At 48.5% G+C, this 142,097-nt stretch overlaps 5 protein-coding genes across 9 annotated transcripts in view; 2 read left to right on the forward strand and 3 right to left on the reverse strand.

The window, feature by feature from the left end:
• The window catches only part of UBE2Z (ubiquitin conjugating enzyme E2 Z), a 14,589-nt gene extending 7,993 nt beyond the window's left edge, over positions 1–6,596 (reverse strand). The window contains exons 1-3 of the mRNA XM_081108739.1: positions 6,259–6,596; positions 4,283–4,355; positions 2,222–2,409 (exon numbers count right to left, since the gene is read on the reverse strand). Of these exons, the coding sequence (XP_080964865.1) occupies positions 2,222–2,409; positions 4,283–4,355; positions 6,259–6,581 (584 nt within the window). The 5' untranslated portion in view covers positions 6,582–6,596. The remainder of the gene's footprint in view (positions 1–2,221; positions 2,410–4,282; positions 4,356–6,258) is intronic.
• Positions 6,597–14,981: 8,385 nt separating this feature from the next.
• On the reverse strand, positions 14,982–17,796 carry ATP5MC1 (ATP synthase membrane subunit c locus 1). 2 transcript variants are annotated; one of them, XM_081109296.1, is made up of 5 exons: positions 17,733–17,796; positions 17,108–17,155; positions 16,150–16,227; positions 15,544–15,722; positions 14,982–15,188 (listed from the first exon to the last, which is right to left on the reverse strand). In XM_081109296.1, the coding sequence occupies exons 2-5, from the start codon at positions 17,144–17,146 to the stop codon at positions 15,074–15,076; spliced, it is 411 nt and encodes a 136-aa protein (XP_080965422.1). In that variant the 5' UTR covers positions 17,147–17,155; positions 17,733–17,796; the 3' UTR covers positions 14,982–15,073. The 2 variants fall into 2 exon arrangements, with proteins under 2 accessions (XP_080965422.1, XP_080965421.1); XM_081109295.1 differs by having other exon boundaries at positions 17,663–17,776.
• Positions 17,797–37,917: 20,121 nt separating this feature from the next.
• CALCOCO2 (calcium binding and coiled-coil domain 2) lies at positions 37,918–64,530 on the reverse strand. Of its 4 annotated transcripts, none has more exons than XM_081109723.1 (15): positions 64,341–64,530; positions 58,083–58,271; positions 53,481–53,583; positions 53,194–53,327; positions 52,280–52,405; positions 49,134–49,222; positions 48,675–48,744; positions 48,391–48,513; positions 48,000–48,086; positions 47,287–47,409; positions 46,916–47,002; positions 44,150–44,245; positions 41,746–41,881; positions 40,234–40,262; positions 37,918–39,753 (listed from the first exon to the last, which is right to left on the reverse strand). In XM_081109723.1, exons 2-15 carry the CDS (start codon positions 58,260–58,262, stop codon positions 39,577–39,579), a joined length of 1,560 nt encoding a protein of 519 aa, XP_080965849.1. In that variant the 5' UTR covers positions 58,263–58,271; positions 64,341–64,530; the 3' UTR covers positions 37,918–39,576. The 4 variants fall into 4 exon arrangements, with proteins under 4 accessions (XP_080965849.1, XP_080965850.1, XP_080965851.1 ...); XM_081109724.1 differs by having other exon boundaries at positions 64,489–64,523; XM_081109725.1 differs by having other exon boundaries at positions 64,402–64,472.
• A 19,134-nt stretch (positions 64,531–83,664) lies between these two features.
• Positions 83,665–105,999, forward strand: TTLL6 (tubulin tyrosine ligase like 6). The gene is made up of 15 exons (XM_081110498.1): positions 83,665–83,867; positions 84,263–84,300; positions 85,950–86,068; positions 86,183–86,313; positions 88,188–88,344; positions 89,307–89,450; positions 90,228–90,313; positions 93,217–93,442; positions 95,143–95,318; positions 97,265–97,453; positions 98,250–98,427; positions 99,623–99,895; positions 102,851–103,205; positions 103,980–104,248; positions 105,268–105,999. Exons 1-14 carry the CDS (start codon positions 83,689–83,691, stop codon positions 104,246–104,248), a joined length of 2,520 nt encoding a protein of 839 aa, XP_080966624.1. The 5' UTR covers positions 83,665–83,688; the 3' UTR covers positions 105,268–105,999.
• Positions 106,000–129,437: 23,438 nt separating this feature from the next.
• HOXB13 (homeobox B13) lies at positions 129,438–131,211 on the forward strand (the record flags this gene model as incomplete). Its single annotated transcript, XM_081110731.1, has 2 exons — positions 129,438–130,038; positions 130,958–131,211. The coding sequence occupies 2 exons, from the start codon at positions 129,438–129,440 to the stop codon at positions 131,209–131,211; spliced, it is 855 nt and encodes a 284-aa protein (XP_080966857.1).
• Positions 131,212–142,097: the final 10,886 nt, after the last annotated feature.

Consider the following 142,097-nt stretch of genomic DNA (forward strand, 5'->3'; position numbering starts at 1 on the left):
GGCCTAGCAGCAAAACCTTTCTCTTTCACTATTAATACTCTGGGATTTCCCAACCTCTGTCTCACCCTCATTCACAAGAAATCAGTCAACTGCCTAATCCTCTTATCAAGTGGGACAAAAGAAAAGAGGGTAAAGCAAGCAAGATAACTGTGAAGGGATTTTCTTTGGGTTAGGAAAGAAACAGTAGCTAGGGAAGGTTCTGTTAATCAGAATGAAAGAAATAAGGTGAGAAAAAGCTCCAAAGGGAGTCAAAATGTTAACTTCTGTGGATCTCAAAGAGCTTACTTATTTGCTTATGGGTGTGATGGATCAGGAGAGAGAAGTTGAGCACAGAGGGACAGAGGGGACAAAGCCATCTGGTTAGAGGCCACATGGTGGGATTGATGATGGGGATCCAGTTTTCTATCAAGCCCCCAAGGAGTGTCAAATTCTTGGAGGATTACAGAACTCTGCCAAAGGACATGAAGATAGAATAAGGGGCACTTCTAGATTGTGGAGGGTCTGAAAATATATGAAAAACAACTTGAATAGGAGAAAAACCACTCCTCTCTTTCATAAATCTGACCAAATATTCAGAGGAAGAGGGTGGGCTGGACATTAAAAATACTTAATTTTTAGTAACTGATGAGAGGGCACCTGAGCCACAACTGCTTCTTCAAGTTAGCCGGTCAATTCTCTTTCCCCTTGGACTTGAGGAAAGCCCAAGTAAGCGATGTGAAACAGTAACTACATCAGAGCGTGCTCTTCAGTACCTCTCAGTCTGTTCTTCTCAGCTTTGCTCCCCCCAAAACTGTACACTTTGTGCTAAGGTGTCACATATTCAGGGATTCAAGTCAACATGGTACTTTCATTAAATTTCCTTTGTCAGTAAGTCAGCCCAGCATTTTTTTCTAGGTGGGGAGGAAAGAAATGAGGCTAATAAAAGTGAATATAATCACCCAAGAACTCACGGGAAATTTCTACTTCAATTCTTTGTGGCAAACATTCAATTTCAGGGTAGCTTCTTCTTTTCCACCCAACATACTTCTGCCACTTTTACCCACCACCATCTTGCTTCCCCTGTTTCTACTGTGAGCCAGTGTTTGCTCAAAATAGTTTTATATTGGCCTAATGAAGGAGAATTTAATACAAAACACTTTCATGAACAAACTTCATACAGAGGCAATAACTAGATTTCTTTACCACTGTGAGTTACTCAGACCACTATCCTACCTGCAGACAATTATATATCATAGTGAGATGAAGGACTTTCTTTAAGGACAACCTCCTTTACAGGACTTCCTTACTGTCACAATTATAGAATATACCCCTAGGTCTGAGAGATTAGAAAATATATATGTCTCCAGTTTGTGTCAGCTACCTTGTCCACACACAACCCTGGAAATTATTGGACAGAAAGAAAGAAAACAGTATCACCAGCACGGGTAACTTTCTCAACTGCAACCTGCACTTGCTCTCTGCCCCAGGGAAATTCACACCACACTAAAAGGACCAAATTCAGAATATACTAGAAGACATTTCCATTCTGAATTTTCAACCCCTTAACGCAATTAAAAGGAATGGATGAGAACTACATGAAGCAAAATCTCAGTTGCACCCAGAAATGAAATGTACTTAAAACTTCTGTGTTTTGTATGTGATGTGATTTCCAACCTCAGGCATTTTTCATTCAGTTGTTAAAATATCATAATTATCACCACCATCATCACCGCCTCCAAAGTCACTCAATGAGAGACTCAGAAATAAGACACCCACAGTTTTGAATGGCACAGATCTGCAGCCTTTCTCAACCTGTTTGGGAGAGAATTAAGCCCTGATGCCCTACGGGAGTGGTTCTCAAACAGGAGTGTGCACCAGAATCACCTGGAGGACTTACAAGACACAGACTGTTGGGCCCCAGTCCTAGAGTTTCTGATATAGTAAGTCTGGGGGGTGGGGGTTGGGGGGGCCCAGAATCTGTAAGGCTACAAGTTCCCAGATGCTGGTGCTGCTCAGGGAGAACCACTTCACTGAGGCATCCACTGTATGTAATGAATTAGCTTCTCTCTTTTGCATCTGGAACGATACTAGTTATGGACCATCCTGGGGAGAATCGAGGAAACAGTCACTCCAATTATTTTCTGTGTTCTGTAGTTCAGACGAGAAACTCCGGTTGATAAAGGCTGGCCTAGAGTAATTATTTGCTAACAACCAACTTGGCCACTTAGAAGTCTCCTCTTACCCTAGAATACTCAAGCAGACTTTCCCATTGCGGTAGAAGTTGGGGTTAAACCTCACTGTGTTATTGCCCGTTGTCATCAGTTTGACCCGAGGAGGGTGGATGGGATAGTCGGGCGGACACCGAAACACGAACAGGAAGAAACCCCCTTCATAAGGAGTGTCAAATGGGCCTGTGATCAATGCATGAATCTGCAAAATAAAACCCCATCTCAAAATTGTGAGGTGATGTCCCGTCCCAACCCCTCCTGGCTTCCACTTGCTACCTGTGCTGGAAGCAGGACCTTCATCTGGTATCCACAGTCCATATCCTCTCCATGCAGAATGAACAGCCTGTACTCACTCATATTAATAAACATGTTTGGCCCAGTGGAGTGGCATCTTACTCAGGGATTACATTCTAAAGGTAGAGCCTAAGGTGACAAGTCAATCTTGTCAAAATCATCCTTGAGTATCCTTAAAACTCCCTTAAAGCCTATTTTTTTTGCTCGAACTTCTCTGAACAGTGTTATGTATAGCAAATGGATAGAACACCAATGTGCAAAATATAATATGCATCTGTAAAGTATTATCCTAACCTGTTTAATTTTAAGAAATATGTATTTTTTCCTGAATAGAGGTATGTTTGGGTTTGTCCAAGTTTAACATGTGTATGATGCAACTCCACCCTCCATTTATGTGGCACAAAGGGGAAGTAAGATGAATGGAAAAGAGGAAAGGGACTGGAAGCCACAGCACCGGTGCCAGTAACAGTACAGAGCTGGGGGTTGTGATGGAGGCCCAGGGTGTCTACTTCCTCTACAGAGGATCAGACCTACTGTAGAGGATGTGTCTCAGGGAGCGTCCAGCTGTGTCAAAGATACTAAGAAAAATCAGGAAAACTTCATGGTCTACTCAGAGCCATCAGACCATCCTCAAAACTTTCCCCAGCACTGTAGGTTAATTTTCTTAAAAATTAAAAAAGAAAAAATGCAGTAGCACTTAAAACAGAACACTAGATTCTCTTCCTCCAGCCATGATGATTGAACAAGATTTCCCTCATCTGAACTCAGTTATATTTCTTTTTCTACAAGGTTCTTAGGCATGTAAGTCTACTCAGAATTCAAACAGCAAGAAGGACCTACAATCCAATGCTTCAGAGTGTAGCCCCTGCCTTGCTCTGGGGCACCCTAGGTTTTCTTTCAGCCTCAGTCACTGGAATAGCAAGCTCAACTGGGGAGTCGAGGGACTCGCATATTAATACTGATACTTGACCGAGGACAAGATGTCCCAGGAAAAACATTTCTAACCACAAAAAAATTTTTTGATTGAAAGAGAAACCTATTCATAACAGATACCAACAATACAAAATCTGAATCTACTGTTAAGAAATTTGAAACTATGAGTTTTCATTAAACACGAGATTTAGGAAATCTGATTTCTTCCCAACATCAGCTTAAGTGCAAATTCACTTCTGAGGGTAGAACACTCGATGACAGAGAAGCCTGTGTATCTATGCCAGAGAAATTTGACATTACATACTAAGCTTTCTCTGTGTTTTGTGTGTGAAGGACAAGAGAAGAAAGGTATTTGGGTGGAAGGGATACTCAAAAGCAACCAGTAGGGACAGGAGCCTAAACAATGCCTTTTAACTACAAACACTGTTCACTTGAGCTTGCCCTATCCCCAACCCTCTCTGCACCTGATTTACGGCAGCACCCCTAAAGGTCGCGAGTGGTGGGATGGGAGAAGAGCTGGGTAGTACAATGGTAGGGTGACCACATAATTTATTATCCAAACTGAAGCACTTCTGAGAATGAAAGAGTGCCCTACTAATAGCTAAGCTGGAACAATAGGTGTAAACTGGGATTTTCCAAGTCAAGCAGGACCTATTGGCACCCTAATAAGATACCTGTTCCAGGCTTTGTTCCACCTCACTGTGTAATCTTGGGCAAGCCATTTACTCTCTTGGGGGCTTGATTCCTTCTGTATGCAATCAGAGATGTGAGCTGGATAACCTTTTAGACTCTTCCAACTTTATGGGCCCACTTTCCCAATATATCCCGACTCCCAGCAAGTTACATACCTTAGTCATGTCAACAGTATCAGGTACAACGAACATTCCCGGAGGAGGCTCCTTATAAATGGACATGATATCCCTGTATAACACCAAGAGGAGGTGGGGGAGGGAGTGAGGGAGAGGAGAAAAAAGGGGAATCCCTTGAACAGGACAGTTGTTATCACCTCAATGAGGCCAGGGTTCGAGAAAGTGGTGCTTGGTACCACAAATGTTTGCACTGTCTTGTTGGCTGAGAAATCTCAGCTGAGTACTTGTCAGGCAGACAGAGAGCAAATTATTATCAAAGGGGCATTGTTTCCTCAGGGGAAGGATAAGGAGAGGGGGAAAAAAATCAGAGATCCCCATGGCATCAGATGTCACCCTGGAAAAGCCACATCCCATTCACTCTCACTTCCTCCCACATGGCAGTTCATTCACTCCCACCCCCGAGATTTCTCAGGTACTACAGCTGAATCCTAAATGAAAACTTTTTTTAGTTAACTGGGAAGGCACCATCAACCCCACTAAGAAATGAATTCCAGAAACCATTGTGGACCTTTGTTGGCAAGTGAACTAGCAGGGAGCAATGATCTTCTTGCCCAGGAGACTAATGGGGCTGAAATCGCTTCAGGCTGGGGAGGGGACCCTCCGAAATTGCTGAGAATCTCACATCTGGAAGATGACAAGTAGTGACTACTATAGAATTGAGAGGATTTCTAGGTCCTACCTCACAAACTAGAATGCATCCGTTGCAAGCAAGGGTCTCATGGGGAACATTTTGGAAAAGGGCTAGGGACTTACCAGGGGACATAGGGACATAAAAAAGTGCAAGTAGAGCAGGGAAAAAATAAGTATTGGCAGAATTCAAGGTATGTCAGGACTGGAAAACTGTGTCCTGTGTCACACACTGTGCCAGGTACTTTATTATACACAATGTACTCTTTAATTTCCACTAAAATCTTGAAAGGTAGGTAGCGATACACGTGAAGGGACTTGGAAAGCGGGGGATGAGAACACCTCGATGGTCTGTAAGGGGAGCATGGGGAGAGAAAGAGTCTGGTCATCAGGACCCAAGGTTCAGGACTAACAGCAGCTGAAAAGCAGTGCCCTTCTCCTATGCAATAGGTACTATGCTAAGCATGTTTGCAAAATATTACCAACTAAATGATATGATCAAGATCAGTCACCCAAGAAGCAAGCACAGAAGGGACTTGGGACCTTGTGCCTATATTTGAATTGGGTACATCTACTTCAGAAAAGTAAACCATAATCCATAGGAAATCCACAATAATCATCCATAGATAATCCACAGGAAAAAATACTACAGGGGAGAAATATCTTGACCGGGATATTACATGCCAGAGTGAGATGGGGGGGATGGGGGGGGGGGGCGGGGAAGAAGCCCGAGTTCCTGGAACAGGTGTGAGAGTGGAGGGGTCCAGGGAAGGCTGTGGGCATGTGTGGGAAGCGATCTAGCCTTGGGAAGGGACGCTAGGGAGGGGGTTTGAGGAAACGGAATAAAAACAAAGGCTGGTCTCGGGTCTGAGGCCAAGAAAGCAAGCGATGCGTGTGTGTGTGTGTGTGTGTGTGTGTGTGTGTGTTACAAACGGGGCTCGGGAAGAGCCGACCGAGGGACCCCGAGGGGTGGGAGCTCCACGGAGTCCTAGCAAGGCTGGGGTGCGGAAGGGGGAGAGGGGCGGGGCGGTGGGCGGGAGGGGGTGGCACTGGAGCGCGGAGGGGTCGGGTTTCGGGCCGGAGGTCCGGGGGAGGGCCCGGCAGGGGGGACGGAGGGCTCGCCCGGGGCTGCCGAGGGGCGGGGTCGGACCTGGGCACTCGAGGAGGGGCTTGGTGCGTGCGGGGCGGGGAAGAGGGGGCTCGGCCCCGGCGCCCCGGACCGGCCGCCGAGGGAGGCGCGCCGGCGGCAGGGAGCTGTGGCGGGAGGGGTGGGGGCAGGGAAGGTCGAGCCTGGAGCTCGGGGCTGGGGGAGGAAGACCCCGGCTCACCGCTTGATCCGGAGGAGACACTGCGGCGCGGTTCGCTCGCTGTCCCAGTCGGAGCTGAGCGTGGGGTCCCAGTGGCTCAGCAGCGCGGCCCCGTGGGCAGCGGCCGAGGACGGGAGCCCGGGCAGCGGAGCCAGGCCGCTCCCCGGTCCCCCGGCCCCGCCCGCCGCCGCCGCTGCCGCCCACACATCCGGCAGGAAAGGCGGCCCGAACCCGCCGCCGCTGCCGCTAACGCCGACAACACCAGCGACGCCGCTCGCCCCGGGGCCTGCCGCCCCGGCGCCCGCCGTCGCCGTCGCCGCCTCTTCAGTCGGACTCTCCGCCATCGCTGCTTCGCTTCCGGGACTGCCCGGCAGCACGTCCGCCGACCAGAGCGGCCGCTGCTCCCACCCGCGCCCGCACCACCGAGAGCCGGGCCAGAGTGTCCCCACCCTCGGCAGCCACAGCCCCGCGGCGCTGGCTCCGCCCACCCGCCTCTACCAGCGAGAGGCGCCCTGCCAGAGCGTCCACCGCGGTCCTCCAGGGCGCGGGGGCGGGGCTGGCGGGAGGTCCGGGCTTCTGGGCGGTGTGGGAGCCGCGCCGTGAGCAACGAGGTTCCGAGGCGTGTCCCCGGGCGCCCGGGCGCAGCTGACAGCCCAGCGCTAACACTTCTCTCAAATGTTGGAAGGGGAGGGAAGGAGGGAGGGCCGTAGCCCTCTTAAGGACAGCGACCCTCAGACGGGTCCGTGGGGTAGGATCGGGGGTGCAGCCTCCTGCAGGGGGACGCTGGATGGACTGGGGCAACTCGCTTGGGTCCCTTGCTGTCCGAGAGGCTCTGTGACTTATCGCTCCTCTCTGCACCCTCGCTGCTGCCATTGCCCCTGCCTGCAACCGGACCAAGAGGAAGAAATCAGAACCTGCGAGTAAAAAACGATCTCGTCTTAGTGTTTATTCAACGTATGTTTATGAAGAGACTATGAAATGCCAGGCACTGTTGCTAGGCGTTGCCATAGGGATCGTGAAACAGACCCGGAGAAGCTTGGTGAAGGGGAAATGCAGGCCTCCTGACTCCAAGCTCGCTGTGTTTTCTTCACACAAATCCTTGAATATACAGGAATCAAGCAAGGGGCAGTGAGTTTAAACCCTGGAAGGATTCCTCAGGACTTTCCTGAGATATGTAAGGTGAAAAATGATACTATGCACTAAGAAAAACAGCTTGCTTTCTATAAAAAGCTTTCCCTTTTCTCCCTAGCAAGAATACAAGCTCATAATCTTATCCCCAAAGCCTTGGGGCCAGATGTGTTTCGGAATTTAGAGTAATACTTAGCAGCAGGGCCTGGGCAGGACCGAGTTACCAAACATTGATACTTCTACTGTAAAGTGTATGAATAATCATACTAATTTGGGTGCCCTCATGCATATTCATACTTAATTAAGACCACGGAATAGCCTCACTTTGGATTATATTTTGCCTCCAAATTTTTATTTTTAAAATATATTTTAAATATATTTCAGAGAGGAAGGGAGATAGAAACATAAATGATGAGAATCATTGATCCTCAGCTGCCTCCTGCACGCCCCCTACTGGGGATGGAGACCGCAACCCTTGACTGGACTGAACAAGAGATCATTTAGTCCGCAGGCCAACGCTCTATCCAGGGCCAAATTTGTTCATTTTTAAAAATGCAATTTTGGTCCTTGCTGGGTAGCTCATCTGGCTAGAATGTCGTTTGGATGTGCCAAGGTTGCAGGTTCAATCCCTGATAAGGGCACATACAAGAATCAACTAATGGCTCTAGCTGGTGTGGCTCAGTTGGTTGCTGGTTTAATTCCTGGTTAGGGCACATGCCTGGGTTGCGGGCTCCATCCCCTGAAGGCAGTGTGCATGAGGCAGCCTATCGGTGTTTCTCTCTCTCCCTCCCCCGCTCTAAAAAAAATCAATAAAAATATTTTTAAAAAAGAATCAACCAGTGAATGAATACATAAATGGAACAACAAATTGATGATTCTCTCTCTCTCAAATCAATAGTTAAAATTACAAAAAAAAAAAAAAAGCCCAGTTTTTACAGCTTTGTGATTTCCAGTAAGGAACTGTGATCTTGAATGAAAATGACCAACATTTATTGACAGCTGAAAATTTGTGGGTTTTTTTTTTTTTAGCTGATAGTTATTGAGACTTAATATGTGCCAAGCTCCTTGTATACTTTGTCTGATTCCTTTGAAAGATCCTATGAAGTAAGTACTATTATTAGTCTGTTTTGACAGTTGGAAAAACAGGCTTACAAAGGTCCAGTCACTTACAGGGGTCACACTGAGCAAGCTGCAGAATTAGGGCGGGGCGCCAAATCTGCCTGACTCGAGAAAAAGTTCTAACCACTATGTCATACTGTCACAGCTAGGAACTCTGCCTGCATTTTATTTACTGCATTTTACCTTACACCAATTGTCCTTTGGTAACTGTTGCTCCCAACTCCCTATCCCCCAACACGCACACACATACACACACCACACTCTTGGGGCTCCAGACCATGTATTTGTGAATCCAGCACAGGACCTGGCACAGCTTAGGTACTTAACATGAAGCAAAATTAATCAATACAATAGTTTATACAAATTTCATGGCTCGTTGACATAGTGTTTTACCATTCTATTATAAAGGTACTAGGATATCTCGGAAAGAGTACACAAGAAACGCAACAGTGGCCGAACCAGTTTGGCTCAGTGGATAGAGCGCCGGCCTGCGGACTCAAGGGTCCCAGGTTCGATTCCGGTCAAGGGCATGTACCCTGGTTGCGGGCACATCCCCAGTGGGGGGCGTGCAGGAGGCAGCTGATCGATCTCTCTCATCGATGTTTCTAACTCTCTATCCCTCTCCCTTCTTCTCTGTAAAAAAAATCAATAAAATATATTTAAAAACAAAACAAAAATGCAACAGTGGTTGCCTCTGGGTAATTTTGTTGCTGACGAGGTGTGCCAAAGGAATGGAGATACCTATCTATCCCTTTATACCTTTTAAATGTTACACTGTGCATCTATTGACTATTCAAACTCTATTTTATTTATTTTTAGTGGATTTCTGAATTTTTGCTTGGGTATTGATTAAGATGGTCCAAAAGTCAATTCACTGGGTAACCTCACACAATGAAAAACACTACTCCATGAACTCCTTCATGGCTACGCACTGCAGAGGCCCAGCTATGGGCTCCGGGGTGAGAGGATTCCTCCGTTTGTCCCCTCCTTACTGCTGGACCATTGTTTTTAAGCGCAAGGTCTGTTAGCGATGAGGCAATGGACAGAGAACACTTACCTTAGATCTGGAAGGAAGGTTCAAGCTTTTGATTGGTACCATTTGGCAAATATCCAATTTGAGCCAAATTCTGCGTCCACAGAATGGCGATATTTCCTACCTCTCAGGGCCTGAGGATTAACTGTGACATTTCCAGAAATATTGTGTCAAGTGGCAAGCACTGTCCAGATAACTGGCACCTCTCCTGCCCATGCGCCTTCTTTCCCCCTTTGCTCCTATGGTCTCTCCCTGCAACAGCCTTTCCCTCTACCAGGGGGAACTGTAGTTATTAAACTTGTCGAGCCTCTTTTCCTCATCAGTAATATTGGGAAAATAATAGTAGCTATAAAAAAGTAATAATGTGATAATGAATGTGTACAATACCTGGCCAGAGTAAATGTTCAATAATTAACTCTCATTACTTTTACAGCACTCACCTTCAAAGCTGGCTGGAATATTACTTTCTTGGCTAAGCCTAACACCTCCAGGCATATTATTATTAGTCATTTTTAATTACCCCATCCTCTGGAGTAATTCATGCCTTTTTTATGGCACACACTGCTTTTTATTTTAGTGGTTTGGTTACTCATCTGTCCAGCTGCTGCGGGTGATGTCCTTTAGGGCACATGCCTGGAGCACCGATCTTGTATGGCTAGGACCGGACATCAGTGAGGACTGCAGAAATGGTGAACAGATGGGAAGTGAGGGCATGGTAGTTAGTTCCCCTTCCCCTGGCCATGGATCTTTAGGTTTTCACCTCTTCCTGTTCAGATATTCTTATTTTCTTTCCAAAGGGCTGACCTGAGCTTGGCACAAAAAAATCTGCAAACCAAGGCCTTAAGGGCCGCAGGAGATGGCAGCTGCTTAAAGGGAACTCCAGGAGCCTCTAAGCTGGGGAAGAGGAAGGACCAGGGAGAGGCTCAAAGAATTTTTTAAATTGGCATTGGTTACTTTATCCGGTGCTCACTGATTTTTTTAAGGCAGCACCTGACTGCTTTTCACTGTCAGGTTGGCCAGAGGGCAAGCGTATGCCTTCTGGAGCCACTCTCATGCCCTCTGGGGGTGCATGACACAACCCAGTGGTCTTCCTACAGTAACTTGGATCCAAGCCTCTTGCTTCCCTCCCCAGGAGTAGACTGCTCTGCATCGAACTTTTTATTTATTTTATTTTATAGAATTATTTTGTTAATCCTCACCCAAAGGTATTTTTCCATGGAATCTTAGGGAGAGTGGAAGACAGAGGGAAACATCGATGTGAGAGAAACACATCGATTGGTTGCCTCCTCACGAGCTCCCACCAGGGCCTGGACTGGGGAGGAGCCTGCAACGGAGGTACATGCCCTTGACCAGAATCGACTGTGGGACCCTTTGGTCCGCAGGCAACGCTCTATCCACTGAGCCAAACCGGCTAGGGCTTTATTGAGCTTTTTATGCAACAAAGTTGGTAGTGCCTTGCTCATGGCAACTTGGCAAGTGTCCTTCCCCAAGGACAGGTCACTAGTCCTCTAGTCCAGGTCACTGCCGTGCCTCAACCCTCTCTAAAATGATACATTGTTAAGATCCTTCTTCTCCTCTTCCCCCAAATTCTGTCTCCCACTGCTCTCTGGAGAAGTCCTTCCCCTCCAGGGCCCAGCCTTTTGTCCTGGGCTCAGTGCCAGGGAAAGATGAAGAATTCCCATCCAGGTCATAAATTCTGTACTAAAAGGAAAAATTAGAACTTGGACTGGGTGTTTTGAGACTTCTGACTATAAGGAGTAATAGCTATATTTAAAACTGTAATAATACTTAGATTATATTATCACATTACATATCTCAGTACATCTTGATATATATCTCATTAATACCGTACACATATATATTACATGCATCATTTGCATATATTTACCTGTATTATCTCACTTAGTTGTCACAACTGCCATGAACTGTTCTCATTCCCATTTTACAGATGAGGAAATCAAGGCTCAAGGAAGATAATTAACTTCCCAGTTAGGAAGTGGCAGGGCTGGGATTGGCACACTCCTTTGACTTCGAAGTCCATACTCTTTGCTAGCATGCCGAACTCCTAATGTAGAGATGACTGTTTTTTGGTCATTACCCCTGAGAATATAGTGAAAACAATGGATTCTCTTCCAAGAACAACGAACATCCCTATCCACTCACAAATAATTCCCACTGAGCAAAATGATTCCACCCATGGACCACAGACCCTAGATCAGCCGTGGGCAAACTATGGCCCACTGGCCGGATCCGGCCCCTTTGAAATGAATAAAACTAAAAAAAAAAAAAAAAAAAGACCGTACCCTTTTATGTAATGATGTTTACTTTGAATTTATATTAGTTCACACAAACACTCCATCCATGCTTTTGTTCCGGCCCTCCGGTCCAATTTAAGAACCCAGTGTGGCCCTCGAGTCAAAAAGTTGGCCAATCCCTGCCCTAGATAAAAACCTCAGTGGTGCCAAAACCGGTTTGGCTCAGTGGATAGAGCGTCGGCCTGCGGACTGAGAGGTCCCGGGTTCGACTCCGGTCAAGGGCATGTACCTGGGTTGCGGGCATATCCCCGGTGGGGGATGTGCAGGAGGCGGCTGATCGATGTTTCTCTCTCATCGATGTTTCTGACTCTCTGTCTCTCTCCCTTTCTCTCTGTGGAAAATCAATAAAATATATTTAAAAAAAACAAAACAAAACAAAAAAAACACCTCAGTGGTAACTGACTGACCAACCTGGTTGAGGAAGGGAGCATTCTCCCCCCACCCTGTAGGGCTCCATGGGCTACTAACCACATTTCCAATCTTGCTGACTTGGATTTCTATGCAATTCCAAGGCTGTTTGGAGCCCACGAGGAGGGAAATTACTACCCTCCTGGTAAAAATGTTTCCTGGAGCTTCGCAGGAAGAAAAAGGCAACCACCTCCCTGGGGGCTGCTCCTTGATTACAACCAGAGGGTAGTGACCTGGCAAGGATGCCAGCCTGACATCCCAAAGGGTTACTGTATCCTGTTTTCGTAACAGTATTAACAGTTAATCCACGGCTCCCTTGGGGATACCTCGGCTGCCAGTTTAACCTCAGCCCCATTCCTCCTCTTCGGCCCTGGGATTCCTGGGCTCTGCTTTGGTTCTCTCGCTGGCTTGCTGTGAACCTTGAGTTACTTAAGGTGAAGAGGCTGGGGATAGGCAGCAGATTATGGTAGACCAGTAGTTCTCAACTGGAAGTGATTTGTCAAGAGACATCTGTCAATTATCTATTTGGCGATTGGTTGTCATGACTGGGGAAGAGGAGGTTGTTGCTGTCATCCAGTGGATAAGAGGCCAAGGATGCTGCTAGCAGTCAGACAATGCACAGGACAACCCCACAGCAATGAATTACCTGGCCCCAAATGGGCCAAGTTGAGAAGTCTTGTGCTTAAGATCATGACTGTGGAATGAATGTTAGATGGACTTGGATTAGAATCCTTGGTCTGCTGTATGATCTGGAGCATGTCTCTAAACTTGTACAAACCTTAGAGGAGTCAGCAGTGGTAAGAACATAGGTCCTGGAGTTTGAATCCCAGCGTTACCAACTGCTCTGTGCCTCAGCTTTCTGGGCCTCCCTTTTTCCTTACCTGTAAGATGACTTCAGAGGGAAGCTGGAAGTTATTCATGGAAAGTGCTTAGCAATGAGCCAACATACAAGTGCTCAACTGTCAGCTGATAGTATTGCAACTATCACTCGTCTTCGCTTTTCCTCTTCGACAGCACGTAGCTTCTGTACCCACATATTCCATAACGCACGGCATTTTCACTATTTTTTTTTTAAAGCAGCACAATAATATTGGTGTTTAATGTTTATTTCACTACGCCAATATTTACATGCTGCTAGGCATTTTTTTAAAAAATATTTTTATTGATTTCAAAGAGGAAGGGGAAGGGAGAAAGAGAAACAACAATGAGAGAATCATTGATTGGCTGCCTCCTGCACATCCCCCACTGGGGATTGAGCCCACAACCCGGGCATGTGCCCTTGCCTGGAATCGAACCTTCAGTCCACAGGCCAACACTCTGTCCACTGAGCTAAGCCAGGCAGGGCTGCTAGGCATCTTTACTATTCTATCCACTCTGCTGACACCCATACTCCTTCAGAGCAAGGACCTTCGATTTCTTTGCCTTCCCCTAGACTCCTAGGAGGATGCTTACCACCTAAGTACTCGCATGACTATCTTCAAATTGCATATAAATTACAAATCAATTTTATTGATTCACATGTTTGCAGTTAACACTAATTGGGAATAGTCTTGGTTTCACTATTTCACAGATATTTTGCAATAGAGGTAAAGGTTTTCACAAAATGGGTCCCACTTATAAGTTATTGCTCCTTTTGAAACCACCCAATTTGAGATAACCATGTCTACCAGCACCTGTGTTCAGGCTGCCCCTGGTTTGCTCCTGCTAGAGCTTAGAGAAGCAGCAGGTGTGAGTCTATCAGCTTAGCTTTCTCTTACCTAGATTATCAGTCCCACTTTGGCCCATGGAGAGCCTGCTGAGCACAGACTTTGAGAAGGTGCTTCGAGAAGCTCTCAAGCAATTTGTTAGTTTGCTCCTCCTCCCCTCCCCCCAAAACACCGTTTATCCCTAGCAAAGCTACGACTGTACATTCTCCAGTCAGAACAGAGACTGTGTGCCTCATCTGCTCTGTTCAAGGACACCTAGGCACTCAAAAAGGTGAACTGATAATGACATTTACACGTGGGGCCGAATGTAGGTGGGTGGAGGCCTAGCTCCATCTCTCACTTCTTCGGGACTAAGTTTCCCTCAATCGTGTGGCCAAGAGTAGAACAGATGGGACAGCATAGGTGAAGGTTTAGGCTGGCCTGAGGGGAATCCCTAATTCTGCCGCTCACCAGCTCTGTGATGGTAGACAAGTTATTTTGCTTCCCTAAGCCTCAGTTCCCCCATTTGTAAAACTAATCACTGTACTGATCATTCATAGGGTTGTTGAGATAAAAACATAAAACACTCGGGACAGAGCTTGGCGCAAATGAACCCCTCAAAAATGTTACATATTGCCCTAACCAGTTTGGCTCAGTGGATAGAGCGTCGGCCTGCGGACTGAAAGGTCCCCGGTTCAATTCTGGTCAAGGGCATGTACCTTGGTTGCAGGCACATCCCCAGTAGGGAGATGTGCAGGAGGCAGCTGATCGATGTTTCTCTCCCATCGATGTTTCTAACTCTCTATCCCTCTCCCTTCCTCTCTGTAAAAAAATCAATAAAATATATTTTAAAAAATGTTACATATTATTATACTAAATTTGAAGGGAAAAAGCACCAATTATTACTTAGACAAGCTCATGCTCTCCCTGGGAGACAATGATATTTCTCAGCCCTGAGGAGTTCCTAATCACCAGCAGCTGACCCAATCCCACTTCCCTTGTCCCATCTTTCCACCAAAACCCTCCCCAAGGGCAAAGGACAGAGGCACAGGCATATGGGTTTAGAGAAATCTGGTGTTTAATGGGCACATTCCAGCACCGGGCCTGGAATCGAAGCAGCAGGGACGGGTAGGTGACCCCACGGAGCCTCACATGGCGAAGAGGATGAGGAAGGCGACCATCAAACAGAAGAGCCCCATGGCCTCAGACAGGGCAAAGCCCAGAATGGCATAGGAGAAGAGCTGCTGCTTGAGAGACGGGTTCCTGCCAGGGACAAAGACCGATGGAAAGGAAGGGGTGAGGGCATGGGTGGTGGTGGAGGACTCAGGGAGGTTAGGTGAACGGGGATTGCTGACACTGGGAGAGGACCTCGCCTGCATATATCCTCGGGATTTGGCCCGAATAGCGGAGCATTGCCATGGTAAGTTTAAGGGAGCCAGGATGGAAGCATGTTTAAATTCTGACTCAGAGAGTTCAGGGAGGTTTCTCCTCTCCTCCTGGAGAAAACAGGAGGTGCACAGAATAAGCCAGAAGCTATAGGGATGTCCTCTTGCCCAGGCTTCCCCCAAACAGGGTGGAATTTATGATGAGGGATAGTGTAGACCACCTCCAAACTCACCTGGCATAGCCAATGATCAAACTGCCGAACACTGTTCCAATTCCAGCCCCTGAACCAGCCACACCCACTGTGGCAGCCCCAGCACCAATAAACTTGGCCGCTGTGTCAATGTCCCGGGAGACAACACTGGTTTGGAACTCCCGTCTGGCCACCTGGAGTGGGGAGCTGCTGTAGGAAGGCTAGAAGGACCGAGAGAGAGAAAGAGAGAGAGAGAGAGAGAGAGAGAGAGAGAGAGAGAGAGAGAGAGGCGATAAAGGAGATAGTGAGGCACAAGGACAGGTGGCTGACTCCACCCCCTTCACCCCACCCACCTGAGCTCTGAAACTGCTGGCAAACTGCCTGGCAAGTACAAAACGCTCAGCCTGCAGAGCATGCTGGGAGTTACTCTCAGGGTCCGTTCTCAGAGAGGGCCAGGGAAGTGTCATGGGTTAGGGAAGCCTCCCTTTTGCAAGTTTCTCACCTACAATGCTCCCCTTGGGGGTACTTAGCACTATCTAAAGCACCTCAGATTCTCTAACTCTCCTCCCACTTTGGCCTAAAGGCAACTCAACTAACTTGAAGGACCTCTGTCTGGAGAAATTCCTAAGAGGGCCCATGCTCCTTTACCTGTTCAGATGGGATCTCTGGCCTACTCAGGAAGGAGGCAGACACAGGCCTGAGTAGACCCCTGGTGCAGCAGCGGATCTGTAAAATCAGAAAGACATGCCCCCCCCAAATCAGGCAAGGAAAACCCCCCACAAACCCAAGGGCTGAGCTTCTATCAAGGAGGACTACAAATATTAGAAACAGAAAAAGTCCAATGTATTTCAAGGTCAATTAGAGTATTCCTGTTTCTACCGCGAGGCCTGCACCAGACAAGTATCCTGAGACGCTGGTGTTGTCAGCAGTGGCAACCTTCCCATTTAAAACTGGGTACCAAAGTTCACTTCCATGGGCACGGCCCTCATCAGGATCTCAGAATGAACAAAACCCCACGCTGGTATCAAACCCGGCACAGGAAGGGTCTGTACCGAGACCAGCAAAGGAAGCGGAAGGGGAAATCTTATTTTGCTAGAATGGTACTCACTGTTACATACCCTGAAAGGAGTGGACCAGTGAGCCTGCAGAGGCCCCCGAAACAGCCACCTAAGCTGAGCCCTTTAGAACCTGGTTTCCTTGACATATTTTTTTTTAGTGCAGTGGTTCTCAAACTTGGCTGAACATTGGAATCACCTGGGGAGTTCTAAAAAACACAGATGCTCGGGTTCCATCCTCCTTCCAGGAGTCAGTACAGCCTGGGGATCAATACTTTTTAAGGCTCCCCGGTTGATTTTTAATGAGCAGCCAGGGTAGAAAATCACTGTATCCGTGGGCCAGGCTGGGGGTAAAGGTCACACCCAGCCTCTCTGACCACGTTCCCAAGCCAAGACGGTTTGGTTTAGAGATCCAAATAAACAGGGGTTAACTGCACCCCATCCCACAGCCTCCCCAAAGAGCCACCATCATCTCAATCTCAGTCCATTCATTACACACATCGATGGCTCCCACACCTGGCGCGACAGAGCGCCCGGGGGCCGCAGCTTACCAGAGCCGGAGGGATGAGCAGTGCCCCGGTGGTCTGCATGTTTCCCGTCTGCAGAGGGAAACAGAAAAGTCCATGCACAGCCTGGTTATTTCCGGAGAGTGGCGACCTTCGGTCGTCCCCTGCACTCCCGCCCGTCGTCCCCGGACCCACGCTCTTCCTAGCACCGTGCCCAGCACTAGAGGTCAGAGGGACAGCGCGAGCTCCCGGGTCCCCCGCTTTCCGCGTGGCGGGTCTGCAAAGGAAGGTCACGCAGATCGGGAGGAGCGGAAGGAAGCCCGAGCCCCGGGAGGGAAATGTTGCGAAAGAGGCCGGTCTCCCGGGAAGACTGGAGGCCGGCCCGGGGCAGGCGCCGTGCAGGGTCCCCCTGGTTCATTTTACACAGCTCGCGGCTCCGCCCGCCTATGTCGGGCAGTTAATCGCTCGTTACCGTTGGTAATTGACATGAACTGTTAAGGCTACAGATGCCCACCGTCTCCCCCGGCCCTGGGGGCAAATGCCCCTCCGCACAGCCCAGCCCACACCCCTGCCAATCGCTGGCTCCAGGCCCCAAGTCACCTGCACTCCCACAGCCCTGCTGCCCTTGCTCAGACCACGGCGCTCGCCCGGCTCAAGGTGACTGACTCACCTCCCCGCTTTAGCTCTAGGTTTCAGCGCTCAGCTCCCCCACCCACGTGTCTCGGGGTCCCCCCACTCTCATTGGCTGCAATCCCCCGGCGCCCCCATTGGTTAACGTCCTCAATTCCTCTTTTCTAATTGGTTTTCCGCGGCTCCTTCCTCTCTCTTCACAGGAGCTTCGTGGCATTTCCCGCCTCCCTGCGGGCAAAGGCGGGGTTTTCTCCCGAGATCTGGCTTCCGATTGGCTGATCTCTGAAATGCTCGACCATAGAGTCGGCGGGACTCAGAGGTTCCATAACCTCCCGCACAAAATGGCGACTAAGATGGAAGCGGCGGTAAGAGGCGTGAGAGAGATGACCGGACGCCTGACGCAGACAGACACCTGACCTTGGACCCGAGACTTCATTCGAGCGCTCGGGCCTTGAGGCGCGCTGCATGTTGGGACTTGTAGTCGGGTCGTAGGCCCAAGGACAGCTGAGATCCCGCGAGACGCTCTTTCCGGGGCTGGGGGAGCCAACGCCTTTGCAGCAAGTCCCGGGTTGGTGATTCGTGGAAACCTTGCTTCCGCCGTGGGGAATAAAGGCTGCCCGCTGGCCTCGAAAGTTCGCGGGTGGGCTTCTGCTGGTGTTCAGCAGTCATGCACTAGCAACCAGATGTTTTGGGTGTTTTTTTTTTAAGTATTATTTTGTATTGTAAAAACATTCTAAGGATAAACAGTACCCTGATAGAAAAACAAGCAGAGGATAGGAATAAGCAATTCACTAAGGAATTATAAATTGAAGGGAAAAAACATTCAACTTCACTAATCAAAGAAATAGAAGTTTAAACGCAACATTTCGCAATTATCAAAAGGGCAAAGTTCCTTTTATTAATGTGAGCCAGGCAATCTCCTATACTGCTGCCGGAGTATGAAATAGAAGACCTTCCTTGAAAGCAATTTGTCAACATTCATTGGAAGGCTTTGAATGGTCCAGTCTCCTTAATCCAGAAATTCTTGAGGAATTGAGAACCTTTTTAAACTCTTACGATCCTTTTTGACACAAGAATATAACTTCTGGGAATTTATCCTGAAGAAATAATCAGAAGTGCAGAAATTCTATTTAAAATATGTGCACTGCAGAGTTTATCGAAATTGGAAACAAGTTAATGGTTCAGTAAATTATGCTATCTTTGACTTGATGATATAAGCAGATATTTAAAATCATGTTTCTGAAGAGTATTTTTTAATATATTTTTAAAAATTGATTTCAGAGAGGGAGAGAGAGATAGAAACATCAACGATGAGAGAGAATCACTGATCGGCTGCCTCCTGCACGCCCCCCTACTGGAGATCAATCCCACAACCTGGGCATGTGCCTCTGACTGGAATCGAACCTGGGACCCTTCAGTCCGCAGGCCGACCCTCTATCCACTGAGCCAAACCAGCTAGGGCCTGAAGAGTACTTTATATTGAGAAAATTTTTGTGATGTAAGACGTGAAAAATGCAAAACTGTATGTATAGCATTGTGAAAAACTATGGAAAAAAGATTGGAAGAAAATAAGGCTATATTAATAGTTAATCCTGGAAGGTGTAATAAGCTTGATTTATGAATATGCATTAAATGTATGATAGAAAAATATCAAAAATTATACTAATCTGGAGAGTCTGAACTCTTAGAAAAACATTTTACAATTAAGGAGACTTAAGATAACCTGCCAGCATAATAGAGTGGAAACAGTGTGGAGTTTTGAAGTCCCACAGACTTAATTCCTATCATGGCTTTTCCAGGCATAAGTGGATATGTACCTCTGACTAGATTACCAAATTTCTCTTATTTGCAGTATTACAAACTACCATTTATTGAGGCCTCACCATATGGCAAGCATTATGTTAAGTGCTTTCACCTCTTATAAAATTTAATTCTCAAATGCAAACAAAAGAAGAAATAAACAAATGGGGTTACATCAAACTAAAAACTTTTTGCACAGCAAAGGAAACCATCAAAAAAACTAAGAGACAACCTACTAAATGAGAAAATATATTTGCCAATGATACATCTGATATGGGGTTAATATACAAAATTTGTAAAGAACTCATGCTACTCAACACCAAAAAAATACAAACAATCCAACATTAAAAAATAGACAGAGGATATGAGTAGACACTTCTCCAAAAGGGGCATACAGAAGGCCAACAGACACATGAAACGATGCTCAACGTCAATAATTGTGAGAGAAATGCAAATTAAAACCACAATGAGATATCACCTTACACCTGTCAGAATGGCTATCATTAATAAATTCACAAAATGGCAGGGATGTGGAGAAAAGGGAACTCTAGTGCATTGTTGGTGGGAATGCAGATTGGTGCAGCCACTATGGAAAACAGCATGGAGTTTCCTCAAAAGATTACAAATGGAACTGCCTTATGACCCAGTGATTCTACTTCTGGGGATTTATCCAAAGAAATCCAAAACACTAACTCAAAAGAATATATACACCCTATGTTCATTGCAGTGTTATTTATGGCCAGCTAATGTTCCATTGTACATACTAGTATGTACCACTAACTCAAGTGCCCATAAATAGACAAGTGGATAAAAAAAACCTGTGGTACATATAGACAATGGAACATTAGGTGGCCATAAAAAAGGATAAAATTTTTCCATTTGGGACATCATGGAAGGACCTGGAGGTATTATGTTCAGTGAAATAAGTCAGGCAGAAAAATACAAATACCACATGATTTCACTTATACAGTATGTGGATTCTAAAGAACAACATAAATGAACAAACAAAATTGAAACAGGTTCTGCCCGACTGGTGTGGCTCAGTGGTTGAACATGGACCTATGAACCAGCAGGTCATGGTTTGATTCCCAGACAGGGCACATGCCCAGTTGCAGGCTCGATCCTCAGTGTAGGTCATGAAGGCAGCCGATCAATGATTCTCTCCCATCATTGATGTTTCTATCTTTCCCTCCTTCTCCCTTCCTCTCTGAAATCAATAAAAATATATTAAAAAACCATACATTAAAATACACACATATATAAAAGATCAAGTTATTACTATAATTGTACTGTTAGTAACACTGAAACTCTCAGCATGGCAAGAATATGATGTTTTTATGTTATTATTTTTGCTTATCTACAGTTTTTAATTTTCTACAATGCTTGTGTATTTCTTCTGAAATAACAACAGATTATTTATTATTTTTAATTTTTATTGAATGTATTGTGGTGGCATTGGTTAATAAAATTATAAATGTTTCAAGTATATGATTCTGTAATATATCTTCATTATGTGTTCACCATCCAAGGTTAAGTTCCCCTTTATCACCATTTCACCATTTATCTCCCGTTTCCCTGCTTCTACCTGCTCTACCCCGCCTTTCCCTCTGGTAATCACCATACTGTTGTTGTCTATGTTTATGGGTTTTTTGGTTTTGTTTATTCTCTTCACCTTTTCACTCAGCCCCCCAAGCCCTCTCCCTTCTGACAGCTGTCAGTCTGTTCTCTGTAACTATGAGTCTGTTTCTATAAAACAGGTTATTTAAAATCATAATGTAAAATAGTGAATAAAAAACTAAGAATGAGAAAAACAAGAGAATGGGAGGAGAGGACAAAATATCATTCTTTTGAGGAATTTTGCTGTAAAGGGGAACAAAGAAACGAAGCTGTAGCTGGAGGAGGAAGTGGGGTCAAGTGAATTTTTCTTTTTTTTTTAAATATATTTTATTGATTTTTTACAGAGAGGAAGGGAGAGAGATAGAGAGTCAGAAACATCGATGAGAGAGAAACATCGATCAGCCGCCTCCTGCACATCCCCCACCGGGGATGTGCCCGCAACCCAGGTACATGCCCTCGACCGGAATCGAACCTGGGACCTTTCAGTCCGCAGGCCGACGCTCTATCCACTGAGCCAAACCGGTTTCGGCGAATTTTTCTTTATGATAAAAAAAATAGCAGCATGGTTTTATCAGATTGGAATAAACCAACAGAAATGGAAAAAAACTGATGAGAAAGGAGGGGGAAAAAAAGGAGGATTTCTGAAGCAATGCCCTTAAGTAGGCCAGAGTAACGGGCCTTATAACTGTATTAAATCAGGCACAATATCCTTTAAAGCAAAAACACTATACAGAAAAGAGGCTCATATATACATTAATAAAGGGTTCAATTCATGAAGAGACTATAATTCTAAACTGTATACATCTAATAACATGCATATAAAGTGAAAGTTGGCAAAATTATAAGGAGAAATGCAGAAATTCACCCTTATGGTGGGAGATTTAACACAACTGTTGGTAATTGACAGATCTAACAGACCAATATTTAACTAGGATAGAAAAGATTTGACCAACACAATTAACTACCTTTATTTATTGAACTTGTATAGAACTTTGCCCTCAGCAATTAGAGTGGACACAGTTTTCAAGCACAGATGGACACTTAAAAATTGACCACTTACTAAGCCACAAGACAAGATTCAATAAATACCAAAGAATCAATATCTTACAGACCACATTCTCACGATACAATTAGATAAGAAATCAAAACATTAAAACCTGACTGTGTTTGGTGGTTGAGCATTGACCTATGAACCAGGAGGTCATGGTTGGATTCCTGGTCATGGCACATGTCTGGGTTTCGGGCTCAGTCCCCAGTGTGGGGGTGTGCAGGAGGCAGCCAATCAATGATTTTCTCTCATCATTGATGCTTCTATCTCTCTCTCTCTCTCTCTCTCTCAAATCAGTAAAGATATAGTAAAAAAAAAAGAACAACCATGCATTTAAACAAAACAAAACTCAAACAACCTTTCAAATGTGACTGTTGGAGTCCATACCAAGAATTGAGGGGCAGTATCTAGAAAAGGGGAAGTGAGACTCATAGCCAGGCAGATATCCCAAAAGATCTCCACTACATTCTAGGCCACTTTGTGTATATCACACACGTGTGCACATAGATACTTACAGGCACACACATACCTTTCTCCTAACATGGCCTAAGATGACCTCCACCAAGCGTGACCCAGCCACCTCAAGGACAACCATAATTCATCTTCCCAAAGTTAAATCCTCCATGTTCAGTTAGTATCCAGAGGCCACATCGTGAGGCAGCTATTCCCCAAGGATTATAATCTAAAGATGTCTAGTCTTCTAGTTCAAGCTCAGCCTTACCTTGGAGTGGCTCCATATCATCCTGTCATTTATGGATCCAACAATAGATATGACTGCCATCTGCCCCACCACGTGCTCACTTGGAGCTTCCTTCCATTCAGCAAGGTCTCATGTGGTGCAAGGTCAGGACAGATTCATGGACACTTGGTTCACCAAGACCTTTTTGAGTACCTAGGTTCATTGGATTTCACTTTGTCCATAACTTAGATATTTAGTCTATGGATCTCAGTCATTATCTTTGCACAAAGTTCTTCTAAGTTCCAGCTCAATTCCTCCCTCTCTCTTTTATGATTTAAAACGTGTCAAATGGTATAATATATATATATTTAAATCAATTTTGTATCTCCCCGTGTTTTACTTACTGAGCATGTTCACTTAATTTTCTAGAATTTCTCCAACCCCAAAATATTTCTAAACATCAATGTTCAATGATAAGGTAAATTTCCTTATATATTAACTGGCCATAACAAAGTCCCAGTGTTAGTTCTTATTAAAATCTCAGTTTTAGTTCTGATTAGCAGTACCTACTAGTAATCAGTACTCATATACGATAGTGGGAAAGGAAAAAAAAAAAGATAATCACAATAGCTACTCTAAGCACTCTTGGACAAGTCTCTACTAGAATCAGCAGATCTCACAGGCACACTACGAACTCGCTTCCTGGGCAGTGGAATGATCTCCTTGGTCCTTATGATCTATCTACTTGGAGGGCTTCCCTTGTCCAACCAGCATCCTTCAGGACTGCTCCAAAGAAGACCAATGGGTAGGGCCTCCTATAGGGAGCTGTGTAGGTTGAGCCATCTGCTTCCCATTACTGCTGGTATTCGTTTTTTTTAGTGGGGTTTGGGACTGAGTCTTCCTGCAGCATTGGATTAAGAAAGTTCCAGGTCTCTGTTTTCCAACATTCTATATTTTTGTCTGGTACTACAATTCCCATAAAACCTGGGCAGCCTGAGCATTTCATTTGAGAGGTCTCTGCTGAAGAGCCCAAACTAGGAATCTTGTGTTCAGTAATGTTCCAGGCCTGGTAAAGACTCAGAGCTGGGCAGGACTAGGGGCTATGCCAATTTCTTTCTAACGAAGAACCTTAACCTCAGGGTATGGATGGTGACTAATGGGAGTGGGGGGGGTCTGATGGGAGCCTTTCTCCTCTAATCTGCCTTGGAAGGTTAATTCTGCAACCTTTCATTCCACACTACCAGGAAGTTTTTTAAATGGGAGGCAATTTTACATTTGTCCGACAGAGGGCGCTCAATGGAAGATTTGGAAAGACCTGTGTCTTGGTCTCTCTCTCTCTCTTCCCTCCGCCCCCCAACCATTCTGGATCTGACTTCAAATTCTGTCTAGGATCTGACCCCTTTTCCTCACCTGCTGTGCCACAGCTCTAGCTCGAGTCCCCTTTATTTGCTTAGCTGGATTACTGCGCAGACCTAACCCTTGCTTGCCTTGCTTTTACTTGTTTCCTTACCATCTAATCTCATCTACCCAGAAGCCAGAGAGATCCTTTCAAGATGCGGCAAGTCCTGGAATAATGTCCTTTCCTTATAATGTAGATGAGTTGCATAGGAACTTAACTCTTGCTTGTATCAATTAGCCCACAGTAAAACTGACTTGGTTATATGTCATTCAGTCACAAAACCTGTTCAGGACGTTCAGGGAGGAGTTGCTGTATGAGTACACCAACTCACTCCTCTGCTCAGAATTCTGCCATGGCTTCCCACTGCTCTCAGAGAAAAGCCGAGTTCCTTAAACTCCACCCTCCTTGGTCCTCGGTTGCTCGTCTGACCTGTCCTACAACTCTCTGCTCACCTTCCCCTATTCCTGCTCTTCCCCTTTAAGTCCACTCCCTCGTTTCTTTCATATATTTGCTCAAATCTCGCCTTTCCAATGAGGTCTGCTCTGACCTCCCTATTTAAGATTGCAACTAAGTCTTCCCTACTCTCCCCAAACTTCTTACTGGGCTCTATGTACGTAGGCTCCATAGTACTTAGCATCTTCTAACCACTTTTCTATTTTGACTATAACAAACAAATGCAAATTTGTTTGTTTACTATTTATCCTCCTTTTCCCTCCTACATTTAAGCTCCTCAAGGCAGGGAGCAGAGATCTTTGCCTATTTTTTTTCACTGTGTGTAGAACAGTATCTGGCGAGAAGGAGTTCAATCAGTATCTGTTGAATGGATGAATCAATATTCTCATTCCAACAGCTAAGACCTTTCCGTTTGCTAATCACTGCTGTAAACTTCATTCTCGGGTGTGGAGGCGGTATCGAGAATCAGAGAATCTGACGGGAGAGTTCTGCAGGGTTCATGGCTAATTCTTGATCTCCACGGTGAAAATCTCAGTGAGGTCGCCCATCTTTGGTTAACTGGGCCATTGATGGGCAACAGCTGATCGCTGGCTGCAGCGTCCTTACTATCCAGGTGATCTTGGACCAGTTGATTAACTTCTCTGTGTTTCCATTTCCTTATACAAGATTTTTTAGCAGATTAAACAAATTAATATTTATAAAGTATGTAGAACACTGCTTGGCACAGAGTAAGGGTCACAGAAGCATTTGTTTTCCTTTAACTAAATATGTTAAGCTGTGGCTTAACTTGCATAAAATCCCAAACGTTGCGCCTTATACAGTGGGTAGCCTAGATGTAACCGGATTGCTTCTTCTTTTTTTTTTTAATTCCCAACTGATTTTTTTTCCTCCCCCAAGAGCATTACTTGCTAGAGCAGCTCTGTGGATTCGATGGCCTTACCAATAATCATGTTTTCCTCTTCTTCCTTCTTAATCATCATCTGTTTGGAGCCCGGAGTTCCTTCTCCACAGTGTAATGTGTGTCAGCAGACGGGAACTCCAGCCCAACCCCGGGGCAGAACCTGAATGAATCACGGTGATTTCGTTTCCCTTGCCGCTGACTGGTTCAGCAGTGGTCAGGTGCCCTCCACTGGGTTCCCTAGAGCACAGCCTGAGGCAGGGATGCTCGTGCAAGTGACTGATGGACAGGCTGTCCTCAGGAAATGCGGGGAAGCAGGGAGAAGAGAAGCAAGATACGGTTTCACTTGGAGATCAGCTTCAATCTGAGCCTATGGGGGCTCTGGAGGGTGTCTTTGTTTTGGCATTAAAGGCCCACATCCCAGCACACCCCCGAGTCCCAGGCCAACTGAGATGGTTGGTCCCTCTACACAGAACCCGAGTTTGGTGAATGATATATGCAGGGAATTCTGCCAGGGGGTTTCCAAGAAAGAGACACAACAGGGATAAATAGTTTTCTCTCTCTGGATGTTGTGTGGATTATGCTCAGAACTGCTGCTCTTGCTGGGTGGCCAAGACAGGAGAGAGCCTTCAGGCAGAGCTGACACGGGGGGCAGGAAGGGGGGAGAACAGGGGGTGCGGGGGTGTGTGACTAGCAGCTACTCCCCCTGGAAATCTAGGCGGAGGGTGAACTGGCTGTCTCAGCAGAAATCCCCGGTGAAATGATGGGCCTGTCTTCCCTTCACGAAACACACACTAGGCAACAATGAATGAAGGAGCTCAAAACAGTAATAGCGTGTGGAGAAAAGGGAAGTAATTTTATTTTACATGTTCCCCTGTGCCATACAAGGGAGGGGATTCCGTCCTAGGCCTCAGAAAGGAGGTGTTTGATGTGGACTCTCCCTCTCACCCAGCTCTGCTTGTCCCTGTTATGGGCTGGCTCAGCGAGATAGACCACCGACTCAGAATTTAAATTTAAGAGCCTTTCTTAAGCTGGCCAGCTGACCACAGCGCCTCTCTCCCCCTCTGGGAGCTTCGGAGCATGTGGCAGAGATCAAGGGTGCAGTATGATCCTTCATAGCAAAACAGTGTTAGAAAAAAATACAAAGCATTCCATTAGCTGTTCCTTAGACGTTCACAGAAAGTTCAAAGGGGGGGGGGGTAAACAGAGTCACACCTGGCTGGAGCATATCATAACACATTGTTTTTCTAAGACAATCTAGCAATTTTTCTTTTATGGTTCCTAACCCTGACACAATCCTCCATACGTCAGTCCCCCCCTCCCAGCACATTCAATTTCTCATGTCCCATTTCCTCCCCTTAGCACATTCTGTAACATTCTGTAACCCTTCCATGGCTCAGTCCCACACCCTGTAACAGTCCCCTCAACCCTCCCCACTTTCCCCTCTTAGAGGCTCTCAGTACCGGGCATCCCAGCCTCTTTTTTGAGAAACTTCACCCCTTGCCTAAAGAAAAGGAGGCTCAGTTCCTGTTAGTCCTGTGGCAGACGTCAGCGCCCCTCCCTCATCCCTTCCACATGCACTGTTCCCTCCTATGCCTTCCCTTACACACAGGTGGTCTGTACGTCAAGCACCTGCAGCTGCCCACCTGAGGCTGCTGGGCTGCTGAAGCATGCTTGGCCAGGAACAGGGCAATGCTGGGGGGTAACAGCTCTGGGGAAAGCCCTCAGCCGACGGCGGGCAGGATTCGGTGGATGACTACCCCAGCCTTCCCACTCCTGGTGAGGGCAGCTCTGAGGTGGGTTCTCTACAGGATGGAACCCCAGCTGCCTACAGCAGTCATCTGCTCCTCAGCACTTCCTGTGTGGGCTTCCTTCCCTCACTTCCTCGCTTAGCTGTTTTGAATCCTTTGCTATTAAGGTCATTTCTTTCTCATGAAGCGGACGGAGGTGAGCAGCCCAGGGCGTTCAGCGTGCCTCTGCCATCCTCAGCGTGTGGCTTCCATCTCTGTGTCTAGGCCACTTCTCAATGAGCAGGAAGCGGGGCTGTGAAGAGAACAAGCTCCTTTTTCTTTTCTAAAGATGCAATCCAGAAGTTGCTGACCTCACTCTTGCTCACCTCCCATTGGCCAGAACGTAGGCACGTGGCCACACCGAGCTGCAAGGAGGGTCATAAAATCTGGTGTCTGGCTGGACGACCGCTTATCCTACTAACGCTTAAGGGCGGGGTTTCCATGACTCACAGGAAGAAAGGGAGCGTGGGTAGGACTGGTACTGCAGGGGGTAATTAGAACTCTCTGTCCCCGTGTCTGCATGAATCACAATAAAGGACATTTATTGAGTGGTTATTATGTGGACACTCTGTTCCACACACTTGTCATGTGCGAGGCGTTTACTCTGCACAGTTATGTCTGAGGTAGGTTCTATGCCATTGTTTTAGAAAAGAACCTTTTCAAAGGGGCAGAGAGCAGTCCGTTAATGTAGCCCAGAATCTCACAGGCAGTAAGTGATGGAGCCGGGACCATCTGATCCTAGAACCAAATACTCTTAGTCACTGCTTTATTCTGCTTCTGAGCCACACGTGGGTATTTTGAGATGTTTGTTTGCTCTCTCGGACCAGAGCTTTATTTCCCTTAACACAGACATCAGCTGTTCAGCCTTCAGACATATCACGCTCATGCGCTTTCCTAGGAATGTGTCACGCTTGCCAGTCAAGGACTGCCTTCCCGACGGCGGCACTGTGGCCTGGTGGACCAGCCACCTTCCCGCCCCTGCATGGCCTTCCCCATTGGCCTCTTAATACCCCCCATTGTATCAGTGACTTCATCGTGGCTCAGGTCCTTGCTACTTGAAAGAGTCCCAAACTCACCCCCGTGTATGTGAGGCGGGGAGTTCACTTTTGTCTCATGCATGTTGATGGAGAGGTTTAAGCAGGGGGAAGTAAGAACAGATTCACTCATGATTTAGAAGCATCCTTAGGTAGCAACGGGGCAGGGCAAGTAGGAGGTGGGAGGGAGGAGAAGTAAGGAGGTCAATGCAAGATCTTAGCCTGGCCCCGGCAGTGGGGACGGAGGGAGGTTCCTCCCTCTTGTTTGGTGCCGGAGGCTGGCCAGAACGTCACGCTCTTGTTTTTCCAATGCTAGTTTCCTCTCCCTCTGGCCCCACCTGCCTCTCTAGGTGGGTCTTGAACTGTTCCAGACCATGCATGCTCCAGCGACACCACAGCTCTCGCAGGCCCCCCAACCAGCCTGCACTTCTACAGTGCATTGCCTTTGCTCATGTGGCTTCCTGTGCCTGGAATGTCCTTCCTCTCCAGCGCTGCCTGGCAAACTCTTACTCATCCTTCAAGGTCCAAGTTCAATATCACTTCCCCTGGGATGCCTTCTCTTACTGTCCCAGACTTATTCCCATTCCCGCTGTGCTCCCATGGAACTTCGTACACACATCTATCACCGTCGTCACTGCACGGCATCATGGCATGTGTTGATATGTTTGCAGTGGCCATGGCAAAAGGGTGACTTCCCAGAGACAGGAATGAGCTTTATTCCCTTCCTATTACCCCTTGTTCCCAGAGCCTGGTATAAGCAGACGCTCAGTAAATGTCAGTGAGTGGTGGGGTTGATCTCAGCCTGATAGAAGAGGGGGCTCCTCACCTGCACCTTCTTGGAGCAACCTCTAGAGGGCAGTCTCGCATCACGCCCGCTTCTTCTCTAAGCCTCTGCCCAGTTGCTTTTCTCCCCTAGGCAGCTAGATAGCTAGATAGATAGATAGAGATAATTTATATGATATATAGATAAATTTATAGAGATATAGATAAGCAGGTAGAAATAGATATATATATAGGGCATGGCCCAGATGGGCTCTAGGACCTGGGAATCTAACCTACTAGAGGCACTGCTGGCCCATCCCTTAGACTTCGGCTCAGGGTATAGGAAGTATGGTTGAAACTACTAGCTTCAAAATGAAAACAGGAAATTGCAAAATGGAAATTTACAAATATTTAAATAAATGGCTATAAAACAAAACGTCAGCCAATTAACTGCAACTCCACTTGCACACAGTTTACACATAATTTCATTTCACGTGGGATGCGAATGGATCTTACTATTTTTGATATGATGTGGGCAGTCCTAAAGGGCCCTTATGCCCGGGGAAAGGCCTTGGGAGGGAGTAAGGAATGGAGTGTTACGTGAACCCTAGACCGTCCGCCAGAGGGCTCAGGGCACTGCCCACTGAGCCACAGGCTGCTGAGGTCAAGTTTCCCTTCTTCCTGCTGAGGGCTCCAGAGCGAAGCCCATGAAGATAATGGTCAGTAACAAGGATTGCCCTCAACCACCACCGCTCTTCATCTCTAGGTAACTGCGAGAGGAGTAGTATTGCATTTACTTAAGTTCTTACACTGGAGAGAGGCTGATAAGAAGAGGCTCTGCCCCTGGACTTCCGGCTCATGGGGTGGAATGGACAGGAGAAAGAACAGACCTGAGTGACTCCGGATTCAAGTCAGAACCAGTCAGGGGCTCTGGGTGGGGGCCCGGGAAGGCTCCTGGGAAGAGGCAGCATTTTGGGCCTTGACAGGTGAGTCAGCTGTTGCACAGGCAGTAGGTGGAGCATCTTAAAAGGGCAGGAGAGAGGGAAAGGGAAATTAGATGGCATGCGCTTCGGGCCTCACAGAATTCCTGGGGTGTTATAGTCTCCAGTTAAACATGAAGGGACTGAAGGGAGTTCATTGTAGTCGTAGCACGGGCCACTATTGAGCGCCTGCTTCCAGCCAGACCCTGTGCTGAGCCCTTTCCACATATTGCCTCATTGAATCCTCTCAATGACCCTCCTGGGAGGTAGATGATGTTAACTTCATTTTACAGATAGGCCTCTTATTTTATTTTTTTAACATTTTTTTATTGATTTCAGAGAGGAAAAGAGAGGGAGAGAGAGATAAGAAACATCAATGATGAGAGAGAACCACCGATCAGCTGCCTCCCGCATGCCCCCCACTGGGGATCGAGCCGGCAACCCAGGCATGTGCCCTTGACCAGAATCGAACCCGAGACCCTTCGGCCTGCAGGCCGACGCTCTATCCACTGAGCCAAACCAGCCAGGGCGAGGCCTCTTATTTTAAAAGGAGATATCAAAGAGCAGATAGGGAACAACAACAAAAACAGCCCTACTGTTCAGCCTGTATTTAGCTTTCCAGAGGCTGGAATTGGCTACGGGAAGAATTTCCTAACAACAAAGGGCGTGAAGCCGGAGCAAATAGTAAAGGTGCCTCCTCAGGTTTCCTCCCAGGAGCATTTTCATCTCGGGGGTGGTCATTTCGGAAGGTCTCGCCGGGAGGAGAGGCCCTGGTGACGGGTGATGGGCAGGTGGGTCTGTTTGGCTTCCTGAACCCATGACAGTTGATAAACAGATGCTGTTTGGCGTTACCTGCGGTTCGCCAGCAGAAGATGGAGCACCTGCCTTGCCAAGGTGCCCATTTATAACTAACTATTTCCTGGACCGGAGTCAATTTCTGTTTAAGCGCCTGCCTAAACCTCTCTCCTGCTTAACAGGAGAGGTATAAATGGCTACCCCAGGGGTCCTTCTAATATAACTACATCTCCAATATGCTGGTGGATACACAAACCTGTACACGATAAACTGCCTCTTTGGCTGAGAGGCAGTTGAGCTGCAAAAACTCTTGGAAGGAAGAAAGGAAGAAGGGAGGGGTGAGGTGGCAGGGCTGCGCCCCCCTTCTCCCCCATGGAGGATTGGCCAGGATCTGGGCCTGAATGTCACGAGGCCTCTTTAGGAGGATTTATCCTGACTTGAAGGTTAGCTGGAAAGCCTGGCTACTAACAAATAGTTACTGAGCCTGACCAGTGTGGCTCAGTGGTTGAGCATCGACCTATGAACCAGGAGGTCACGGTTCGATTCTCCGTCAGGGCACATACCCATGTTGTGGGCTCTATCCCTGGTGAGGGGCATGCAGGAGGCAGCGAATCGATGATTCTCTCTCATCATTGATATTTCTCTCTAACCTCTCCCTTCCTCTCTGAAATATATATATATATTATATATGTTATATATATATATATATATATATATATATATATATATATATAATATATATATATATATATATAAAGAGTTACTGAGCATCAGCTGAAGGGATGGCAAATAGTGAGGGAGCTCCCCACCACCCCCAACAGCTCTTATCTTCAGGGAAAGTTTCAGAGTCGTTGTCATTTGCAGAGAATTTCCTGGACTATGAACTTTATTGCAAGAGGACAGAATGGCTGGGAGAGAGGAAGCGAGGCTCCACACCCACCCCTCCCATTCCGCACGGCAGGGTTTGCTGTTTCCCCAACAGGAGTGTTAGAAACCTAAACCCAGGTGCAGCCTGGCCTCCTGTGGCCGAGAACCTTCCCCAAGTCCTCATCCTTCCTCAGCCTTGGCTCCCTCCTCTAGAAAAGGGGGTGGCAAGAGCGTTTAGAGAAAACGCTCAGTGCAGGTTGGGTTTAAATAATATAATGCATGATGACTCCTGGAGTCAGACGTTTGCAATGAGGTCAAGGAACAGAGAACAGAGTCTGTCCCTGTTCCCGGGAGCTGATCAGAGGGACAAGACAGGCCTACATCACAAGGAAAAGAAATGCAATTGGAAAATGCTTTTCCCATCCAATGGCGGGGCGCAAAAGCACAAAGATTGGAAACAATGTCTAGCTCCTCCTTGCAGTCTGTTTGGTCACATGTTTGCCTTGGCTTTCCCTTCCCCATCTATTTTGAGATGCTGTTCAAATGAAGGTGTGTCCCCAGGGCTCCCACAGGCTGACAACAGGAAGCAACTGCCAGGAAGCACAGGGCGGCCAGCCGGATATTTGGTCCGACGTGTGCTGGGCCCACTGGCGGATACCAGGGAATTGGCCACTTAGTTACAAAAGCACAGAGGACTTTGTAATAGGGACTAGATTGTGCTGCTTGAAGACCAGGCAGGAATAACCGAATTCAGCACAAGGCACCCAAGTCCCCTCCACAAGTGCTTCTACAACCTAGAACCACAGGGACCATTCTAGAACACAAATCTGATTTCTCCGCTCCCCTGTGAAGAAATCTCGAAAGCTCGTTATTACCTACAGTCGGGCCAAGTCCAGATCATTCCTCAGAACAGTATACAAGGCTCTTCCCAGACTGGCTTTGCCGCCTCCTCCCTCATTGTGCCCCCGGGGGAACCCTCTGCTTTCATCGCCTGGAGGGGGGCAATTCCCTCATCTCGACAAGCTCTTTGGAAGCGCCTGTTCTTTCTTAATTAAATTTTCAATTTTGAGATAATTGTAGATTCATATGCAGTTTTAAGTAGTACAGAGATTCCCTTTATTGCGTTCCCCCCCAATATCTTGTAAAACTTTATTACAATATTACAACTAGGATATTGACATAGGTGCAACCTACCAGCCTTCCCATTTCACTGGTTCTCATCCGTGTGTACTACGGAGTTTATCGTGTACAGGTTTGTGTATCCACCAGCATCTTGGAGATATAGTTATATTAGAAGGACCCCTGGGGTAGCCCTTTATACCATACCCACCTCCCTTCTCCCTCTCCTTGCCTTGACTTAACCCCTAGCAACCACTAGCCTATTCTCCATTTCTATAACTGTGGAACTCTAAGAGTGTTAAGCACAATATTTAGTATGTAATTTAAAGTGCTTTCTTTAACAAATAGATTTTTATTGATTTCAGAGAGGAAGGGAGGGAGAGAGAGATAGAAGCATCAATGATGGGAGAGAGTCATTGATCAGATGCCTCCTGCATGCTCCACACTGGGGATCAAGCCTACAACCCGGGCATGTGCCCTGACTGGGAATTGAACTGTGACTTCCTGGTTCATAGGTCGATGTTCAACCACTGAGCCACGCTGGCTGGGCTCATCTGTCATTTCTATCCCTCAACCTCTTCCAAAGCACACTCTTATACGACATCATTAACTTGGGCTTTGATTACAACTTAATTAACCAGTAGGTCTCATAGCTCTATGTCCTCAGTCTGCAAGAAGACTTCCCTTATCTTTGTGTCCTTAAATTGCTTTGTGGGTGGCTATCTCTTTTCTCCATATTAGGAGACCCCCTGAAAAGTGAGACTGTCTACCCCAGCAGTTTGAGTTCCCCTTAGGGGAGAGAGAATGTCTTCCGTTAATCTTGTAGATCCTTCAAAGGAAGAACTTGTCTTCTATTTTTGTAATCCTGACCCTATACTAGTTCTGCACACTGTGGGTGCTCAGTCAATGTTGATTGACTGAGTAAACAATAGACTTGGTCTCCTGGAGTGTCATATTCTTTCTTTCCACAGCGAGAAAGTAATAACATTAGGCAGAGCAGGCTGGATCCCTTAATATGATTACCTGGGATTTGTGGGCTGGTGGCTCTTTCCCCCAAGTTTATTGGATACATTCATCTTCACAGAATAGATATTCCTAGAGACCACTAACGCTGCTGGCCACTAATTGCCTTGACCCTGTTAATCACAACTGCAGCTGCCGTCTCCAGCCCGAGACAGCGAGACCCCAACACTGCTGTGGCAGTGAGTTGAACTGAGATAAGTGTACTCTAACCAAATTCAACTGTTGGGTTTGCTCTGTGCAGTATGTTATTTAAGACATCCTACCATGAGCCAATGTATGACCTTAGCAAGTGTTTTTTTTTAAACCTTTTAAATAATACAACAACTTGAGATATAGTTCACATAACATACAATTCTCCCATTTGAAATATAAATTCAGTGGTTTTTAGTACATTCACAGAGTTGTGTAACCATATTCACAATACATTTTAGAACATTTCCTTTATCTCCCAAAGAAACTCCATACCCATTAGCAGTCATTCTCCATTTCCCCCCGACCCCCAGCCCTAGGAAAACACTTATCTATTTTGTTTCTATAGAATGTTTGCCTATTCTGGGCATTTCATAAATGTGGAATCATACAGTATGTATGTTTTCATGGATGACTTCTTTCACTTAGCATGTTTTCAAGGCTCATCCATTTCTGACATCTATCCATACTTCATTCCTTTTTATAGCCAAATAATATCCCATTGTATGGATATACCATTTTTATTTACCCATTCATCAACTGATGAACATGTAGGTTGTTTCCACTTTTAGCAAGTCATTTGTTTCAACTTATTCATCTATAAAATATGAAATACATTCTAAACTATAAAACACTATATGCATGTAAAGACATTATTTTCATATTTATACTAGTGACCCAGTGCACAGATTCATGCACATTGAAAGGAAATTAATTAGAAGGTGCCCAGTGTAGTGGGACTGGACAAGACGGGGGCCAGACACGCCCTGGAGCCAACCTCCTGAGGTCCCTCCCGAGCTGGCCGCCCCTAGGGTCAATGGCATCTGCGGAGTGAGCGGGGTCCCTCCGGCAGGTGGGGTCCCTCAGCCTGGCCTGCGGGGATCAAGCCGAAACCTGCTCTCCGACATCCCTGAGGAGTCCCAGAGTGTGAGAGGGCACTCTGCAAAGTTGCTGTCATACAGGGTGTGGAATGCAAACATAAGTGCAGTAAACCAGATTCGGGCCGACAGTGCCCCAGCAACAACATAGCCCACAGCCAAAGGTGGAATCGTGTGGCCCCGCGAGGAATCAGGCTCCCTCCTCTCTGGTGTCACCTGAGAACCACCGCTGCTAAGTCACTGCAGCTTGGCAACTCCTGCATTGAGCGTCTGCCCCCTGGTGGTCAGTGTGCGTCATAGCGAACGGTCAGACGGGTGGAGGGACACTTAGCATATTAGCCTTTTAATATATATATATATACACACACACACACACACACACACACACATATATATGGGGAGCACTATATATATATACACATACATATATATATATAACTAAGGGGACCACTGGGGCCAGTGTGACTTCTCTGAGCGTGTGGTCTATTATTGGGTAACTCAGAGGAATTAGGTATCTCTTTGGGTTTGATCTCTATGTTAAGTCTATTTTGCTTTTTTCCTAGGTAATGGACTGTATCACTTAGCCCTAGCCTATCAGCTCATTATATTTGTTGCTAGGAGACCAGTTTAGAGTATGCTTAGCTTAGTGTAATCCTTGCCACTATAGAAAATCACTCGACTCAGGAGACTATTTAAACATTAAGGCAGTTTCATTTCATCCCAATTTTTAGCAAGAACAGGGACAAGGGCTGAAGCTACAGGAGTTCTTAGGGGCCTACGTTTACCAAATATCTTGCTAACTCTCCCTTTTCTGATTTTAGGTTAGCTTTCCTTCACCACTCACACGCACATGTGCCAGGGCAGCGGTTCTCAACCTGTGGGTCGTGACCCCTTTGGTGGTCGAACGACCCTTTCACAGGGGTTGCCTAAGACCATCCTGCATATCAGATATTTACATTGCGATTCATAACAGTAGCAAAGTTACAGTTATGAAGTAGCAACGAAAATAATTTTCTGGTTGGGTCACAACATGAGGAACTGTATTTAAAGGGCCAGAAGGTTGAGAACCACTGTGCCAGGGTGACTTTTTCCCACTGCCCATCAAGTAAGTGTGTTAAGGTAATATAAAAATATTTTAATATTAGACCAAGAGAAAATAAATTAGGAAGGAAAACTTGTTGCTCTAGAAGAAATTGTCTTCTATGTAAGTACAAAGATTGTAAAATCTAATCCTATATAATAAAAGGGTACTATGCAAATTGACCCTAAAGCGGAAAGACTGATCGCTATGTTGCACACTGACCACCAGGGTGCAGATGCTCAACACAGGAGCTGCCCCCTGGTGGTCAGTGCACTTCCACAGGGGGAGCACTGCTCAGCCAGAAGCCGGCTCATGGCTGGCCAGTGCAGCGGTGGGCCTAAGCCGTTAGTTGGACATCCCCCGAGGGCTCCCAGGCTGCCAGAAGGATGTCTGACTGCCAGCTTAGGCCTGATCCCCAGGGGAGTGGGCCTAAGGCATCCGTTGGACATCCTCCTCAGGGTCCCAGACTGCAAGAGGCTGCAGGCTGGGCTGAGGGGACCCTCCCCTCCCAAGTTCATGAATTTTCATGCACTGGGCCTCTAGTTTAGATATAAATACTATTTTGCTCCCATAACGTCGTATTTTTTTTTTTTTTTTGGTGGCAGGTACTTTACAGCTATAAAATGTGTGGGTACCAGATAGTGTAGAGGGGAAAGGCTGGGGTGAGGAGTGGATTATGGAAGATTGTTTCCTTTGACACTAGTAGCTGCCTGGAGTATAATTCCCTTTCAAAGCTTTGGTAAGAGCAGCTGGGGATAATGAACAGTGGTTAAGATGTTTTGTTTTACATCCAGCAAAAAGGAGCATTAACACCTCAACTGGCTTTTTATGGAAGCCTTTTGAAGGGCTCCTGCTGCTGTTGACAATCACAGTAACCCCCAGGGTGGTGGCAGGGGCAAAGTGGTGGGTATTTCACCAGAAAATGGTATTCAGTGATTTGGATTCTGTGCACGACTGCTCCTCTCCACTCACGTGTTTCATTAAGAGCTGACGAGTACAAAATAAATGGAACTGCAGTTCTTCATTGGAGCTGTCAGGAAGGAAGGGTCTCTGCTAGAGAAATGGCATCATTTCCCCATTATGTCTATCCTAGAGTTAGTCTTTTTAAAATGTATTTTTAATTGATTTTTTAGAGAGAGGAAGAGGGAGAAACATCGATGCCAGAGCATAACATTGGTTGGCTGCCTCCTGCATACCCTCTGCTGGGGATCGAGCCCAAACCTGGGCATGTGCACTGACCAGGAATTGAACTGGCAACCTTTCAGTGCACGGACAATGTTCAACCAACTGAGCCACACCGGCCAGAGCTCTAGGATTAATCTTAATGTCACATCTGATTCTAGGAAGGGAGAGGGAGAGATAGAGACATCAATGATGAGAGAGAATTATTGCTTGGCTGCCTCCTGCACGCCCCCCATGGGGGATTGACCCACAACCCAGGCATGTGCCCTGACGGGGAATTGAACTGTGACCTCCTGGTTCATAGGTCGATGCTCAACTGCTGAGCCACATCTGATTCTTAAAGGGCAAAAGGCTTATGAGTCCAAGAGACATTTTACTGAAACGATGATCCAGAAGTGGTAGTATAGTTCCATCTTCATTTTATCAACGGAGAAATAAAGGCAAAGAGCCGTGACTGGGGCAATATAGTTCGTCTAAGGCAGGGGTGGGCAAACTTTTTGACTCGAGGGCCACAATGGGTTCTTAAACTGGACCGGAGGGCCGGAACAAAAGCATGGATGGAGTGTTTGTGTGAACTAATATAAATTCAAAGTAAACATCATTACATAAAAGGGTATGGTCTTTTTTTTTTTAGTTTTATTCATTTCAAACGGGCCGGATCCGGCCCACGGGCCATAGTTTGCCCACAGCTGGTCTAAGGCATAACTCCAATCAGGATATAAACAGAAGGAATGCAGCTATAGTTAGTTCAACCTTATCCAGGAAATCATGTTTCACATTATTCAAAACTTTTTGCAAAGGTCTGTATAGTGACCTGCTGGTTGACTACCTGGGAGTCATTTTTACTTGTTCAGTGCCTAAGGGGAGAGAAAATGGAACTACTTATTTTTTATTTTTATTTTTTTAGTATTTTTACTGATTTCAAAGAGGAAGGGAGTGAGAGATAGAAACACCAATGATGAGAATCATGGATCAGCTGCCTCCTGCATGCCCCCTACTGGGGATCCATCCCACAACCTGGGCATGTGCTGTGACAGGGCATCGAACCCAGGACCCTTACGTCCGTAGGTTGACGCTATATCCACTGAGCCAAACTGGCCAGGGCATGGAACTACTTTCTTATAGTTCAATTAGTCTGGATGGAGGGAAGTGAACTTAGTTCACACAAGTACCAAATTCCATACTGCCCCCTTTCAAAAAAATGCATGAAAAGTTAGAGCAAGAAATCAGGGTTCTAGATTTGTCAAACTAAGGTAATGTTTCATCACTTCCTCTCCACCTCAAGATAAATGCCAGGAAACTCTTCTGTTGACTAGTTAATACAGGTGAAGAGAAATTATTGGTGAGGTTCATAATTCCCACAATTCTTTTGATTACGCTTTTCCCATAAGATTAAAAATAAGACGATAAACTCAAGGTTTAAAATGCCAAAGTCCCTGAAAAAGAGGACTAGTTTATTTTTAGTATTAAAGAGGTTAACATTAGTTCTCATTATTCTGACTCATCCATAATGAAAGTCACCAGCTTAGAAAGTTGCAAACCCATACAGTTTCTAACAACTCCCACTACTGTTAATGACTCACAACAATAAACGTTATGTGCGTAGGAAAGATCAAAGAGTAGAAAATGCCAATCAGAGGTATCCAGAGAGAAAGAAAGTTTTCTGTGACTGCAATAGTATTTCATGTCCACGGTTCTGGAATAAGGCGCTTCTATTAGGAGCTGAGAAATCAAGATGAGAAACCTTTGGTATCCCAGCTGGATGCCTGAGTTCTCTGCCAGGCCATTTTTGGCCAGCCTAATGCAATTGGTTGGAGAAAGAGGCCTGAAGAAGAGCAGGAAGAAGTGCTCAACTTCTCATCAATCTCCAGCCCCAAGGATAGGACTGAAGACGGAGTACAAATATACTCAAGGCTTGACCTTGAATGGCTGTGGACAACCTCGAAAACGAACCACTTTATATTTGAGTCAAACCTGTTCTGAATAGCCAGGTTGCTTCTATTCCAGGGCCCTTGTACTGGAGATCCTGGGAAAAATGGGCATCATAGGTGAGAGGCTGGCATAGCTAGCGTTCTGTGATTTAAAAGGTCATAACCCACACAGATGGAAGTAACAGCCCTTAACACTATCCTGTAGATTATCGACATGATTCTACCTTTCAGGCAGCAGGACTGAGTAAATCCTTAATGATTTCAGGTTAGGCAGGATCTTGTGTCATAACTCACAGCAGAAGCTATAGGTTCTACTCTATAAAATCTATGTACAGTATAGATCCAGGAGGCGGGGCCACTCAGAGAGTGTGGCAGAACACATGGTCTTCAAAGATTTGCTTTTCGTTTGCCGAGAAGCTCTTGTCACAAATCGGACAATCCAAAGACAGAGTCTCCATGGGCGGCTGCTGCGAGATGTGATCGAAAACGTCATCAGCAAGGTTTGATTTGCAGGTGGGACATTTCTTGATGGTGCGCTGGGAGGAAGAACAAAGGGATCAGTGAAAATGCAGGCTGCATGTGGCGGAGGCCGTGTCTACCTTATTTCCCACTCTATCCTCAGCATCTGGCATAAGGCTTGGCACATGGTAGGTGCTCAAGGTCACGTCTGGAGAGGCTCCCTGGGGCCTTCTCAACCCCAGGGCTGAAAGGTCCGAACGTTGCCGAAGCAGTCAAACAGCTTCCAGCCGGAAGGGGCCCGGGACATACCTTGTTTGGCTAGCTGCCTACTTCACACCTCCTTCCTCATCTTGTACTAAACCCAGCTCACAATAGAGACCTTGAGCCGGATGTTGGTGGATAAACTGTGCCTCCTTCTCCCACCTCAACAGGCTGCAGCTGACTTCAGGAGTTATCAACATGACCCAGTTTCCCTGTGGTTCTCCCATGAACTGGAGCAGAAAGGGGCATTTTCTCAAGGATTGGATGTGGTCAATCTCATGATTCAAAATACTTACCAGGCTGGGGGCAGAGCTTTCTTGGATGCCTGAGGGTCATAAAAAAGATTTCATTCAATGAGAAAATATCACCCCCAGATCCCTACCCCAGCACTTGTGTTCTAGCAGCTGTTTTTTGTAGCCCCCATATTTCCCTTTCTCCCACTGCCTCTGTCTATCTCCTTTATAAACCGTTTACTTCTGATAGAGGTCAATAGGGGGGAATGAAAAAATCATGCAGAGGCCCTGTATATTACATAATCAGAAAAAAACCCCATCTAGTTTCAGTGGGTGGAAAATGAGATTTTTATAAAAACAGTAACAATTTAACAAGGAAACAGTCTGAGAATAGATTTTAAGACTGAATTTTAAGACTGAATTTGGCTGGTTTGGCTCAGTGGATGGAGCGCTGGCCTGCGGACTGAAGGGTCCCAGGTTCAATTCCGGTCAAGGGCATATGCCTTGGTTGTGAGCATGTCCTCGGTGGGAAGTGTGCAGGAGGCAGCTGATCAATGTTTCTAACTCCCTATCCCTCTCCCTTTCTCTCTGTAAAAAATCAATAAAATATATATTAAAAAAAAAAGAAAGACTGAATCCATGTAGATATTTTTCAAATAAAGTACTTACAAATATTTAAAAGGAAAAATAAACGCGTACCCCTGCCTGTTGCAAAGATCTGATTGTGACTCTTGAGAACCTGACCACTTTAAACTGCCCAGAAAATGAGGTCTCAGGTCACTTTTGAAGACAAGAGAGGGACGTTCCCTGTTTGCTAAGAACACCTGACCCCTGGTCCATGTGAGACAAGAGAGGCTGTCACCCCCACTTCCTGTCATCCACACCCCCAAGGGTCTCTGTGGAGCACACGCCTGCTGCCCTTGGTCAGGCCATCGGGTGGCTGACGTAATGCTCGTTTCTGGGTGGCACTGCCCGCCTCTTGTGCTTCCATTTCCAAATCTTAATTAGGCTCCTCAGCTCTGTATGTGTATATCTGCTACACAGAGACAGGTCCCCGATTTATGTATTGGGAATATAGCCACGGGACTCAATTTGTGTCTGCTGCTTCTAGGCGAGTGATCTGATTTGTGTCTTCTAGATTCAGATTTATTTCTCAATTAACACCTCTCGCCTGGCAATCTTTCTACTGGGTCCTCAGCTTCTGCCCAGCAAGTCTTAACAATGAGACTGGACTTCATTAGCATCTCAGACACACAAAAACTGAGTGGGGCCGAAACCGGTTTGGCTCAGTGGATAGAGCGTCGGCCTGCGGACTGAGGGGTCCCAGGTTCGGTTCCGGTCAAGGGCATGTACCTGGGTTGCGGGCACATCCCCGATGGGGGATGTGCAGGAGGCAGCTGATCGATGTTTCTCTCTCATCGATGTTTCTAACTCTCTCTATCTCTCTCCCTTCCTCTCTGTGAAAAATCAATAAAATATATTAAAAAAAAAAAAAAAAAAAAAAAAAAAAAAAACTGAGTGGGGGAAAGGGATGGAGGCAGGGATCTTTCAGCTCCCATGGCAAAGTTGTCTTACCAAAATATGGGTTTCCAAAGACAAGTCCTGGGTTTTGTCCTGCACCTCCTTGATCTGAAGTAGGCACTTGAAATGGCAGAGAGTCAAAATCCAGACCCATGTAACTCATCAATCTGAAGTTATCCCTCTTCAAAAGCTAAGGATAGAAGATTTAGAGCAACATGTTGAAAGACAACAACAAAGAATGGCCTCAACGAACTGGCAAAAGGGTGCCCATTACAGGTAGTTCTTAATAAACAATGTGGTACTGAAGAGCCGTGGAAATGATAAACCAGATTCTTGAGAAGGGGAAGCAGCAGCCTCCGGGGCTCTGAAGATCTGAGTTCTTAAGATCTGAATCTAAAAGCATACCAAGTTGTGTTTAGATTAACATAAAAAAGAATTTAAAATCTCTAAACACATACATACTGAAGGAGGCACAAAAGTTGTATGGATATATGAGGCTGGCAGGAGCTATGTTAAGACTGAAATTGTTGTACATTGAGAGCAAAATGCTTCTTTTTAGTCTCTTTTCTAGAACAATTTTCTTACACAATGTAAATATTAATCTGATATATTTTTCCCTTCTTTATGTTTTATCCCATCCAATGGATACCCCAACAGAGAGAGTGAGAGGGAGGGAGGTAAGAGGGAGGGAAGGGATGAGAGAGAAAGAAAGAGAATAAGGTACAAGGGGGACAGAGAGCATTAGAAGCTCTTTAAAAAGAAAATTAGTAAACTGCTCCATAACATCTCAAGAGGACTTTACTATAGCTCTTAACAAAGCTTCCAAATATCAGACCTTTTCCTTCTTGTGCTAAATTGTGTGCACACTCCCTCCCTACCCCCGCCTGGTCCCATTGGACTATTCCAGGAAAACAAGGACTTCAAAGTCACAGTGTATTTGTCTAAATGAAGAGGTTGAGAATGACAGGGCCAGAAAGAGACCCCAAAGGGCTTTTACAATATGGAAACACCCTGGAATAAATAGTAAAATCAAAAGTAGAAATAATTGCTTGGAGGCATAGCCCAGAAGGGTCACAGAGAGGGTAGAGGTTGGGAACTGCTGGAGGTGTAGACCCAGAGGGAGTGGCCAGAATGCATGGACACCCACTCCTCGATGCTAGTCAAGGCATGAGAATGGCTTCAAGTGCAACCACTTCATTTGCTGTGATCATCCTCAATCAATCAACCAATCAATCACTCAATCAATAATAACTTGTGTTTAACACACAGCAGAAAATACCGGTTGGATGAATGAATGAACGGATGAAGGGATGAATGAATGCACAGTGTTTATTAGGAGCCTACCATGGATGTAGGACTGGTACAGACCACCACTTCTGCTCCTGGTTTGGCAGCAGAGAGAAAAAAAAAAGTTGTGCTGAAGGAAAGGGGTTCCTCACTAGCATAAAAGTGACACAGGGTATTACTCTCCAAAGACGACACTTACAATCACGCTGAAGATAAAACCAAAAATACTAAACTAAGTCAGATCATCGTCAAAGCTGTTTCTTTCAGGTTGACTGCTGCCATGCCAAACAAGTTTGTTATAGAACAGAAAGAGGATTTTGTGGTAGATCAGGAAACCAGATTAAATTTACTTTGTTTAGGAGCATGTGCCTCCCCCACTGTTCCAGAATGGGCTCTTTTATTTAACTTATTTATTTATATTTATTTTTCATTTATATACTAGAGGCCTGGTGCACGAAAATTTGTGCACTGCTGGGGGGGGGGGCATCCCCTCAACCCAGCCTGCCCCCTCTCACAGTCTGGGAGCCCTCAGGGGATGTCCTACTGACAGCTTAGGCCCGCTCCCCGTAAGCTGCAATTTGGCCTCCCTCTGCAGAAGGCGACTGGCCAATCAGGGGAAGGCGACGCCCTCATCATGCCTCTGCTGCTGCCACTGCTGGCCGCTGCAGCTGCCCGAGCCTTGGCCCTAGCAGCCACCACAGCTTGCCTAAGCCTTGGGCCCCCACAGCGGCAGCCGTGCCATCTGCGGCTTGCCTGAGCCTCAGGCAGCCGCTGTGGCTTTGTCCGGAAGATGTCTGCTCTAAATAGCATATTACCCTTTTATTAGTATAGATATGTATTATTATTTATATATATTTATATTTACTTTTTAATCTTCACCTGAGGATATATTGATTTTTTAGAGAGTGGAAGGGGTAGGGGAAAGAGAGAGAGAGAAAGAGAGAGAGAGAGAAAGAGAGAGAGGGAGGGATCAAATTAAGAGACACATCTATTGGTTGCTTCCTGCCCGAGCCTGGGATTGACTGGGAATCGAACCCACAACCCTCAGGTCCCCAGGCTGATGGGCAACCAGCAGGGCTATTTAACTTTTTATTTTATTACCATACCTTTGGTTCACCCTGCTCCTTCCCCTTAAAATCTTGGAGTTTTCTACCCTCATTTACATACTCACATCATTTTCTCCTTCCAATCTCTCTTTCTCTCTCTGCAGAACAATACATATCATCTTGTTCTCACTCAGCCTTTTTGACAGGTCAAAGTTCTCGTCCTATCAATAATTAAAAAAAAAAAATTAGGATTAGGATCATATATGATAATCTGGATCCACGGTGGGGTGAAACACGATCACAGAGGTTCTAGCTTTACAAAGTGTTGGGACCGAGGTGGGGGAGGGTGGAGTAGGGAGGAGTGGTACTACAGAGCAGATCTAACTAACAGAAAAGTAACTTAAAATGCCCGAAGGCCTGGGCGAGCGTCCAGGTGCCAGTTTCTTCTGGTTTGTAAGTGACCAAAGAGAGAAACAGTTTGGGGAAAACCTCAATACTGACTTATCAGAGTTAGGGATAAATGCAGCCTTGTTTAACCCCACCCAACGATGGAAGCAATCATCTTTGTCTGAATAAACATCTCAGTCAATGCAGCCTGTAGTTTTTAGGGCTAGGTTGGGATGACTCCCTCCCATGTGAAAACAGGCATCTGGACTCAAGTTACAGTGAGGAAGAGAGAATCTGAGCAGGATTTATTCAAGGCTACCAGGAACCCACACTGGGATGCTGGGCTTGATGTTGACTTGACTAGTTTCATGAATCCCAAACTCCTAGGCATGCTTCAGAGCTTTCCACCTCCTATCTACACACATCCACATTCCCAAACCTCACAAAAACACTTAAGCCAATCCTACTAATTGTGGAGTTTTTTCCTAAGATTTTTTATTTGAATGCTGGTGCTCAAACTGCTGTGCGCTTCTAGCCAACCCTGAGGTAGTAACACTAGAGGCTCTCCGGTGATCTGCTGACTGCGGGCCCCTGGCTTCCCATCCCCATTGGCTCCTGCTGGCTCTTCCAGTCCTGCTTCACGTCCTCAAAGAGCAGACGTAAGGAAGGGCTCTCTGAATCTGCTCAGAAATCTGCTCAATGGTTACAAAACTCCTCCCTGAGGCCTATGGTTGAGCTGGGGCCTGTACTTCCAGGGATTCCCAGGCTAGTTTCTGGACACACACTCCATCCCTCCTCTCTTTAGCAGAAAGATAAATTTCTCTCCTTAACAAGGGTCTACAACCCTCTGGGCTTGTCTAAGAACCACAAACATTCGCATCCCTTGCTTCCTGGGCCCCTTGTCTCTGTCACCTACCAGCGCAGCAGCCCTGAGTTGCCTGATCTGTTTGTGGAGTCACTGACTCTCTTTGTACTTCTCTAAGAAACAGGCTTTCCCGGCCTCTACCTTTGCCCTTAGCAAGTCCATCTCTTGTACTAACTGCTCTTCCACTGTTGTTTTCTTGTCCTAGGCCCCTGGAGTGTAAGAGACAGAGTCCTAATAGGTAGGGGCCTTTGGATGCTTTAGGATAAAGAATTGGTATCAGCTGGGGAGTCCCTGGATCTTGCAAAATATTCCATAAAAACCGAGAAAACCCATAGCTGCCACAAGAAGGTCAAATCTTTGGATGGCTCTAGGTTATTTAAAACAGTAATTTCTTTGCTATATTAGAGGTCACAAACCCAAATATGTAATATAATTGAATGAAGGAGTTGAATGCAATGAAACAGTGAAGACAGCAGACAAATGGAGAACACATGCTCTATCTACTAGTAAAGGGTGCAGCAGCTACGCAGCTCCAGATATGGACTCAATGTGTCCAGATCCTCTAATTTTTCAATGGAAGCTGAAATACAATTTTTAATGGGAAAGATTCCCATTTTTAAGTATTAGTAACTAACTCAATTAAAAAAAAAATACCATCTGGGCCAAATAAAACATTTCTGTTAGCTAAACTTAACCTATGAACTGGTGATTTACAAACTTTGTTCTACTCTTTATTAGGCTAACATATACAGTATCTTATATAGTAGTAGGTACTCAATAACTGATTGGACAATGACTCACTGACTGAATGAATGATACATATATAATGAGTTATAATCCCAGTAGTTGGACAGGCTCCAGACATCAGGATTTCTCATGTTCTTACATCAATTCAGAAAATGGGGCTCCTAGGCACCTGTCATCATCATGAGGCCTTTTTTCCAATAATATATTATAGAAAATTATTAGTCAATTAGGCTAGCATTACCATTTTACTGTAGCTCAGAATAATTTATAATGACAACTGACAATATTATATCAACTGTAACAAAATTTTTGACTGCTGTAATATTTTCCAATCATAGAGCTCAACTTTATAATCATTTGTCTGCCTGCACAATAGCTCTTTAAGAAGGGAATTCCTGCCCGGCTGGCATGGCTCAGTGGTTGAGCGTTGACCTATGAACCAGGAGGTCACTTTTCAATTCCCAGTCAAGGCACAAGCCCAGGCTGATGGACTTGATCCCCAGTGTGGGGTGTGCAGGAGGCAGCCATTCAATGATTCTCTCTCATCATTGATGTTTCTAACACTCTCTACCTCTCTTCTCTCTGAAATCAATAAAAATATATTTTAAAAAAGAAAAGAAGAGAATTCCTAGCACAAGGCTCTATTTACTACAACCTATCATAAAGTTTACCTTCCAATATTCTTTTATCATTCATCACACATTAAAATACCTACCTCTCCTAAACATTTTGTACATAGCAAATTCTCTATCCTTCTGGGTAGAATGCAACATGTCCAGAGGTAAGTGCTATTCTCCTCTTTGCTTATTTATCCTGTCCATCACCTGAGTGTAGACCTATCCCTTCCTTTTTGTAGGCTCCCTCCCATGTAGCCATCCAAAGATAGACATGCCGTTAACTCCTGCTCTTTCTTTGTTGCAATAGCTTCTTGTTTCTTCAGCTCCTCCACTGTCTTCTCTAGCTTCTGCTGGTGCTTCCTCTGCACAAAAACAGATTTCAGGACCATCGTTAGAAACACACACGCACGCACACACACACACGCACTGGGGAAGGGCCTGCCCAGCTAATGAGCAAGAAGGTTGCAGAGAAAGAAGCAAGCCTTCTCTTATTAGTTTCTGAGAACAGCCATGAGATACCTCTTTCAGATGGCTTCCTCTGAGACCTCCCCCAGAGCCAGTGATATCCAGGTATATGATAAAGAAAGAACAATGTATATATTTTCTCCTCAATGACAAAAAATTATATATTTTCCCATGACTCTACCTGTTCCTTTAAACTGAGAAAGAGCTGGCCATTTTCCTTTTTCAGACATTCCAACTGCTCTGTCTTATCTAGAGCTTCCTGAACAAGCTTCTCTATTTCTTTCTCTTGAGTTGACAGCTGTGCCTAAAGCAAAAGAAGTAAATACAACAGATATAAAGAAGGAAAGCTAACCAGGAACAACGCTTTTCAATGTGAAAAACATAAAGAAATGTGTGTTCCTCCCGGCCGGTGTGGCTCAGTGGCTGAGCATTGACTTATGAACCAGGAGGTCACTTTTCAATTCCCAGTCAGGGCACAAGCCCAGGTTGGCAGACTTGATCCCCAGTGCGGGGTGTGCAGGAGGCAGCCATTCAATGATTCTTTCTCATCATTGATGTTTCTAACACTCTCTACCTCTCCCTTCCTCTCTGAAATCAATAAAAATATATTTTAAAAAAGAAGGAAATTCCTAGCTCAAGGCTCTATTTACTACAACCTGTCATAAAGTTTACCTTCCAATATTCTTTTATCATTCATCACACATTAAAATACCTACCTCTCCTAAACATTTTGTACATAGCAAATTCTCTATCCTTCTGGGTAGAATGCAACATGTCCAGAGGTAAGTGCTATTCTCCTCTTTGCTTATTTATCCTGTCCATCACCTAAGCGTAGACCCTATCCCTTCCTTTTTGTAGGCTCCCTCCCATGTAGCCATCCAAAGATAGACATGCCGTTAACTCCTGCTCTTTCTTTGTTGCAATAGATTCTTGTTGCTTCAGCTCCTCCACTGTCTTCTCTAGCTTCTGCTGGTGCTTCCTCTGCACAAAAACAGATTTCAGGACCATTGTTAGAAACACACACACACACACACGCACGCACGCACGCACGCACGCACGCACGCACTGGGGAAGGGCCTGCACAGCTAATGAGCAAGCAGGATGCAGAGAAAGAAGCAAGCCTTCTCTTATTAGTTTCTGAGAACAACCATGAGATAACTCTTTCAGATGGCTTCCTCTGAGACCTCCCCCAGAGCCAGTGATATCCAGGTATATGATAAAGAAAGAACAATGTATGTATTTTCTCCTCAATGACAAAAAATTATATATTTTCCCATGACTCTACCTGTTCCTTTAAACTGAGAAAGAGCTGGCCATTTTCCTTTTTCAGACATTCCAACTGCTCTGTCTTATCTTGAGCTTCCTGAACAAGCTTCTCCATTTCTTTCTCTTGAGTTGACAGCTGTGCCTAAAGCAAAAGTAGTAAATACAACAAAGATATAAAGAAGGAAAGCTAACCAGAAACATTATTCAAAACTTTTTAATGTGCAAAATATAAAGAAATGTGTGTTCCTCCCGGCCGATGTGGCTCAGTGGCTGAGCGCTGGACAAAGGTTTGCCGTGGCCTACCTGAAGCTGATCCACTCTGACTCCCATCTTCTCGTTTTCTGAGGACAGCTTCTGGTTTTGTTCTTTCAGTCTGCGGAGGTAGAGATGACTATGTGAAATATATGCTGATGCCTGCTGGCTCCCCCAGGCCTTAAATGATTTAAGGCTGCCTTGGCCCTAAGCCTCCAGATTTATTTTAAAATCCATTAGTCTCTCCTTCAGTCCTGTTTTGGCTTCCTGACCTCAAAGTGCAGGTATTCAATACTTCACGTTAATACGTGAATTTAGGTCATTTCTCCTTACCATTCTGACACAAAGTTCTCTAACCTAGAACCAAAGAGATCATGACTCCAAGGGGAGAACCACACCCTCAATGCCATAATAGGAAGACTGTAGTCTAACAAATTCTAGAAATCTAATCTGACCCTCCTAAGGGTGCCTATCAGACGGCAGTTCCTCACATGCAAGGGTCACACTCACTGCAGCAGCTCTGTCTCCCAAATGTCCTTCTGCTCTTCCACTTTCTGTTCCAGCTTCTTGTTGATGCTCTTTAAGGTTTCTAGCTCCTCCTATAGAGTGAAATGTCAAAGGCACAAACCATTTCTTAGACAGTTTTAATATCTCAGGCAGCCAACAAATATCTATTGAGCACGTATTACATGTCAGACATAGCATGGCATAACAGTGAATAAAATATCCAAGTAAAGGGGTTTCTCATCTTCAAATATTCCTAATACGTTCTTTCCACATTAAAAATGTATCTACCTTAATTTCTCTTCCACTAGAGCATATATTTGCCCATTAATTCATTAAACAAATATTTAATAAGCGCCTACTGCACACCAGACACTGTCTGGCATTGCAGACACAGCAGTGGATAAAATAATGTTGCTTTTCTCCTAGAAATGCACTGTTCAATAAATTCAGAAAGCCACATATGTAATTAAAAAGTGTTAGTAGCCACATTAAAAAGAGTAAAAAGAAACATGAAATTAATTTAACCGCTAGTAAATTTAACACAATATATCTAAAATATTGTTTTAATATGTAAACAATAAAAGGAATTTTACACTTTTTTCAGACAACGTCTTCAAAATCCGGAATATATTTTAGGCTTACAGCATATCACAACCTGCCACATTTCACATGGGGCTAGTGGCCACCATATTCGTCCTATGTGCCTTCTGAACTGAATCAATTCTTGTGTATAAATAACAACTATTTGTTTTTAGCTCTAAGGTGGGAAACATTTTTAGTTTACAGGAGTGTTCTCAACCTGTGGGTCGTGACCCCTTTGGCGGTCCAATGACCCTTTCACAGGGGTCGTCTAAGACCATCCTGCATATCAGATACTTACATTACGATTAATAACAGTAGCAACATTACAGTTATGAAGTAGCAACAAAAATAATTTTATGGTTGGGTCACAACATGAGGAACTGTATTTAAAGAGCCAGAAGGTTGAGAACCATTGGTTTATAGACGTCTAAAAAGTCATTTCTTTTTTCTTCTGTTTAACAAATTGTAGTTAAGCCCTAGTCGGTTTGGCTCAGTGGATAGAGTGTTGGCCTCAGACTGAAGGGTCCTGGGGTCCTATTCTGGTCAAGGGCACATGCCCAGGTTGTGGGCTTGATCCCCAGGAGGCAGCCAATCAACAATTCTCTCTCATTATTGATGTTTCTCTCTCTCTCTACCTCTCCCTTCCTCTCTGAAATCAATAAATATATATTTTAAAAAATTGTAGTAAAATATACATAGCATAAAATTTACTATCTTAACCATTCTGAGCACACAGCCCAGTGACATTAAGAACATCCACACTGTTGTGCAACCATCACGCCATCCACCCACAGGACTCTTTTCATCTTGCAGGACTGAAGCTCTGAATCCATTAAACACTAACTCCCCATTTCCTCCTCCCCCAGCTCCTGGCAACCACCATTCCACTTTCTGTCTCTATGATGCCGACTACTCTAGGTACCTCATATAAGTGGAATCATATGGTATCCATCTCTCTGTGTCTGACCCACTTTTCCCAGCATAATGTCCTCAAGGTTCACCCACGCTGCAGTATGTACCAGAGTTTCCTTTCCTTTTAAAGCTGGACAACATTTCATTGTATGTACATGCCACGACACGTCTCGTCTAGCCATCTAGCTGTCACCAGATACCTGGGCTGCTTTTACCCTTTGGCCATTGCAAAAAATGCTGACATGGGTACTAGTATCTCTGTGAAAAAACAGGGAGGGAAACTGAGGCTCATCAGAGATGTTAAGAAATTTCTTCTGGCTCATCAAACAATAAATGGGAGAACCAGCCTGTTGACTCCAAAGACAAGGTTCCTAACCATTGTATGATCCTGTCTCCAAAAACATAAAAAAAAATCTGAGTGCAAATCCCAGCTCGTTCCAAAGCCACAAAATATGACATTGACATTGAGCAAGTCACTTACCTCTCAGAGCTGTGAGGCTGTTTTAAGAATTAAGTGATGTGCTTAATTATAGTGCCAGGCACAGAGCAGGTACTCATGAATAAATATTGGCTTTTGCTATCTTTATAATAACCAGTAGCAAGTATGCAGGAGAGCGAATCCAAGAACCCAGACCCTCTGATTTCTTGGCTAGAATCTGGTAGATAGGCTGTAAGGCTCCTGGCCAGATGCTGTTCTTGACAGCCGAGTTGTGAGTTATACCTATGTCACCTTTAATAGATATATCTTTTTTATTTTTATTTTTAAAATATATTTTTTATTGATTTTAGAGAGGAAGGGAGAGGGAGATAAAAACATCAATGATGAGAATCATAAATCAGCTGCCTCCTGCACGCCCTCTTCTGGGGATCGAGCCCACATCTTGGGTATGTGCCCTGACTGGGAATCAAATTGTGACCTTCTGGTTCATAGATCAACACTCGACCATTGAGCCACACTGACCAGGCTAGTTTACAGCCTTTAGAGAAAACTTCTACTTCAGCTTCTAGCATTATCAACTCTCATTCACCATCCGCTGATTTGAAAAGAAGTTACAAAGAGTTTAGATAACCCACAACCTTACTTTATTACTGCTTCTCTCTGGATATCCACATTCTAGCTCATCAAAGCAAATTATTTCTAACTAGAGGCCTGATGCCAAGAAATTTGTGCAAGGGTAGGCCCTCGCAGCCCCAGCTGCCTTGGCCCTCGTAGCTGCCTTAGCCCTCGCAGCCCTGGCTTCGTCTGGAAGGTCGTCTGGAAGGTCGTGTGGACGGTAATTCCGCTGTTTGGCCATTTGGTCAATTTGCATATTACACTTTTATTATTATAGATTATAAACAGGCACTGAAAAGAAGTAGTCAGACTGCATGGGTTTGAATCCTGGCTCCATCACTTATTAGCTGTATAAGAGATTACTTAATTCCCCTAAGCCTTAGGTAACTCATCTATAAAGTTGGGGTAATAACAGTACATATTCCAAAAGTTTGCCATGAAGTTTAAATAAAATGATCCACATAAAATGTTTAACACTATGCCTATTCAAAGATATTAGTGTAAGGGAGTGAGATCACAAGCAAAGCAGAAAATGGTGCTGGCCTGGCTAAGAGGCACCATCCAATTCCATACTCCAGTCACCGTTAGCCAACAGCCGTACCTGCTGTTTTTGGAGCGCAGCCTGCATGTCTGAGTTCTGCTTCTGGAGGCTGACACAGCTGTCCTTCAGCTCCTGGTTTTCTTTGCGAAGCTCATTGTTGCTTTGCTCAATCTCTTCCACCTCACCCTATGAAAGAGCATTCTATGAACTATTTGACCCTTTGTAGCTCAATGGATATTCAAATCCTTGTAGCAGAAAATTCCCATATCCTGGGACAGAGAAAGTATGAATGACTCCCACTCACTATAGTGACATTTCTGTACCCCAAATGGGAGCAGCCCCTCAATATGTAAGGAAGACGGTAATAGATGTGTGTCTGTATAAATTGCAGTACTTAGCCTGCCATTACCGAGAAGAAAGAGAAACAAAATTAAGGCCATATAAAGTGAAAAGGGGGAATGACAGAAGAATGTAGACTCTTCTCTTAGTATTGCTTGTCTCTCTTATGGACCTAGCTCTTTGAGGCCGCCGACAGTGTTTTGATTCTACATTGCATCCCTAGTGCTACCATTGTACTAGATGGACAGGAGATGTCCTGTTAAGTAAGTGAATCTAATACTCATACATGACAGGCTCTGTGTAGAACTGAGAGATCCAAGAAGAAGAGTTAGTGCATCTCTCCTCAAAGGAGCTTATCAATTTACTGTGGTGATAAGGTGTGCGGTGGGAAAAATTAAGGAAATAACTGAATGCCAACTGAGCTACACTCGTTTTAGAGAAAGGAGAAATCCCTTGTTATGATTCTTGCTAACGTTCCTAAGTCATTCTGAAGTGGGTCTGAGTGAGTATTGTACAAATTCTTCTCAATAGTATCTGTTAGACAGTCATTAAAGGCTTTTTGACTCAAATCCCTCCCTATCCTAGAATTACTACTCTTATTGGTGGGAAGGGATAGAGGTGAGTTATTTATAGACCTGAGTGGTAACAACCAGGATGTCCTCCTCGTTTTCTGGGCGGAACTGGAAAGGGATACTTGCTCCCCGGACCAAACCATCCTGATCCACATAGCAGAACTGGTAATACTCATCATCCTTGGGCAGGTAATAAGCTGAGAACACAATATTATTTGTAATCCAAAGTCAGGTCTATTCAGAAAACTAAAAATCGGGAAGTCTTTTATCTGCTCCAGAAAGCCAAGATCAATGAAATAAATTAGTCTTGGCTACTGTTTTCAACACCTTTTACCCCCTATTTTTCTCACCTTTGAATTGGACTTCCTGCTGTTTGGCTGATATGTTGTTTGGGTCAACGGGCAAAGTAACCCACATGAAGGTGTAATACTCACGGGTTGTCTTCCATCCCACCTGCAATGACAAGAGGCTCCAGTCAGCATCTGGAAGTGCTCAGGGGGAAATCCTTATTTGGGCTATGTCTTCTCAAAGTGTGCTTACCTTTTATTTATGTTGAAAAGACAACAGAATGAGTGGACAAAATCCACTTACCATGAATCAAATCTTGTTTTTTGACCTACGACAACCATATACAGTAAAATGTCTGATACAGCTAAAAATGGGCACACACACAGAGTCCAAAATACCTGTCTTAGAAGGGAACAAGAACTGATAACTCAACGTCCAGGACCAGAGTTCCAAAACCTGTGTCTCCAAGTCAGACACAGAACTGGGAGTGATGGGAAGAAGTTCTGCGATTGTGAGCCTGGATCTTGCCATTGTCTTACAAAGGTTCTGGGAACTTCATCAGAAAGCACTTTTGATCTGCCCTCTCCCTTAGTTTGCCCTTTCCTGTGTCCAGATCAGTCTTATCACTTATACCAACATGGTTACACTACTGCATTTTTAAAAAATATATATTTTTTGAATAATTTGCATGTTGGGGATGGAGGAGGAGGAGGCTTCTTAGATTACAAGGCACCACATAGCCGAGTCCAGGCTATAGAGTTTGCATTTCTTTGGTGTTTTTCTTTTTATTTATTTATTTATTTAAAATATATATATTTTATTGATTTTTTACAGAGAGGAAGGGAGAGGGATAGAGAGTTAGAAACATCAATAAGAGAGAAACATCGATCAGCTGCCTCCTGCACACTCCCCACTGGGGATGTGCCCACAACCAAGGTACATGCCCTTGACTGGAATCGAACCTGGGACCCTTGAGTCCGCAGGCCGATGCTCTATCCACTGAGCTAAACCAGTTAGGGCTGGTGTTTTTCTTAAGGCATGTTTAATGAAGCCTTTTTGGTGCTGAAAAGAATAACAATCTGATATTATAAAGGCCTCTTCTAGGTATTGAATGCAGTAAGTCATAAGATAGAAGAATTCTGTAAAATATGCCTCAGAGCAGACAGCTGGCTATGTGGAAAATATTCTCACTAAATGTGAAGAGGAGTACAAGATGGCTCAAATTGTATCTCGAAGATAAGAGGACACCAGGGAATAGAAAGGGAGCCATTGCGTCTCCAAGGGGAGAACGCTCGGCAAATGAGAAGCAAAATTACATTTACTGCCATATTTTGACCCTGCCTGAGCCCAGTGGGAAGAAAAAGAACGGAGAATAAATTCCATTTTTCTATATTAAGGAATCGGAGCAGGGTTGAAAAGGCCACACTGAAAGCTCATCAGAACATACTAGGCATGTTTTAGTGTCTCATTAATACACACCCCATCGCTGTAAGCATCTCACAGCCACTGCAGTATGTGGCGGAGCAGGAAGCAGGAATTTTATGGAGTCTTCATTCACTTCCTGTAGTTTCTTAATGTACTGTGACCAAAATATCATCAGGAAGAGCCTAAGAATTACTGCCGCCTTGGAACAAGAAAACAGCTTTTAGCTACCTGCGATTTCTGACCCTGGCTCCTCCACCTGGGTAGTCCTGGTCCCAGCCTGCTTCTCGTGGCGTGGTATTTCCCCTCTGAAACCTTGGAGGCATTTACATGCTCAGGTAAAGGAGAGTATGGAGCTCAGGACTAGACACTGAAGGTAGGGAAGCTGACTCCCACTCAATTTAAGCTCAATCACTGGTGGCAGCTTTTGCTATGTTGAGAAGACGTAGCATACTGCACATTCAAAAACATTTCATGAATGCCTACTTGGTGCCAGGAAGCACTTGGTGATGTGGACGTGAGGGATATGATTAAGAACATAGTGAAAAGCCTGGCCGGTGTGGCTCAGTGGTTGAGAGTTGACCTTGAACCAGGAGGTCACGGTTCGATTCCCAGTCCGGGCACATGCCCGGGTTGCAGGCTCGATCCCCAGGGTGGGGTGTGCAGGAGACAGCCGATCAATGATTCTTTCTCATTATTGATGTTTCTATCTCTCTCTCCCTCTCCCTTTCTCTCTGAAATCCATAAAAATATATTTTAAAAAACACACTGAAAGAACACTGGGAGAGCTTTAGAAGTGAGACAAAAAGGACAAAAGTTTAGAGTTGACGTTTAATTCTCTAATTTACCATTTGTTGTTCAAAGGAAGAGAGGAGGAGCAGCAGAGGTTTGGATGTCAAACAAATTTTCTTTACCCCTTACTCATTGGGGGATCTTGGGAAAGTATTATCGGTGCACAAGAGATAATCTGACTTATCTCGGGGGCTACTGTGCTGTGAGGATTAAGTTAGAACACACACACACAACCTCATCAAAGGCCTAGCACACTGTGTATTCTCAAAAAGTTTGCATTCTTTATTAGTCTTAAAACTTTCAGGCTTCAGGGTAGGTGTTCAAATAAATAGGTTTATGGACATGAACATCAGAGACCTTTCTTTGGATTGACCATTTCCTTATGGAGGCATGGCAATACCTCTGGAATGCATGAAGCATTCCAAATGCAGATGCATTTCAAAAAATGTCTTTAAACATGTCTTTTTAAAAAGCTTGACTTTCATTTGGTTTATGGGCAAGTCTTCACTGGAAGTTGCTAAGTGCTTGGGGAATACAACCAGTCTAAGCTGAACAGAAACATAACAAAAAAGTTACAGATTACACTATGAACTCTAATAAGTACTTTTTGAATCCTCCTCTTTTTTATTATCTACTAGAGGCCTGGTGCACAACTTGGGGGGCGGTCCCCTCAGCCCAGCCTGTGCCCTTTAGCAGTCCGGGAGCCCTTGGGGGATGTCCGACTAATGGCTTAGGCCTGCTCCCTGAGCCACAGCCAGACATCCTTAGCGCTGCCGCGGAGGATCCCGCCACCACTACTGCGCTCGCCAGCCATCAGCCCGGCTTGTGGCTGAGTGGTGCTCCCCCTGTGGGAGCGCACTGACCACCAGGGGGCAGCTCCTGCGTTGAGTGTCTGCCCCCTGATGGTCAGTGTGCGTCACAGTGACTGGTTGCCATTTGGTCGATTTGCATATTACCCTTTTATTATATAGGATATCTGCACTGTCCAATATGATAGCCAGTAGCCACACAAGGCTATTTAATTTTGAGTTAGTTAAATAACATTTAATATCCAGTTACTCGGCCACACTAGCCACATTTTATTTATTTATTTTCTTGCTGTTTCTTTTGTCTCTCTTTTTAAAATTTTTTATTGATTTCAGAGAGGAAGAAAAAGGGAGAGATAGATAGAAACATCAATGATGAAAGAGAATCATTGATCGGCTGCCTCCTGCATGCCCCCTACTGGGGATTGAGCCTGCAACCCGAGCATGTGCCCTTGACTGGAATTGAACCCGGGACCCTTCAGTCTGCAGGCCGACACTCTATCCACTGAGCCAAACCAGCCAGGGCCACATTAGCCACATTTTAAATGCTCAATAGCCACATGTGGCTAGAGACTACTGGACTGGACAACGAAGGTATAGCTCCATTGTAGTAAGTTCTACCTCACCTGTGGGAAGGATAAAACAACTATCATCTTCTTTACAAAATAGGAAACACTCTGGTGTGTCAGGTTTCTGTGTTAGGACATCTTTTAGTCTAATGTTTCAGCCTCCTGCAGTCTGCGGAGCTGTCACGTGTCCCTCTAGTTGTCTGTCGCTGCCTTGAAACACCAGCTGCCCTGGCTCCAGCAAATAGCTTGGAATTTCAAACAATTAAGGAAAAGTTAGTTAGTGGGGGATGTAAATAAGCACCAGCTCCTTCACAGTGTGGTCAAGAATGTGTGAGTTCAGGATGAACGACAATGGCAAACAAGCACATGACATACTGAGGTGTCAAAACAAAGGTCACAGACGTTGGAACTCAGCAGTGTAAATTACTTAAATGTGACCTTTACTTCCCGTCTCTGGAAATAGGAAGGTTTGTCATTATGATGTGTGTGTGTGTGACAGATAAAGACACAGATGAGGGGAGAAGCCGAGATAGAGAGCAGGTTGGCTCTAATAAAGAAGTCCCATTTCTGTACTTGAACTGACAGGGTCATCAGGCATTAGAAGAGGCCACTGAGGGAGCTCATAAACCTGCTGCCCTGGGAACTCTTCCCAAAGAAGACAGACACACTTACGCAGGAACACACTTAGATGCAGGGTGCCAAACCAGGCAACTTCTCAGCATCCTTTCCAGATTTGCAATACTCATATTAAAACAAATTAGACACTCTACTAAGTAAGAAAAGAAAGCTTAAAGTCACAGAAATGATGTAAGGGAACAATCATCCCTGTCAAGTCACAGATGAACATTCCAAAACAGGATAATTTTAAAAAATGTACGTTTGGTCTTTGAAAGCACAATATAACCTTATTTTGGCTTGGGTCCCAAGGCAGATGTTGGTGTGTTAAGGGGGAACTGCTGGGGGGCTTAGTTCAGGACTTTAACATTGGCCAGATAACATGCAAACTGCTTGTAACACACAGTAAAGAAGATTCACCTCTAGTTCCCAGTAACTTGGTACTAAAGTAACTACTTACTCTAAAGATTCCAATCCAATCCTTTCGACGGGGAGTGAAATGCTCGGTGAGGGTGTAATAGCATGTGACATCCCCTCCAGGCACATAGAACTTCTCCACACTGTTAAAGATGACCTGAGAGAAGTGACAGTGGTCCAGCAAGACAGCTGATGTGGGCGGGTCTCCTACTGTCTCCTCCATGGCGGGGTCCTGTTATGAGATATGGGATAGAATACGGCTCAGAGGGAGTTGTCTGAAATGGTGGCGATTTCTGGGCTCTCGTCCAGGGAACATTCTGTTAGAGACAAGTCGGAAAAGCAAAAAGCAGCCTGACTAGTACTGAAACCATACAACCTGCTTTTGGTTTCACTTTGAGCCACTTTGCATTCATAACTTCCTTTCCTGTAAGACAGTGGTTCTCAACCTTCCTAATGCTGCGACCCTTTAATACAGTTCCTCATGTTGTGGTGACCCCCAATTTCATTGTTACAAATTGAACATAATTAAAGCATCGTGATTAATCACAAAAACAATATGTAATTATATATGTGTTTTCCGATGGTCTTAGGCAACCCCTGTGAAAGGGTCGTTCAACCCCCAAAGGGGACGCGACCCACAGGTTGAGAACCGCTGCTGTAAGAATTTTCTGAGATCTTTGACCTCTTCACCACAGGCACCACCATGCTCACATGCCCTTGTTTTCTGCTCAGAGCTAGTTTGTTCACCTTCTTCTAAATGCCTTAAATAAGTGAGGCGGCCCGGAGGAAAGTAGCTTGAGCTGGGGACTGGAAGATATCGATTCTAGATTTTTCATCTCAATAAGCTCTGTGACTTTCGGAATACCAATTTCTCTAGATTTCAACTTCTCCATTCAATTCCATTTACTATCCTATGATCACCAGGCCCTTCCATATATGAAGGCACTCCTCTAGGAACTGGGGATGGGTTCAGGGAGGAAGATAGGGATGAGAGAAGGAGACCGTTTGACATGTGATGGTGACAAGCATGGGTTCTGTGCTCAGAATGGTGGAGTTCAAATTCCAGCTTCACCACCAATGATATGCGTGACCTTGGGCAATTTACTTAATCACTGGGCTCTATGCCTGTTTCCTTAATCTGTAAAATGGGGCTAATCATATCTATCTCATTCGGTTTTTCGTAGCATGAACTGAAATAATGTAGTGTCCAGTCCCTAAATCAGTACTTGCCATAGAGTAGGCACTTCACACCAAGTAGACATGTTGAATGACAGAATAAAGTACTTAGCATAGAGTTTGTATAAAAAAAGGGTTTAGCAGATGTTAGTGAATGACTACTGTTGCGGGTGTTTTTCCCCCCTTCTGACACAGTGTTTGCCCTCACAATGAGCCCCAACCCAATGTGGAAGTTAGACAAGTAAACAAGTGACAGCCAATGGATGAGTTAAGTGCAAAATCTCTTAAATTCAAAAGGAGAAGTGATGCGACTGGTTAGGAAGACGAAGGGAAGTTTCAGGGAGTGAGAAGAATCCTAGGTAAAACCCTCAAGGAAGATCAGGATTTTGATAAATGGCTTTGAGGTGAGGACATACCAGGCATGAAACAGCATGCAAAAAAGCAAAGAAACAGAAAAATGCAGCCCACGTTTGGAGGACAGCAAGCGAGTTTGGATCCCTATCTATAAAATGGAGATAATAAAGTTTATTAAATAAACTTTCTAGGTCACAGTACAGATAAAATGTGATCAAGGATGGGAAACAATTTGGGAGGTAAAAGCAGCACATAAAAGAAACACACACAGTCTTCTGAATTGCTGAGACTTGATATTTCTTAACCCTTAAAAGCTACATGTCCTGACTTCTAAATGCCTCCCTGGACTAACATGTAGTGAATCCATGATTTGCAACCCAGAATTTTACCGGGAAATGAAAACAATATTGCATCTCTACACAGCCGATGAAGAAAGAGCTGTGCATTGCAAACATTATATGACACCTTACAAGTTCAGCTGTTGGAACATGTTGGAAGATTGTATACACGCATACACACAATTTAAAATAAGTAAGTACAATAATAAAAAAAAGACCGTCGTTCTTCTAGCCCGTCCCCACTTTACTTCTCCTGGTTTTATTTTGAACCCTAAGCAACCAGGCCAGTTTTTTCACAGAAAAGCCACTGAACTATCTGTTCTTGGGATTGAGATTAAAAAAAAAAAAAAAAAAAAGTATTGGCTTTCTGGTTTGTGACACAGTTTAACCACATCCTCAAACCTCAAACCTCAGATCAGTTTTTCTAAGGAAGAGAGAGATCGTGTTGCAGTCTAGGTCAGGACTTGTTCCTCGTGATAAGCTAGTTGCCCCCATGAGCTCCTAGATGAGGGAGGGCGGGAAGTTTTCTCAGCCTTCAGGCCCTTCTCTTCCCTAGTGGTCTCCAGTCAGACGGGCCAGCATATCCCCTGTCATGTAAAATGACTTAATCTGTCTTTTGACTATGGATCTGAACAGTCAGGTAAGAGGGACTTCAGGACCTCAATGTACCCAAGTACCATATTCGCTGTTCTTTTTCTTCACAACATAAAGCCTAGCTTGTAGTGACTGCTAATTGAGTACTCATTGTATAAATAAATGAATAAGATATATGCATGTAGTATAAGCATAACCAATGGACACAAGACACTGGGGGGGTGGGGAGGGCATGTGCCGGCGGGTAGGGGAGGCCGGGGGAAGGTCAATGGGGAAAAAAAGGAGACATATGTACTACTATTTGTAATACTTTAAACAATAATAAAAAAAGATATATGCATGTAATTCATCAAAAAATGAAAGGTGGTGAATGGTGGTGGGACTTTTTCTTTAAGTCCTGCTCTTACTTTGTTGGATACCCTTGGAGGAGCTGCTGTTTCCCAGCTTTCTCTTTTCTAAAATAGGGGAAGGAGATGATAATCTCCAAGTGCTTCATCAATTTTTGGTATGGCTGGTTCAGCTGGTAGAGCTGGTTCAAGTGGCATGGTGCCAAAAACACAGAAGGCACAGATTTGATTTCCTGAAGGACCCATAAAATTTACACTCCATTACCCACCTTCCACACATTCAAATTCTCGCAAGCTGCTTTGCAAATGGATGCTACTGTGAAAGACAAGACCAGCTAATGGTATGGGGGCTGGGTACAGCCTCTCTTTCCTTACTAGAAAAACAATCTATACAGTAGCTCATGAACAGAAGGTCACTGATGAAAGGTCAGCATATATGTTCAAAACGACATGGAAGAGCTCATGTCAAAACCTGAGAGCAGCCCAGCTGCTGTGGCTCAGTGGTTGAGGGTTGGCCTATGAACCAGGAGGTCATGGTTCAATTCCCGGTCAGGGCAGATGCTCGTGTTTCGGGCTCGATCCACGGTAGGGGGCATGCAGGAGGCAGCCGATCAATGATTCTCTCTCATCAATGATGTTTCTCTCTCTCTTACCCTGCCTCTCCCTTCCTCTCTGAAATAAATAATCTTTTTTTTAAAAAAAGCTTGAGTGCATAGCCAATGGATACTTTCGTATCTTTCATCTGAAAATCTAATCATCTATCTGGAAAAGTCAAGAGTCTTGGTTCCTTGCTTATAAAAATGTAAGATTCCATAAAGTTACCCATTTCAGTGATCCCACCTTCCCAGAAGGACCCAGCAGGCACCCAAGGGCACTCTGGGTTTTTGGAACGCAATCATTCTTTTTTTTTTTTTTTTAAGTGGTTTTTTAAAAATATATTTTATTGATTTTTTACAGAGAGGAAGGGAGAGGAATAGAGAGTTAGAAACATCGATCAGCTGCCTCCTGCACACCCCCCACTGGGGATGTGCCCACAACCAAGGTACATGCCCTTGACCAGAACCAAACCTGGGACCCTTCAGTCCGCAGGCCAACGCTCTATCCACTGAGCCAAACCGGTCAGGGCAGAACGCAATCATTCTTAAAATAAAAACTATCCTCTGCCAAGACTGTGCAAGGGGTTGAGGAGGCAGGGAGGGCAGAAAACAGCAGTGGCTTCCCTTGTCTGCCTCTTACCAAAGCCGAGGATGGAAAAGGCCATGGGCAAGCCGAGAGCATGACCCTGCCAATCTAAGCTGGGCCAGTGACGATACCTCATTTGAGTTTTCCTGGAAGGAAGATATCAACTGATGTTTAAGGTCAGAGACCCTAATAGCCTTTCCTCCCTCCCAGTGATAAAATTCCCCGGGGAAAGCAAACCCACATTAATTTAATTTCTTCATCCTTCTGCTTACTTAACTTTCCAAATGATTAGCAACTAGAAAATGGATGAACTAACTGGAGTCCCACTCGTGGCCCAGGAAGAGATGCTTTCACAGAAATACCCTTAGAGAACACACTGGATTTGTAGATGGCATGAGTCAGTGAGCAAAAACAAAGACACAGTCATTGGTCCTCAAATTATTAAGCCACTTACTGTAATTCAAACTTTCCAAGTTCATTATAGTTCCTCACCTAGAGTCTTTCAGGGTGCCTTAGAAAGGCTTTAAATGGTGCTCATTAACAACTGACTGGATTGGCTGCCCAGCTCCTTCTCAGCGGGCCCGCATCCCACATCCCATACCACCAGTGCCAGCAGTACGAGGGAAGAACAGAAAAATAGTTCTTGGACAGAAGATGCAGGCAACCATGAGAAACGGTGAAAAGCTCAAAGCTGTCTACGAAATCTCCATTTTACTCTACTGAGATTTTACACTTTTCCCCTTAAAGGGGTGACCATGCTGAAGTGACAAGAGATAGTGTTTGGAGTGTAGTGGAAATGGGACCAGGCTAGGAGCCGGGGCTCCTGGGTTCCTGTCTTAGTTCTGCCACTAACGAGCTCTGAGATCCTGGCCAAGTCACACTACCTCCTTTGAGGCCTCATCAATAAAATGCACAGATCAGGCTAGAAGATTTCCAAGAAACCTTGCAGCTACAATGATGATCCTAATCAGTGGTCAGCAAACTCATCAATCAACAGAGCCAGGAATCACTAGACTTCCGCCCGCGGGAGGGGTGGGATGCTGTGACGTCAGTACAACAATCGAAATTTCTTTTGAGAGCCAAATTTTTTAAACGTAAACTATATAGGTAGGTACACTGTTATTAACTTAATTAGGGTGCTCCTAAGGCTTAGGAAGAGCCACACTCAAGGGGCCAAAGAGCCGCATGTGGCTCGCGAGCCGCAGTTTGCCGACCACGGGTCTAGGAAAATAAGGAAGCATGGCATTATTTCGATAAGCACTGCCAAATTTCTTTAAAGAGCCCCAGATGTACTATCTGACTTGAAAGATAATACAGCCTGTTAGTGCTACGGAACTCTTACTGACCGCCTTTCTCGGGGTCCTTTCCACTCCACAGCTGTCATATCTGCTGAAGGGTAGAGTTTCAGGCAGAGGCCTTCTGAAAAGTCGCCCGGGTATTCTTTAACCATGTGCTCTACAACTATCTACGAAGACCTGCTGCTTTAAACGGGTTTTGCAATAGTGCAGACAAGTTATAATATGCAGCAGCCCTCGAATAACGTGGTTTTGTTCAACACCACGGAGTCCTCATGCTGATAAGACGCTGTAGGAACTTCACTCTCGTTTGTATCAATTGGCCTCTGGTAAAACTGGCTTGCCTGTAGGACGTCTGGCTTAAAGTCGCAGAACGCTGGGACAGGGCTAAGTGAGGATTTACCGTGCAGCCTCTGTATTATTCTATTCCGCTCCGCCACTTGTTGGCTGGCATCAGGAGCAAGGATCCAAGTGATAAAAAAAAAAGAAAGTCCGCATGCAAGGTTGAATTACAACGTGAGTGGAAACGATTCGCCCCCAAGCTGAAGCGGCCTGGAGGGGGCAGCGGGCGGGGCTATGGGAGATGGACAGTAAAGAAGCGGGTCACTCCACTCCCGCTCCTTCTCGGATGCCTGGAACACCTCCTCCGGTTACAGAGGCCTCCCCTGAAGGAAAGGGGGTTCGGGGACCAAGCCTCGCCCGAGACGGGGGAAAAGGAGGCCCACAGAGAAAGCAGGGTGCTTAAGTGACTGCGCAGGGCCCCGCCTCCGCCTCCACCCAAACGACGGAGATGCCAAGGGCTAGGATTCGGGAATCACTAGACTTCCGCCCGCGGGAGGGGTGGGATGCTGTGACGTCAGGACCCGGAGTCCCGTCAGAGGGACCCCTTCTGCCCACGGAGCCCCCCAGCCGGCCGCCACCACCGAGGCCCTGCCCTGCTCGGGAGAAAACTGCCCTCCGCCCCCCGAGGCCGCGGAGAGCGCTCCAGGGGCCCCCTGACGCCGCTCGCACTCACTGTCTCCCTGGGAAGGTGGAAGGAGGTGGAAACCGAAACCGGTGGCACCTTTACCACTCACGGTACTTCCTCGGGGCTGCAAGTCCGCTTGTAGGGGACGCGAGGGCCCAGCTGGCACCAGTTGCCCCCCTTCACTCCAGGGACTCACCAGGGGTAGCAGCCGGCGGCGACGCAACAGGACCGGGTAGGGGAGAGGGGCGGAGCCAAGAACCCCAGGGCGCGCTGATCCCGTCCGACCCCGCCCACAAGTCACATGGGTCACAAGCCCCGCCCCCACTCTTCGCTTGCTGGGACTTGTAGTGTTCAGATGACTGGGCTCCAGCGGATCCTCAGGGATCTCATTCTACGGAGCTTATTTCTTCCTCTAAAACAGCGGTTCTCAACCTGTGGGTCGCGACCCCTTTTGGGGTCCAACGACCCTTTCACAGGGGTCGCCTAAGACCATCCTGCATCTCAGATATTTACATGACGATTCATAACAGTAGCAACATTAACAGTTATGAAGTAGCAACGAAAATAATTTTATGGTTGGGTCACAACATGAGGAACTGTATTGAAAGGGCCAGAAGGTTGAGAACCACTGGTCTAAAACAAGTCATTTACTTAACTTAAAAAAAAATTTCAAACTTTATTTCTTTTGGTTTTGAATGAGAAAGCTCCATCTCTTTGGATGGCCATTGAGAGGTCATCTTCATTTTTCTCCTGCCTCCACATAGCACTTCACTGAGAGTCTTATAAATGAGACCCTCTTTGACATTTAATCATGCCTCCCACCTACCCCTAAAGGAGACCCAACAATCTGCCAGGTGCCCCAGAGTTTGTGTTTCATCATTTCCTTTTTTTCCCTCCTTAATGCTCATCCACGGACATGCTTAGAGAGAGAAAGTGAGAGCCAGAGAGAGAAACATCCATCCGTTGCCTTCTGTACGTGACTGGAGATCAGACCAAAACCCAGATATGTGCCCTGACTGGGAATGGAACTGGCAACGCTTTGGTGTTCAGGATGATGCTCAACCAACCGAGCCACTCCGGCCAGGCATCATGTCCTTTCTATAAAGAAATGATCCTTTAGCTTTAACTCTGTCAAGGTAGTACTCTTCCCGAAGGCTAAGAATGAACTCAGCAAGAGTCTTGCCAAGTCACCTTAGAGAGAATCCTCCATCTTTAATATCTGAGCGACCTCTGGCCTGCCTTCAGCAAGAATCCTAAACTGGTTTAGCAAGAATCCTTCCTACCCTTGGTGTCTCCTCCTTTTCATCATCTTCTTTCTTTCTTTTTAAAATTAAAAGCATATTGATTAATTTTAGAGAGAAAGGGAGAGAAACACCCATTTGTTGTTCCACTTATTTACACATTCGTTGGTGTATTGGGACTATGAGGAGGTTACTCTCACCAACTGAGCTACCTGGCCAGGGCTCCTTTCCGTAACTTTCATCCACTTGTCCTTATTGTATTTAGAGTTGAGCACAATCTCTCTTCCCTATTGTAATGTCCCTATTGCAATAGTCCTGGATAAAGTCTTTCTTACCATTTTAATAAGGGTCAGCATAGTTATTTCTTTAACACTGCACATGCTATCTCTGAAAGGTTAAACATAGAAGGGCCCCTCCTCCAAGGAGTGGCATCTGAAGTTATGCCCCTGAGGCCACGTCAGGTTTCAGTCAGGAGACTGACTGAGCATTCCTAATTCTGCCTTCTCACAAGACCGGTGACGTTCAGCTGAGGTAAATGGATGGTGAGGAGTGAGTAAACCAGGGGGTGGGGCTTCTGTTGAAAATTCAAATCACCTTCTGAGTTACCAAAATAATACTCTTCCATTTTAAACTCTGTCCCCAAGGGATAATTGCTGTCTCTATCCTGGATACATTTCCTTAATTTTACTTATTAGCTTTTTAAAAACCACTGAGACAGACACCTCCTACACCCACATAAGCTTCTGTATACATTAACATGACAACTGTTTCATGACACTTGCCTGGAACTTAAAAGTGCAGGTACAGCCCAGCCTCAGTAGCTCAGTGGTTGAGTGTTGACCTATGAACCAGGAGGTCACAGTTCAATTCCTGGTCAGGGCACATGACCCGAGTTGTGGGCTCAATCCCCAGTGTGGGGCGTGCAGGAGGCAGCTGATCAATGATTCTCATCATTGATGTTTCTTTCTCTCTCTCTCCCTCTTCCTTCCTCTCTGAAATCAATAAAAATAAAGTTTTAAAAAATGCAGGTACATTTATTGTTCATTTTAGAAACTTTCTAAGAGAACCATCAACTCTTCAACAGAAAGCATCATATGACAATTTTGTACGTTCCAAGACTCTTAGAACACCTGGTCTCAAAATCCTTGTGTTTTGGGATCCATCAGTCCTAAACTATGACATCATGACCTTACCCAATCCTAATCAATTCCTGTCCTGCCCTGCCAAGCTAAACATCAAAGTCTCAAGCAATACCACGACTTTGTCCTGCTGCCTCTGAGCCACTAGTACAGCTTCTTACTATGGTAAGAAGAAACTCAGTTTTGTCTTATCAACAGATTGTTTTACTGATATTCTGGGAAACTATTTGACAGCATAGAATAAAAATAAGATTAACTAGTCTGATTTATTTCCAATAGAAATGTCAAGGGAAGGCTGCAAGTACAACCCTGTAGTATAACTGGATATGAAGGGCTGGGACTTGATATTCAGACCTAGAGAGAAACTTTTCCACTCCTATCTTCAACTGCTAGGTGTGGAGGCAAACAAAAACTGGGGTGGTGGTAGTTACTCTGTGCCTGACACAACGGATTATCTAATTTAATCGTTATAAGGGAAGCACTTTTATTATCCCCATTTGACAGATGGGAAAATTGAGGCTTAGCAACATCAAGTATTTGTCCAAGCTCACACAGCTAGTAAGTGCCATGAGAGGGCTTTGAACCCAGTATTCAGACTGAAGTGACAGCACTCTTAATCACTGCACTCACTATACATTTCATGAGAGTTCAGAAATCCAAAAGGAAAGACAAAAGTGTAACTGAGTTCAATGTCACATAATATTGGCTTTAGGAGAAGAGCTTACACAGTGCTAAGATAGCACAGAATTAATTTTTCCTAGGGGCAAGAAGGACCCTGGCCGGGTGGCTCGGTTGGTTGGAGCGTCGTTCTGTGCATCCAATGGTTGTGAGTTCAATTCCTGGTCAGGGCACATACCTAGGTTTTTGGGTTCGATTCCCAGTTGGGAGGTAACTGATCAATGTTTCTCTCTCTTTCTCTCACTCTCCCTCCCCTCTCTCTTTCCTTTCCTCCCTCTAAAAACAATAAGCAGATCCTCAGGTGAGGATTTTTTTTTTTAAAGGAAGCTTTTTATAAAAGAGGTGTTAAAGAAAAAATTATTCTGAAGCCTGTTAAAATGGAAAGAAACACTTGATTCGGGAATATTGCAATAGGAACATTATAATAGGGGAGAGAGATTGTGCTCAACTCCAAACCCAATAAGGGCAAGTTGGGATTTACAACCATCTAGCCAAGTGAAGAGGTCCGTGGATAAAAGAATTAGTAAGAGGGTAGGGAGGGTCTTGCTAACCTGACTTAATAGGATTCTTGCTGAAGGCAGGCTAGGGCTTGGTCAGATATCAAGGGCGGAGGATTCTCTCTAAACTAAGTAGAGTTTTTAGTAAAGTTTGACTTGGCAAAGACACAGAAGTCCAAGGTGAGGCCTCGACGAGAAAAGGGCTCGGAGGAGCCTCATGAAGTTTGGTCAAAGAGAGTCATTGTCGGAGGTGACATTTAATTAATTTGAATAACACGCTTGACAAGCAGGAAAAAGGATGGGAGAGCAAAATGTGAGATGGAGGGAGAGCTGCTCATCTATAGCGGGGCTGTCAGGTGGGTTTCTCTGCGAGGACGGACATGTCCAACACCTGCGCTGGCTGGTCCAGTTACCACTAACACGTGTGGACATGTGCTGTTGCAGCTGGGAGCTGGGTGTTTATATAATTTAGATTTAAATAGCCCTATGTCCTCGCTGTCCTGGCTAGCGCAGATCTACAGCCTCCGGGTAACAGGGATGTGGACTCTGGGAAGGAGACGCAGGAGGCAGCCGAGGAGCAGGTGCCCAAGCAGCAGCTGTTGCTTTCACCTTTGCCCTGAGCACCAGGGCTACCCAGCCCTGCCCAGCGGTAACGACTCTGGCCTTTGGACTCTCCACTGCACTGAAAAGGAAGGTGAGAGAAATTGTATCCCTGGCACTTGCTGTCTCTGTATCCACCCGGACTCAGCAGTTTTGTTTTTCAACGGCCACATAGTTTCTGTGACCACGTTGGAGAAAGCTGTTCACAGGGCGATGCTCAACCGCCGAGCCACGCCCACTTCCTTGTGATGGGCGCAGCAAGAAGGGGCTTCCAGGGGGGCCCTTGCTTCAGGGGAGCAGAAGCAGGGCTGGCTTTTTTCCCTGGGTGACTTGAAGAGTCCTTAGCTGAGAAACAAGGGTTTGTGTGTCAACTGCAAACAACCTTCTGAGGGTTCTGTTCTTGTCTTACGATCTGTTTATTGAGTCAGGTGGGTTTCCTAAGGAACAAAACGCCAGTGAAAACAAGAGTTTCAGACTCCGTCCCCACCCCACCCCACCCCACTCCCTCACACACACACTCTTGCCTCTGAGTTGGAGCTCAGAGCGGGGACACCATCCAAATGTTTTGATGACTGGAAGGACCCTCCAGCATATTGCTTCAACTTTTCACATCCGGGTTCAAAAAAGCTCTGTGACTGTCATGTTTCTAGCTTGCCGGGCACACATCACGAAAGCTCTCTGGCTTCCTGGCTGTCCCTCTCTGGCCCTGGAGGGGATGCCCGAGGGGGGTTCCAGCCTGCTTTGCTCTACAGTGGGGGCAGCTCTACTGTTCGCTCTGTGTTTGTTCCTGTCATCACCCATGAAAGGACAGCAGTGCCAGGCGCTGGCCATTAGCTCCTCCTGCGGCCAGACTCTCATAAAGAGCTGGCTGTCAGGGATTTTAATGGAAACCCTCAGGAAACCGTAAATCTTTGCGCTTCCCTCCAGCATCCTCTCCCTCATTTCCATCACAATATCACTCCAGAGGGACCAGAGACCCAAGCTGGAGCTTGGGAGAGCAGATTGGTAGGACACCAGGGGTAGAAAAAGGTGAAATGGGGGAGGGGAACAGAGCTGGCACAGTTGGTCTTAAGGAAGCATCTGCTGGGTGGCCGGTTGATGATGGTCACCTGGGCTCCCAGGGCCTTGGAGAGGGGGAGGGGTAAGATAACCCAGGGCCACCTGGAGGAAAGAGTGAAGAGGATAGCAGAGGTTTCTGGAAGATCCGCAGATGGGCCACTGATTTCACCCTCCAGGATGAATTTAGGCACCATGTAGCAGGCTGCTTGGGACTAAGCCATGCCTTTGCCTCTAGCCTCCTGCCTGGGCAGATCAGCAGGTGTAGGTAAAACCGGACAACCAATGGGTCCGGGCTGCCTGTCACTACTTGAGCCAATTCAGCAGAGACAGGGTTCAATCATATATGAGCGTTTGTTCCAATACTGCCGGCAGTATGGGAGAGCAGCAGGTCACCCACAAACATCTCTGCACCCCCACACAAGCCAGCTGTTTACAGGCATGGGGAAGTAGGCTGTGCAGGTTGGGATGGGGCTTCATTGTTTGGGCAACAAGTTTGTTAATCTTTCCATAATAGGCAATTCTTTTTTAAAATATATTTTTATTGATTTCAGAGAGGAAGGGAGAGGGAGGGAGGGAGGGAGGGAGAGAGAGAGAGCTAGAAACATCAATGATGAGAATCATTGACTGGCTGCCTCCTGCACGCCCCACCCTGGGGATCAAGCCTGCAACCCGGGCATGTGCCCTTGACTGGAATTGAACCCTTCAGTCCGCAGGCCGACGCTTTAGCCACTGAGCCAAACCAGCTAGGGCTACACAGGTTTTTGTGTGTGTGTGTGTGTGTGTTTTTTTAATGTCCATGTTGAGCCTCCCTGATGCCCCAGAGGTGGGGGATTATGGTGGTTCCTCTACTAAAGCTCTGCTTTATTCAAATGAGGGAAGTTCAGATGAAGTTTCTTCCTGCATCTGCTGTAGCTCATGGTAGGTAAAAGGATATTTTTAGTCCCTTCACCTGCCATTTCTCTGATGTCATTTCACAGCCTGACGTCCTGGGCACACGTGTGGTACACATGTTCCCAATGAAGGTGGTAAGAGCTTACACCCTCTAGGAAACTTTCCTGGACTGACTCCATCAGATGTGGATATTGCCTCCTCCATGAGTCCTTTGGAAGAGGTTTCCTGAGAAGGGCCCGTTTCTCCTCCGTGTGTGTTTCCCTTCAATTGCCAGAAAAGATTTCTACCCTCACAGGAGAGTAATGATTTGTAGTCTCACTTCTTGGGACTAAATAATTGCTTTCACAGGAACAGCTACGTTTCAGTAGCATCAAATCAAGCATCTGGAAAGCTCTCAAGAATGAAGAGGAATTGCCGTAACCAGTTTGGCTCAGTGGATAGAGCGTCGGCCTGTGAACTGAAAGGTCCCAGGTTCGATTCAGGTCAGAGGGCATGTACCTGGGTTGCAGGCACATCCCCAGTGGGGGGTGCGCAGGAGGCGGCTGATCGATGTTTCTCTCTCATCAATGTTTCTAACTCTCTATCCCTCTCCCTTCCACTCTGTAAAAAATCAATAAAATATATTTATATTAAAAAAAAAAGAATGAAGAGGGATGGATGGACATAGGCAACAGGAATCCTCAGCGGAGTCCTTATAGGTGTTTCTAAAATCGCTATGATTCAGGAACTTAAAGTTGATTTTTTGTTTCATCTTGCACCAATCCTGAATTAATCGAGGCAGAAACAGCTCTACTGGCTGCCAATCCTTGGAAGGTAGGAGTCTGGGTTGAGCCAGATGTGGACAAAAAGAGGGCCACAAACCTGACAAGCTCAGGGGAGGCCTGCATGGTGGCCTTACAAACTCAGAGACGGAAAGCAACCACAGGTGATCTGAATTAAAACTTCCTAATAAAATCAAGTCATGGTGGGTAGTCATGTCGAGGCCGGTATCTCCTCTGACAAAGGTCAGTCTGTACCTTCACTGAGCCTATTGTCTTTCTGCATCTAGGATAACATACCTTGGGAATGTCAGGGTAATTTCCTTTTTCTAGACCCCTCTGGGCACACACACTGCAGCAGAGCATAAACCACAAAACCCCTCATTGTTACTCGTGTTAATTGTTAACTGTTAATTATCTATACCCGCCAAGTAAAAGAAGTATGTGTCTATTCATTTTACTTATCTAATCCCCAAGATTCCCCCATTTTGCTTTCTCCTGCTTCCCTAATCTATCAACAATGGATTTCATGTAACCTCCTTTGATTCTGATGTATAAAATAAATGGTAAAACTGCCATTTTCCAGAGCATTTTCTCAATACGTTGAGAGTTTGCCTCCCGGTAATTGTCATCAATTTGGCTCAAATAAACTCATAATGATTCTGAAAGGTTCAAGTCCGTGCTGCTCGGGCAGGCTAAATAGCCACCTCAGAAGATAAAGAAAAATTGAATTTATTTAAAGAAAAGGGGATGGGAGTGGGAATATCCAAAGGGAAGAGCTACACAGCACTGAGCCAAAGGGTATTGGGTCCGTGATGGCAGCAAAAATGTACTCAGGACAGTAAAACAAGGAAGGCCATAGGAGAAGCAACAGGAGAGCCGAGGCTGGGCTGCTTTAGTTCACTGAAAAGTCAGAGAGAAGCAGCCTTGGAGACAGGTTTAGGGGGTTAGCCTGGGACGAGCTGCTGCTACCCATTGCTCCCCTGGTTGCAAGTCCCCTGGGGTCCCTTAGGGGGAAGTGGGGGGAAGGGAATAGCGCCGACATGCTTCTCTTGGGGAGAACCGGTGCTGGGTCCTTTGTCCTGAGCGTATTTATCGCTCTTTTATAGGTAGAAAGCTTAGGGGAGGTCTCAGGGGAGCTTTCCATAGAATAGTCATCAGCTTTCCAGGTGTGCTTCTTCTGGCTCATGGTCTCCATCGATTGGCCGGTCCAGGGCGGGGGCTCATTAGTCAATGTGGCGGGTCCGGAGGCAGCCTCAGAGTCACTGGTCTGATTTTTCTGCTTTTCTGGGTCTGGAGTTAAAATACAACTGAGGACAGGAAAACAAGGAAGGCCATAGGACAGTGACGGCGAACCTTTGGAGCTTGGCATGCCAGCATTTTGGGAAACTGAGGGAGGGCAGCAAGTGAGGTGCCTCCCTGACGTCTTTAGGGAGGAAAACGTCAGGCGGTCTAAACTGCCTGACCAGGGATATGAAAGATCAGGGGTTCACACTACATGACCAGTGATGTGCTAGGGGAGGAAAGGTTACCCTGGGCGAGGTTCTTGTTTGCCCAGTTTTGCCCCTCGCTAGGCATCAGCCCTGGTGAGTTTCTGTACCTGGCCCACCGTCCTTGCTCCGCTCATGTCTGTCTAACAGATGCTCTCCAGGATGTTAATGCTGACCCAGGTAGAAAAGGAAGGGGACCCCTATTATTTGAAACCAGTCAGGACTCTGATCCCCCCACCTGTCTGAGGACAGTCACCATGTTGCTGTGAGAAGCGAAGACCCCCCCAACCTTGGGCGGCCCGCTCTTATTGACCAACTCAGTGGAGGAGCCACGATCTCCCATACGCTTGGGAGCTGTCAGGATTAGAAAAACCTCAGCCGTTCATAGAGGCTTGTGATACCCATTTCACAGTTAAGAAGCTAAGCCTAAGAGAGGGCCTGAGATCTTGACTTGGGTCCCAATCCGATGCTCTCTGTACAGCGCTCCTGCCCCCCAGGGGGCCTAATTCGGTACCAGGCGCCCCTCGATCAGCGCAGCTGGAGCCGGGGAGTCAGACGGTTCGGATCTGCGCCTGCGCAGGGCGCCCCGACGGCGCGGACGCGGTGGCCCCGCGGGGAGGGGGCGGGCGAGCCGCAGTCCAGCCCCGCGCGCAGGGAGCGTGGCTCAGCGTCCTCGCGTCTCCCGGGACAACCTCGGGCGCCGCGCCGCCTCTCGGAGCGCAGGGGCGGTTAATTGGAATGAGGAGGGAGGAGGGGGGCATGGCGGCCCACCCCAGGGGCCAATCGAAGGCCTAGAAAGCCCTATATGCAAATATGAGGGCCGGGCGGACCCCAAAGTAGGAAGAGCGCGGGTTGGGGTTAGGGGTTGTCTGGCAGCCAATGGGAGCGTGTCCCAACCCTTCGAGGAGGGGGTCCTCAAGCGTGCTTGCGAGCGACCAGGGCCCGCAGCGCCCGGGCGAGACGGGGGAGTAGGAATCGTGGGTAAGAGCTCCCCAAAGCCGATGCTGGCCCTCGATCGCGGCCCCCCAGGGCCTCCCCACTGAAGACCCACACGCCCCCGATGTCCCCACGGGGCTCATTCCCCAGGGCTATTCCTTGGCCCTCCCTGCTGGCGTTCCAAGGCCACAGCCTCTCACCCCGACGGCCCCTGCGCCCGTGGGCTCCGCAGCCTCTCTCTTCCCAGTTGGTCTCAGTAACGCCCACTCTCTCCCCGCCCCGGACTCGAATTTACCGCTAAAATAACCTCATTCCCTTTTCTCATCCTCAAGGCCCCGATGCCAGGACCTTGCCCACAAACCGACCCTTCTTTTCCCAGCTCCACACACCCTTCTGTTCTGTGAGCACATCTCTCCGGGGGCACCCTCACTTGCTGCCCTCCCTCGATTTCCCAAACCCCTGGCCCCCAGGGAGCTGTCCCTTCGATACCAGGGAATGCTGGGAATCGCACCACCCTCTCCACCCCCTCTTTCCCCATCGTGACACCCTCCCTTGATCACCTGTCTTCCTTTTTCTGGCCACACCTTCCAGAAACACACCTGTGGTTTCCATGGCCAGCACAGCCCTCGGCAGCTGCTCCTGCCTCCTTCCCCCTCTTTCTCTCTCACTTCCATTTGTTATTTCTCACCCTCCTAAAGGAAAGTTCTTCGTGAGGAAAGATCTCGTTTGGGATTTGAATCCTAGGAAAAATGTAACTTATCTGTGAGGATGTGCTAACATTGACTAAGCGCTGGTATGCGGCGGGCACTTTTAATACGTTCACCAGTCCTACCATCATATTTTTATTTTACAATCTAGCCCTTATTTTGGACCATGCACTGCTTTAAAAAATACTAACTTATCTTTAAAACAAGCCATAGGTCATAGGATGAATATTATCTTCATTTTACTTATGAAGAAACTGAGGTATAAGAAGCTCAGTTTCTCATCCATAGTCACCCTCCCAGTAAGTGGCAGAGGTAGGTTGCATCCAGATCCATCTGCCTTTGCTAGTAATCCACTGAGTACTGTGGAGAAAATGGCTGGGCATGAGCTTCCTCTGAAAACTGCACCGTCCACTCTTGTGAAATTCCTTAATTTTTAGCAGAATAAAAGATGGCATTTGAGTCAGCACGATTCTTATTGTTCCGAGTGAATGTGGCCGGTCATTCTCAGCACTTTTTAAAAATTAATTCATTTATTTAAAAATTATAATTGACACACACTCTTATATTAGTTTCAGGTGTACAATATAGTGATTCGACATTTATATACCTTACAAAGTGATCATCATGATACGTCTAATGCCCATCTGCCACCACACTAAGTTATTATGATGTTATTGATTATATTTCCTATGCTATACATTAGTCTCAGCACTTCTTCTTGGCAAAAATTCAAAGGGTGGCTAGAATGAAAAGCCAAAAGGCCATAAAAGGCATCTTATTTGATCCTGCCTCCATCAACGCTCAAAGCACTTTTCTAGATAGGAAGTTTTTAATCCTCTTGGTGATCCTGTAATCACAGAGAAGATAGGGAATGAGAGAGGAGATAATTATAGTAGTCCCCCCCCTTATCTGCGGGGGATATAATCCAAGATTCCCCAGTGGATGCCTGAAACCACAGATAGTACCAAACCCTATATGTACTGTTTTTCCCCCCCTATACCTACATACCTGTGATAAAGTTTAATTTATAAATTAGGTGCAGTAAGAGATAAACAACAACTAAGAATAAAATAGAGTAATTATAACAATATACTATCATAAAAGTTATGTGAATGTGGTCTCTCCAAATATCTTATTGTACTGTACTCACCCTTCTTGTGATGATGTGAGATGATACAAAGCCTAGGTGGTAAGGTGAAGTGAGGTGCGTGATGCAGGCATTGTGACGTAGCATTAGACTACTACTGGCCTTTTGACGATCCCTCAGAAAGAGGATCATTGAGCAATGCCAATGTTGATGGGTGGGTGTCGGGAGCAGATGAAGTCGATGGTTGGGGAAATGTAATAGTGTTTTCAGATCTCTGTTGACTTTGGAAAACAAAACCGTGAATAATGGGGGACCTATGTATTTGGCTTCGTAGGGTATACGGTGTCAAAGAGGCAAATCTGAGAGCAAGTCTGTAAGCAGACCTCTTACCTCCACATCTTCCCCTCACCCCAGTCCACGCCAGCCTTTTCCAAGAGCTAGCCACTGGAAGCCAAGGGAGAGATGCTTCTAGTAGAGGAATGAGGACCAAAAGATGGAAAGGGGACGGGGGAAGGAAAACCTATTATCTGGGGCAAGAGAAGGCAGTCACAGGCAGACACGGCAGGAGGGCTCTTCAGTGCTACATATTTCTGCAGATTGAAAGAAAAGCCTGGGCTCTAAAGATCAGGATGAAAAGATTTGGCTAAAACTTGAAACATGTTCCCCTATTGTTCTTTTTTAAAAAAAATATATTTTATTGATTTTTTATAGAGAGGAAGGGAGAGAGATAGAGAGCTAGAAACATCGATCAGCTGCCTCCTGCACATCTCCCACTGGGGATGTGCCCGCAACCCAGGCACATGCCCCTGACCGGAATCGAACCCAGGACCCTTCAGTCCACAGGCCAACGCTCTATCCACTGAGCCAAACCGGTTTCGGCCCCTATTGTTCTTTTTTAAAAAACCATATATTTTTATAGAGGGAGAAGGAGAGAGAGAGAGAGAGAGAGAGAGAGAGAGAGACATCACCGATGAGACTCACTGATTGGCTGCCTCCTGCATGCTCCCCACTGGGAACCGAGCCCACAACGCTACCCAGGCATGTGCCCTGACAGGAATCGAACCCCGATCTCCTGGTTCATAGGTCGATGCTCAACCACCGAGCCACCCCAGCGGGGCTCTCCTATTGTTCTTTTTAAAAAATATATATTTTATTAATTGTTTACAGAGAGGAAGGGAGAGGGATAGAGAGTTAGAATTGATGAGAGAGTAACCTCGATCAGCTGCCTCCTGCACACCCCCTACTGGGGATGTGCCTGCAACCTAAGGTACATGCCCTTGACCTGAATCGAACCTGGGACCCTTCAGTCCGCAGGCTGATGCTCTATCCACTGAGCCAAACTGGTTAGGGCTCCCCTATTGTTCTTAATCAAATGATCCTTTCCTGCCATTTACAGGACACTGTATTAATTCAGCCTTGCAAAGAAAGCACTAAACATTATTCTACCCCTTTGCACCACCTCTAGGGGCAAGAAGAGTAGTCAACAAGTATAGTCCAGAAATAACCTGCAGTGTTCGCATGGAGCCATCCTAGAGCTCATTTCCTCCCCCTGGTGGCCAGGGAAGGTCATTTTCATGCAGTCTAACCCCCTTTGGTTGGCAGCCTCTGGCTTGGAAGATCCCAAGCTCAAACCCCATTCTAAAATGGAAGAAAATATCAGATGTTGTTCACTGTCTTAACTATCCTATTTGGAAAGGTGAACTGAACGTGTCTTGGGTCATTAAGAAAAACAAAACTGAAGATTGTATTCCTGTGTTTGCTAGATTGGTAGGCCAACGTACTCTTCTCTTTTAAGCTCCCAAAGTAAAGGTGCGCACTGCCTGGTCACTAACCTGGCATAACGGAAAGGTAAACAGAGGGGCAGGAAGCCGGGGCTTCGGGCTTCGCTCCTGGTTCCACTGACTTGCTCCCTGGCTTTGTGCAAGTCAAACCTCCTCTAAAAATCAAACAGGTTGACCTAGAGTCACTCTCCAAAGTCCCTCCCAGCTGTAATATCCAGGAATTCACTAGAGCTTGGAAAATGTTCTAGTTATACCCCGACTAAGAGCCCTGGTACAAGGTTGATATTGGTAAAAAGAAGGGAAAGAAACGGTGAAAATAATTACCTTGTGGAAACCATAGAGCTGTTCCCAGGTTATGGCAAATTTGGGAGACCCAGGCCCCTGTGGGAATTTGGAAGCAGTTGGCTTTAAGGAAAATGCTGTGGGACCAACTGATTCTCAAGGGACAAAAGTCACCAAGACTCCTTGTGGGCGCCAGGAGATCAGTTGCTTCACTTTATGATTGTACCGTTTATGGGTGATCAGCAGAAAGGGAAAGGCAATGGGTGGAGTGCGGAGGCAAAGCAGCCCATGGAGTCAGACAGACCTGACTTCTAATCCCAGCTCTGCCTCTTACCTTGCTCTCTCCTTGCCTTCGTCTTCTCATCTGTAATAGATTGAAAATAATATCTATGATAGGGCTTTATCAGAAGGCAGGAGAGACGGTGGGAACCCCAGGTTAGCAGGGAGGAAGTAGTCGCTGAGGCTGGGAAGGAAAATCTGGTAGAGCCTCGTAAAGCCTAGAGTAGACTGAGAAGGTTCTAGCTTCAGCCAGGGTCATATCTAATTCTTGTTCTGAAATGAAGGCGTGAAGCTGGGTTTGGTCCAGCCTTGGAGGAAGCAGCTTTTGTTCTAAGGCCTTGCTGCTTGGAGGTCAGGCACCTCCAGATGTCTATGGGGCCAGGCATGTAGCCTAAATGAGAGAAGCGACCTGGACATAGTAACATGTTTTTTTCTCTCTTAATGCTACTATAAGGAAAACAATAGCACAAGGGCAACCGTCACGTGGCTCCTGTATCAGAGAGACAATAGGGAATGTTAGGGACTGGGGCAGACACGGAAAATGTCTAAAGAGGAAGCCATTCCCCTGCTCTGGATAATTGCTGGCATGAAGCAATGGGGACGTATTTTCTGAAAGAAATAGGGGAATCTGGGAGTTTTATGAAAAAAAAAAAATCTACATTTTCTAGTACTGGTAACTACTATTTAGCAACTATAACAACCACCACACACTACTGTGGGCTGAGTAAATGTTTCTGCAGGCGAGATTCAGGATGTAAGCCCCAGTAGCAACCTTTGAGCAAGATACTCTCTTGTGGGAGATTGTGGAGAGAAGCTGGCAGGGTCTAGCCCAGGGGTGGGCAAACTTTTTGACTCGAGGGCCACAATGGGTTCTTAAACAGGACCTGAGGGCCGGAACAAAAGCATGGATGGAGTGTTTGTGTGAACTAATATAAATTCAAAGTAAACATCATTACATCAAAGGGTAGGTCTTTTTTTTCAATAGTTTTATTCATTTCAAACGGGCCGGATCCGGGCCGTAGTTTGCCCACGGCTGGATGAAGCAGGAAGGTGAGACTGGGGGAAGAGAAAGCCAGGGAACCAAAGGCACCAGAAATAGCCACATATGACAGCAACCGTTGTTTGCCTTACACCTGTCTCAGGTGCCACCGAAGTGGCTCAGGGGAAGGAAGGTAGGCAAGAATGCTGTAGTGAACTAGTTCCTTTAAAAGTACATGGGCCTAGCCCTAGCCCTAGCTGGTTTGGCTCAGTGGGTAGAGCGTCGGCCTGCTGACTGAAGGCTCCTGGGTTCGATTCTGGGCAAGGGCACATGCCTGGGTTGCAGGCTCGATCCCCAGTAGGGGCCGTATCTCTCTTCTCTCTGAAAAAAAAGTACATGGGCCAAGTTTCTTGCTATTTGTGCCCGAGGCTCTCTCTCGTGAGAGTAAACAGTTTGACCTTTGGTGATGACGTTGTTCTCTTTGAGGCAGACAAATATAAGCAGTCATAACTTGTTCTTCCTACTTGGACAAGGATATGAAAAAGAGCCAAGACAACCCACAACTCGAGGCCCAATTCAGGGTCGGTTTTCTCTCCTCGAGTTAACATTAACCTTTAGGTAAACGGGGCCACTCCTCAAGGGCTTGGTAAACCGGAGCCGTTGTGGATGGAGGTCGAAGGGAGTGGAGCTGGCTGTTTACCTGGAAGGAAGGGAGCAGCCGAAGGTCAGGATTTCATGTACTTTAGCCTTCTTGAGCTTTTCCAAGAATGTGCCTGTTCGCTGGGAAGAATTGTGACTCTCAGGGCCCAGGTTTCATCGCTAAGTTGCACTGAGCACAACTCTTTCTTCCCCTGAGCAGGTGCCACCATAAAGGGACCTGGGTGTAAGTGACAGCCCGCTTCAGCAAGGGAGAGAAACAAGTGCCCATCCTTGGCCAACTTCATAGTTCTGCCTCCCTTTTGGGGGTGGCTGTGAGCATTCAGTGAGATGGAATATCTGACAATTATTTGAAAAGTCCACATACAGGTTTATTATTAAACTAGTGACCCGGTGCACAGATTCGTGCACATTGAAAGGAAATTAATTAGAAGGTGCTGGTGGGGTGGGTTTGGGTGAGATGGGCTGGACATGCCCTGGAGCCAGCCTCTTGTGGTCCCTCCCCGGCGTCTGAGGAGTGAGCAGGGTCCCTCCAGCAGGTGGGGTCCCTTGGCCTGGCCTGCAGGGATCAGGCCAAAACTGGCTCTCTGACATCCCCCGAGGGGTCCCAGAGTGTGAGAGGCCCTCTGCAAAGTTGCTGAGGGACAGGGTGTGGAATGCAAACCCAAGTGTGCAGTAAACGAGATTCAGGGCTGACAGTGCTCCAGCAACAACATAACCCACCGCTAAAGGTGGAATCATGCGGCCTTGCGAGGAATTGGGCTCCCTCCTCTCTGGTTTCGGGGTATGTCACCCGAGAACTGCCACAGCCAAGTCACTGCAGCTTGGCAGCTCCTGCACTGAGCGTCTGCCCCCTTGGTGGTCAGTGTGCGTCATAGTGACTGGTCGATGGTTGGACACTTAGCATATTAGCCTTTTATATATATAGACAGAGGCCCGATGCATGAAATTGGTGCAAGGGGCTCGGCCCTCACAGCCACAGTGGCTTGTCTCGGCCCTCACAGTCCCAGCTTCATCCGGAAGGTCGTCCAGAAGGACAACTGGAAGGATGTCTGGAAGGTCTTTAGGCTGTCGGGTCTAATTAGCATATTATGCTTTTATTATTATAGATTATTTATAGGTTTAGAGCCCCTCCCCCCAATTTTGGTTTGGGAAAGGGGCAGAGCGAGGTGGAAGGGGGTAGTCATGTTAAAAACATGGCCGTTAGGCATAAAATTGTCTCGAATTAGCAAGTCTGGGTACAGAGGAGAGGTGATTCCCAAGAGGTTGTGTGACTGGTGAGCCTGCTGTAATTGCATATTGCTGGTTGTAGTCCAAAGGCTTGGAATCCCTCTGGGAAACAACATGGTGATATAAAGAAATAAATACATAACATACATAAGCTACAGTATTTTCATATTCATTAACCTAGTACTCCTGGTTCTGGATATGTATTGTAAGAAAATAATCCCAAAGAAGTAAAAGGCTTTCTGTACATGAAAGTGTACATTTTAGCGCTAGTTATAGAATAATAAAGTTGGAAGCAACTTACATTGTTAACAATAGGGCAATGGTTGGTTAAATTCAGACACATTCCTTCAACGGGGTATTATTACACAACCATTAAAAACTAGAAATATGGCCGAAACCGGTTTGGCTCAGTGGATGGAGCGTCGGCCTGCGGACTGAGGGGTCCCGGGTTCGATTCCGGTCAAGGGCATGTACCTGGGTTGTGGGCACATCCCCAGTGGGGGATGTGCAGGAGGCAGCTGGTCGATGTTTCTCTCTCATCGATGTTTCTAACTCTCTATCTCTCTCCCTTCCTCTCTGTAAAAAATCAATGAAATATATTTAAAAAAAAAACAAAAAAAACAAAACTAGAAATATGTAAAGTTGGCTATAACCGGAAGGATATTGATATGATATAAAGTGGTCAAAAAGCAGATACAAAATTCTTTACGTGTTATGGTTACACAATTATATAAGAATAATTACGCTTGAAATTAATACTAGCCCTGCTGGTGTGGCTCAGTGGTTGAGCCTTCAACCTTTGAACAGGAGGTCACTGGGTCGATTCCCAGTCAGGGCACATGCCCGGGTTGTGGGCTCCATCCCCGGGAGGCAGCCCATCAGTGATTCTCATCATTGATGTTTCTATCTCTCTTCCTCTCTCTGAAATCAATACAAAAAATTTTTTTAAAATTTTAAGAATAAAAAAGAATATACAAAAAGGCCAATGTTGCCACGTTAGGGTCGAAGAGCTAAAGGTGACTTCTCACCCTGCCCTCTCCTAAACTTCCTCTAATGTTATAGTATTTCAAAAATAGTAATAATAAATTTGAATGAAGATGTTATCACTGTCTTTACAAGAAGTTGAAGAGTATGCGAGGGAAGAACAGGTAGTAGCAGCAAGAGGACTACAGGCATTAAAAGAGAGGACCGGGTGGTAGGAGGTTGGCCAGGGTTTGGAGGTGAGGAGAGGCAGGAGAACACCAGAAATAGGCTGGATGGTCATAGAAGTCTTAGATGGGAACAGGATATAAGTCAGTTAATTAGGCCTGGGCAGTTCTGGGTTACCCAGAGGCAAACTAAGCACCTTCTTTTTTTTTTTTTTATTGCTTAAATTATTACAAAGGGTATTACATATGTGTCCTTCCCCCCCCCCCCACCCTTGACAATCCCCTGGCCTCCCCTACCCCCCAGTGTCTTATGTCCATTGGTTATGTTTATATGCATGCATACAAGTCCTCCGGTTGATCTCTTGCCCCCCTCCCTCCTGCCCCCCAACCCTCCCCGGCCTTCCCACTGCAGTTTGACAATCTGTTTGAGGCAGCTCTGCCTTTGTATCTATTATTGTTCAAAAGTTTATAATGGTCTCTATTATCCATGAATGAGTGAGATCATGTGGTATTTTTCCTTCATTGACTGGCTTATTTCACTTAGCATAATGCTCTCCAGTTCCATCCATGCCGTTGCAAATGGTAAGAGTTCCTTCCTTTTTAGAGCAGCATAGTATTCCATTGTGTAGATGTACCACAGTTTTCTAATCCATTCATCTACTGATGGGCACTTAGGCTGTTTCCAGATCTAAGCACCTTCTTAAGGATTAGTGAAGCAGGGGTATTAAAAACCATTAAAAAAAAAAAAAAAAGACTTGATATTTGAAATTCAAGCAGACATCAAAGAAGTCATCATGGGGGTGGAGGGATGAGAATTTTGCAGGCCTTCCTTACGAGTATTTTATGATGGGTCCTGTTTTCACTTGGAATGGGATGGTGGGGGAGACACGACAGCCTCTTTTGTGGTTGGGGTCTCCGAAGCTCTGTTTTGGGCCCTGGGCTTGAGTCAGTCCTGCGCTCCATGAGCACCGGTTGCTTTTGCTGTCAGGACCACAGGTTGCCTGCAAGGGGTTTCGTGCAGTGCCCCAACGTTCACAGGCCTCCTCAGAGCACCTCATCTGCACCCCCTGGGACCGACTCCCTCAGCTAGGAAGGCTTGCAGCGGTTCTCAACCCGTGGGTCGCGAATAATGAAAATACATCCTGCATATCAGATATTTACATGATGATTCATAACAGTAGCAATATTACAGTGATGAAGTAGCAACGAAAATAATTTTCTGGCCGAAACCGGCTTGGCTCAGTGGATAGAGCATCGGCCTGCGGACTGAAAGGTCCCAGGTTCGATTCCGGTCAAGGGCATGTACCTGGGTTGCGGGCATATCCCCAGTAGGAGATGTGCAGGAGGCAGCTGATCGATGTTTCTCTCTCATCGATGTTTCTAACTCTCTATCTCTCTCCCTTCCTCTCTGTGAAAAATCAATGAAATATATTGGAAAAAAAAAAAAAAGAATTCCTGCGGGGAAAAAAAAAAAAAGAAAAGAAAATAATTTTCTGGTTGGGGGTCACCACAACATGAGGAACTGTATGAAAGGGTCGCGGCATGAGGAAGGTGGAGAACCACTGGCTTAGGGCTTGGTTCTGAGGCTGTCTCCAGATGCTCACTCACTTTAATAATAAGATTGTTTACCAGGTGGTGCCAGGCATAGCATCTCAGCCTGCTCCTGAACCTCCCAGGAGGGAGAAACCACAGCCAGGATTGGCCGCGGGAGTCCCTCAGGCCAGCGTCAGGGGCAAAAGATGGAATCAGCTCCCTCCCGGAGCCTGGCCCCAGCGGTAGAGGTGTGGTGGCCTTTGATACCCGGCAACCTGTTGCTTGGTCCCAGAGCACTGGTGGACCACCGCCATGAACAAGAGAGGGGGTCCCCCTGCAGGTGGACCCAAGTAACTGCCGCCCTCTCTGCCTTCTTTCTAGGGGGGGCCTGTATTTCCCCAGAGTCTCCTCCCAGTCCAGGGAGATGCTCCAGCCTCAGCCTTTGGAAGGCAAGAAAGGGACCGAGTCAGAAGAGAGGGAGGACAGTTCCACGGCAGATCTGAAAGAAATCGTCACCTTGGTTTTGGTGGGAGAGAACATCGCGACACCAAAGGGGCTTCAGAATGTCCAGCAGCAAGGCAAGAAGAAGAGGAAGAAAAAGAGGTTAGGATTGAAAGATGGGGGATGGGGACCCACGTTGGTAAGAGCAGGAGGGGCCTGGGAGGAAGGGGCCTTGGCTGCTCATGCACCAGGAGAGGAGAAACTGTCCGATGAGACTGTCAAAATCACACCACTTCCGGTTCAGATAAAAAGGAGCCACTCTAGATGATGTTTTCTAGAATGAGATGATGGTGCATGTCATCTAAAACCACACCTTGCCCGAGTCTTTGCTGTGTGTGTGTTCAGACTGCCTTTTATGATTATTTTTTAAAATGGCGTGGGGCGGGCTGGCTTTCCCGCAGCCCCACCTGGGGTGGGATGCTCCTGGGTGCGGCCTCTTGTTCCGGCCAGTGTGTCTGTCTCTGTCTTGCTGCTCTTCTTTTTCTCTTTTCCAGATGATTGGTGATCAATATGTGCAGCTGCCGATATGAGAGTGGTGAGCATCTGCATTCGAGGAATCCGCGATGGGGACCCACTGGGTTCCCCCACAGGGTTGGGAAGGGTCACGCTTATGTATTTTTGAGGAAGAAAAGGGGTGTCTCCCAATCCTGTTCTTTGCTTCTCTCAGCTCATTTAACTATTTGAGGAAGTTGGGGAGCTCATTCCAAGGAAATAAGGGTTTGACCGCAGGGCTGTGTCATTAGGGGATCTGATTGTAGAGACAGCAGCTGTTGCTACAATCAGTGGCTCTTTTTTAATTTTTTATTTAAAAAGATATATATTTCTTTTATTGATTTCAGAGAGGAAGGGAGAAGGAGAGAGAGAGAGAAACATCAATGATGAGAGAGAAACACCGATTGGCTGCCTCCTGCACGCCCACCCTGAGAATCAAGCCCGCAACCCGGGCATGTGCCCCTGACCGGAATTGAACCCAGGACCCCTCAGTCCGCAGGCCAACACTCTATCCACCGAGCCAAACCAGCCAGGGCTCAGTGGCTCTTTTTTTTAGAGCACAACTTCCAAACGGGCAGTCCCTGAGCTGGAGATGACCTGTAGGCCTACTTTGTTCTACAGAGCAGAGGTGTTGTCATGATTTTAATTTCAAATTTGGATGCTTTGGGCCGGCCCTGACTCTCCTGGTCCCTGCAGGCACTTCTTCCTCTCCAGGCCCTTGAAGGCATTTGCGTTGGTGTTGGCATCAGCTCCCAGTTACCAGTGCTAACAGGGACAGGGGTAGAAGGATGTGAGAGCATGTGTGTGGATTTGAAATACATTGTGTAATTTTTTTCTGTTCATTGACTCTACTAATTAAGCTTGGCTCAGGCTGATGTTAAGGATTTAGGCCAGTGATGGCGAACCTTTTGTGCTCGGCGTGTCAGCATTTTGAAAAACCCTGACTTGACTCTGGTGCCGTGTCACATATAGACATTTTTTGATATTTGCAACCATGGAAAACAAAGACTTGTATTTTTGATATTTATTTTATACATTTAAATGCATTTAACAAAGAAAAATCAACCAAAAAAATGAGTTCGCGACACGCGTGTCACAGGTTCGCCATCACTGATTTAGGTTTATATTCCCTGAACATTCAGTGCTTCGTGTTTAGGGGAAAGCCAGACACCCACTTCCTGGCCAGGGGAAGCCAGGGTGGTTAAAACATTCATCCCAGATAACCTTCTAGGGCAGGGGTGGGCAAACTTTTTGACTTGAGGGCCACAATGGGTTCTTAAACTGGACCGGAGGGCCGGAACAAAAGCATGGATGGAGTATTTGTGTGAACTAATATAAATTCAAAGTAAACATCATTACATAAAGGGGTACGGTCTTTTTTTTTTTTTTTTTTTTTTTTTTAGTTTTATTCATTTCAAACTGGCCAGATCCTCCTGCGGGCCGTAGTTTGCCCACGGCTGTTCTAGGGGATGATGGGGCATAGGCTGTATTTTTTAAATAGCTTTCAACTCTTTGTGTTCCTTTCTGGCAATGATGTCTCTAGGGCAGGGCAAGATGGCTTCAGTCCTAGGCAGCCTCGATGTCTCACTTCAGTGCTTAGTCTGGGAGCACCTGGGAATGTAACTTCCCCACTTTATGCTCCTCCCTCACCTCCCGGGCTAATGGGCCTTTCTTTCTCCAACCCCCTGGCAGTGCGAAGGGCCGCCCAACAGTATGGCCTTCGAGAGGGAGGGGAAAACGACGACTGGACTCTCTACTGGACTGACTTCTCAGTGTCGCTGGAGCGGGTGATGGAGATGAAAAGTTACCAGGTATCTGGGTCAGAGCTGGTCCTCAGCATAAGTGGGGTCCTCACTGTCCCCCAAGGGTATCCCATGGGTACGCCCGTGTCCCCCATTGTTCATGAATTCCGGCTTCCGTTGCAGAAAATCAATCACTTCCCGGGGATGAGTGAAATCTGCCGCAAGGACTTGCTGGCCAGGAATATGAGTCGCATGTCAAAGTTGTTCCCTAAAGATTTCCACTTTTTCCCTCGGACCTGGTGTCTTCCTGCTGAGTGAGTGCCGACCCGAGCTCCCTTCTCCACTCCCCACCCCAGTTCCATTTCCCACAGGGTCTCCCATCTCTCTCTCCTGTTCAGGAAGAGAAGGGATATGGGGTGTGGCCAGGGTTCCCAGACTTTCCTCACTTGCTTAGTAGCAACTTAGAAGGAAATGTGTTTGCCATCAGGTCAACAGGCACCTCCGCATTTCATAGCCACCGAGGACCATGGAGTTAATTGACTTCTCCACTGGTCACAGGCCCCTTTGAGTTAAAGTGCAAAACAAGAAATATAGGAAGACTGAGATTTATAAGTCCCATTAAGTTTCTTTCTCTCTTCTGAATATACTTTCTTTTCTATTTAAAAAAATATATTTTATTGATTTTTTACAGAGAGGAAGGGAGAGGGATAGAGAGCTAGAAACATCGATGAGAGGGAAACATTGATCAGCTGCCTCCTGCACACCCCCTACTGGGGATGTGCCTGAAACCGAGGTACATGCCCTTGACCGGAATCGAACCTCGGACCCCTCAGTCCGCAGGCCGATGCTCCATCCACTGAGCCAAACCAGTTAGGGCTATACTTTCTTTTTTTTTTTTTTTAATATTGATTTCAGAAAGGAAGGGAGAGGGAGAGAGATAGAAACATCAGTGATGAGAGAGACTCATTGATCGGCTGCCTCCTGCACGCCCCACTCTGGGGATCAAGCCAGCAACCCAGGCATCTGCCCCAAACAGGAATTGAACTGTGACCTCCTGGTTCATAGGTCAATGCTCAACCACCGAGCCACGCTGGCCAGGCTGAATATACTTCCTTCAAAGTATGTTCAAAGATGGTATTTCCTCTCTCACACTCTGGCTGGAGTGGAGGTGTTATAGAGAAAAAGCTGAGCTCAGAGTGGGGCAAGAGGCCGATTGACCCAAGGCCACATCACTGGGCTTGAGCCAGATTCAGATCTCCAAACCTCCAATCTGCAAACCAGAAGATCAAACTCCTTGGTCACGGCTAACGTTATGGGATGTGCAGTATATACAGTGGCGCCTTGACTTATGAGTGTCCCGACCAACGAGTTTTTCGAGATACGAGCTGTCTCTCGGCTGATTTTTTGCTTTGAGTTTCGAGCTAAAATTCGGGTTACGAGCCAGCTTCAGATACCCCACCGCTAGTAGGCACAGCGAATGTCACAGTGAACGCCACAACATCAGCCCAGCATCACGTGTCTCACTCATTCACTTTTTGATTTGACATACGAGTAATTTGAGTTACGAGCTCCGTCACGGAACGAATTAAACTCCTAAGTCAAGGCCCTACTGTATCAGCACCCTGTCTGCGTTATGTCATGTACAAGATAGGGTGTCATCACCCTCATTGTGTAGATGATGGAACTGAGGCTTTCCGAGGTCAAGTCCTTGCAAAGGGTTACACTGATAAGTGGTGTTGCCTGGGTTTAAATCCAGGCCCGAATTCCCTCCAAAGCCCACCTTCTCCCCACTGTGGGTGCTTTCCTGGCTCTCCTATTACCAGGCCTCGGGGCGTCTGTCTGTCAGTCTAAGGTGTTTTTCACATTAGATCATTTTGTTTGTTTTTTAAATATATTTTATTGATTTTTTACAGAGAGGAAGGGAGAGGGATAGAGAGTTAGAAACATCGATGAGAGATAAACATCGATCAGCTGCCTCCTGCACACCCCCTACTGGGGATGTGCCCGCAACCCAGGTACCTGCCCTTGACCGGAATCGAACCTGGGACCTTTCAGTCCGCAGGCCGACGCTCTATCCACTGAGCCAAACCAGTTAGGACTGTTTGTTTGTTTTTTAATGTACAGAGTTAGCCTTCCTTTTTACTGCTTCCCAGCTAAAAGTGTATCTCATTCACTCCTTGTCTGGTAGCTGGGGAGAGTTGCAGAACTACAGCAGGTCAAGAAAAAATAAGACATACATTTGTAAGCCGGATTCGGGCTGCCAAGGGAGAGGTATATTCATCACCCGGACGGTGAAAGAAATCAAACCGGGGGAGGATATGATCTGTCAGCTCTATATTTCAAAGGTACTTCTTCATGGTGATTGTTTATTTATCTCCACAGCAACCTCGGGCTGTAGCTCCACTGGACCGAATGAGGAATGAGGGAATGGAGGGCAGGGGTGAGGGTGACGCCGAGTCCTGCCTTCTGACTTGGACTTTGTCAGTCCAAGCCTTCTGCCCTGATGTGACATGTGCCCGGGCCAGAGCGTCCCTCAGCCTTGCACCCTGTCCGTTGGCCTGGCTCTACCAGGCTGGTCCCTAGCCTCTAACAGGTGCTGGGAGAGCACCTTTGGTCATTGAGGAGAGAAGAGTGGTCCTGGATCGATAGTGGTAACCAGCTTTACTCCATGACTGGAGGTCAGAGGTCCCAGCGGGATAGCCCACTGCAGGAAGGGAGCCCTGCGGAAGTGTGCATGGAGGGGGAGGCACCGGCCAGCACTGCAGGCCAGCACCGCAGGGAGAACTCTTACAGAACTGCAGCCATAACATAGCCCTGGATAGTGACAGCATGTTCTTCATCACAGGCTGTTTTTGTTTTTTTAATCCTCACCCGAGGATATGTTTCTATTGATTTTTAGAGAGAGAGGAAGAGTCATTGAGAGAGAGAGGTGAGAAACAGCGATCAGTTGCCTCCCACACACGCCCTGACTGGGGATGGAACCCACAACCTAGGTATGTGCCCTAACTGGGGATCGAACCTGCAACCTTTTGGTGTATGGGACGATGCTCAACCAACTGAGCCACCTGGCCAGGGCATCACAGCACTTTTTAATGCTATTTAAAAAGTGTGGTTTGGTGACTTGTACAAGATCATGTGGCTAGTCACTGAGCCCAAACCCCCATTTCCCTGTCCCCAGCCCTGGCCAAGTCTGCACTCTGTAGCAAGAGGCAATGTTGGCGCTGACGCCAAGAAAACCAGACGGGGCGCTAATGACTTTCAAGTCCAATCTCTCCGATGCTGGTGTCACTTCTGTTCTCTCCTCCAGCCCTTTATCATCGATGGGTTCAAGTTTGACCTACGGATTTATGTGCTGATCACATCCTGTGACCCTCTCAGGATTTTTACGTATAAGGAAGGACTGGCCCGCTTCGCCACGACCTCTTACTCCCACCCTTGCACAGACAACCTGGTGAGCTCAGGGGACATGCTGCCTTACCTCCCTCCCGTAGTGTGATAAAAAAAAAAAAAAAAAAAAAAAAAACCTAGCTAAATCCACTAACACTTTCACTAACATTGTGGATTTGGCTACCGTGGCTGAACACTTCACACTTGCCAGGCTGCATATGTTCTTTCCTTGAGCCCTCCCAGGAGCCCTCAGGAATAGGCATTGTCACCTCCCTTTTACAGAGAGGAAATGAAAACCCAGAGAGAAGGAGGCCTTGTCCAAGGTCACAGAACTAGGAAGAGACAGACTGGGACTCAAGGCCAGGTCTGCCTGACTGCAAAGCCAGAGCCACAGTTCCACACCCCGGGAGTGCCCTCAGGCAGGGCACCCCCCATCTCAGGAGGAATTGGAGTTTCTCATACTCCAGGCTGTGGGATACCCCTTCCTTCTTCCTCTGTGCTGCCAGTTTTAGCCCTAAGACTCCCCCAGCTTTTTAAAAAAATATATTTGTATTGATTTCAGAGAGGAAGGGAGAGGGAGAGAGATACAAGCATCAATCATGAGAGAGAATCATTGATTGACTGCCTCCTCTCTCCCCCGTCTCCTCCACTGAGGACTGAACCCGCAACCCAGGCATGTCCCCTGACCCAGAATCAAACCGGTGACCTCTTGGTTCCTGGGTTGACTCTCAACGGCTGAGCCACCCTGGGCCGGGCCCCCTCTCGTTAAGCCCAGGGGCCTCAGGAGGAGGCGGGGGGCCCGCCCTTCCTCTCCCTCCATAGACTGCGTCTCTCCCCTCAGGATGACACCTGCATGCACCTGACCAATTACTCCATCAATAAGCACAGTTCCAACTTCGTTCAAGACTCGCTCTCTGGCAGCAAGAGGTAAGCGAGCGGCCTCACCCCTCTTCTCTTTCCCTGCCAGTCTCAGCGCGGCGCCCCGGGGTGCGACCCAGACCCTGTCAGTCCGCATCAGCGTTTCCATCCTGGGTCACGTGCTCTCAGAAAATATTTCCTGGCCTGGAAACCCAGAACAGACTCCTTAGTCTCTGCCCTCTGGCTGTTAATCATTAAAAGAAGGCCACGTCGTAAACCCTAGGAGGGTGGGAGGAGGAGAGATAAACAGGAACTGTTTCCCCAGCAGGGTACACACACACACACACACACACACACACACACACACCAAAACACACTCTGGTTACCGTTGGCCCTTCTGACATTTCCAAGCCAACAGATATTTATTGATTCTGGTCTGCTGTGGGAAAGGCCGTGCCAGGCAGTGCTTCCTAAGCTGTGGTTGCCTGGTGTGTGGCTCCAACTGAGATTCTCAAATGGTGTGTCACGCGGCCCGATGTGGCCTGACCTGTGGCTAGCTGGCTTTCTGATTCTCCAGAAGAGGGGGAAACAGGAGAGGAAGGCATGAGCATCTTCCCAAGCAGCTTTTATACGCCTGCTATCGTCTAGTCCTGTCTCATTGGAGTTTTAAGAGAAAGGGGGATGGAAGAATGCGAACATGACCCGACAAAGGAGAAAGAAAAAGGAAGTGTTTGTGGAGGTCTCCCGTGTGTTTGGGCCTGAGCTGGGTGCTTTGGGAGCATTTAAAAAATACATTTTGCCCTAACCGGTTTGGCTCAGCGGATAGAGTGTCGGCCTGCGGACTCAAGGGTCCCAGGTTCGATTCCGGTCAAGGGCATGTACCTTGGTTGTGGGCACATCCCCAGTGGGGGGTGTGCAGGAGGCAGCTGATTGATGTTTCTCTCTCATCGATGTTTCTGGCTTTCTGTCCCTCTCCCTTCCTCTCTGTGGAAAATCAATAAAAATGTATTTTAAAAAAAATACATTTTTATTGGTTTCAGAGAGGAAGGGAGGGAGAAAGAGAGACAGAAACATCAGTGATGAGAAAGAATCATTGACTGGCTGCCTCCTGCAAGGCTCCCCACTGGGGTTCGAGCCCGCAACCCGGGCATGTGCCCTGACCTGGAATCGAACCGTGACCTGGTTCCTAGGTTGACACTCAACCACTGAGCCACACCGGCCAGGCTGCATTGTTTCCCCCCATTACCTTTTTACAACACCATGGCCCAGGCATAAACTACCCTTTGTAGACGGGGAACTGTGAGCTAGGCGCCATCTCATTTTACAGATGAGCAAACCAAGTCTGAGAGGTTGTTGCCTCAGGTCACACTGTTTTGAATGCCACAGTAGGACAAGAAGGTCGGTCAGAGACGCGGAGGCACATGCTCCTCCTGCACCAGGTTCAAAGGACTCATAAGCAGGCCACCTGTTTGGCCTCAGAGCATCAGAGAGGCTCGGTGCAGGGGCAGGCATGGTGTCCTCCGTGGCAGAGTCCCAACGAGCAAATGGGAAATCACTAGGCCCGTGGTCAGCAAACTGCGGCTCGCGAGCCACATGCAGCTCTTTGGCCCCTTGAGTGTGGCTCTTCGTAAGCCTTAGGAGTACCCTGATTAAGTTAATAACAGTGTACCTACCGATATAGTTTAAGTTTAAAAAATGTGGCTCTCAAAAGAAATTTCAATCGTTGTCCTGTTGATATTTGGCTGTTGACTGATGAGTTTGCCGACCCCTGCACCAGGCGAGGCCTGCTTGGAGGGTTGCGTCGGGCTGGGTGGGGGCGATCTCCCTTTCTCAGCAGGCCTCTGGGGCAGAGACCGGATCCTCTTCATCTCTCAGGGAACCTGGCACATAGCTGGTGTGTTCAGTGGAACTGGCTAACCCCTGGGCATTAACATGACAATGTGCATTCACTGTGATGTGCCTGCATCATCCCGAAGAGGCTGTGTTGATTTGTAACGGAAGCTCCCTCTGACCTGCCCAGTGAGGAGCTGACTGGAGCAACCCCTCAGATGTTTCCTCAAAAACCTGTACACATCCTCTGACCTCTGTGACAGGGTGACCAGCCATCTCGGTTGGCCTGGGAGCGAGGGGTTTCCTGGGATGTGGGACTTCCCGGGGCAGTTGGTAACTCCATCTGTGGAAATGCCCTGGGGCTGCCTTTTCCAAGTGGGCAATCCTGACACAAAATTTCTGTGTCTTTAGTGTGTCCCCAGAAGCCCCTCAGCTTGAGGTAGAACTCAGGCAGTGTGTGTGTGTGTGTGTGTGTGTGTGTGTGTGTAAGTCTGTCTATTGAGAGAGCGAGAGCGAGAGAAAGAAAGAGAGAAAGAAAGAAAGAAAGAAAGAAAGAAAGAAAGAAAGAAAAAGGAACATCAACCCATTTTTCTACCCATCCATGCATTCATTGGTTGACCCTTGTGTGTGCCCTGACTGGGGTTGGAATCCACAACCTCAGCATATTGGGACGATACTCTAACCAACTGAGCTACCCACCAGGGTGGTAGTTGTGTTCTTAAAAGGCTCCCTAAGTGCTTCTAATGAACACCAAAGAAATAACCACCAAAACAAAAGCATGAGGTAGGGTACTGGTTTCTTATTTTTTAAAATTTATCCATTAAGCTTTCCACCCAGGATACTCAGTCCCTGTCCAAGCCCATGGGTGTGTTCTGGGTCACAGTGAAAGTGCCCAGGCAGGCCTTACACGTCATTCTATCTGTGCCCACTCCAGGGCTGTGGCGGCGTGAGGAGTGTGGCCCTGTGGCTCCTGCACGACCCTCCTGAGCTGACAAAGTCCTGGTGCCCCCTTAGCTCTTGGGTGTCCATCCCTATTGGCTCTGGCACCCTATTTTCTACAGACGTTTCTGGTTCTCGGCATGCCGTGGCCTTAGATGACTGAGGTGGGCTGCCCAGCCTCATGGCCTGTGGTTCCCCTCCAGGAAGCTCTCCACCTTCAACACGTACATGGAGAGCCATGGCTACAACGTGGAGCAGATATGGAGAGATATCGAGGATGTCATCATCAAGACGATCATCTCCGCCTACCCCATCATCAAGCACAACTACCACACCTGCTTCCCCAACCACACACTCAACAGCGCCTGCTTCGAAATCCTGGGCTTCGACATTTTGTTGGACCGCAAACTCAAGCCCTGGTTGCTGGAGGTAGGGAGGCTGGGGCAAGGGGTGAAAATTGGCCCCTGTGTTTGGGATCGGCCAGCATCAGGCTCATCTCTCTGCCCTTGCAACTCAGCTAGATCTGTTTAATCAACTTAACTGGCGCCAGTTCCTCCCCTGGTGCTTGCTGCCTAGGGCTCCTCCTTTAGCTGAGAAGTGGCCACCAGAGGGGGTTAGACGGCCAGGAATTGGAGAATTCCCTGTGCCTTTTGGAGGCCCCCTGGACTTGGAAACCAATCTCAGACACAGAGCGACAGCTCTACCTTCTGTAACAGGGTCCTTTCGCCTCCCAGAAAGGGGGTGCTCTTCATCCAAGCGGGGCTGATGATGTTGAAGATCAGGTGGGAGCTGCGGGCCTGGCTCTCAGGGGCCTGGATCGCTCTGTTCCAAGCACTAACAGAGAACGGCCTGGCGTCTGTGGCCACAGGAATGGGTGCGGAGCCACACAGTCATGTTCCTGCCTCCCCGAGACCCCAGGGTGATGGGAGGAGGAGGAGGAAGAGAAGCTTCCGGGTGGCGGTCTCCCTTCCAGATTGTACTTGTGCCCGAGCAGTCAGTGATCCAGTATGCACTGGGAGGTGGGGTGAGGGGTGTGGGTACAAGTCAGAGGTGCCAGCTCGTGCCAGCTGCCAATGACAAGAGTCAGCCTTTGGGGTGGGAAACCCAGAATTACACATCAGATTCCCGAGGCCTTGCCTTTCCTCCACTCCCAGTCCTTGTTCCCAGGGGTGGGTGGGAAGGAGAAAATGGCTGTTTGGAGCTCTTACCTCAAGAGCAAGCCTGCAGAAACGGCTAGAACTCTTCCAATGTCATAGAGTGCCTCTGAATAACATGGACTTTCCTATGAGCAGGAATGTGTCTTCTCCCTTCTCCCTTCTCCCTTCTCCCACCTGTCTCCCCCGCAAGCCCGGTCAGGATCTCGAATGCATCATTTCTTTCTACTCCCTACCTCCCTGCCTGGTCCTTTGGACCGCCCCTTCCATCTGCTCCAGGCACGTGAGAGGACACCGCACACCAGATGGAGAGGAAACCAAAGACAGGCTACTCCCTGATGCCTCCCAAGAAGCAAGAACTAAAATAACAGCTCGTTAGCCCTAGCTGGATTGGCTCTGGATAGAGGGTCAGCCTGCGGACTGAAGGGTCCGGGTTCAATTCCTGACAAGGGCACATGCCCAGGTTGTGGGCTTGATCCCCAGTAGGGGGCATGCAGGAGGCAGCCGATCAATGATTCTCTCTCATCGTTGATGATTCTATCTCTTTCTCCCTCTCTGTTCCACTCTCTGAAATCAATTAAAAAAATATATATATATATAGTAATAAAAGCATAATATGCTAATTAGACTGGACAGCCAAACGACCTTCCAGATGTCCTTCCAGACGAAGCTGGGGCTGTGAGGGCTGAGGCAAGCCTCCACGGCTGCGAGGGCCAAGCCCCTTGCATGAATTTCGTGCATCGGGCCTCTAGTATATATATATATATATATATATATATATATATATATAATAAAAGCCAGTTACTCTAGAGGGGTTCTACCTCCTCCGTTCCTCACTGTGGCTCCAGTCCAGACCTTCTCCCTGCCCAGGGCCCCAAGGTGGGCATAGGTCGCTCCCTGGAGGTGGTGTTTAGGCCTCACTCTCCGCTTTCGCTCTGGAGAGCCCAGCTTCCAGCTGCCATCTTGCCCTCACAGGTCAACCACTCTCCGAGCTTCTCCACCGACTCCTGCTTGGATAAGGAGGTGAAGGACAGCCTGCTGTATGACACCTTGGTCCTGATCAACCTGGGGAGCTGTGACAAAAAGAAAGTCTTGGAGGAGGAGAAGCAGCGGGGCCGGTTCCTGCAGCAATGCCGTTCCCGGGAGGCCAAGTATAGTAGCCCCCCCCCCCCCAGGGACCCCATTTTTATGACTGGTCTGTCCTGATCCAAGTTATGATACAATAGCCTACTCGTTATATGGTCTTTTTAAAAAATATAGATTTTTATTGGTTTCAGAAAGGAAGGGAGAGGGAGAGATAGAAACATCAATGATGAGAGAGAATCATTGATCAGCTGCCTCCTGCACACCCCCCACTGGGGATGAAGCCCGAAACCCAGGCATATGCCCTTGACCGGGATCAAACCCGCAACCCGTCAGTCCACAGGCTGACGCTTTGTCCACTGAGCCAAGCCGGCTAGGCCTCTTTATGGGGCCTCTATGTCACTTCTCTGGGCCTGTGTGTTCTTCCTGTGAAATGGAGCGAATGATACATACAGCTGTTGGGGGGAATGACATGTTGGTGTATAAAAGGCTTACTGACCATAATGCCTGGCATTATCGTTTGTGTTTGAGACTATTAAGAATTTTACCTGGAGTTGGTGAGGAGGGGAGTCAGCGCTTACGAATGATTATCCCACTTGGAAAATTAGTTTATATTTGTGGAATGTGGCAGTTTGAATATTTTTACTGTGACTATTCCTTTGTCTCTATTTTAGGAGAGTTAAGTTATAGGTATAACTATACCTAATGGAGATAAGCTTATTAATATCAGATGAAGATTTAAGATTTAGGGATTACCAATACAAAAAGTAAAACCATTCCTTTTTTTTTTTTTTTTCAACCAAAAGAAAGATTTGCCTGTCCTCCCCCGTGTTACTGTGTTGGCAGGAGCTCACGTGTCCCTGCTCCCTGCTGGGAAGCACTTGCCTTACAGAGGCCTCCTTCTGCAGGGTGAGGCTAGTGTTAGAAGACTCTGAGCTTGGGCAAGGAGATGCCTGTGTTGATTTTCAGACCCGCTGTGGCCCCTGCTCTCGTGTGCGGAGCTAGCCCGGTCCTTCGAGATGAACGTCTGGAACCGAGGCAATAGCATCTGTGTCTGGAAGGCATTTTCTTATGTACTGTCTTCTCCGCAAGGAGGGTGGCAGGCAGTGGGGTGTAGGCAGTGGGAGCTAAGGAGACACAGACTCTGGAAGGGGAACTGACTTGTACTAGGTCACCTCGCTGGTAAGCGGCAGGTCTGGACCCAGAGCCCCAGGGGTGTGTGGCCTGGGGTTCCAGGATGCCCTCCACTGTGCTAGCTTTCTCTAAACTGCTGGAGGAGGAGGCAGCGTCAGCTAAGGCGCAGCTAGGGCCCTCTCCTGAGTCATTCTTCTTGTCACAACTTGGCCTGGATAGCTCAGTGGCTCTTGGTTTTCCTGCTGTAAAAGGGGCTTATCATTCCTCCCTCGATGACCGCCATCTCCCCAGGGGGCTGTGGGGAAGAGTTGAGATCATCAGAGCTCATAAAAGCACATCCAAGAAGCCCTCAAATTTAGCAAAACTCAAGCTGTCCTTCTCCAGAGAGTGACAGGGTAGGAGGGGCTGTGATTGGGAAGGTGGCCATAGTCTGAGAATCTGATGAACTGTCAGAGAAGACTGTTCTTTTCTGTGTTTAAAAAATATATATATATTGATTTCAGAGAGGAAGGGAGCGCTAGAAACATCAATGATGAAAGAATCATTGACCAGCTGCCTCCTGCACACCCCCTACTGGGGATCGAGCCCGCAACCCAGGCATGTGCCCTTGACCGGAATCGAACCGGGGACCCTTCAGGCTGCAAGCCTATGCTCGATCCACTGAGCCAAACCAGCTAGGGCCAGAGAAGACTGTTCTAAACAGCTTTTAGTGCATATGACGGGATGGCTAGAATCCTCTCAGGGAAACGTTTAGGAAATACCGATGGACCCCTGTTGTGTGCAGGGCCCCTGCCTGGCCCTAGATGATTCCAGCTTGGTCACATTTCTTCCAAGCATCGAGCCATTTCCCAGCGCAGCCCTGTGTTCTGCTTGCCAACAGGATCAAGGAACTCAAGGGTTTCCAGGCCTTGCGACAAGAGAAAACTGAGAAGTATGAGAAGGAAAACGGTGGAAGTTTCCACCTGATTTATCCCAGTCTGAATTCGGAGAAGTATGAGAAGTTTTTCCAGGACAACAACTCCCTCTTCCAGAATACTGCCACCTCCAGGGCCCGGGAGCTGTATGCCCGGTAGGAAAGCACCTTCGAGGTGGACTTGACCTGCTGGGTGATGGGCCTGGGTCTGTGGGGAGGGTTTGTGAGCTTCAGTCTCCAACCTTGAACTTGACAGGGAAACATTTGCTTTCGTGTCACAAGGACCATGTTGTTAAGTAGCCATGTGGCTGTTTCTAGAAACTCGCCCCTGAGACAGGCACCCCCCTACACACCCCTCTCCAGAATGACCAGCCCCCCTCAGAGCTGCCTCCTGGATTCCTGCAGGTATATAATCTGAGAGCTGGGAGGGACTCATCCCATCCAGTCCGGTCCCTGCCCACCACCTCATTTTATGGAAGGGGAGGACGGGGCAGAGAAGACATCATACAGAGTAATAACAGGAAAGAGACAACGGTCCGTCTCCTGATTCATGGGACTACGTTATTTCCATTACATTATTGGCCAGAGGCCCAGGATATGAAGTGGTCCATTGTGGGAGCCCCTGACTTTGGCCTGTCCAGACCCTCTCTTCAGCACCTGTCATGTGTGGGATCTGTCCTCCTGGGAGGTGGGGAGCGAGGTAGGGTTGTGGTGGAGTGTGGTGGAGTCGCCTTCCTGCGTATTTCTCCTTGGATGCTATTCCCAAGCCTGGGAATGATGTGGCTTAAGGGATGCCTCTCCTCCACCTCCTCTTCTGTGACCTTCAATCACGTGTGCAGACTGGACATGCCTGGGGAGGGAATGGGGAGTTCCCTGCTCTTTGCCCAGTCTTGTCCACCCCATTCAAAGTCCATCCCTAACCTACCGACACTCACTGTTCCTCAATGGGCAGGCAACTGATCCAGGAGCTGAGACTGAAACAGGAGAAAAAATCCTTGCAAACGAAAGAGAAGAAGGTAGAGATGCAGGGAGAATCAGCAGGCGAGCACGCGAGAGCCAAGGGGGCGAAAAGCTGGCAACAGACACAACAGCGAAAATACAAGGCCGCTGCCACCCAAGTCTCCAAACAAGTAAATCCGGATGGGAGGGGAGCACCCGTGCCCAGCACCCTTCCCTGGCTGCGGCCAATTTAGTCGGGGGTGGGGGGAGTCGGGGAGGGGGGGATGCCGAGGAAGCCACTGCTCAGAGCCCGGATGCACTGAAGGAATGGGCTGGACGGAGGGCTGGGCCACAGGAGGGGGACCCCGGAAGTCACAAGGAGTCCAGCATCCTTCAGAGGACCCCTCCATCCAGGCAGAGAGGACGCTCACTGGTCTGTCCTTGCCTCCATCAGTAGGAGTTAGCAGCTGGGAGGGTGAGCACAATCTCCACGTAGGGAGCGGGCTCCAGGACTACATGTACTCATTGTTCTCAGCTCCAGTTGGGGTTGTAGCGCTCTCTTCAGGAGGCCAGGGGCATCGCCTAGAAAGGGAAGAGGTTCTGGGAGGCAGGACCCTCAGAACATTACATGGGGTGACTGACCACAGCTGGGTCCTTCCAGCCTGCTCTCTGCTCAGAGTGTGGGCAGTCCCCCACTGTGGGCCACGGCTGTCCTGTGATCTGACTCTCTGGATTCCCCCGTCTCTGCCTAGCTCTCTATCGGCTCAGTGGAGAGATGCAGTTGACTTTACAGTCCATCTCCTTCTTCTCAATGACTCACCCACAGAGACAGGATTAGAGCACGTGTTTGTTTGTTTTCATAACTTTACTGGGGCCATAGACCCTCTGAGTATCTGATAAAAGCTATGGAATCTCTTACTATGACATATACAAAGATAGTTTTTTAAAATATATATATTTTATTGATATTTTACAGAGAAGAAGGGAGAGGGATAGAGAGTCAGAAACATCGATGAGAGATCAGCTGCCTCCTGCACACCCCCTACTGGGGATGTGCCCGCAACCAAGGTACATGCCCTTGACCGAAATAGAACCTGGGACCCTTCAGTCCGCAGGCCGACGCTCTATCCACTGAGCCAAACTGGTTAGGGATACAAAGATAGTTTTAAGTGGTTCAAAGACCCCGTGAAACCATCCATGAGCTCTCTAGGAGTCCCTGAACTCGAGGTGAAGAGCCCCAGATTAGAGAGACGTTTGATACCGATTGCTTTCCTTCTCCCCCTCATCTCCTTTGCACCTACTCTTGGGTGCAGATGAATCTGGACGTGGACAGAGCTGGGTTCCCATGAGCTGTGTGTTTCGTTTCCTCCTTTCCAATCCCTCCAGTCACTGACACTGGTGCCCTCCATGCCTGACATGCTCTTGGATGTCAGAGATGAAAAGAAAAATGAGACAGAGATCAGCCTCAACCAGGAGGCCCCCAGGAAGGAAGACGGCCCTGCTTCCCCCGAGCCTTCCTCTGCGAGACATTACTGCTCTCTCCCGGACCTGAGGAACTCAAGCCTTTTCAGCTGCTCTGGGCTGGATCTCAGTACACACATCTCCAGAATCAAGAAAGCCAAGTGTGCCTCTGTAGTGAACATACTCCCCAGCCCCGTGGTAAGTGGAGCGGTCTACCCCCCAGGGGGCGGAGCTCGGGAGGCGATGGTGGGACTCTTGCTTTCTTGTCCCTTCTCTGCCCCTGACTTCCTATGGGTCCTTTGAGTAAGCCTCCTTCCCTCCCTGGGCCTTGATTTCCCCACTGTGATGCCCAGGGCGTGGAATGGCACAGCTGCTAGGAAGAGAGGCCTATACTTTTAGGGCTGTTAGAAAGGCTGGCTCATGCATCCCCTCTTTTTAGGCAGGGCACCTCCTCGGGCTACTGTAACAAATGACCACACACTTGGTGGCTTAAAACACACGTTTATGCTCTCAAGTTCTGAAGGCTAGAGAACAAGGGCCAAGTGGCAGGAAGTCACAGAGAGAATAAGTATTAGGGGCTCACTTCACCCTCTGGGGACCACGGCTCCTTTGCTTGGAGGTGAAGTTTCCCCTCTCAGGACTTTAGATTCCTTAGGCCCTGCTGTTGATTGTGCTGCTATCATCGCATAAATTCATCACATCATCACCTCAGGATTTCATGGGTGTGGGGAGTGGAGAAAAGAAAAGGAAGTCTTTGAGCCAAAACTCTAGGGCTATTTATTTATTTATTTTTGTCTGATGTCATTTCTCTTTAGCCTGAAAAACTCCCTTTAGTGTTTTTTGTAATGCTCCCCCCTCAGCTGGTGATGAACTTTCTAGTTTTGTTTACTTGAAAAAGCCTTTATTTAGCTTTCACTTTGAAGGATATTTTTGTTAGACCTAGAATTCTGGGTTAACATTATTTTTCTTGCAACACTTTAAAAATGTTGTTTCACTGTCTTCTATTTTCTTTCTTTTTTAGAGATTTTTAATTGATTTTTAGAGAGAGGGGGGGAGGAAGAGAGAGAGAGAGAAACATCAATGTGAGAGTGGAACACTGATGGTTGCCATGGGGGATCGAACCTGCTACCGGGCATGTGCCCTGACCAGAATTGAACCGGCAACCTTTCGGCGGATGGGCCGATGCCCAACCAATTGAGTCACACTGGCCAGGGCTCTTTCTTTCTTAAAAATTCATAACATTTCCCCCTGTATGCAATGTGTCACTTTTTAATGGATGCTCTTTATCTCTGAATTTAACCAATTTGATTATGATGTGTCTGGGTGTAATTTTATTTGTATTTATCCTCTTTAGGATACTTGAACTTAATGGTTTTGTAAATTGAGGACTTTCACCATATTTGAGAAGTTTATAGCCGTTATTTCTTCAAATATTTTTTCTGCCTTATTCTGTTCCTTTCTGCTTTACTTTCTGTCTCTGTGACTGCTCTAGGTACCTCATATAAGTAGAAATATACAATATTTGTACTTACATGTCTGGTTTATTTCACTTAGCATAATGTTTTCAAAGTTCACTCATGTTGTATTATGTATCGGAATTTTCTTCTTTTTTAAGACTGAATAGTATTCCATTATATGCATCTACCGCACTTTATTTATTCATTCATCTTTTGGTAGACATTTGGCTATTTTTGGCTACTGTGAATAATGTTGCTGGGATCATTGGTGTACATAGTTTTTTAAAAGGAGCTAATAACTTATTTTGAGTGTATACCTAGGCACAGAATTGCTGGTCACAGGGTATTTGTAATCTTATTTTACCAAGTATTTCTAGATGATTCACCAGAATGACTGTCTGCATTCTCATCAGCAGTGCATGAGAGTCCCTGTACCTCTGCATCCCACCAACAGCTTTCTAATTTTTGCTAATCTAATAGCTGTAGAATAGCTATTTCTCTGATTACTAATCTCTAGTGTTTAAAATCTCTGTCACATTTAAAGACCTCCAGAGGAAGCTCTGTGGACATCCCTACCATATTCTGCCCTAGTGTTTAACCCAGTGGTCGGCAAACTCATTAGTCAACAGAGCCAAATATCAACAGTACAATGACTGAAATTTCTTTTGAGAGCCAAATTTTTTTAAACTGCAACTATATAGGTAGGTACATTGTTATTAACTTAATTAGGGTAGTCCTAAGCTGGCCTTTGCTAAAAACGTCCTCAGTCTGATTGAGGTACGTTCGCTGAGGTCGACCCCTTCTAACTCTCCCATCCACACTCGTCTTGTATACTTGTTTCGTCTGTCTCCTTTCGCTCATCCTCTCTATATGTCCAAACCATCTCAACATACCTTTCTCAATCCTCGACACTACATCTTCTTTCACTCTACAACGTTCCCTAAAATTAACTTAATACACTTTACTTAAAAGTTTTAAGTCTTAGTTAAAAGACTTATAGGTGCGTTGAATAAAACTTGATATCATACTTAATAACAATATTATATTGATAAAATTAAGTTCCTTACAATTTACCTTACAATATCCATAAAATTAAATCATGACAATGACTGAAAAACACTAATGTGAACAATGGCCTTGCATCTCCTTGGAAAGCTTGGGTAAGTCAGGTTTGTATTTTGTTGTTTTTAATTTTAGGCACGATTCCAGGTTCTCATCAATAAGACGACTTCTCAGTTTACTCTTGATAAGGTTCATGCTTGAAAATGATTGTTCGCATACATATGTAGACCCGAATAAGGAAAGAACAGAAAACACTAGTTTTTTCAGTTGATTATATGAGTCAGGAATACTATTCCTCCCACTTCTTCTAACGCCACTTCTTCAAAATAGACTTGCCCAGGCCGAAAACCGACTTCTGCCATGGGCCACGAAGTTTCCATCGCACTGTATGTGCGCGCCCGCACGTGGTATTTTGTGGAAGAGCCACACTCAAGGGGCCAAAGAGCCGCATGTGGCTCATGGAGCCGCAGTTTGCCAACCACTGGTTTAACCAATTCCTGGTCAGAGGAAACTATTCTAACCCAATCTTTCATCCTGCTGATGAAATCAGTTCTTAATCTGTTTAAATCAAGAATGGCACAGCAAGGAGCCCTTTGCTTTCCACAATCACATTTTGGATTGTTTTCTCTCCCAGCTCTTATCGTCATTAGAGACCTCAGAAACCTGCACCCAGTTCTCAGACTCCCCTGAGTCCCCGCTGCTGAGCACGACAAACAGCCCAGAATGCAGTAGCCCAGAGATGGACAGAGTGGTCTCCCTGGAATGCAAACAGCAGACCCCCCAGTACCTCTTCCAGGAGAAAATATCAAAAATTTCTCTGCCGGCAAAATCCCAGCGCTACTCGTTGAACCCACGTTGGACGTGGCTGAAGAATAACGCGAGGAAACAGCATGTGATGTCAGAGCTGTTCACCAAGGTTCAGCTGAGGGAGAAGCTCTCCTTGTTCCCAGCTTCCTGCAACCCCAAGCTGGCGTTACAGAACCAGTCACGTGAGTGCCAGCCTGTTCAGGGATCTACCCAGAGCACATGGAGGAACCGACAGAACCAGGCCTCATCTTTGGGAGCATCCAGTCTGAAGGGGGATACATTCCCTGTCCTGAGGGTGACCGCAGTCTGATGGTGGAGACATAGTCTGTGTCCTTAGGGAGAGTCTCCAGTCTTACTGGGAAGATAAGAAAGATAAAAATAGAATGCTATGTCTACGTACCCTCTTCAACATTCCCCGGTTCTCATTCAGTTGAGGCCCACTCAGCTAAATCGGTACCAGATGGAGGCATTAAGTATGAAAAAACAGGGAAGAGAAACTATTTTGAGAAAAGAACACTGGATGATTCTGATTCAGGATCAGATTTAGGCCAGGAGACCCTAGAGCAGTAGTTCTCAACCTTCCTTTAATACAGTTCCTCATGTGGTGGTGACCCCCAACCATAAAATCATTTTCGTTGCTACTTCGTCACTGTAATGTTGCTACTGTGATGAATCGTCATGTAAATATCTGATAGGCAGGATGTATTTTCATTGTTACAAATTGAACATAATGAAAGCATAGTGATGAATCGCAAAAGCAATATGTAATGATATATGTGTTTTTCCGGTGGTCTTAGGTGACCCCTGGGAAAGGGTCGTTTGACCCCCAAGGTGGGTTGGCGACCCACAGGTTGAGAACCGCTGGGCTAGAGGGAGGTGGTCTTTTCCAAGAATTTGTGCTGAGTCCAGCAGCCTAAATTGATAAGGCCAGTTTATCCGTTTCTTTGCCTTTCCAGAAAACTTCTCCCTGCCCCAGAAGTGTTGCTTGCGCAGCCAAAGCTCTCATGAGAAGAGGTCGCTGGATATGCCCTCGCTCCTCTTCTTGAAGAAAGCTCACCGCCGTGATGTTTCTCTGAGGGACCTGCTGGTGGTGGCCACTTCAGCCCGACTGGATCCGAGGCCTGACAGACGACGTCTGGGTGCTATGAGGGACCCGTGTACACAGGATCGGGAAGCATGCAATCACTGCCTGGTCTCTGGCCAAAAAGAATGTGAGAGGAAATAGGTAGGCCCACCCATATTCCCTTAATGTGCCTGGTGCATTGGCAAGCACCATATGTATATATTTCTGGAATGAATGTTGGGTACGTCGGTGGGTGGATGGATTGATAAAGCCATACAGGTAAGTAGACAATTAAGACTAACCTTAGTTAACGTGTGACCCCCTTGCAATTTATACTTCTGCTACGACTACTCTGTCCCCCCTGCTTTAGTGCACTTGGCCTTGTCTTCACTTACGGCTAACATTGAGACCATCATTAAAGCCGGTCCCAGAAGTAGAACCATGCCAACTGTGAGGGGTTGATTTCCACATCTTTCATGCTGTGCCAACCTGGCCTCGGCCCAGGCCGCTTGCCCCAGAGCTGGCCCTGTAATGGCGTGTACCGAGGGGACTGAGCAGCCGGACAGTGAACACTGATATGTGGAAACAAAAGATCTTTAAGCTTTGATTCTACTGTGTGAAAGGACCAAAGGGAGCAGGGAGCCCTCGGTCAGAACTTCAGTTGGTATATAGAAACTTCAGAGAGCGCTACAGCATAGCGTTGCATGGTAGAGGGGTTCGTGCTGCTGGGCACACTTGCCTTTGGTGTACCAAAAGCCTTGCGTGCATTATCTCAATCCTCAGAGAAACTCTATGTGGTTAATACCATGTCATTCTTTTTTTTCAAATGAGGAAACCAAAGTTTAGAGAGGTTAAGTGACTTGCCCAAGAACCCACAGATAATGAGCTCCTAAGCGTGTGCTCTTAATCACTACCACTTATTATCTCTGGCCAGCCATCTTGGCTGCTCTTAAATGATCTATAGCAAATGTTTGGGGCTATAGGGAGGTAGGAAGATGAATGTAAAATGAATGTAGGGTAAATGAATTTCTGGTGACCATGGATGTGAATCACCTGAGCATCTCCTGAAACACTAGATAAGAATGGTGATGATGTGTTAATTGGCCTGAATATTCTAGAGGCCATTTTACCATTTTACAGGAAAATCTAAAAAAAAAAAATCTTCTTTTTTCCCCCCCCAGAATCAGACTGGATCTCTGCTATTCCCCACCCCACCCCCATTTTACTTTTTACTCCCAGGAAATGATTTGTCTCTTCTTACAGTGTCTACAGTGCCCATGGGATCAACCAAGAGTTTTATTTTCTCAACTAGATACCCTAGTCCAGTAAGTCCCTCCCTCTCACTAGCACCACTGAGACCAACAGCCTTGCTTTTTGTGCCCTCCCAGTTAGCTGACAGTGTAGGACCGTGACTTCTGGGAGTTATTGATGTTGTCCCGGGACACGCACCAGTGGCCCCGACCGGTGTCATTCCCATGGGCCCCTCACACGGCACCATCATCCAGAACACTCCCCCAGACAGAGCAGTGCGAGGGAGGAGTGTTTCAGGGGAGGGTTCACAACTTTCAAGAATCCAAAGTCCTCAGTCCACCAACAGGCCTGTGTCAGTTGGTCTTCAACTCCAAAGAGCAAAGGCAGAGAGAGGGCTAGACATGATGGAGAACTCGGAGCCCCGAGTGAGAGAATTGGGGCAGTCATCACCACCAGGTGCAGATCATACTTCCTCCCATCCCGGCCACCTCAGTACCCAGACATCTTCCTGCTGCGGCCCTTACCAGCCCCACTCAGTCTCGCCAGTAAAGACAGAGGTGAGATGAGAGTGCCCAGCCTGCTGATGTTTCTTCCATCGACCTACAGAAGTGCTGCATTTCCCCCTCATGTGTACAGTAATAAAATAAATCGCCATGCTCAGTGCCAGGACAAGGAGCCCGATTCGTTAATATTGTGAAGGGCCTAAAATGTGATCCTGGGAAGTGTTGCCCTTAACTCCGTGGGCTGTGGAAAACCACTGCAGGTTTCTGAACGGGAGAGAGATTTCATGGAGGGTGAGAACGATGGATCTGGTAGCAGATGGTAGGGTGGATGAGTGGCAAGGAGAGAGCCTGAGGTAGGAGCGTGGTTTGGAGGCTCAGACGGTGGCCTGCGTTTGAAGCCCCGGCAGCCCCCATCGGAATGGCTGACGGTGGGAAAGAAAAGAGGGCAGGCCAGTCAGCCATCGTAGAGCTGGGCATGGCATTGAACAAATGGAGGGAACAAGGAAAAGGGAACAGAAGGCGGCTTCCGGAGAACTGAATCCCTGAAAGAAAATAGGGGCATTGGGAGAAGCAGCTTTGGGGGATGGAGATCAGAGAGCCTGTGTCATAAAGCAAGTGGATGAGTTCCTGTCCTCAGATGGGTTGAAAAGAGCAGCACTAACGGAAAAGTTTCTCGATGCAAAAATAACTTTCCTAAAATTATTAGGAAAATGGCCACGTTGGTCTGGGCAGGTTTTTCCAGGCTCAGAACTATCTGGGCAGCTAAAAAGACTGTGTGCTCTCACCTTGCTGTGGATCAGATTGGTCAGTGAGGGGGTGGGGTGGGGTGGGGAAGTGGGGTGGGGTGGACCTGGATCTAGAACGCTCCCTCGGAGGGTACTGATGCATAGCCATGTTTGGGAGCCGCTTACCTGGCTCACCCACACTGGACAGCCCCTGGCCCACCTCAAACAGGCAGGACACCTCTCCTGAGCCTTCGAAGGCTGATCTCAGAGTCCAGTTTTGCTTCCACCCTGGCAGGGAGTGTAAGTCAGGCAGATTGGCAGCTGTTCTAAGCGTCCTCCCCCGCCCATCCTGGGTGATGACATGAACCGAATAGAATCATGCACAACCCTTGTCTTTACAGCTGGCATGTCCCTTGGCTTAATGACAGGGCAGTGTGGCGTTTCAAACTTGAGGAATCTAAAGCAGCAATAAAATGGGTTTTGCAAATTGTTAGGGAGGCAACGAAGACCTTGGAACTGCAATTTCCTAAGTATTGCTTTTGATGATTTTGCGTTCTCCAACCATGACTCTCACCAGCAGCCTGGGAAAGCCAAGCAGGCAGTGTGTCCTGTGGAGGGTACGTCACGCCTCCTGAGGGCACACTGTGTGCTGGGGAGCTGGCTGGAGGCTCCAGGAGCCGCCTCGGGGTGGGAGGGGTTGTGATTGTTCTGAGCACGTGTTCTTCCCATCAAACACCTGCTAATCATGCTTCCGTCAAGACACTCCCACCACCATGGGCTCTGACTGGTCTGGGGTGACCTTCAGCAAGGGCCCCCCCTTTCTCTTTACTCAGGAACATCTACTGTCTGCAGAAAGCATGAGGAAAGAAGTGCGGGGAAACAAAACGAGTCCTTTAAAAATCTAGGGCTGGTGCCTGGTCTCTCTGGCCCTTTGATTTCTTTTCCTGCTCTTTCCTGGTTCCTTGTAACCCTCGGAAATGTACTTTTTGGGCAACCATTGTGAAAGGAAAGACTGTGGTGTTCCTCCACCACCCTGCTCCCTCAAGCCTCGTAGTCTTAGGAAAGATAGCTCAAAGGGACCCCATCCGTCTGAGGAAGAGATGGAGGCCGCAGGCGGCTGCAGCAGGCAGGCAGTGCTGGGACAGATCCCTCTTGCTGTGAGCAGCATTGGTAGGCATGCTCACCAGGAGCGGAATGCCAGCTGCCTCAGCAGTTATGCCAGGTGGGAGAGCAAACACCGAAATCCTGTTGGCAAAGCCAGCAGGGCCAGCACACTGTGGCCAAAGCAAACAGGGGCCGAGGCAGGCCAGCTGCAATGAACTCTCACTTCTACTCACTCGGATCTGGCAGAGGGTGAGACTGAGCTAGCTGAGCCCACGTACCAGCGCATCGAGTAGCCGTGGGTGTGCTCATACCGATCCCTGGGCTGCTGCTCTTGCTCTCCTTGGCATGCATGGTCCCCTTTCATTTTGGCACTTTGGCCAAGGAAAGTCTGATCATGATAAAGCATTTCACCTGTATTGCTTTGGTTATTCTTCCCAGCAGTCTGTGAGATCAGTACAGTATTATCCCCATCTCACAGATGAGAAAATTGAGGCGAGGGGAGGGACATCAGAGCCAGGACTTAGTGTGGGGGCCTCTGACTCGGGGTCTGCTGCATTTCCCATTCCCTCCACCCTCCCACCTCTCCACCCGAACGCTCCCATTTCAGTTCCCACACTCCCTTCACGGGCAGAGCTCCCACCTTCTAAACCAGTGAAGCAGAGGCTCAAAGGAGGGTAGGGATTGTTTTTGCTTTTAGACCAGCTCATTGACACCCCTGATTCTTTATCTGCCACACCCACCAACACAGAGGCCCAGTAAAATGAATACAACTACAAATATTTTCAATTTTTTTGCATATTTCAACAAGTCACAACCCCTCCCCCTTTATTTAAACACGAACGATCTGAATCAAGATCTCTGCTTTTCCCCCCCCTTCATGTTAGTTACAATGTGGTTGTATTTAAACATAGACTCAATAGACCCTCTTATGACCTGCTGCCTTTTGGTGTCTCTAGGCCCCAATGTATACCCACAAAAATGCGTCTCTCTGGCCACCTGGTTGGGAACTGTATGCTTCACGGAGAGACAGACAGTGGCTACATTCATGTCTCATGGAGGGCTGGGCTCCCACTGAGAGAAGAAAGCCAGCTGTTGGGTTGGCTGTACCCTTCCGAGTCCCCCTTCCTCAACAGCTTTTTTTTTTTTTTAAATATATTTTATTGATTTTTTACAGAGAGGAAGGGAGAGAGATAGAGAGTTAGAGACATCGATGAGAGAGAAACATCGATCAGCTGCCTCCTGCACATCTCCCACTGGGGATATGCCCGCAACCCAGGTACATGCCCTCGACCAGAATCGAACCTGGGACCCTTCAGTCCGCAGGCCGACGCTCTATCCACTGAGCCAAACCGGATTCGGCTCCTCAACAGCTTTCCTGATGATCTGAAATTTCCTGATTATTCCCCAACATCCCTGCTTGAGGGGAGAGGGCAGGAGAAGAAACAGGAACCCTTCATGGGACTCTGGATCCGATAACCAGTCCTTTTCCCACGCAGCATTCTGATGTGCTCTCCCCGGGACCCTGCGGGGAAAGGCCGTGGGTCAGAGGGGCCTGGGAAGTGGAGGCGAGGCCGCTGGGAGCATGTCCTCCCCGTCGCCCTCGGCAGAGAGGCGCAAGAGCGCAGGGCGGGGCTGGGGGTCCCCGAGGGGAGAGAGGCCCGTGCGGGGCTGGTTTGGAGGTTCTGCTGGAGAAGGTGCGCACGGGAGGGCGTGTCAGGGCGGCGTTGCTGTCCAGGCGACCGGAGGAGCCGGGCTGACTCCAGGCGCGGAGCCGAGAACAAGCGACCGGGTCCGCCGCTGCTCTGCGCGCTTCCCCGACGCCGACGCGGCACCTCCACTGCGCTGTCTGCCCGCATGCATCCCGCACCCCGCACCCCGCACCCCGCACCCCGCATCCCGCACCCCGCATCCCGCACCCCGCATCCCGCACCCCGCACCCCGCATCCCGCATCCCGCACCCCGCACCCCGCATCCCGCACCCCGCACCCCGCACCCCGCATCCCGCACCCCGCATCCCGCACCCCGCACCCTGCATCCCGCATCCCGCACCCCGCACCCCGCATCCCGCATCCTGCATCCCGCATCCCGCATCCCGCTCTGGAGCCAGACCCAGGGACCGACGGGCGCCCCCGGGGTCACAAGGCTCCCGCACAGAAACCGGGACTTCGCCCCAGCGGGGGCCCAGGACGGTCCGCCTGGGGCGGGAGGAGGCCAGGCGGGGAGAGCTGCGCCCGGAGCGCCCAGTGGAAATGCTCGGGCAGGGCCAGGCAGCGGGTCACCCGGCGCCTTTCTCCGGCTCCACGCTTCTCCCCAGCGGCTCCGGCTCAGGGGCCCCAAAGCAGCCGGTGAAGCTGGTCCCCAGGGGAGCGAGAAACCGGCTTCCGCAGGCACCAGCTTGGGCAGAGGCGTCGCTGCTGATTCTATGGGCAAAGCTTAGGAGCTTCCTCATCCCCCAGATGCCATCGCCATTTACAGACGAGAACGGTGGGCCCGAGAGGCGGAGTGAACCCGTATGTGTAGGAGGCAAGACTGAACCATGACTCCGAGGCCACAGGGGCCGGTGAGGCTCCTCCCAGACCACGGGGGCTTGCACTCGGACTGTGTGCTCTGAATTCGAGTTCAGTGCGGAGATCAGTGTGAGGCCGCGCAGGGAACAGAACTGCGTGGCCAGGGTGGTCACTCCATCCTGTCACTGCTCCCAGAGGGGCTCCAGAGGAAGGCAGTGGGAATGGTGGTCGCCCCCATATCACAGAGGGGGAAACTGAGGCTCACCTTTCCCAGGCTCCACTGACGTGATTCTTTGTCCGGCGGGAGAGAGACAATGCCCCATGCGATGCTGCTCGTTCGCTGCCTGCCTGGGCCCCAGGAAGGCCACTGCTGGGTTCCAGGCAGGAGAGAGAGAGAGAGAGAGAGAGAGAGAGAGAGAGAGTTTTGGAACCTCCCCACCCTCAGCCTCCCTCCGTCCCGGGCACCTCCTCCTTTACCTTCCTCCTCCCGCCAGGTTTGGAGGCGCAGAGGATGTTTGCCCTGGGAGCAGGCCGGATGCCTCTGCGGTCAGCAGCCTGATTCACTGCAGGGAGGCACCCCACCCAGCGGCCCCAGCTGTCAGATTGAGGGTGAGGGCTGTGGAGAGGGGACTCCATAATCCACCCCACCTTGCCCCCAAGACACTCCTGCCCTACCTGAAGCATCATCCCAACTAGCCAGGGATGTCTACTCATCAGCCTTTACCCCCCACCTGGCTTCTCTTCACTCTTGGGGAGGAGGAGCCAGGAGGAAACCCAAGAGCGAGCACCTTTCTGAAGCCAGGGGTCGGCCGCTCCAAAGGCTTTGGGAGTGACTCCCAGGAGGCGGTTAGGGAAGAGGTTAGGATTAACCCCCTCTTTTTCTCCACTCACTGAGTCCCCCCTTCAGAGCCCAGAAGGGGTTAATATTTCACCAGCTACCCCCTTCTTTCACCTGAAGGATCCCCAAAAGGCTTTTCCGGAAGCCCAGCTGACATGTGGTCCCAGGTTGTCAGTGGGGAGGGGGGCACTGGCCCCCAGGCAGCCCCTCCTCACCTGTGCAGCCCCACCTCAGGGCGTCTGCCCCAGATTCCCCTCGGCCCCTGGCTGACCCAGACACACTGATAAGCCCCCAGACGGCCAAACATCGTTAACTTCTTTGCTTTTCTAGACTTCTCTCCCTGTCCTTTCCCCGACCCCAGCGGAGGGATTGCCGGGTGTCTGCACTTCTCCTGGGTGCTGGATTCCAGGGACCAGCCTTCCGCCTTTTGCCCCCCCTTCCCCTCATGCTTCCGGATGGGGAGCCAACTTTCTGTGACACTCGGTTGCTCTAGAAATAGTGTTCGCTCATCCTCTCCCAGCCCCAAGCCCCCGTGCCCGCATAGACTCTGCTTCAGAAGAGTTCCAGGAAACAGTAAAAAATTAAGAGAGAGAAAGAGAAAGGGGATGTCAGAGAATGTCAACAAGGATTTCAAGAACAAGCTTAAACTTCTCAGCTCAACCCTGAGCAGGGAGGAGGAGGGCTGGATTGTCCATTGGGACTGCACGAGCAAGCAGCTCTCAGTTTATTTCCTATTGCCTTTAAATATTTTGCGCACTCACATACAAAGGGATCAGGGTGACAGGAGGCGGTGTCTGCCCCCACACACCCGGCTGCGCTGCAGGAAGACGGGTTTTCCCGGGGTGACATGGAGGGTGGACAGAGCCGGCGTGGGTCATGGTCCCAGGTTCCCAGGGTGGAGAGAGCCACCATCATTACAAAGCTGACCGTTCTCTCTGCAGGCGCCCCCACTGATGGCTCTGCTTGCAAATCCTTCCCTGGTGCTCTTCTCCCCACCCCGTCTCCCCAGAAAGAGAAGGTTCCTGGAAAAGGCCCCTGGAAGACAGGCTCTGACTGAAGTGGGGGGTGTGGGACATAGGGGAGGGCCCATGTCCCCCCTCCAGCGGTGGGGATGGGTAGGGATCATCTGCCCTTTTAGACGGGAGCAGAGGTCTTAAGCCCAAGTGTGTGGTTTCCATGAATTCAAACAATTTTTAAATAAACTGGGACACTGTTCTCACCTAAAATAATACAATAATGGGACAAAAAAAAAAAGTTAAATATCCTTTGGTCAGAAGTCCTGGGAGAGAGCTCTTTTGACAGGAAAAGAAATAGGTAAGTTGTAATCTGAATATTTTTTAAAATTTGATTGACGGAATCCAGACCTCACTTCCAACCGTTCTGAGGGGATGAAAATAACAAACCCTTGGAGAAAGCGTGCATGTCTCATTTGGGAACCTTAAACACTGCCCTGGGGCACTCAGCGCCCTGCACGAAGCAAGTGCTCAGGGAGTGCAAGGCTAGCGGGTCCTAATGGTGGAGCTGGGCCCGGCCAGAGTTCGCCCCTGACCTGCCCGCGAAAGGTGTGCCTACGCGTTTGCAGCTTCTTGACCCGCAACGCAGGTGCAGAAATGGACGCCAACCATCCCGTCTTCCAAAGAATTCCTGCAAGCGCTGGCCATGCTCACCGTGCGCTGCGCCTGGGGAACATCCGCTGCGACTGAAGGGCTGCGTTTGTGCACAAGCCTGGACCACTGAGCACCGCCACCCTGGAGTTTTGGGCACCGGGGTGGCGATGGCGGGGTTGGGGACCCCCCCCCCAGGCTGAAGGGCGCCTCTCCGGAGAGTGAGAGGCGGCTTCTGTGGCCACTCCCATCCCTCCACTCCCATCCCTCCGAACCCGAACCCTCGCCTTCCTTGCCCCTCCAACTCCAGCCCCACCGACCCTTCTTCTCCTTTGTCCCCTTGTCCTCTGAGGACACGTAGGCGCGTGGCCATCACCAGGTCCCGGCAGCAGCCCGGCACCGGCAGCTTTCTACCAGCTGGCGGGAAGTAGAGGCCGAGAAAGTGCAGGATCTCCTACAGCCCATCTGCCTGCTGCCTGCGGGGGCGTATCTAAGCCTCTCCCCCATTTTCTAGCGTTTTGTAAGCTCAGGCTCTTGGGGAGGAGAGCCTGCTGACTGCGTGGGGTTTGCCCTGGGCCGGGGCTCAGAGCAAAGGGGGCGCGGGGCCTGAGGTCTCAGGGCCGCAGCGCCCAAGCCGTTTTACATCACGGCCCAGCCTGGGCTTTCCTGCTTCTTCTAACCCGAAGGCAGAGAAGATGAGGACATGGTTAAGAAAAAACAAATCTCTCCCCACTTTCCGGTGAAGATGGGCATTCCGCAAGAGAAAATCCAGACGGCGGGATAGTCTGAAATCGACGCTCCATCCCCTCCAGTCTGTCCTCCACCTACAGGAAAAATTGCTTGGGGAACTCCCCCCTATACAGGCGGATGCATGTGAACCCCCCCCCCCGCACATGTACAATCCTGCTGACCAAACGAAAGCACAACTTCATGTTTCAGAAAATATTAACACAAATGAGTGAGAAGCTCGATCAACAACAAAAAAGTAGAAAACGGAGAGGACACACACAATTATCTGAAAAGGGACATTCTCTATGCTTCCAACACTAAAGACAGGTTCAACCTCCATGAATATTAGAAATGCACGAGGCCTTCGAGATGGCCCATTTCTAAGTCGCTGAAACCGGTTTGGCTCAGTGGATAGAGCGTCGGCCTGCGTCCACTCGCACACTACAGAGTCGTGTATATTATATGCAACAGCTCGCACACTACAGAGTCGTGTATATTATATGCAACAGCTCGCACACTACAGAGTCGTGTATATTATATGCAACAGCTCATAGAAAGGAAGAGGAATTTGGAAACAGTCTAAATCGCTATCAACAGTTGCCTGGTTAAATAAAGCACAGCACAGCGATACAATAAAATAGTCGTTACAATGAAGGGAACATTAGTAACGATTTAAAACCATCAACGTGTGTTTTTAAAAAATAAAAGGCGGAATACAAAGCTCTGTGCATGGCTCGCGGCCACGTGTTAAAGGCGCGTCTGTGAGGACTCCCGGGACCCTGGGGAGATGTGCGGTGAGAGGCGGCAGGAAGGAGTACTTTTCAGCCCGTTTGAATGTTTCCTTTTGGACACGTGATGTGTGTTTTTTAAAAGAAATTAAAATCGGGACATTATTATTCTAATCGTGTTTAATTACACAGGCAATAAACGCTTATTATGGACAAGATTGAAAACAGGAAAATTTTAAACTATATTTCTGCTTATTCCGGTCTGATCTACACAATCTTTATAACAACTAACATGTAGACTTTCCCCAGACAATGAGAACTAATAACATCCGGCCCATTGACTTAATTCGTTCTTTTTAAAAAATAAACACGCAGTATTTTTTGCTAGAGCCAGTTTGCGGAATCTAACGCGACCGGCCGGCCGGCGGTGGGCCGTCGGGGGGCAAAGCTCTATGGGGTAAATGAGAACGCACTCTTTTCGCTCCCGGCCAGGTCTTTACCCGCCGAGATCTCCGACTGAAGAGTGAAAAGGGAAATTGTTGGCGCCGTTCGGAACATGGGTCCGAATTTTCCAGTTGATTTGTATTCGTTTTCAAGTTGAAACACACGCGCTGGGCTCTCTGGCTTCGGATTTTTTCACCCCTGGCAGCTCCGGCTCTGGAGCCGCTGCTCCTGCGGCCGCTCAGGCGCGGAGGCGAGGAGTGGGGCGCCCGGAGAGGTGGCGCCTCCAGGGGAACCCAGGGGCATCTGGGGATGGAGCTGGGACAGCAGTCGCGGGCACCGCACCCCTGATGGGAATAAATGCTCCCCGAGGGAATTGCCCCTCTGCGCCCCTCTGCGCCCCTCTGCGCCCCTCTGCGGCCTCCCAGAGGCGAGACTTGAGGGCCCAGACCCAGGAGCCCCTCGCTCCCCGACCCACCCGGACTGCTGGGGCCCCCGGAGCCGCCCTCATCGGGTCGGGCAGGCTCCGGGCTTTATTCACAGCTCCGGGCTTTATTCACAGGCCGGTCGACCCGCCGCGCAGGTCACCCCAGGACTTGCCGAGGTAGCGGCGACCTGGGGTTCTCGCGCGCACTGCCCTGAGCGGCACCCCGCCCTCGGCTGTTCTCCGGGTCCGCGGCTCCCACCCGCTCCGGTTAGGCGCTCGCGGTGGGTCCCTGGAGCGAGCAACAGACTCCTAGGCGCGCAGGAGAACCGCGGGTCTGGGGTCCAGCCCCCTTCCCTGAGCTCTGCCACATCCTCCCTCCCCGCCTTCACTAGGGTCTCCGCTCTCTCCCGAGTCGCCCCGCTAAAAATAGAGGGTGACCGAGGCACCGAAGGCGGAAAGAGATCTGCTGAAATGGGGTTAAAAAAGGTTGGGTGGATGCTTTCTTGGTCGCAAGGATCCTTAGGAAGCTTGGAGAAGGAGCTGTGTGAAGGGAAACAGACCGGGAAGGGGGGCACAAGTTGGGGCTGGGTTAGGAGAGGGTGTGCTGGGGGACAGGGAGAGCCCACGTTCCAGGAACCCCACGAAGAGCCCTGGGGAGGAAGGAGATCTCTGACTTGAGAGCGGGCAAGCCAACCTCCTGGGCTGCGGTCGGAGGTGGTTCAAACATCCCAGGAATTATAAACCGACTGGATTTATCCCCAACAGCAGTTCCCTCCCTTTCCTCCTTTCTCTCCCTTCCTGGGCATTCAGCTCCCCATTGTCAGTCCCTCCCCAAAGGAAAACTGTTAAATGCTGGAAAGATCCTTGTCAGCCCAGCAGGGCCTTTGGAATTTTATTCCTCTGTCACTCCCCTCCCTCCCCCCCCCCCAGTTCGGTTCCATTTGATTTGAGCGGCTAAAATGGGGGGAGTGGGCTTGGACTCTGAATATTGTCCCCAAACCGCCAGTTTTCTTTGTCTAAACGCGGTGTGGCTCTGTGACACCAAGCAAGAGAGATGACCAAGAATAAGACAAATAATACAAATTAAAACAAAAATGAGTTGGCTTTTCGGGACTTAAAAATTGTGGGTGGGCTTCTCTCGGTCCTACTTCCGGCCTCTAACCTGACCTAGGAGATGAGAGTAGACTTGGCAAAACTTCAGAATCACTTTAGGTTGGTTTGTTTATAAGCAACAAACCAGAATACTTCCTCTCCAATGTTCAATCAGTAGAGGTGAGAGGATCCCCACCCCCATGGGGAGCAGTGGGGTGGGAAACACACCTATTCCTAAATGAGGGCAAAGGGGGCGGGCAGTTGACCAACTCCCCAGGAGTTAACTCAGGTAACATGAAAATTCCAGCCAATCAACTATTGTTTGGTCAAAGAAAAACCAAACAGTGGCTCTGGTTGATTTCTCCTGGAATTGGCTGAGCTGGCTGGTTATTTTGGCATCTCAGAAAGCCAACCTGGATGGGTGCTGAGCTGGGCGATCTGTATCTGTATCAACATGGGTTCTGGACAGTTCCAGCCCCTGCTGCTCTCCTGTCCAGCTGGCTAGGACTTCCCCTTGGCTCTGTGTGGACTGAATTCCCCAATTCCTTTAACTCTAATTTGCATCCCTCTTCTTGTCTCCATATATGCTCCCATCTCTCCTTCTGTCTGCCGGTCACAGATTGCATTCATTTCTCTGGGAGACGGGAGTTTCCTTTGGATTCAGTGCCTCGGATCTGGTGAAGGAATTAACCGGCCACTGGTTAACTGGCTCATTTAAATGCTAGGTCGGAGCATGTGTGTGCGGCTGCTGTCTGTGGTTCTGTCCGCCTGTCTTTTTGCAGGTGGGGCTGGTGGGAAGTGTTTCGGGTGCCTTATGGGGTAGATAAATGTGTCTTCGTGGGGAGGGTGAGCTGCCACAGCTTGTGTTTATTACATTCCCACACACTTTGAAATGACATCCATTGTTTTTTCCTCCTGAAACTGAAAATTTAAGTGGGCCAGGGAGAGAAGAGGGTTTCATTTTGTTTCAGATTACAGTCTCCTGGGCCTGGCTGCGAGTAGAAAAAAATTCCAGGCCACCACTGAAGCTGACACAGACTTTACCATTTGGTAGGACCTGGGGGACTTTGGGGACCGGCTAGGGTAGCGTTCTGGGGTCTGGAGGGAGGTACAGGGTGTTTGAAATCTAGCTTCCCTTTTACTAAAAACTAAGTAAATAAATTCTGGTGTCCTAATCAAGAGAAAACATTAAAGGAGTCCGAAGGGAAAAGAAAACCGGGAAGAAGAAAGCTGGAGCGGAAGGGGCTCCGTACAGGGCCCGTTGTCAGAACCCTCCACACCCAACTCTGGGGCCAAACAAAAGACAGACAAAACAAGCCACCCTGCTGTTCTTCCTTTCTCTCCCCTTCCTCTCTTCCTCCAAAAGACCCACACCCTCCTCTGGGATAGGAACCCAGACAATGCGGAGTCCCCCTCCCCTTCTCTAGTTAAACCCTGGATTGGGGGGTGGTGGTGGTTCAAAGTTGGCCTTGAATCCCTGCTCCTCTCCCCCTCCCATCCCCCACTCTGAACCGCCTTGGTCTGTCTGGGCAAGGAGCTTGGCAAACAGGTGTCACTGCCCAGCCTGGACACCCTCCCTCCCCCACCCCCCCTACCTCATTCTGTATCTCCAGAGTCTCTTTAACCAAACAGCTTCAGGTCCCCAGCCCCACTATCTCAAAAACGTTTTTTAAAATGTAGACTCCCTGATGCCAATGCCATGGACCATCCCTGCAGGGCGAATGGCTCCACAGGGACCCTGCACTCATTCTGGGAAGGAGCCTGCTTTGTAGATGTGGGGCCTAGAGTAAGGGGCTTTTCAGTTAGACAGAAAGGAATCTAAAGCCCAGACAAGAGCAATTCCAGGCGGCACAGCAGAGACCTCGTGATAGGAGGCGAACATGAACCTTGGATGATAAAACCGAATTTCAGAAGCCCCAGTAGTAGAAGAGATAGCTGCCAGGTCAGCTGAAACAACATTCAGCACAACTTCCTATTCTGCAATGAGGTGGCTTCACAGGTCCTTTGCAGGTACTGCAAAACAGTGACTGGAATAGATAAATGTGTGTGTGTATAAAGCACTAGATTTTCTAAGAAAAAAACCAGCAGTTGAGAAAACAAGACTCAATCTCTTCTTCGTACCCCAGCTGGCTGAGTGAGCTCTCTACAAGCTAAAGTCACACTTAAATTTCACCCCAAGACCTTCAAAGGATAAACAGAAGTTTCGTGCAAGCCTTTGAAGAGGATCACAAACAGCCTGCTGCCCAGGATGGATTCTGTGCAATTCCATTTACGAAGGCAAACTGTGTTTCACACACGACTCACCTTGAATAACCAACAGTCAATTAAAACTAGGTTCTACGGGGAAGAATTTATTACATTTGCTGGCTTTTTATGACCTAGGTATAGCTGGGAAATGAAAAATTCGAGGACTTCAATGATGTCTGCACCAGCAGGAAGGCTCCCTCTCACGGGTCCCAGAGAGCAAGACGGGGCGGAGGGGTTGGCTTGGAAGGGGGAGCCAATTTATTGGACCCCCTTCAGCTTCTGCCCCCATGTCCCAGCCAGTGTTTCCAGGAGTTCCTCTTGAAGACAATTTGGGGCTTTGGGGTGGTTGATGCACCACAGCTGGGAGCCCTGGAAAGAGGGAAGGGTGAGGGGAGAGGGGGTGGGGTTCAGGGATGAGACAAAAATCCTGGCTCCAGGCTCCTTGGCAGTTTCTGGGAAAGAGGAGTGGTATCCTGGCACTCTTTTCTGTCTGGGAACCACCAGGCACAGGTCTGTTCTTAGTTGTTTTTTTTTGGGGGGGGGGTGTCTCCATAGGCATGAGGCAGCACAAGGTGGTAGGCTGGTTCCTATTCCCCAGCAGAAGTCCTCACCTTCTCCTCAAACACCACCGACTGTGAGAGAACAACCTGTCAGTTACAGACGTGTTGTACTCTTTTTTTTTTAATATATTTATTGATTTTTTACAGAGAGGAAGGGAGAGAGATAGAGAGTTAGAAACATCGATGAGAGAGAAACATCGATCAGCTGCCTCCTGCACATCTCCTACTGGGGATGTGCCCGCAACCCAGGTACATGCCCTTGACCGGAATCGAACCTGGGACCCTTCAGTCCGCAGGCCGACGCTCTATCCACTGAGCCAAACTGGTTTGGGCCGTGTTGTACTCTTTATAGAGTTTTCACTTCCTTCATCTTTGTGTGGGCAGATGATCACTTCCATTTTACAGACGAAGAGACTGAGGGTCAGAGAGCTGAAAATCAAACAGCTGGCCCAGTGGGCCAGAGCAGGGACAGGAGCTCAAGCTCCCTAAGTCAGTAATGTCCTAGAAACAGGACACACACACACACACACACACACACACACACACACATCAACTTTCACCCTCACTTTCTGGGGGTAAGCCTTTGAGAACACCCATGGATTCACCAAACTTTTCCCCAGGGAGAGGTCAGAATTGGAAAATGTTTTGGCCCCAAATGGACCCTTACCATGTTTTCCCTCTGCAGTGCTGGAGGTGCCACTTCCAGATGCTGAGGAGTTAGGGCCTCAGTTGATTCAGCTGTAGGTGAAAATTTCCAGGCCTAGCTCCCTTGTTGGTCATATGGACACAGCTCCAAAGTGAAACTCCAAAGGGTAGTCGGAGTGACAATTGTCCTCTACCCGATTCTATTGTGAGGATTAAATGAAAGGCACACACCTACAGGGCATTTATGGTTCCTGGCGCAGCCTTAGAAGCTGAATGGGCCGCCCCAAGAACGCCCCCCCACCCATCCCCCGGGATGTAATGTAAGAGTCTGGGCGCCAGGTGCTGGGCGAAGTCGTGTCCAGGGAGCTCCCGGGTGTGAACTGGGCCCGCAGGAGGGAGGGTGCCTCCCGCAGACGCACTAAACGGGTTTTGGTCCAGAGGGCACATCCGCCTTGAATTGGAACCTCCGCCTTGAGGTAGAACCTCCGCCTCAAGGTGAGGGGTCCCTGGAGGGTAGGCGCAACTGCTGGCCTAGAGGGGGCCTCTGGGTCGTGGAGGAAGGTCTGGGAGGAAGCTCCCGCGCTCTCCAGCTGCGCTGCAGTTAGAGAACTCACCCACCCTCGGAAGCTGTGCCATCAGGAGCAGGGGTAAACCTCTCCGGGTGCAGAGCCTCCGGTTGCATTCCTGAAAAATCTGCCCGGCCAGGTGTTTACACGCGCAGAAGGAAGGGAAGCAAAGCTTTTGGACAAAAGGGGGAAGGTCCTTAGGCCGCCCCTCATCTACATGGAGAGTTGTTGTGATCTCCATAGTCCCTATGAATTCTCCTACCCTGGGGGGGGGGGGGCCTGCATAGCCGGCCTAACATGCACGAATGTAGGGCCATGAAGGGCCTTGGGATGAGGGGCTGGTCCAGGGTCCATCCGCGCCTTCCCTGGCTCAAGGCTTGACCTGGGCCCCTGGGACAGATGATTCACAGGTTAAAAGAACCATGCAGATGGCTGAGCAGAGGACAGATGAGGCAGAATCTGAAGGTAGACTGGTGTGGAGGATTCCAAGTCAGAGAGCACCTCAACCCTTTCTGCATCATTTACACACACACACACACACACACACACACACACACACACACACACCTGGAGATCTGGCTGGGCCTGTGCCAGGTCCCAGGGTTATTAAGAGGTTGGAGGGGCCAGAGAGATGGAATCTGCTTCCCAGGGCTCTTCCCCAGGCCTCCATTCTATGGAAAGTTTCCAGGCAGACTTTAGGGATAAGAACCTGGGAGCATTGGCCTAGTACAGTGGAGCAGGGACAGCTAGACCAGCAGTGCCTGGGAGGGGGTGCCGTTGTGACCAAGCTTTGGCCCCGTAGGACCTGGTAGACATGGAGCTGAACTTGAGGAGCTTCCACACACTCACGTCCCAGTCTGTCTGACCTTTGGGAATGCCCTGGAAAGGACAGTCGATGCATCCCTGGAAGTTCCAACACTGCATCCAGCTGCCATGGTGTCGACATGCCATGCTATTCATCCCTCCTCCTGCTCCCACTATGGCATCTTGGAACTTCCCGGAACCACAGAACTGACCACTGGTTTCTTGATGTCAATTCATTCTGACTTGGACAAAACAGCTTATTTCCTTAGGTACCTGCCACCCAGCCACTTGAGCACATAGGTGACTAGAATGGAATGATCTGTAAAGATCCTCCTAGCCCCAAACACCAGTTGATTGGTTTGCATAACTGGGGAATTTGGGGCTTCCTGTTCTTCAAAAGAAGGGAGAAAGGGGGAGCCCCACATCTCCCCTCAATCAGGGACAGCACTGCTCTAATTAATTATTTCATTGGAGAAACTTTTTCTATTCTTCTAAGCTCCTAGAATCAGCCGCGGACAAACTACGGCCCGCGGGCCGGATCCAGCCCGTTTGGCTGTTCTATCCGGCCCGCGGAGCTGAAAGAGCGGAGGGTTCTCTTGCTCTCCCTTCCGCTCCTTCACCAGCAGCAGTGTTAACATGGCAACGTCGGGAAACACGGCCGCAGCTCCTTCTTCTGAGTCCAGTTTAAGAACCCATTGTGGCCCTCGAGTCAAAAAGTTTGCCCACCCCTGTCTTGGCCCCTGGTGTTAGTAGCCTCTGAGATGGGAATTTCTTCTCAAGCCCTGTCACCGTGATATAAGCCACACAAAGGACAGCAAAGATCTTAATGTATTTGGGGAAAGATTTCTGGCATCCAGGGCCAACAACAGCTACAATCCTCTCCAGTCATGGATAAAACTACAGACTCTCTGGAGACTGAAAAAATTTATTTTCTGGCTGATTTTCTGGTTTAAAGTGAATGGCATTCTTAGAAAATCTCTGAAGGATGCTGGAGGGGAAGAAGTACTAGTTTAAACCCAAGCAGTCCAGAGCCAACCCCCGGGTGGATCTCCTGTGTGTGAAATGTCTGCCTTTCTCCTCTCCCAGCTTTGTTTTGGGAACAGATAACTTAGTGGGAAGAGAAGGGAAAAATCTTTTGCTGTGGGAGTGGGGAAGAGACAGAGAAGGGGGAGATGGTCAAGTTCTGGGCCATTGGAATGGTCTCCGGCTTCTCAGCAAGGGAAATGGGGGAATCAGAGCAAGAGATCAAACCTCTCAAAGTGTACGTTCCTCCAAGCCTCAAACTGACAGCTCCACTTCAGGCCAATGAGGTGGGATTGGGACTTGGCACTGACATTCCTCTTGATTTAAAGAGTAAAAACTCAGCCTTTGTCTCTAGCAGTGTCTATACAAGAGCAGCCCTAAGAATTTATCCTGATAATTATCACCTATCTCTACATTCCCTGAGGGAGAAGGGAGAAGGTGGAGATGGGGGGGGGGGGTGTGTGTAAGCGACTTTAATTGCTTTCTTGAACTTGTAGTTTTTTTCATATATTCCTCATTTCTGAGTGCCAGCCAGGATCTCAGGGGCTGGAACAAAGGAAGCTGAGTCTTCCAGGACCCTGGAAGCTGCTACAAACCCCAAAGACCTTGGTTATGGGTTCCATTTAAGAAACCCACCCCTGTTACTCCATTTCCAAGTTTACGTGGGTGGGTGGGGGGAGTGCTGGAAGGTTCCTCATGGAATTATGGAGAATGGACCTCTTTATTGGGTACTTTGGAGTTCATGCCTTGGAGCTGACCGGTCCAACGGAGCCAGCCCATGATGGCTGCCTCACAGATGCCAGGCCAAGGGGCTGGGCTCCCTCAAGGCCCTAATAACCGTGCCCACCCTAGGTCTACGTGGAATGCTCAATGGTGAGCTCAGTGGCCTCTTTGTGGCTCCTTCTGCAGTCTTCCTCCACTCTGACACCCTCAACCCCTAGTAACATCCCTGCCGCTGCCTGCTTGCCTCTGTCCTGCCCAAAGTGAGTACGGAGGAGGACTCACAGAGCAGCCGGCCCAGCCCTGCCCTCCTCACACAGAGCAGATAGGGAAACGGAGGCACAGAGAGGAGAAAGGACTTTGCTCGTCACACTGAGCTGAACAAAACCTTGCCTAAGACTTGGGCTCTGCAGTGCAGCCCTCTAGGCTCAGAATTCCTAATGGTTGGGGCACAGTCCAGGCCTCCCCAGCAAAGGCCAGGGTCAGAAGAGGAGCCAGGGGACTCGGGTCCGTGGGCCTTCCAACTCGGCCAGCTATACACGTGGCATGCAAGGAGCCCAGAGCTGCAAGGCCAGGGACCAGGGGCCTTGGTCTCTGTTCAGTGACCCTCAGTTTTGTCTCCCCTACCCCACTCCCTCCCTCTGATCAGGACCCCACTCACAGTTGGTGGACTTGGCTAAGGCTCTTCCTGTTTCTAGGCATTTAATAGTGAGGGCACAGTGTCGCTGGAGGTAGCCTCTCCTCTTAGCAGACCATCTTTCATCGCCTCATAGATACACTTGTACGCGCCACAGATACATGGAGTCCGCGGTTGGTCAGTTCTAACTTCACAGCCGGCTCCCTCAAATCTCAGCCTCAGAAGCCCGGGGATTTGTCCTGAGAGAGACCTAATCCCAAGGATGGTGCAGGGCTGCCCAGATGGGGAGAGCCCGAAGGGGATAGTGGCCCCCTCCTGACCAGCCAGGCCTTCACTCTCTGGTTCCTGTAGCTCCCGGACCCCTCCTTCATTGTGTCCAAAAGATTTCCCTCTACAGCCAGGAGGGGCCCTGTCTGACTTCACTTGAGGGAAAAGGGCCCTGGCGCCTCTCATCCCCAACTAGGGGCCTCACAGTTCTAGCCACTGCCAGGAGCTCCGAGGGTGGCGACACCGATCTAGACCTGCCCGCAAGGCTGGCCCCTGCCAAGGGCAGGCAGCTGCCCAGCAAGCCCTTCCCAGACTTCCGGGAACAATGGAAAGTGGAGGAGGCTGGAAAAAAAAATGGAGTGTGTGTATGTGGAGGGAAAGGGGTAGAAAAAGTACAATGGCGATAAGGGAGAAAGAGATAGAAGTAACTGAAAGAAACAGATGCAAGGGAAAGAGAGAAAAGCAAGCGGGAAGGAAGGGAACATTGAAAACGAAAGGAAGAAAAACGAGAGGAGGAGAAGCAAACCAAGAACAAATAGTGTAAGTGAAAGAAAAGGAACAAAAGGGGGAGGGGGCAGAGGGACCGTGGGGGAGGGGAGAGACAGTAAGCATTAAAGACAGAAGGAAACAAAACAAGAAGGAGCGCACAAGAAGCAAGAGAACTAAAACCGGAGGAAAGAAAGGCAGGGAGGAAAAAAATACAAATATAAGAAGGAAAAGAGAGATACAGGAGACTGAAGGCAGAAAGGGCAGAAGACGCAAGGAAGAAAAGCGCGCACCCCATTAGGCCCCGTTCATAAACCCAGAGAGGGAAGCGCCCCCCAGCCGTTCAGCCAGGCCCTTTGCAGTCTGGGGGCCCCCGAGCCCCGACCTTTCCAGAAAAAGCATCGGCGCCGCTGCAAATAAATTCTCATTATTGATCCGCACCAACCTGAGGGCCTCGGGGGTCGCGACCACGCACACTGTTCCAAGTGGGGGAATGAAGTCACCGGGTGCAATCTTTGCTTTAAGGAAAGGAAAACAGGATTTAACAAATGCCGCGAGCGGGGCGGGTGGGCGCCTCTCGCCCCCTCCCTCCGGCCGGCTGCGGGGCCGGAGCCCGGGCGGGGCGGGAGCTGACACCGAGGTGCCAAGTCCCCGTGGCCAGAACCCCCGGGGCGCGGCGGCCGCGCTCAAAGGCCCGGCAGTAAAGGTCACAGGCGGTCTGGGGGGCCGCGCTGAATGGGCTCCCGGTGATAAACAGGCTCTTAACTTTCAACTTGGCCTTGACCTTCCTGGAGGTGTCTGGCCGGTATGTAAAGGAGCAGATGAGGCTTTCAGCGCGTTTGGTTGGGTCGGGAAAGGGGAGGAGGCGGCTCCGGGTCTAAGAGGGTCTGCCTGGGGGCTCCCAGCAGGACACAAAGGATTCTGTGGGGCCGGGGGTAGGGCTGACTCAGCCTGGGCTGGCTGGACGGTCAGACGCCTGGGTTATCCTGAGACCTCGGCCTTAACCTCCTGTAGAGCCCTAGGGAGGTTTGGGGGTGGGTGGGTGGGTGCGGGGGAGGAGGGACGGGATCTGAACCTCAGTTTCTCTATGTGGGAACCTCAGGCTGATTCAGGGCCGAGCGAGGCAAGTACAAAGTGAGCCGTATATTTTAGGACAACGGTCCTTTAATTTTAAAATAAAAACAGGTGTCTTGTAGTTCATTAGAAACAGACACACATGCAGAAACACAAATATAACTCATACTTAATTCAATCAATAAAATGCTTTCATATGCAAAATCTCCATTTAATCTGCACAGCGTTCCTGTGAGGTAGGGATTATTGTGCCCATGGGGAGACTGGTACTTTTTACAGATGAGACTGAATCCTACTTTATCTGACTCGGGTTGAGTCTATGATACGTCCCAGACAGTTGCCTATACGTAGGCCTTACAGGAAACGGGAGCACATGCTCATGTTAATAAATATGACATTCAGAACGGTTCCCTGGGACCTGGTAGTTGCTAAATAAATTGTAGAGCAAAACAAAAACAAAACCAACAAGCCCCGTAATTTTTATTTGTATGGCAGTGTATCTGTTGGACAGCCGGTGGGCTGGTATTCCACAACATGCCGAGCTACGTGAGCCTCGCTGCTTATTTTCAGAGACATGAAGAAGAAAACCATGAATCCAAGAAGCACAGCGGCGAGCAATGTTGTTATGAATCTTTACGTTTTTGTACTTACAGAGATAAAACTGATACAAAGTGCAGAGATAACCAGTGTACAGCTCGCATTTTCACACAGTGAACACACCCATGTAACTACTGTGCAGATTGAAAACGAGAACATGTGCCGCACCCAGGAAGCTTCCTTACGGCACCTCCCACCCAGGAGCCCCTCTCTCCAGCGTAATCTCTTCTAACCTAATTTTGCCTGTTCGTGAACTGCATAGAAATAGGCAGACAAAAGTTAATCTTCTGTGTCTGGCTTCTTTCACCCACATATCTTTGTGATTTATTCGTTTTGTGTGTAGCAGTAGTTGTTTATTGCTGTGTAGTGCTCTCGTTTTTAATTATAGCACAATCTATTTACCCATTGATTATTGATGGACATTCAGTTTTGTTTCTATTTTTGAGCTATAATGAATAAAGCTGCTTTGGACATTCCAGTACATGGCGTGTGATGGACAGGGACATTTTCTGTTGGGTATATGTCCAGGAATGGCTATGATTACTTTTTTTTAATTTAGAGATTTGTTCATGCGTGTACTGTCATCTACCAAGTAAAAAGCAGTGAAAAAACGTTGTCTTTAGGTAAAAATCCTGATATTTCTGTCTTTCAGAGTTAGACAAGCTTGCTAGAAGCTATGATAAGAAACCGGGAAGCATCAAAGAGTGTGCTCAGTATTTTCACCATAAGCGTCTTTGCCTTCGGCATCTTTGCTGAAAGCATTTTTGCCATGAACATTTCACCACATAAGTAATTTACCATAAGGCAATTTTGCTGTAAAAAAAAATAAAATAACTGGTTGACAGTTTGATATTTTTTGGCTTGGTTCTATTTCTCCATTGACAAAGCAATTAACTGCGTTGAAGACAATGTACTTAAGCCAGTTGTTGGTTTGGTTTCATTTCTGCATTGACAAAGTTCTCACAGTTACTTCCATTTTTATATTAGATATAAATCTCAGCTAGCCCACATAAAGGTCAGTATGGTGAGTAGATATGATGGTGGTCTTAGCATAGTTAGCATTTATTTCTTGCAGGGGACAACAATTTGCCCCAAGAGTTGGTTTTTTATTTTGAAACACACTACAGGCATCTTATTGCTCTTTGCATTATTGTACTTCGCAGATACTGTGTTTTTTACAAATTGAAGACTTTCCACCAGCAAAAAGACTGAACTTGCTGAAGGCTCACGTGATGGTCGGTATTTTTTTAGCAGTATAGAATTTTTAAATTAAGCTGGGTACTTTTTAAAAGACATCATGCTATTGCACACTTATTAGACTACAGTCATGTAACATATATGCACTAGGAAACCCAAAAATTCGTGTGACTCGCTTTCGTGACACTCTTTTTATTGCAGTGGTTTGGAACCGAATCCAAAATCTCTCTGAGGTATACCTGTCCATTGGGAGGAGAAAAGAGGCTGAGGGTTGTCTTTGAGGGCACCAAGTTGAACCCACAGTTCCCATACAATGAAGACAATGGCTTAGATACAATCCACAAACTAAAACCAGCTATTTGCACAGGATTGCCATGAACCTACACACATTTGGAATATATGCAAGTGTTTTGTATTTCTCAATAAACTTTTTTAAAATTTTGTTATGTCTGTTTTTTAACATCCCTCATTTATTTTTTGTGATTTTATCTTTTTTAAGGGCAAAATGGCCTTACGGCCAATGAGTTATATGGTAAAAATGTTTGCAGCAAAAATATTTGGGCAAAGGTATCTACAGCACAAGTACCCAGACCCGTTGAAGAGACACCTCCATTTTCTCTCATGTGGTTTTCAAATGCAATAAAATATAGAGAAAAAGAGAGAGAGAGAGAGATCTGTTTGTTGTCCCACTTGTTGTTTTTGCATTCATCAGTTGCTTCTTGTATGTACCCTAACCAGGGATCAAACCCACAATCTTGGCATATCAGGACGATAGGATAACCAACTGAGCTACGTGGCCAGGGCAGCAGTATTTGTTATAGGTGATCTATAATTTCCCCTATAGTCCTGCAACCCCAGTTTGCATGGGGCCAGTCCGGAAAGATGGCTCAAGTTCAGGTTCAAGTTGGTGAGTGGGCATGAGCTCGGGGTGGTCTGTTCTAGATAATTGCCATGACCCCTATGCAAAATGGAATCATTCCTGTCTTCTCCAGAAAAAACTGGGGGTTCTAGAAAAAGTGGACTTGGACAGATTTGATTTGGGCGAGGTAGTGAAGAGACACAAAACCTCAGATTTGTGAAACAAAGCAGCTTTAGTTTCTTGAATTACACCCCACAGTAGGCCCCATCAGGGGGGCCTCCAGCAACTTCTCCAGTGGTTGGGGCCCTCCCCCATCCCCCACCCCCCATCCCCTTTCTAAGAAAATTTAGAGCCTGCAGGGAGCAGAAGGTGCTGGACTTTCTGGACTGTCAGCTTGAGTGGAAGCGTGCCAGAGGCAGGAGGGCAGAGAGGCAGAGGCTCACAGGCCAGGCTCCTGTGCTCTTGGGGTCCAGAACTCCCACAACTAGTTCATGGCCAGTTAGTTAACCAGCCCCGACTTCCTGGAAATTCCTTAGTTCTCAGAGAAGGAGAAGGAATTATCTTTTCCCACTTGTATTCCAGGATTTCATAAGATCCTCTCCCATCTCCTCCTTCAACTCATCTCTGTGCTGCTACCCCTGGTTTCCTTTCTGTCTCTGCCTCTACCCCGGTCTCTCTGAATACACGTCCTGTGCGTCTTCTCTCCTTACCTCTTTCTCCATCCTTACACGGAAATGCAGAGCCCCTCTCGCGGGCCTGGTCTAGAAGCCCCGGTTCCCCTTTCAGTCTAAACCTTCTGTGTCCCAGGCTCCGGGTCTCTCATCGCTTTCTTTGGAGCTCTGTTCTCCTTCCTCTTTCTCTGCCCAGCCCAACCCCGGAGCCAGACGCCAGCCGAGCTGTGCGGGGCAGTAGCTGGGGTCTCTGGGGAAGGGGCGTCCCAGGCACTTCCGGGGACCAGGAGCCGCTTATAGGGCACCCAGGATGGGAGGGGCATCTGGGGTGAACTGGGATGCTAGCACCCAGGACCCAGAGGAAAGGGCTCCCAGAAATACCCTTTCATCCCCAGTGGCTTGCTTCCGCTGGCCCAGGCGCACGCACTCCCAGGTTCCCCTTGCAGGCCGAGTGGCCTCCCGACTCCACCCCCGACTCCCCTTCCCCCACGAGAGGCCCTTTATAGGGAGAGCTTTACTCTCTCGTTAAACCGGCCAAAGCGCAGGAGACAGCCAGGGAGGGAACGGAGCGGCGGAGGAGGAGGACTCCTTGTCTGCTCTTCCTCCGTCTCCCACTTCTCCCCTCCCCCCAGGAAAGCAAAGAAGGGACACCCATCGTCTCTCTCACGCTGAGAGAGAGAAGAGAGAGAGAGAGAGAGAGAGAGAGAGAGAGAGAGAGAGAGAGAGAGAGAGAGAGAGAGAGAGAGAGGAGAGAGAGAGAAGAGAGAGAAGAGAGAGAAGGGAGAGGGCAAGGGGGGAGTTAAAGTATTTTCGCAATTTCTGCCACGAAGATTTTATTAGCTTCTCCACCTGACGGCGGCCAATCAGCGCGAGCGCCCGGGCACCTGCGTCTCGTGCGTCAGGGTGGCCCCGGCCGAGCCCGAGCTGGCGCGCTGGGAGCGGGGAGCGGCTTAAAACGCTTTGGATCCCCAGGGCCTGGGTGGGGAGAGCGAGCTGGGGGCCCCCTGCATCCCCCGCTCTCAGCATCCCATGCGCCGGCCCTCGGCCCCATGGAGCCGGGCAGTTATGCCGCCTTGGACGGGGCCAAGGATGTGGAGGGCTTGCTGGGGGCGGGAGGCGGCCGGAGCCTGCTCGCCCACTCCCCGCTGGCCAGCCACCCCGCGGCGCCCACGCTGATGCCCGCTGTCAACTATGCCCCCTTGGATCTGCCAGGCTCTTCGGAACCCCCGAAGCAGTGCCACCCGTGTCCCGGGGCGCCCCAGGGCGCGTCCCCGGCTCCGATGCCTTACGGCTACTTCGGAGGCGGGTACTACCCCTGCCGCCTGGCGCGCGGCTCCCTGAAGCCCTGCGCCCAGGCCGCCACGCTGGCCGCCTACCCCGCGGAGCCTCCCGCGGCCGGCGAGGACTACCCCAGCCGCCACGCCGAGTTCGCCTTCTACCCGGGGTACCCGGCGCCCTACCAGCCTGTGGCCAGTTACCTAGATGTGTCCGTGGTGCAGACGCTGGGCGCCCCCGGGGAGCCGCGCCACGACGCCCTGCTGCCCGTGGACAGTTACCAGCCCTGGGCCCTCCCCGGGGGCTGGAACAGCCAGATGTGTTGCCAGGGAGAACAGAACCCACCGGGGTCCTTCTGGAAGACGGCGTTTGCAGGTAACCTCACTCACTCCGCTGGGTCCCCTTGGCGCCAAGCCTGGGGTCGCAGACCCCGCTGGCACTTGCCTGGGAGGAAGAGGAGGAAGACGGGCTGGAGAGGAGGAGTTTGGTGATCTTGGGCTATTAGGACTCTGAAGGAGGATCCAGGTAGTCCGAGAGCCTGGGTGGAGGTCCCCCCAGGTCAGTGTGAGGGGCCGGAGCTGGGGACCATCTGCAGCCAGAGGCCAACAGGCCCCTTCACAGAACCCCAGAGGCCTTGCCACAAGCCTTTCGATATATCCCAGTGGTTGGATGGGGCATATTAGGGTGTTCCTGCCCAGCAGATCCCAGTGTACTTCCACAAAAAGGCGAAGTAACTCTCAGTTCAGTGAGTGTGGGGGTGGGAAGGGGTGGGAACAGTTATTGGAAATTCTGTAAAGAACACAACCTCTCACTTTCTCTTTGATGAGCTTTTCAGTTTCCAAAGGAAAATTTAGATTTCCCTCAGTCATAACTTAGGTATGTGCATTGGTGTGTGTGTGTGTGTTGTGTTGGAGTGGGAGCAGAAACGTGTTTCCTTCTGTACAGAATTTGCCTGTAGAATCTGTAAGAGTGGCCAAGAGTCTCAAATGCGCGAGGGTGGATGTATGTGACTGCGGGCAAAGGTCTGACTGTATGTAATGGGTGTATCTGCCGACTTGCTGGTGTGAGGGCAGGGATGGGTGAGGGTGGCTTATAGGAGCCTGCTCTCTGCAAGGCTGAGAGGTGATCAGAGACCCAGCCAGAAGCCCAGGTGTCCCTGGGTACTTTGGGGGGGGGGGAAGTGCACACAAGCCTGTAGGGTGGCCTGCGGGGTGCCTTGGTTTCTGGGGCCCGGGTCTGTGTGTAGGTGGGGATCTGAATGTGTCTTTCTCTCTCTCCCACTCCCATCTGGCAGACTCAAGCACTCAGCACCCTCCGGAAGGCTGCACCTTCCACCGGGGCCGCAAGAAGCGCATTCCCTACAGCAAGGGGCAGTTGCGGGAGCTGGAGCGAGAGTATTCAGCTAACAAGTTCATCACCAAGGACAAGAGGCGCAAGATCTCGGTGGCCACCAGCCTCTCCGAGCGCCAGATCACCATATGGTTTCAGAATCGCAGGGTCAAGGAGAAGAAGGTCCTTGCCAAGGTCAAGACCAACGCTACTGTGTGAGGGTGCTCCCTGGCTGGGGAGGTGGTGGGGGATGGTGGGCGGTATCTGGGGAGACCAGGAACCTGCCAAGGACAGGCTGGGACCCAGGACTCTGTTGAGGGGTCCCCAGAGGTGACACTTTTTTCAGGCCATGGCTCCTGTGCTATTTCCCAGGGACAACCTGAGTACCCCATATGTCCCAGTGAGCCACTGAGGCCCAAGTGAAAGCCTAATCTGCCAGAGTGACACGACCCAAAGGGCCTGCCCCAGTCATTAGCATTCCCCCTGGCAGTGGCGATACTCACCATAACTAGTCTCATACTTTCTACTAGAGCTCTGCGGAGCATTACAGAAACCGCTTTCATGGAATGAACTGATCATGAATAAACTTGGAAGGACATGGTGACCGGGAAGTTTCCTGTGGATCCCCGTCCATTTCCAAAGCCCATCCCTCATCCCAGGGCCGGCAGCGGGGGAGAGGAGATAAGGCAGGGTCACCCCTGTGGCTACATTGCCATTTAGCGTTTTTTCTAAGATGACAGCAGGGTGGACAATGCTAGAGGGAGCCTCTCTCCCCCTCCCTGCCCACCCCATAGGTTGTACTTACTGGTCCTTGTGTGAAAATGAAGCCAGCAGGCTGCCCCTCACCCCTGGTCTGTCTTCTTCTTCCAGAGAAATGGAGTTTGGGCAAGTGCCTGGATAATTCACCATTTCTCATTTCTGCCCCCAGACTTTCCTAGTCTTCCCCTAAGGTTCCTAGTGGTTTTGACCTAAGCAGGTCATGGTTTATTGGACATTTGGGAGCCGCGTGAAACAGATGTCTGGTCTTCTAACACGGCCCCTTCCAGGCACAACGAGTAGAATCCTACCCCACTGGCAAGTATGTCCCCAGCATGTTAGTAGAGCTGGGCAGGAGAGAAAACCCCAGAAAATGGCCCCATTTCTCACCCTCTCTCCTCTGCTTGCCTCATGACACCCAGAGAAGCTAGGGGGCCCGTCAGCTGGGAGATGCACTAGGCCCTTTTGTGGATGCAAGAACTGAGGGTGGCAAGGTGACAGAAGCCCAAAGATCCAGGCTCATGGTGGGGCCACCATGCGGCCTTGGCGACAGTGGGCACAGACTTCCTTTTCTTTTCACTTTTCGGTCCATGTTTCCTGAATCCCAGGTGGGTGGACGACCCTCCGGGTGGGTTGGTGCCAACTCTGTTTTCCCTGGGCCATGCCCACAGAGACCCACAGTGTGGAATTCCAGAAACCTGGGGCGGACCGGTTGTTCCCGGAGCCAGGAACTCTCGGCCTGTGTGCCAGCTCCCTGATGTTCTGCAGGGAGGCACAGCGCCCAGCCCGGTGGCACTTGCTGTCCTGGCTGCGGCAAAGCCGGCAGGTTCATGCTGGGTCTTCCTGCAGCCCGGGCTGGGGGGTCTAGGTAGATACTCCCACAATCCAGCGCGCAGGAGTGAAGTGAAGAGGACCCACTGCGACCCACTTCCAAGCCACCCAGGGACGCATGAACAGCCAGTGGAGGGCCCCGGCAGTTCCCTCTCGGAGCCAGCTTGTAGTTCTCCCGGAAACCTCAGGAAGACGGCTGCAGGCTGCAGCCCAGAAACCCGGGTATTTCCACCCTTCAGTGGGGTGGGATTCCAGTCCTGGCTCCTCTCCAGGGAATGAGTTGGGAAGCCACTCGGACTCTTCTAAATCTGTTTACCAAAAAGCAACCAGGGCTAAGGGAAGGCCCCCCCGACCCCCCCAGGTGAGCAGTCACCCTCCCTTCCTGGGTCTCTTAGAGTGTGCGTACTCGGGGGCGGTGTGTGCCAATTTTGTGATTAAAAAAATCCATCCAAGCCCCGTGGCCCCATTTAAGCTCCTCGGTAAGTAACACTCCGGGCTCAGAGGAGGTTGCTTGCTGCCTCTCTGGTCCCCCTTCAGGTGAAGCCCCAAGCCAGTAGCTTTTAGCATCACTTTCTCCAGGATAGCGTGTGCAAACCCCTCTCCCGCTGCTCCAGAAATGGCGAGACGTCAGCGCAGACAGGCGTGTGGGGTAGGGTGTGGGACAAATGACCCGCAGCGCCATGCTGCGGGGTCCCCACGTGCAGAGGGGAAAGGCCACAAGAGGGGTTGCCTAGGTAAGAAGGCCTGAAGGAGACTCTGGACTTCCTCCGCTTCACTATCAGGGACTTGACATTTCTGGGTTCCTCTATTATTCTCTGGAAATAATTTCAGAACGAACAAAAGATTGGAGATTTATTTCGCTACGAATGCGAGTTTGGACGATTAAAAAGACAAGGGCGCCCCCTTCCGGCTGAAGCTCGTCATTCCAGGGGAAACCTGCGGATCCGCTCCGCTGGAACCCGCAACCGAGCGCCCGGCTTCGCGGTGCCGGGAGCCTCCGGGGTTGCAGAGTTCCGGGCTGCGCGTCCTGCCCAGCGCGAGGACCCGGGGTCGCCTGGAATTGGGCCACGGTACCGGCAGACGTGTCTGTCCAGACGCCAAGAGACCCCGGAGGGAAGCCAGGAGGGAAGCCAGGAGGGAAGCCAGGGGAGCAGTACTGGCGATCTCGGCAGGAGAACGGACTCCGCGAGCAAGGCTGCGGCGCCATCTACCCTCGGGCCAGGTCCCCGTCCCCCCGGAAGATGAGAGCAGGTCTCTTCCTCGCCAGAACGATTCTCGGCGGACCGCCCACCGTTTTCCTGAGCGCTTTACTTGTACGTACCCTGGGGGGGGGGGGGGGGGATTGTTTTAAGTGCTGTTTTGTATTAAACCTTCTTTTAAAAATCCCCAAACACCAGCTTTACTCCTGAGGCGAATTCTAACTGCCTGCCACCATGACCGACCGTTTAAAAATCTCTCACTAATTCGTGTCTAAATTGCAACAAAATTCACCCATCCATATTTACTTGCCTGCAGCTTTGCTTTTTAATTGGGACCCTTTTAAGCTGTACGAGAGAGGGTTTTGCTAACATTATACAGACTAAAGCCTGTAAACCCAGCGTCGAGAAATAGGTAAATTCAGACCATCTCAAGGACACAGACACGCACAGATGCACAGACACTCTCCGGAAAGCCCACCCGCGTCTTTTCACCGACAAGCGGTAATGTTCCTCGGCCCCGCGCCCCCCCCCTCCCTCGGGGTCGTGGCTCGCGCCTGCGTGGCTCCGGGAGCGCGATCCCTTCGACCTGCAAACCAGGTGGATTTTATTAGGCGCCCAGGGGCCGACTTAGGGGGTAAGAGTGACGAGGTGCGCAGACGCGCCCCCGGGAAGCGTTTGTTTTTGGAATCTCGGTGCCCGCACGGCCCCGCGGAGAGCGCCCCGAGGCGCCAGGCCGGGATCCTGGGCTCATCCCGGCAAACGCGCCGGGCCTGGCCGCCCTGGAGCTCGCGAGGCCGAGGCGGCCGTGTCCTATCTGCACCGCCGCCCCCCACCCCGCCCCGCCCCGCCCCAGTGGTCACCCAGGCTCTGAACCGTTCCAGGCCCAGAAGCTGTACCCGCGGGAGGAAAAGGGCCCCGATCGAGCCCCCAGTTCTCTGCCTGGCCCCGGCTGCCTCCTCTCCTCCCCTTCGTTAAAGTTTTATTCAAGGTCCTAAGTGCGGCCCTTTAATTAAGTTTTCTTGAGTGGGAGGCGGGGGTGGGGGGCTTCTTGTGCTTTAGCCCCAAGAGCTACAATCCTGAGTGAAATGGGTGAATCGTTACCGTCAACTTGAAATAAAGCGCGGAGGCGACTCCTGCGGAGGGGGCGAAAGGAGGTTCCCTTGTTTTGAAAGAAATGCATATCATATTCGCACCCACCCACTCTCTGGGAAAGGGGGGAGAAGGCCCCAGAGCGGCCTCAGCCTCTCATCCCGTGGGACGCCCCCCTTCCCCGCCCCCGCCAGGGCCTGGAGATTTTAAAACATCCAAAGGGGGTGCCAACCTTTCTTCCTCTCTCAGCTACTAGTTGTTTCTGCGTAGAAAGAGGGTGGGGTGGTTGGAGCAAAGGGAGAAAAAACGAGTTCCACCGCTGCCCTCCCCCCTTAACTGCCCCCCCCACCACCACCATGAAAGAGGGAAAGGGGGCAACAGGAGTTCAATCGTCCCCAGAAGGACGGGAAGGGGAAGGCGGCGTCTAGCCGGCGCCCAGAGGGGAGGGGAGGGTCAGGGACATTGCCATTGAACTTGAAGCTTCAGGCCCCCCACCCCCTCTGCTAAAAGCTTTATGGGAAGAAGGGGGGCCCGTCTCTGGCCTTGGGTTACGAGGGAGGAGGCCAAGCGGCCAGAGAAGGGCCAGCGTGACAGGGAGAGGCAGAGGTTGGCCGGAGCCTCGGTCTGCCCTGGAGCGGACACTACAGTCTTCGCCCGGCTCGCAGCCTCCCTGACCTCGAGGTGGGGAGCCGCGGGCTATGGCGCCCTCCCGCTCAGCCTCTCCTCAGACTCTGCCCGGTGTTGGCGGTGGGCACCCAGAGCTGCGTTCCTGTTCTCCCTCCTCCAGCTTAAGGGGCGGGAGCAGAGCCCTGCGCCACGTGGAGGCTGAACCCCCAGGCCAGCCGCGCGGGGCTCGGGGTCTCGAGGCAAACTGAATTCGCTCCTGGCGTTTGCAGGGACAACAAGAGTGTTTGCGCCCATTTCTCAGACCAGAGACCGGCCTGAGTGCTTCCTCCAAGAGTGCTTCTCTCCCTAAGCAGGTAAACGGCCTGATCCGCAGACCACGGCCCCTGGAGGGGGCCTCAGCTCTAGGGTAGGGCCGGGAAAGGCGGTGGTCAGGCGCTCCTAGCGACCACCCAGCGGGGGGCCCTTCTGGTCGGTTCCTGGGGAGGCGAGGCCCCGCCAGGGCGGAGACAAAGGAAGCGCTTCGCAGCACGCGGGTCGGCGCCGCCTCGGCCCGGAGAGGCTGGCGGAGCGCGCAGGGGCAGCACCGGACCCCCACGTAACTCTGTCTCCCACCGGATGGAGTCCTGGCACAAAGTTAATATTGCTTGTTATTGTTATTTAAAGGCATAACAATACTTTACAAATGAACTGAAATGGTGACTCATAACTCACCCTTAAGCAAAAACGGTATGGCCCTTAAAAAAGAAATCAGTGCACCTTAATCTCCGAGCACCTACATTCTTTCCCCCATTCCTGCGCCCCTTCGGAAGCTTGGTGAGGGCCGGGGTCTGCGCGGGTCAGAGCCGGGCACAGAAGCAGTGTGGGGCCACATGCCCACGTCCTGAGCCGCTGGCACTGCTCACTCACTGGTCTTGGGCTGGCAAGGTATTTATTTATTCTACAGACACTCCTGGGGCTCACCGAACCCTCCCCTCCACTCAGCTTGCCCATGCCCGCTCTGAGTGACTGCCTCAGACCGACAAAACCTGCAACTGAGGGAGCCCGTTATAGGATTTTTAAAAAGGAGACTAAGTGACTGGAGTGGTATCAGGAGACCGTGGCAGAGCCAGTCCCCAAAGCAGTAGCGTTTAAGGGTTTAGCTCCTGGGTCTACACCAAGGGAAGGGAATAGGACCCGCAGCTTCTCCCCTACCCCCAATGCAGTCTCCTCACAAGATCCCCCTCCCCCCGCCACACACACACTGAGGACAGACACCTGTTTCCAGCTGGAGCCAGCCCCTGATGTCACACACGTGCAAACTCCCTCGGCTGATTTGCATTTACATAAGTGCAACACGGGACTAAACACAGGTGGAACTTGAGTTCAATCCGTTACTCGGGTTGCATGCACAACCTTTCCTGGGGAGTGTGAGGTTGGAGGAGAGACCGTGGAAATACCATCTCCCTTCCCACCAGCCCTGCCTCTCCTCCGACCTAGAACTCGGGGTCTGCATCTTCCTCAGATGTGACTGAGGCTGGTGGACTATGTTCCATGAACTCTGACAGTGTGAGGTGGAGCTAAAGGAACAGGAGTGAGAAAGACACCCCTCCCAACACACACCCAAGGCTGGAAAGGCTTCCCAGAAAAGGCTCTGTTGAAGGAGGACTTAGAAAGATGCTTAGAATATCTAAGGGTGGTGGAGAGGGGGAGGGAAGAAGTGAGCAAAACTCAAAGGAGAGCACAGGGAAAAGCAGGTCCTAGAGCAGCGGTTCTCAACCTGTGGGTCGCGACCCCTTTGGGGGTCGAACGACCCTTTCACAGGGGTCGCCTAAGACCATCGGAAAACACATATAATTACATATAGTTTTTGTGATTCATCACTATGCTTTAATTATGTTCAATTTGTAACAATGAAAATACATTCTGCATATCAGATATTTACATGACGATTCATAACAGTAGCAAAATTACAGTTATGAAGTAGCAGCGAAAATAATTTTATGGTTGGGGGTCACCACCACATGAGGAACTGCATTAAAGGGTCGCGGCATTAGGAAGGTTGAGAACCACTGTCCTAGAGGAAGAACGTCTGGCCTCCGCTCTGCTTGGGCCAGGACAGAAGGCGGGGGCTCTCACCGAGGCCTGAACCCCTGGAGAATCCTGCTCTGAGATCAGACACCCTCTTACCCGTTCAGACGGTGACCGCTCCCCTCCCACCCAGGTGGGCACGCACCGGATGTTGGTGCTGGAGCTAAGGGCCGCACACCCGGGCACAGGCTGGGGACAGGGACACAGGATCCCGGGAGGGGAGGATCCGTGCACCCCGCTCCCGCAGACCCTGGGCTCCCTGCGCCTAGGTGGCCCCAGCTGTCGCCCCCGCCTGCGACCTGAGCCGGGCTTTTGTCTGGTTGATTTTTGTTGGTCCCTGCTCCTCCCCCTCCAGGCAGGGTTTTGTCATTGAACTTGAGTCAGGCCATAAACATTCCTCCACCTTTCGGGGAACCGGACGGGGACGCAGAGGGGGTGGAAGGCCAGGGCGGGAGGAGGGTGGTGGAGAGATCCGGGACGCGGGAGGCAGGGCCTCCCACGCCAGCTGGCCGGGCTGTATCCGCGCGCTTCGGGGCCTTGCCTCCCGCGGAGGACCCTCCAGGTCCGCGTTAAAAAAGCGGCCCGCGTTTGAGGCCGTGCGGAGAGGGAGACCAACACTGTAGCCAGGGCCGACATAATGTAACTTTTCACTTCGCTCATGAGTAGTTCATCTTTTCCTACCTTACCTGTAGGCACTACGAATTCCCTATTTTCTAAAAAATGACCAAATGCATGGACAGCAAACAAATACCAGCTAAAGCAGATGAAGGTGGAGTAAATGACCCCGAGGCCGCCGCCTCTATTTTAAACGCGCCGCTCCCGACGCAGACAGTGGGGTGGAGAGGGTCTGGGGTGCGGGGGCGGGAGGCATATGCAATATTTTCAACAATAAAAATTAAAAATTTAAATAAAAGCGCCCCTCCCTCGCGGAATAATCCCAGCGGGGGGCGGACGAGGCCCGCGGAGCCCCGGAAGTTAGACGTGGTGAGCCGGCACCCCCCTCCCCGGCACGCCATCGGGGAACCGGACGGGGACGCAGAGCGGGTGGAAGGCCAGGGCGGGAGGAGGGAGGAAGTCGGGCTGGAGCGAGGAGCCGCCAGCCCCCGACCCTGGCGCGCCCCATCCCACCACTGGCCCAGGCGGCCGCTGCGACGGTGCTGATGTTTCTGCTTTCTCTTCATTTAAGGATGTAGGATCCTGGAGCGGGGGAGGATCAGGCTCATCCGGGGTCTCCCGGCTCCTTCAGCCCAGGCTCAGGGGCGCGGGGCGGGCGGGGAGACGCGGAGACTCGGCGGCGGTCGGGTCGGGCCGGCGCGGCAGCCTCGGCTCCAGCGAACAGCCCGGGCGGGCGGCTCGGCGACCGGCGAGCCCACGAACAGCTCCCGGCCTCCGCATTTGGGGCCGATTAACATGCCCAGAGGCAGGCCCTTAGGCGCAGACTGGCGCGGAGGCCGGAGAGAGCTGTCAGGAGACCGCCCTCCAGGTTCTACCCGCTCCCCCCCGCCCCCCATGCGGCTACCTGCCGCCGGATTTGGACCAAAGGGGTATGTTGTCTCACCCTCCCACCCAACCTTGGTCCCCAGGCCTCCCGGGCCCTGGAAACCACCAGCCTTTGGGGGGAAGTGGGGGCGCCTAGGTCAAGTTCACGAGCCCGCACGCATCTTTTAGGGCAAATGGGGCCACTTTTGTCATCCGGACCAGGAAGGTCCTAAGCAATAGGGACGGGGGGGGGGGGGGGGGCTGGGAGAAGGGGAGGGGGGCAGGAACTGCAGGAAGGTTTTGGATTTTAGTCTGCGGGCCCATTATTACTACAGCCCCGCTCTGCCCTCCACTCAGCTCTGTAGAGAACAAATAATTCCGTCGGGAAAGACGCTATTTATTTGGGAGAGAAAGGAGAAGGTTTCATGGAGCGAGGTTCCCAGAAATGGTCTTAAGTGTTGGGTAGCTTTGCGTTCGTCAGGTCCTGGCGTTTGTGAAGGTTCAGGGTTGTATTTGTTCGTGTTTCTGTGGCATCTCATTCAGAGTAAAAGAGGCCACATCGACACCGCTGCCCAAAAGCTTCAGACCAAACACACTGAAATAATTACCCCCAACATCCCTAGCCTTAAAAAAGAAAACGCCAAAAGCCACAGGAAACGTACCCAGATCGCAGGAACTAGAATGGGGGGCTTTAAACACACGCATCGTTTTAAAACTTTCATTCAACAGCCTTCTTTCCATTTTTCCATTCTTTATTCCAATGCTCATGTTTTACAATTTGCAACCACGGTTACCAGTTACTTTTGTCTCTCCCCTCTCCAACGTCCTCTGATGCATTCTATTCTGGTTTTAAAGCACTATGCGTTTTCGATGCCATAAGCAATTTCTCGAGTTACTGCAGTCTTCTAAACGCCGTTTAAAAATGCATAACATGCAACCAAACGAGTTGTGATTTAGAAAACCATCGCCCTTATGCGGGTCAGATAGGCTATCCCCACATTTAAAAAGAAAATGTTTTTCTGCCTGATTAGAAAAGTAACACATTCTCATTGTCAAGAATTTCAAAAATATTTTAAAATACTGTAAAGAGGAAAATGAAAGCTACCCCATATCCTTCCATGCAAAATTGACCAAAGCTAATCTTAGGTTGTATTTTCTTCAGTTTTTCATTGCACAGTATATCATTTTGAATGAGATTCTGCATGAGCATTTTTGTCTTTTGCCTTAAAAAAAAATCCTCACCCAAGGATAGGTTTATTTAATTTAGAAAGAGGAGAGAAGAGAGAAACTTTGATGTGAGAGAGAAACATCAGAGAAATACCTTCCCTCCCAGAGGCACCCCAAATGGGGATCAAACCTGTAACCTAGATATGGGCCCTGGCCAGGAATCGATCCTGCAACCTATTATAGGTGTACAGGATGAGGCTCCAATCAACTGAGCCACAAGGGCTGTCTTTTGCCTTTTACTTTAATATTAGATTATGAACATTTCTGTGTCATTAAATATTCTTCCAAAGCACGACTTTACTGCTTGCATAGGATCCAGTCCTCCAGGTGTGCCATCATTTGGAAAAGCAATGCTCTAATATTTTGATTAGTTACATGTTTACTTTTTAAAATAATTCATAAGCGAGAGAGATAATATTGCTATGCTGCTAAGTGTGTTTGATAGGAAGGTGAGACTTTAATCTCTCTAGAGTAGAATGCTTCGATTTTTTTATTGTCTAAAGTTTTATGTATGTCTCCTTTTTCCCCAATCGACCCCCCACCCCCACCCAAGCCATCCCCACCCCAGGCCAGCCCCTACCGCCCCAGTGTCTGTGTCCATGGGTTCTGCTAATACGCATGCGTACAAGTCATTTGGTTGCTCTCTAACCTTCTCCTGCCGTTTGTCTCTGGATCTATCTGTTCTTGTTCATCAAACTATACTGATCATTATGTCCCACATATGAGTGAGATCATGCGATATCTTTCTCCGACTGGCTTATTTCACTTAGCATAATGCTCTCCAGTTCCATCCATGCTGTTGCAAATGGTAAAAGTCCCCCCCCCTTTTTTTTTTATAGTGGCATAGTATTCGAATGCTTCGATTTTTTAAGGTTAAGAAATTCCCCTTCCCAGGGATTGATTGGGAGGGAACAAAAGGGGACTCTCTGGGTTGCTTGAAATGTTCTGTGTTTTGATGTGAAAATTTTAAGTTGAGCATTTAAGATTTGTGCACTTTATTTTGCAAATGTTAACACTCCCACAAGCCTATATCTGTTTACATAGAAAAAGAACAAGGCAGGAAAAAGGTGGAGGACTTGAGGGGTGGGGACGACCCAAACGGGATTGGTTCACTCCCTGTTAGGATATTATCTTTGGTTCATAGAGACCAAAAGTAAATATTTGACAGCTAGTAATGTGGGGGAAGGGCCTGTCCCTTCTCTTCCCAGCTCAGGGCTAACCCTGGCTAAGTAAAGAAGGTTCTAGCCCTCCCCAGTTTGGCTCAGTAAACAGAGCCCCTGCTTGTGGTCTGAAGGGTCCCAGGTTTGATTCCTTTTTAAGAATATATATTTTTTTAAAAAGGTTTTTCTATTGTAGTTATATTCATGTGGCTTTGAATTTTCCTATTGAGTAGAAGATTAATAAAAATAAGGTAGTTGAGGTTTACAAAGAGTTAAAATTATATAAATAGCTTGACTTACCTAACAGTTCAGGTGAAATGGAAGTGGGGTGCTTTATATATAATGTATTTTTTTTAATTTCAGAAAAAGATTCATTTTGGATTTATTTTGTAATCTTTTAAATATATTTTTATTGATTTCAAGAGAGGAAGGGAGAGGCAGAGATAGAAACATCAATGATGAGAACCACTGATTGACTGTCTCCTGCACACCCCCTATTGGGGATCGAGCCTGCATCCCAGGCATGTGCCCTGACCTGGAATCGAACAGTGACCTCCAGGTTCATAGGTCGATGCTCAACCACGCCAGCCGGGCTTGAATTTCTATGTGAACTTATTTTGAAGTCTTACTGATCTGGATCCTTGGGACAGCAGAAATGTGAGCTTGCTGA

This window comes from Myotis nattereri, assembly GCF_964212035.1.
Source record: "Myotis nattereri genome assembly, chromosome: 16".
Classification (NCBI taxonomy): Eukaryota; Metazoa; Chordata; class Mammalia; order Chiroptera; family Vespertilionidae; genus Myotis; species Myotis nattereri.

Bases quoted from the DNA above. Each gene is read 5' to 3' on its own strand.
- ATP5MC1 (XM_081109296.1), bottom strand. From the start codon at position 17,146: ATGCAGACCACCGGGGCACTGCTCATCCCTCCGGCTCTG. The intron at 15,723-16,149 runs GTAAAGGAGCAT...CGGTCCTTCTAG, and splicing joins CAGAGATCCCATCTGAACAG to CCTTCCTACAGCAGCTCCCC. The intron at 15,189-15,543 runs GTGAGTTTGGAG...TGTCCCTGGCAG, and splicing joins TTGATCATTGGCTATGCCAG to GAACCCGTCTCTCAAGCAGC.
- CALCOCO2 (XM_081109723.1), bottom strand. From the start codon at position 58,262: ATGGAGGAGACAGTAGGAGACCCGCCCACATCAGCTGTCTTGCTGGAC. The intron at 48,745-49,133 runs GTGAGTGTGACC...CTACCTCCGCAG, and splicing joins TGGGAGACAGAGCTGCTGCA to ACTGAAAGAACAAAACCAGA. The intron at 47,410-47,999 runs GCATGTCTATCT...CTTTTGCTTTAG, and splicing joins AGAAAGAGCAGGAGTTAACG to GCACAGCTGTCAACTCAAGA.
- TTLL6 (XM_081110498.1), top strand. From the start codon at position 83,689: ATGCTCCAGCCTCAGCCTTTGGAAGGCAAGAAAGGGACCGAGTCAGAA. The intron at 83,868-84,262 runs GTTAGGATTGAA...CTTTTCCAGATG, and splicing joins AAGAAGAGGAAGAAAAAGAG to ATTGGTGATCAATATGTGCA. The intron at 103,206-103,979 runs GTGAGTGCCAGC...TTGCCTTTCCAG, and splicing joins GGCGTTACAGAACCAGTCAC to AAAACTTCTCCCTGCCCCAG.